We start from the raw sequence: 107,865 nt of genomic DNA on the forward strand, positions 1-107,865 counted from the left end.
GACCTCAGGGCATTGAGGCACTGAAATCCCCTGGGGATGTCCCTGAAGGAACCTGAGATTGTATTTTAAGGAAAGCAGTGTAAAGAACAAAACAAAAAGTCCAGTATGTTCCTCATATCCTGCAACCACTGCCAGTACCTAGATGTTGTGGTTACATTCTCAGGACTATTGCCTTGAGAGTAGAAGTGATGAAATTACATACAACTTAAGAGACTTTGCTGTCCCTCAGGATTTTCCCCATAATTCAACATCTCTCTCCTGTAATGCTGCAAAAATACAACGGGCTTTTTTATCTGCACAGAGAAATGGGCTGTCACAATACAAATAGTAATCTGACATTTTCAGGGCAGGATCGTGCCATGTTTTGCTGAATGGCATTTTGATGGGTCTTTTCATGTACTACTCTTGACCGAACCTGGTAATCAAACAGAGGGAAAAAAACAAGCACTTACTGACTAAACCAGTGCCGGCCCCTCAGCAACCCAACTGTGTTTGCATGGCACAAAAAAACAGATAACATTCATTCCCTCTTGTTCCTCTCAACAGAAAAGAAACTTGGAGCATTTTTCAGTGCACAGGGGAGAGCACTTAAGAGGTCAAACTCATCCCCAACAGACTGATGCCAGTGCCACAGCAGCAGCTGATTCTAAGGAGACTATTTACCTGAGAACAGAACGTGGCACTGTTCTCTTCTTCTATTTTATTTCAGTTAACATTTATGGTCCACAGAAAGAAAAAATAAGGGGTTTTTTGCCGTAACAATGCTCAACATCCAGCTATGCTTTCCGAAGATATAGGTTCAAACTTCCTCCCCCACTTCAAATCAGTTCTGTAAGACTCTGCCCAAAATTGCTTTCTCATCTGCCTCACGATCGTCGTGAAAAAAGACTGAGACCACCGAAAGAGGATCCTACATCCTGGTTTGGTGGGGGCCTGCCAAGGCCCCGGGACTGGAACTTGAGTTATTGTTCACAGGTGCGTTTGTCCACCTCATGCTACACTGCTCCCAGTGAAAGGACAAGGAGCACCTTGACCTTCCTTTGCCTGCATCGCGCTGTGACAATGGCCTGGAGTTTCCACCCCCAAGCCTGGCTGGACTCTCTTCTGGAATTACCCTTTGGTGGTCTCCACCGAAGACCCTTTATCTACTGTACAACCACCGTGGCAGATGGACTGAGATGGGAGAAGCCACTCTCTCTAAGACTGAGACATGAAACCTCTATATGGAAAAGACTCTTTTCCTCCTCAAGGACTGAAACCTGTAACCTGGGGGGAGGAGGAGGGCGGTGTGTGTGGGGGAGAGAACAGCTGATCAAAATGAGATGTTTGCCTGTAAGCAGTGACCACTGAACCAAGAAAAACAATGGCTTTCCCCCACTGCTGACTATTGTATCCTTTCCCCCCCCCTCCTTCCCAACTTTCAATAAAAAAGGCCCCTTGAGTCAGCTAGCCTTTGAAGATCTTCCCCAACGTAAAGGCGACTCCTCGACTGGACATCGACTGGACTTCGAAGAATTGCATCGCCTCTATGTTGGTAGATATACCTACTCTGTCTTTCCTTCCTTTCCTATAGGGTTCTTCTTTCTCTCTCTCTCTCTCTCTCCCTCCCCAGTTCCCTCCAATGCATTTTGCTGTGATTGTTCAATAAAGTACATTGATTGTGTTGCTGCAAACCCCCTTGCCGTGTTGGTGTTTTGTACCCTGAGATCAGATAACGAACCATCACATTCTCGTCCGTAAGGGCGGATCGTGACAAGTTCCTAAATAGAGCATTAATTGTATGCCACTCCTATGCAAAAATTAGGAAAAGATAGCCCCAAAGATACCAAGCACACATCCCCATAAGAAGGTTCACTCATATTTAAGGGGCCAAAAACAAATCTATTTTACTGAATACATGGACAATTATTAACAGCATCAGAATTAACATAATTAGTATTATAATGTATTTCTTCAAAAGGGAACTTAGTATAATAATTACACAAGGCATTCTAAATGGGAAACAAAGCAAACTACAAATTTCAGAGGTTATTTTATGCAAATACTCTAGCTGTAGCATTCTGAGAATTCCATTGTAAGCTGAATTGTACACTTCTGATACTATGAGTACCTGCCTACCCATTTATTTCTAATAGCCTATTATTTATGTGCAATTTCTTTTATCCTTCTAAATGCCATGAACCATTTAGAGAAACCACCTACATGACAACTTACCAATTATCCTTATAAAATGTTGAATTACTTTGGATTAGCTACACATATAATTAAATGCCAAATAACTGTTGTGTTCGTATAAGTTAGCAGAAGTCCGTGAACCCCAGCATTATAACATTGCATTTAATTCTAAACAACTATTTCTAAAAGAAGGTGATTTATATATAATCACCCCAGAACACAATAAAATTGCACTCGGATTGGCATTAAAAAGATTAGTGAGTGCAGGTATCAATATTTAACATGCAAATAACAAGTGCCATTTTCCAGACTGTCCCCAAACAAACTCATTCACTGCTTCCCTCTTCCAGTGCATCAATATTGCAGCCACTCTCCCATGTACACCCGTGAGCAGCTCCATGATGCCATGCATTTACTCACCCTGCTCACCTCAGCTGACATTGACATTTCACAAATTGGCTTAGAGTTGGCAAGTTGGATTACTCATACCTATTGCATCCATGCTGTGGGACTCTGCTTTCCTCTGGGTCACACTGCTGATTATCAATGTTGCTCAGAGGGGCTGGCCCTTGCTGATGTGGGTCCTCAGAACTGCAGTAATCATGACTCCCAGAATGGAGTCGACTCCTGCCTGGCTAGTTTGCTCATGTCCATGTGCAAACCACCCAGCAAACATGCAGTGTGTTTCTTTTCAAGCTCCTTTTGTCTCTTTGAGCTCACCATAAAACTGCTGTAACATCTCAGTACCTCCTGTGCCCGAGACTCTATGCCTGGCACTGCCTCAGGGACAGCAGGGCAGCTGTGGGGTGCAGAGGGACCTGCCAGAGGAGTGATATGCTGCCACAAGTGGGTTACACAGGGAGCAAGCAGGATGCAGTCCTGGAAGCCTCCACACCTTCTGAAAGGCCTTATGAAAGCAGTACTTCAGCTATGGATTGTCTTTTCCTCCAGTCCTCAATGATTTAATGCTAGACTTTGGACAGTTTTCCTTCTGAAGCAAACTCAGGCTAATTCTGTTATCGTTATTCTGGAGGGTCTGCCATGCCAGCAAACAGCTTTATATTCACAGCATTTAATAATGTGTCGTGGTTTGAGAGGAAATGAGTTTTTGGGAGGTGGTAGTGGTCAAACCAATAGGTGCCCAGATGTGGATATTGGCACCTGGTTTGACCATTGAGGATATGGATACGCCTCTGAGAACACAGGGGTTAAAAGTGAGGAGCTCCCAGGGGATCACTCTCTTGGTTCCGGTGGATGGAAGAGTTCAGACCTCCCCTGCCCAGCTTCGGGCTGGGTGGGGGAGGGGAAAGCCATGCGGCCAAGGGAGGTGGGCCGGAGCCTTGGGCAGAGGATGGGAGGCGATGGCTTGGACAAGAGTGAGTTCCCCACAGAGATGGAAGGGTGGAAGAACTCAGAGAGACAGCGGGCAGCCCCCCTTCCTCAGGAGAGAGAGAGAAGGAGAGAGGTGCCAGTGCTATCTTAAACTTGATAAGCACCGGCCTGGCCGAGGAAGAGAAGAGAAGGGGGGGGGGGGGGGGGGGGGGCGACAAGGGAAGAGTGCAGAGCGGTGTGGGAGTTCGAGATGAGCAGAGACTGTGATTTTAACCCTTCTGTGGGACGGTGGAAACCTGGCAAATGCTGATCCTCCAGGAGTCAAAGGAGGAGAGAGACGGATGAGAGGAAATATGGAAGTGTGATGGGAGCTGTGCAAGTGAAGAACGACTGAGAGAAGTTGAAAAAAAAGCCTAGGTGGAGGAGATGATAGAGTGGCTTTTGGCTGGACTTTTCTTGTATAGCCATAAACAGAATCTTTCCTGTAATACAGAGACTGCATTTTAGGGGGAGGCGGTGCCAAAGAAGTGATGGTGAGACCCCTCGGCCCCAGGGGGTGAAATATTGGGGGGGACTGGTGTCCCGAAAAGGTGAGAGACTGTCGTTCTCTTCTGGAACTGGGCAAGGCATCCTTGAAAAGGGAAACCCTAAAAGCAGCTCTGGTCCATGTGCAGTAGTGAGAGCACTGAACAAGGAAGGAAGGAACATGGAAGGAAGAAGTCACGACGTGTCATGCTGAGTGACAAGGAATTGGCCTGTGGCACAAGGGGGCTCTTCTCTCCTCGATGAAATGAGAGGTGATTGTCAGAAGGGTGGAGATGGACTGTGTTGATTATTTGAAGAGTGATGGACTGGATAAAGATCTAAGGTTTTGTGATATTCTGTGGAAATTGAGTGGGGGGAGGAGGAATGTTTAAAAGGTTTCCATTCTGCTCTATGTGTGTTCATTTTATTAGAATTGTAAGATAATAAAGTTTTTTTCTTTCTTGTTTACAAGTGGAGGCCTGCTTTGCTCTGTCTCTGATCACATCTCACAGCAGACACCAGGGGAGAATAGGTTTTCATGGGGGCACTGGCATTGGGCCAGCATCAAACCATGACATAATGATACTTATTCTACTCATTACATAGTCATCTTTCAATACTCATGCATTTTTCTTCTCTTTCTGTGCCCTTGGGCTTCCAGCAAACAGTTCATTTGTGGACAAAGCACTTGTATGGCCCTCAAATCATAAACCATTCAAAACATGGACAATGAAAAAGACAACACAAGAGAGACCTGGAGGGCTTGACCAGAAACCGTCCAGAAACTATGAAATCACTCATGTATAAAATACACTGTCTGTCTCCTGTGTTTCAGATTGCTGAGTTAAAATGGCAAGTCAAGGCATGGGGGCTGGAGAGGCATAAAATGGCCTGCAAAAGCAATTAAGTGCCACAGAGACATTTGGACTTGATAAGAAGAGAAGATTGTTTACAGCCCTCTTTACTCCTGACCATGAATATTGTGCTTTGTGTGCAACAAGGACCTTTGTGTACAACAAACCCCAGCACTCTGATGTATTTGCTGCTCTGGTGAGACTCCAGAGGGCACAGACACTTCCCACTGGCACCATTGTGCAGATGGCTTTTCCAAGGCTTTCTTCTACAAATTACAATCTCCAGCCATATGGGGAACACACTCATCAAACACACACAGCCTTCAAAGCCAACCTCCCTCTGTACCCTCTTGTTTTTATGTGGTCCTGTTCCCTTACATGCCCCCATGCCATGTTTTTCCTCTCTCTGGCAAGAACACAGTCAGGCTTTACTGCTACAAAATCCCTTAGGAGTTTGGGATTCAGACAGAACGGGGAACCTACTGAGCTTTTCACCACCAAGTGACCATTGCTCACCCCAGGCAGGTTGGCACCCTCAGTCACTAGGACAGGAACTGACTCCCAGCTGTGTTTGCCCCAGCTCCAAGAACTAAGCTGCATTTTTCCAACATGGAGAACAACTTCTCTCACCTTTAAAAGCCAGGCATGTAGCACCAGACAGCCCAAGAGAAAAACCTCCTGCAGCAGGAGAGCCTCAAGGCAGTGGGCTGTGGCAGCCATGGAGTTTTCCCACTGCTCGCAAGGCAAGGGGAGAGGAGGTTTCCCACTGCAGCCTCCTCTCAGCATGGCAAGGACCCTGGGTTCACACCTGGCATGACACCACCAGACGTGAACCCACCTGGTGCTGCAGGGATGGAGGTGCATGGAAGCCCAGCCTCCACGAGGTCTCACCACATCTGCAGAAGTTGTTCCAAGAGCTGTCTGTGAGAAATAAATGAGAAAGAAGATTATAAGTGTTCTATTTTTGGTTGCTTGCTGTTTTGGGGTTTTTTTTTAACATTTATTGGGATGTATGTCTAATGCCTAAGATTAGTATTTCATTTTTTTCTTCTGAATATAAATACATTGCCAATGGATATATCAGAAATACACAACAATGCAACTATGAGTTATTTACCTGCTGGGGCAATGCTAATGAATATTCTAGCAATGCAAATTGCTTCACTGGCTTGTAAAATATAAAACAGCAGGGAACTCACTAGAGACCCCACAAGCATATGTCAATAAACTTAAATTATTCACAAGTAGACAAGCCTCCCAAGACACCAGCTTCCCAGCCCCCTTTCATTTCCTGACTGTTACTGACTGCCTCACATTTTGAGCAAAGTCTCAGACTAATTTTCTGTCTTCCTCAAGCCCATCAAGTTTTTGCAGAAGCCAAATAATCATATGAAAAACATTTAGTTCAGATACAAACTAAATATTTTATTGGCTAATACTTCGTATATCAAATTGGCATGCACTGCAAAGTGCAATAGTAATCAGGACGATTGTATCTAACACCATAAATACCTGGAGGTAAATGACATTTTACAGAGTGCTCTAGCAACGAGCTCAGACACAGCACTGATATAGTGTGCTTCATTCAGAATTATGCTGTTCTTTGTTACTCTCCTCTACATCAATCCTGACAATATTAACAGCTGTAACAATCACTAACGTCTCTCATTTTGACGCTTCCAGTGTCAAAGTGCCAAGCTCTGCAGGATGTTACAAGTAATACAGAAGGTCCTAATCCCCACCAAAAGTCCTATGGCCAAAATTTAGATCAATGTTTGGACTTCAACAACAACAAAAAAAAAACCAAAACAAACCAAAAAAAACAACAAAACAAAAACCTAAACACATTAGAATACAAGTCCGGGCAGCTGTTGTCATAAAAAGATAGCGATTGTTGTATTTCATGTCCCTCTTCATTATAAATCCATTTGGCACGCTTTATAACAGCCTAGCCTCAGAAATAATTATTTGATGTTGCTGTAGATGTCATATGTGCCTTGTGCTTTTACAGCACTTCTATTCTAATTCAACATTAATTATCTTTCCAATTTATGTACTGCATAAAGCTGCAATATCAAATGCTCATATTTTACAAATGAGAAAATTAAGCTCAGGTCTGACTGCTTTAATCCCATTTTACTTTTATTGTAATTCAATACCCGAATTCTTCCCCTTCTTGGCTGAGTTACTGACACTCTGAACACACGCAAGGGAACTATCTTCTGCATAGAAAAGATACATTTATTATTTTCTTTTCCAAGAGAAGACCTCCAGTTTCTTTTTCAATACCATTTAGATATGCTTTCCGGCCTTACGATCATTACTGAATAGCTCATAAGGAAAACTGAGGTAGCAGAAGTACTAATAGAACAGCATTTACCAGTTACCATAAATGTAGACATCGTCAGTATCTACAACTGCTGGAAAATCATAAGTGTGAAGCAGATTACAAATATAGAAAGAAGGTGATACCAAAACTGTGGTCAAAGAATGGAAAATACCCTCTTATTTAGAAGCTGAATGACCCAACACATTCCTTAAATGTTGTGTGTCAAAAACACCATTCAAAGTTTTACTGCTAAGTACCATAATAAGAAAACATAAAAGCTAAAATATATGGAGAGTGTAACATATAGAAATAGAAAATACACATACAAAATTGCTTCCTGTATTTATGATGGAAAGAATATATGGTGAGTTTCCACAATGAGGAACTTGATTTTAGTGCTTGTTTGGTTTAGCTGCTGTCAATAGCTGCAATCTTTGTGAGCTGGTGGATAATGCCACCATCTCAAAGCACCTCACAGCTCTTTTTCTTCCCGAATATGCTAAAGTGCTTAAGAAAGGGAGAATTTGTACCTTTCTCCAGTGACATTAGATCCAGCTTTCTTCCTTGTTATCCCACTACATCATTTTTAACAGAACCAAACCTGTAACACACAGAAAGCTGCAGAAAACAAATCAGCAGACCCTCACATCACAAATCTTATATTCATCCTTTAATGCCCATCACTAGCTGGTAAATAGTATGTGAATATGCCCTGGGAAGAATGTGCAGATCAGACAGAATGAATTTTAGAATATCACTTATAATATATTCCCTCAGATAGATAAACAGCCTCACTCTAAATAACATCACTGGTCAATAGGTCTATTTTTCAGAATATGTTTAAGAGCAGCCTATTTAGCACCTTGAGACAGGATTTGTTTTGGAATACTTCACTGAATCTAAAGTGCACAGGCTAGCTGTTACTGATCTATGAGTAATTCCAACAACATATTTTAACAGGAAGCAGTGCTCCTGCTTAAACACCATCCTTGACCAAAGCCTTTTGAACTGACTTTTACTAATTGCTTAGCAATGATCTTGACCCACTGCTGCAGGAGGTACAGCTGAGACAAATAGCCATGGAATGCTGCTGCTTTTTCCAGTGCCAACGTAAAGGTTATAAGGAATCTCAGCTTTGGAGAGATAGCTTTAGTGACCAGAAACTTCCATTTGTTTGGTATTAACCCACTCCATTTTGATACAGTTCAATTTTGTGATTTCTATTTAGCTCTTCCATCCTTGCTGGTACCTCACTTTTGGTTTACTTATTTTAAATGACCACTACTACAGCTGTTAATTTTGAAAGAAAATTCACAGCAGCATTGATCCTCTCTTCCCACCATGTAAATGCCAGTCTGCAGGACGTTGGCATGCTTTAGGCTAGTCAGCCTAAAGGACCAACAATTGGAGTGTTTTGCACCATCAATGAGCTGTACACAGGTAACACTGCTGCAATAAACATGGCTAGAACAGGAGAAGAAATGTAAAGGGTAATATGTTAGGAAAGAGAGGCAAACACGATTTTGTGGAGACCTGAACACAAAATGACAAGATGTTCCTAACTATGCAATGAAGTTAAGCTGTCTTAATCACTGCCCTGTCACTGACAGACTTTTAGAAGGGGATCCTCATTAGCATTGAATAGTTGGGAGTTCGCTGTGTTTACCATCAGCTAACAAAGCGTGCAGCAGATGCTCTCACAAAGTTCATTTGTGTCAACACCTCAAGTATCCAACACTTAAGTTTTCTCTCTGGCCAAGGCACACCTACCCCAAGCAATTATTTATTAGACAGAAACAGAAAACCTATGAGAAAGGAAGACTGTAACCTTCTCTACTGGCTAAATTAGCAGCTGTGTGCCCATTACCTGCATACTCTTTCTCTGACCACTTTTTCCCTTGGATTCCTTTTCTTCAGAGAAAAAGAAATGTCTCTGGTGAGAAAAACAACCATCTGCCAAAGACTGGTGCTTAATCTGCCTCTGAAGGAAAAACTGTATCCTAAAAAGACCCTCACTCCTTTGTGAGGCTGTTCAGTGTTATACCATCTTGGGCACATTGGTCTTCTGACTCCACCAAAGCACAGTCATTCTGCTCTGGACAGCAACAGCTCAAAGCTCTCAGACAGATATCCAGGAAAAGTCCACATCCTGACTCTGAGATCATATGTACTACTCTTAAGCAAAACCAGGTAAACACAGATAACCCAGGCAAAGGCTCCACTTCCAATGATCTCAAACTACCAAAGGAAAGAAAAACAATATTGCTGAAAGGGAAAGAAAATTTTTACCACTGAGCTCCTTTACTTTTTTCTTCCATTGATTTAGCACACAGAAAGGAGTAAAATGCAACTACAAGACTTTCTGAAACTTCATTTTACACTATGAACCTAGAAATCAAAATTACATATGAATCCCATGAACTTAGAAATTAAGAATGAAAATGACACTTCAGATTGCTTTAAAACACCTCTTGTGCTGCTGCGTCCTTCTGCTCCTAACCAGAGGAGCAGGATCGTGGCAGCTAGCCCCAACACAGCCAGCACCGGGGGGCACTCTCCCAAACCTTGCAGGATCTGGAGAGCGCCTAGCTGGAATGGCAAGCTGCAACAACGGCAAGAGAAAAAGAGAGTCAACGCCCATCTAAGGACAGACTCCAGACTTACCGAGCTCCAGGGAAGGCAACTGGGCAAAGCCCAGAGGCACCCCGTGGAAGGGTTTATAAGGAGAGGGAAACTGGGGCGGAGCCAATTCCATGGCCAATGGGGAAGGGGGGGCGGGGAAAGACAAGGGAATGACACTGGGAAGGACCAATGGGTTTGACTTGGGGGAGGGACCCTGGCCTCTGAACCAATCAGTCGATGGCTACGGCAGAAGCTTCCAGAAAAAGGGGAGGGGCCACTGAGTGATGGACAAAGGGCCAGGGAGGGATCAGGGGAGTGACTCAGCAAGAACACATACCAACAGGGGCGGAGACAGGGGGATTGACATGCCATAGGCAGGAAGGGAGAACCAGGGCAGAACCACGTAACTGGGGGTGTACAGAACATACCAAACATGAACTTAATATATAAAACAGCAACACACCACAACACTCTTGAAAAATCACTTCCAACCTACTGAATTTATTTCCAATTATTTCAGTATGTTTCATTACTGCATATATATATTCCACACAGGATTCTACCAGAAACAAGAGATCAAAGCTAAAAATCAGTGTTAGAAACACGGGAGGCCAAAGCCCTACAGGTTGTTTGAGAGAGCCCAGCGGCCTTCAATGATGCTAAGTGCTCAAGCAAGGACTGCTTATGTAATTAAGCCAGCAGAAACAGGTTTGCAAATTGCATGGATATTCAAAAATTTTAAACTGGATGTTGTCCTGGTTTATGTTTTATTTCCTCAAAGTAAATGAAAAACAGCCTGAACATTAGTGGATTTTTGTCTGCAAAGGATGTTCAGGCCTTGCAATACACATCATATTTAAACTTCACTCCTAGCTTAGCTACTTATAAGCTCGTTGTGAATTTGGCAGCCAATTTCTGGTTCTGAGCTTCAGTGAAAACATTTTTCCAATCTCCAAAAACAGCTTGAATATAAAGAAGAGGAAATTATTATGCTTGACTCTAACAACCAAAGAACATCTTTTAAAACAAAAGACTAACTTTTCTCTCTTATCATATTTCAGAAATTTTTTTTCCTGTATGAAAAAATATCTGACAGAAGAATACATTTGCTTTATGTTTGGTGTGTTCAATAGAATGCGAACATAAAGCAGCCACGGGAAGTTACTGGTCTGCCTTCATAGCTCTGGCATATACCTTGTACAGCTGCATAAGACTAGAAAAGGTGGCCAGCAGCTGTGACACCAACCCAGAAAGCTCAAAAGTGTGGCTTTTAACTGCAATAGCTTTGTTTGTTGCAGCCAGACACTGCTCTAAGCTGCAGTCTACCTTTAATCTAGATTTTGGAGAGCTCACAATTGGGGGTTGTCTGAGGTTCTAGCCTGATCCATGGATAAAAAACACAGATCAATCTGTGAAGCATCTGGATTCTGTGAGTTGACTGTGGTCCATAGGCAATCCCAAGGGTTATTTAGAAAACTCAAGAAGAAAGATCTGTGGAGGCACTCAGACTACTGGCTATCCCCAGTAGTCACAGAAGCCAAGATAAAATTCTTCTTTGTTTTAGTTGGTGCTTAGTGCATACCACAACAGAGGTATGGTACTGGCCCTTGGGGTGAAATCAATTGAGATTCCTGAAGAACAATCAATGTTTCTTAAACAACACTCAGTCTTGAAAATTACACATAAATATTAACCATCTAGTGATCCAAATTCCTGTCTGCCCAAGACAAAGAGCTACCATTCACCACTCTGGCAAAATACAAAGAGATTTACCTTTATGGAAAAGAATCAAACCAACAGCACCATGAGTCTCCTGAGCTTTAACAATTCCTGGCTGGAAAGTGTGCCTTCCTGCAATGGCCTGGATCTGCTCAGCTGTTGGTGAGAATCCAAAGAATGCTGCTATCTGCTTTACACTGGCAGTCAGCTTCTGAAAGGAGTACAGTGAAAGCGAGATGTGCAATATGCTTCCTCTAAAAAAGGGAGTCACCCACTTGGGATGAGCATTGCCATCATCTACTAATTTCATTCACTGTTTTCTGTGTTGTGTTTCTGTTTTCTGGAGCTCTGCTTCTGTATAGCCAGACTCAACTTGTCACTAAAATCAACTGGATTTTGCTTTTTCAGAAACCTTGCCATTTCTTCTTAATTTCAGCAGATTTCAGGGAATGGGCTCAGACGAGTTTCAGCTGTCAGTAAACAGCATCTGCTGCACCCCTTTCAGGTCTTCATATATTATGACCATAATATTTTTATCTTCAATGTGTTTGTTCCAGGTGACTTCAGGATCAAAACAGGATCCCCCAGCTGACTGTATAGAAGAGAAAAAAGAATTGGTGCAATCTTTCTTTCTAACTGGGTACTTTTTTTCTGTTCAACTGAAGAATTTCCTTCTGTTGCCTTTTAGTTACATCAATACAGACTAAAAGAACAGCCTGTCCTTTCCATGGTACTGTCTGTGCAGGAGAATGATAGAGGCTTCCTCTGAAGTTCTGTAGGTAAACAGTGTGCACACATAAACATTAATCTCACTATTTGCTTCCTTCTGTCACTATACTGTCCTGTAAACATCTTTTAACAGACAAAGCATGACATCTAAAATATGGGTTGCTAATGATGTATTTGGCCTAATGTGGAGAAACACTAAAGAAACAAACTGCCATTTTATTACCACTTTGAACCTGCAGCATTTCCTCCAAGACTAAGTGGCAGAATGTTGACCCAATGCCATTGTCCACCTGCCATGCAATTTCCTCACCCTTTGCTGGAAGAACAAATACCCAGAAGCAAAGCATCTTTTGGACATTCTCCCTTTCTGGCATTCAGCTGTCTCCTCTACTGTGACATATGGCCATCAGGAAATTAATTATGGCACAGCTGTTTTCCCACTGGCCTCATTCAGTTGTTTTTAAAATATTTTTTCTGTTGCTTTTTCAGCTACAATCAGTATCTGTAAAAATACAGATCTGTCATGAATCCTGAGAAGAACTCATCCCTGTAGCTGTAACTTTGCATTCCATTGTTATGGAAATGGAAAAATAAAATAGCTGTATCTTTAGGGTTTTTGAAACAACACTACCATGTGGAGTGGGAGAAAAAGGTCACAATCTAGATCACTCATCTACCCTGGCAACCAAAGGGAGAGGATAACCAAACACTTTGCAACCCATAACATAGTGGGAGTATAGAATATTTTATTAATAAAGGCATGTAGAACAAAATTATAACATAATCATAATAAAGACCTTATCACCACTTCTAAGTGGTTTATGTCATGAAGCAACTGTAGAGAGACATAACTGAGAGACTGTAATATTGCCATTGAATACTATCCCATAACTACCTGGGAAATATTAAGGAACCATTTGCCAACCTGCTGTCAGGAAAAGCTCCTTTAGAAAGCCACAGCTGTTACAATCATCTCCCATTTTCCAATAATTTTCTTGAAATCCTTAAGAGACTGTAATCCTCGGAGAAGCATAAACACTTCTGAAAACACATTATACACATTAAATATTTTTCCAGATGCATTTTAATTTTTCCTGCCTCATGAAGGAAAAAAATAACAATAATACACGGAAAAAATATCTATCCCTTAACTAATTATTTGTTTCCTCTATGATGCATCTTGGAAGCGCTAAATATCTGCCACTGCTCAGTGAACAAGTACCAGAAACACTCAAGTTTTAACCTCATGAGTCTTTGCAAGGACACAGCCAATGTCCCAGAGACACTGCTGTCACATTAATTCACACCATGACAATGCATGGAAAAGTGTTGCATAAAAAAGGAAATCGTGACACTCCAGCAATTTCAGAGCACTACAACAGCTCTACCTATGTCCCTGCTCATGTCAACTCCAACACCCCTGAGGCTACTGTAAATTGTAGGGGGTCCTAAGAGAGCCCAAGTATCATGAGACTCCCACTGTCTCCCTCACTGTTTTCCCTCAGTGCCACCTGTTTGGGTGCAAAAAAAAGGATATGGCCCCAGAATTAGTCTTGCACACTGATACTGTCAGAGAGATGAGGTTTGTTCTTGGAAAAATAATAATAAAAAAAAAACACTAGAACTTTTTCCTTGAAAATAGACTTGGGGAGGTGATTATAATTCAGATGTGTTATCATAATCTTCAGAAAAGGAATCTATTTTATCCTCTTCAGAATTAAACAGAAACAGGAGATAATATGTTTTTTACACAGGTGCAGCAATGATCTGTTAGAGTTCCCTGTGTGAAAGAGCCCCTAATCAGAAGGCATTAGTTATCCAAAATTATCTTCTTTCCTATTTTAGGAGAAATAGCCTTACTTGCTGCATGACTTCATTTTAATAACTTTTGTGCAGGAGTGCAGCAGAGAGAAAAAAAAAACAGTTTTAAATGGACAATTTCTTTTCACTAAAATTATATTTACCTGGATCTCCACATTTAATAAAATTAGTTCTGTGCTTACATGTATACTCTGGAGAGTTGTAAATATCAAATCATTTAGATAAGCCATTTCATACCTGCACCAAGAAACCCAGAGAACAAAATAAAACATGTCAGAGGTTCAAATTAGATGTCAGAGCCTTCTCATTACAAAGCCTAATTCAGTATAATAATCATCAAATGGCAACACCAAAGCACTCAAATGGTTATTGTTGTGTTGTGTTCTGTAAGTTATGGGTTGTTCCACTTTCCCCCCTTTTGCTGTGTTAATATGGTTCTACCCAGGTTGTCTCCTCCCTCCCAACCTCTGTCAATTTTCTGTCTCCTCCCCAGTTGCCCTAGTTACACATGCATCCCGTGTAATGTTCCCTCCCTGGTGGCCTGTCCATCACTTGGCGACCCATCCTCTCCATCCAGAAACTTCTCCCCAGGGCATTGAGTGATTGGTTCAGGGGCCAGGGCCTCTCCCCAAGTTACTCCTCATTGGTCCTCCAATGGTGTCTTTCTTCCCTTCTCCACTCCCCCCATCCCACCATTGGGTGGAGGGTTAGCTCCACCCATGTTCCCACCTCCCTTTTTAAGTTGCTGTCAACCCTTCTCTGTTGTCTTTGGCTGTCGGGATTCCCCGTGTTTAGTGCTTTGTAGTAAATGCAGTTGCCCCCACAGTCAGAGTCTGCTTCCTCACTTCTGCCTTTGTAGCCCGAAGTCCTGGAAATGCTCAGAGCCTTAGGCGCTCTCTGTGCGAGACGCAAAGTGGAGAGTGCCCCGCTGCTGTAGCTCACGTGGCAGAGCTAGTCAGGGTTGTCTGGATCGGACAACTGGATGCACGCAGCCGCAGGTTATAAACAAAGTAATGTTTTCCATTAATAAGATCTTCAATAGCTTTGTAACTCTGACCATCCTGAATCACTTCTGGAGGCAGAACTGACTCAACAATGCACTTAATAATTTTTTAATATATTCATTTTAATATATTCAGTGGTAGAAAATGACGGGATGTTTGCTGTCTTTTACAGAGAGACGCTTGGGAAGATTCTGGGTAGAAGGAAGGAAATAGCAAAAAACTCATTCTGCTGAGGGAAGTGTCTGCCTCTATCTGCGGCCCTGGGTCAAGGGCAAAGCAGACTCACCAATATCAATGCCAGTACACGTCCTTAGCTGTGCTTGTAGCTGTGTCCATTAAACACGTACCAGAACAAGTGCTAGCAGAGCTGTTCTCCCAGACACCTGCATCCCTCCCCACCCCTGATCCTTTGGAAGGCATCTTGCATTAAAGCCTCCCCCATGCTGCCTCCTGTTCCAGCATGAGCCTGTGGCTGGCTCCTGGAGCTGCGCTGCCGAGCCAGCTTCCTAAGGCTTCCTTGACTCCCATTTGCGCCACTGCTGCTCTGCCAACTGCTGGCAGGACAGAGCATGGGAACAAAGTGTTCCCCTTGACCCACAGCACCCTCCCTGTGTCCTCGTCGGGAGGTGGTTGGAACAAAATCTTGCAATTCCAGTGGGGTCCATGTCCCTTCTCTTGATGGCATGCCATGCCTTTTGATGCCTTTCACTTTGGGGAAGTTTTTTGTTTTGTTTTTTTTTGTTTGTTTGTTTGTTTTTTTATGTATCTATGCCATATTCCTCATATCTTCCCATCAAAGTTGTGTCTTCCTCTTTGAATTTTTCCCCTGCTTTTGCAACATCTGTGAGGTTACTTTTGGCATGTTTTTGTTGTTTGCACTGCATGTAATCCCCATCCATTTCCTTAGAGTCACTAAATTTCCCATTTTTTTTTCTCAATTGCATTTCATTTGATCATATCTTCTTTCCAGAGTAAGTCTTCCTTTTCTGTTGCGCAAGATTTCGTTTCCCTCCCCAAAAAGAAATGAAATTTCCTTTCGGGAAGGGAAACAAAATCTTGTGATTTCAATTGGGATCAATTGGGCAAGCTTGGGTCCATGTCCCTGCTTTTGATGGCATGCCATGCCTTTTGATGGCTTTCACTTTGGGGAAGATTTTTTTTGTTTGTTTTTTAATTTTTTCTTTAAAATATCTATGCCATGTTCCTCATATTTTCCCAGCAAAGTTGTGTCTTGCTCTTTGATTTTTTCCTCTGCTTTTGCAACATCTGTGAGGTTAGTTTTGGCATGTTTTGGTCCTTTGCACTGCATGTAATCCTCACATAATCTCAGGGGGCTCCCCGCGATGGAGCTGTGGAGCTGACATTTTTACTTCTGTCTGGTGGTACTATGGCTTGGTGGGTCCAAGTGTCACATCAAGGGGCAAGAGGGAGCTCAGCAATTTCCAGTTTCACACTGGGGCATGTAATCCTTCCTTTTCATTCTTTTTCCTCTAGTCTTGCCTTTTTTCACCTTGCGTACAGGCTTTTCCACCTACCTGCCTACCAGGTAACAAGGTGCTGCATTGCTCAGCAATCCACGGGGAGCAGTGTGCCTCCTTTCCTACTGAAAATCTGGCAGTGGTTTTTAGTAAAATACACTCCTGCTGAGCTACCACAAACTGCTGTCTGACCTCGACAGTGTGAGACCCTTTTTTTTTTTTTTTTTAATCTACTCATCCTTTGGCTGAAGGTCAGAGACAACACGAATCATGTCTCGACACCTGAACTCTTCCAAACTCTGTGAGAAATAAAAGACAGTGCCAAGATATGACAAACAATCTCTGTGTAGGGTCCAGCAGGAGTCTGGACCCAAACCCAAAGGGATTACGGCCTCCTTAAAACAAAGATGCATATTTTACATTTTGTGCCTGTTCCTTTTTCATGTGGCCTCTTACAGTTCAGTGTTCTGTCTCACAGCTGCTATAAATTCACCCCAAAAACTACAGGCACAGGGGTTTTAAGCCCCTAAATACACTACAGTTTCTTTCCAGACCAGAACTTGCCAAACAATGCAAATTCAATATGCTAAATGAGACCCTGACCTAGGACCCTCTCTGGTTAGAGCTGCTACTGCTACAGTGGTAATGCAATGAATTCCTTTCTTGGATTCATGTTTTCTCCAACATCCCTAAGCTTCTGCTGCTTGGGTTGATCCTGTTCACTTAAAATCCTCACAGCAGGAATTACTTTACTAAGAAATCCCACTGAGTACAAGCAATACTTGCAAACTCAGCCACCTGGGAAAAGAGAATTGGAAAATTAATCACCCTGTAAGAATGAGCAGCAAAAATATTATATCTAATCTTACAAAACACTAGCAGAGGGAAGGAAAAGCATCTAACAAAGAAAATTAGGTCCCTATGAAGGAAAATCCGAAGAGCTTTTATTTTGGCAATAAAGTCAGTCCCATAATATGAGTTAAGAGCAATATGAATAATAGAAGACAATGAAAATGCAAGGAATAAGATGACTGTGTCTTTACAAACAGACCATGTGAATCTGCTTGTAGACAGGGCTAAGAACTTATAGATAGGGAAGCAGCAGAAGAAATTCTTAGTTCTAGAAAATGTTACTATCAACACAAACTGTTGCTCAGCCAAGGCCACATTAAATTCCTGATCCTAGAAAAAAGAACAAAGAATTAATAGAATTATGGATAGGTTTTTCTTTCTTTAATATAATGAAAAGGGAGTGCATACTCAAGGGGACCACAGACCAGGCGATTCGGGAAGTCTGTGACTTTCAGGTACTTCAGTCAATGGGAAAAAGAAAGAAGGAGACGCAGTCAGGAAGTCAGGATAAAAAACAGGGCTGGATCCCCCAACAATCTGAGAGACCCCATGGGAAATGCCCAAGGCCTTTATCCGAATTAAGTGACAGGAGTCCTCTGTCTCCTTTTTGGACATAAATCTCTGGCATCGTGGGTTAATTTTCCTGACACTTGGGAGACACGCTTACTGTTTATTTCAGAATTGCACAAACCTGAGGGCTCCAAGGTATTCCACAAATCAAGCATGCCAACTATCAGAAGTTTTTACTATTTATACAGTTTAGCAAACTAAGGAATTAGTGTTCATTGGCTGCAAATTACATAATTCCCTTATTAATTAGTGTCCTATATTCTGGTAGTTAATGACTGCCTTGCTTCTCATGCTCATCAGTCAACATGCTCAGTCTTTCTCTTCTTGTGGGTCGTGGTTTTCTTGGGTCCGTGGCCATGAGTCGGTAGTCACAATCTGCCCCTGCCGTAAATTACCTTTTACCCAGTCGAGCTGAGTTTGCTTTATCCATTTCTTCGTTATCATTGAGGTTCTGCTGGATGTCTTTGTGTCCACTATCAGTAGTCCATTCTTCTCGCCTGGCATTATTAACCTCTCCCTAGGTCTGAGATTACTGAAGCATATCGCGCCCAAGACCTTAACAAGGTATTTCCACATAGAAGTCATTTGCATTTCTAACACCTGGCCGTCACTTAGCGCTCTCCTGTTACCCGCTACCTGCCATACGGATTCACGTCTTCCCTCGTTGATTAGGCCGGATACACAGCAAAGCCCTCCCTTTCCTGAGAAGATTTTTACACGGCTCATTTGTTGCGCCCGGCCGCGGCCATGACGGGCCCGTGCGGCCGAGGAGCGGCGGCGCCTGCGCAGCGCTGCGGGCGGCGGAAGGCGCCGAGCCCCGGCCATGGCGCGGCGCGTCCTGAGGGGGCTGCTGCTGCTGGAGGCGGCGGGGCTGCTGGGCGCTCTCCTGCTCTACCGCGCCATGGACCGCAGCCAAGGTGCGGTGCGGCGGGGCGGGCGGGGGCCGCGCCACGACGGGGACGGGGGCGGGCAGGGGAGGCTCCTCCACGCGGGGACCGCCGGCGGTGCCCGCAGAGCACCGCGCACCGCCCGGGTTGTGTAAGGAAATCCTGCCATGGGGGCAGGAGTTGGGCGTGGGTGAGTGCAGGCACAGGGCTGGCTCGTGGATTTACCTCTAGGCCCTAGGATTTACTTCTGAAGAACGAGCTGCGGTTGCATTTTTACAAACCCAAGCCCGCGAGCAATCCTTCGGGCGGCAGCACGCCACCACACCAGGAACAAAGGTGATCCCGCACTTCCGCAAATGAGGCAGGAATTGATCAGTCCTATTTCAGGCACCTGGTGTTGAGCCCCTGAAGGGATGTCCTAGCTGCGTCTGGATCTCGCAGCCTCTGCGATTTGACATTTCCCAGGCTGAGGACAGAGCCGGCTGGCAGGAGGCAGCCAGCGTTGTCTCCCGGATTATTCCTTGAGTCCCTCGGGTCTCTTAGACTTACGACTCCATGCCCGGGTAACAGAAAGAATAAACAAAGCACCAGTTTGGTTACTACAAGGTTTGCTCTGCAGAGCAGCGGCCTTACTTCGTATGCCGGGCTCTGCAGGGTGCAGCACTGATTAAACAGATCTATGTCCTTCGGGAAAAGAGCCTGTCCTGCTAGCTGCAGGGTCAGGGCAAGCCAAAAGGCAGCTGCTGCTTTGGCTGGGAAGGCAAGAATCCACCCATTTCAGCAGTGATGTGGTCTTCAAGTACAAGCCGAGCTTTACCTTCACATCAGTTTGCATTTGTTTTCCAGGATCCAGATGATGTCAAGCTGTTAAAATTTTAGTCATCTTTACATTTTTATTAGAAAATACATGTAACAAAAATATGGAGAACAGATGTTTTCAGCCTATTGTAACTTGATGCTGGGCATTCATCTTTGGGATTTTTTTCTCCTCTTTCACAATTCTTACATGCATTTGCATATTCTCCATAATTGCAGCTCTATAAGGTGCAGTGGGCTAATCTAACAGCTCAGTGAACTCAAGAGTGAGGCTTTTACTGCTTTCTTTGTGTTAACCATTCTAGTACTAACATCCTTTTACGAGCTGCTGTAAATACTTAACATAGCATAAACCTGTTGTGATTTTATACTGGGTTGTCAGAGTGGCCCACAGAACCATTCAGTGAACATCTAAATCTGCACAAGGAAACAAAATTTCCCTGGTTTTACCTGCATGTCAGTCTGTGAGAGGCATGCAGCTTCCTGTGAATCATAGGACTTTGTTATCACAATGGTGAGGAAGCTCAGAAAACACCATGATGATGGGGCTGCACGTATGAGTAACCTGAATACAGTTTCTGAAATTATTTTTAAAAAATAAATTCCTATCACATTATTTGATGGTGGCTGTAACTAACAAAACTTAAACAAATTTTAATAAAACAACTCTAGTTAGAAAAATAGTGCATTTAATTATTCATCTTAATATATGCTGGGATAGTAACTGTGATTTATCTTTCTTGTCAGATTTCAGATACACAATGCAGAAGAGGTTTCCATTGATTCTGGAAGGTGGGTTTGTAGTCACTGGCTTCAGAAGGATGGCTGAAGCTTCTGTTGCATCTTAATATATACAACAATATCTTAGGATGGCTTAAAACTTACCTAGGAGACACTGCAGAAGTTTTTCTTGTTAAAGCACAGCTGGAGTGTCAGACTGTTGGATAGAGATGTCAAAGCTGGAGGGTTATACACTGAATAAAACCAGCCACAAAGGGCTGCTCGTCAGATATGTCTAACTTAGAGCTGACATGGATTTTCCTATTTTTCAGTTTATTACAAATCCAATGAGCGATCTGGAATTCATGGCATAAGGGAGAATGACCAGATGACGTGGTTAAGCAGCAAGAACTGAAGTAAGAAAGATGTGTGATTAAATAAAAAACTCTTTTAGAATAATTATTTTTTAAATGTCCACATCAAGTTCATCGTCTTGATTTCTTGCCTTTGTACTTGTTTTTCAGCCCTCTATGCCGGAACTGTTTCTTCTTTTTGATGATGCTTTTCACATCCCTGTTGTGAAGCCACTTGTCACGCTCTATTTCCCATTGGATCTGTTTGACATCTGTAGGAGGGAAGATGAAAATTTAGGAGCCGAAGGATACCTCTGACCATGATGTGGCATACAGATCAATCACGTCAAAGTTCAAACTTGACTACTGTATTTATGAAAGTTAATAAAGTGCAAACTGCCTTTTTTCTCAGAGAGCTGTGGTTTTTTTTTCATTTCACATAACAAACCCTACCGTTTCAGAGTTTTAGACACTGCTTTGTATTTTACACGTTTACATTAGCAGCAGTGTTTATTCAACCATCCTATACACACATAATTCATTAGAACTGCTTTGGGAAAACTACTTTTTGCTTCACTGATACTGCAAGGAGACAGTCCAATAGGTAGGTAAAGACAGCAACACCTTAATGCCTTCCCTTCCCAAGGAATCAAGGACACTTTACCTTAGCAGAATTCACACAAATGCATGACAAAGACCATAGTGCCTGTCCCTGTTCACAGTGTGAAAGGGCCGACAACAGCCTCTCCCTCTTTTCTGAAGCCTTATTCACTCCACTACTCCCGCTTAATATTTAGCACTGGGCATCCCTTGTCACTGGAGAAAACTGTCAGGTCTTACTGATGCTGAGCTACTGTCCCTGCTGTGTGTGGTTTCTGACCCTGTGTTTCAGTTAAAGGTGCTTCATCTTTCACGTACAGAACCTGAAGGGAAAGAAGTGAACTTCAGCATGACAGCTGCCTGCTACTTGCAGCATGTACTTACTCGCATTATCTCTGTTGGCCATGGCGTTCATTCCGATGTTGTCGAACTTAGAGCCAGCATTTTCATCCAGCAGATAGCCAAACTTTAAAGAGAGAAATTTTAGTATTCTGTTACAAAGCAACAGGTGAAATGCTTGATCACTTTTTGTTAAGCACTGATCAAACTCACCTCTTCTGCAGATGCCAGTATACGAGCATCTTGGAGTTTTCTCTTCTTTCCTCGCCTGGATCCTTCAAACAAAGAGTATTACTCTTAGGAGACACAACTTCAAGTTCCCAAGGACACCAAAACAAAGTTTTACCATGTTTTAAATGTTTAGAACTTTTTCTTAATGAGATTATATGAATTAGTTATGTTGGAAATCTTTGTTCCCCATCCCCTCTAAAAGAAAAGGAAATAAAAGAGTTTCCAACCAAGAATTAAATAGCACAAATCTGTGCATTAGGTGTAACAGATGTACCAACCACCAGTACAACTTTATCCTTCAAAATTCCTCCTTTAATCTCCTGAAATCTCTTCAGATTGTTACTCTGAATTATGCTGGCTGGGGATAACCTCCTTTTCATTTATGGTTTATTCTAATCTGAACCTAGATCCAAAATGTGATAATCTACTGTAGTAGATCCCTCTATTCCAAAGGTTTTTGGACTATTTTATTTCTATTCAGCTTTCATGTCAGTGTTTTCTTACCTTCCAGAGATCCCGCAAAATTCACATCTTTCTTTTTCTTGCCCTTTTTACTGACGGATTTCAGTTGCTTGTCATTGTTCGAGTCTGACAGGGAAAATACCCAAATACATCAGTCTCCAATTTTCACACTATGTACATGTATTTAAAGTGCAGCAGAGACTAAAATTCCTTTTTAGGTGTATTTGTCCTAATGGTCCAAGTCTTTAAAAGGCAGTGCACACAAGAAAATGCAGTATTTCCTCAAGCTGGACCATTAAAAATTGGTCTTTGGTGTGCTGTTCTCTATGTTGTTTCCACAGCACCAGAAGAGAATGATGCTATGATACATAAAATACAAAAGCTAAAAGCAGGCATTAGGTAAACCTCGAATGTCTGTGCTTTAAGTCTGGTGAAATAATAAATCTCATGAAAGATTGTGTTAACAACTCTATGAGCAGTTTACCTTCTCTACCCTCAGTCATCTTCCTGTGACCTTTAGTTATTCATTGAAATACTCCACTGATTTCTGCTTTTCCAGCCACATGCACTGTATTAAGTGTAAACTGTGCTTTTCAGGTGAAAAAATGAAACCATGCAGGTACAAGAATTAGTTACTACTCCAGTGGTAATAAAAACTTGAGTGCATAGCTGTATTACAAGGGTAAGCTGTTACTTGTGAGACAACCATTTCAATACAAGTTATGTCATCTAAAAAAACCATCAACATTAACTATGTCTGAAGAACTACAATAATTATCAATTACCAGATTTTTTTTTTCCTCCTTGAGCTCGTTTAGTATTTCTGCCTACTGAAGCCAGTTATTTGTATATACATTTTCAGAATGAAAGAAACATGTCTAATTTGGAAGTTTTTGATGCCTAATTCCCACTCTCACCTAGGAGATTGTGCCTGGAAATGCTTCTCTTAAAGACTTCATTGTACAGAGAAGAACTTGTCATTTCTTTGCTTAAAAGCCAAACTTCCCACCTAGATAACTAAATTGGGATTTGCCTATGTAGTTACATATTAGGTAACCTATTTTTAAAGATTTTTCTTCTTGTTTTTCAGTAATAGATGGCACTTTACCTAGGTCATCATCATCTTCAGACACATCCATAAATACACCTCCCTCTTCATCCATATCCTCTTCAAAGTCTTCCTCCATACTTCCTAAGGAGACTTCCTCATCATCCAGATCGCTGAAGTCATCTTCATCATCAGAATCCTCCCAGTCAGCACCAGATCCCTCACCACCTTGGCCTTTCTTGCTGCCTTTGGGATTTTTTTTTATATTACTACAAGAAAATGTAACAAGCTTATTAGCACTTCAATTGGAAAAATACTGTTTGCATATAGATGACATCTATCTACTGGCAAACACTATGTTAGGAAAGTTCAAAATCATTGCAAACTACTGCAAATGTAGGCTGTGACCTAAAATATTACATATTATACACTCAGGTATGTTTTCAACATTAGTATAGGCAGTTGTGTTACAACAGTCAACCATTTTAAGAAGTTCTGAAGAGAATCCTCTTCTGAAATTAGCAGAAATGACAGCTTGAGTATTTTATCTCCTCTGTGTGTTTGCTCCTTTTCACAAAGTCTTTTCTGTAAAACACAAACTGCTCTATTAAACACCATCAAGATTACAAAAATGTTTCAGGTTTCACTAGGAGTTTAGACCTTAATTCTGCTGTTGCCTCAAGGGAAAAAGTCTGTGCAAATTCAAATGCTGCATTGTAGATACCTTGAGTAAAATAGAAGCTGCTTGATCATTTACAATTGGACTCAATGAAACTAAAGGTTCCTTTCCCACCTAAATGATGCTATGATTAATGGAAGTGCTGACTGCAGGAGAACTGAGCTCTGTGACTCTGGATCTCACAAAGCTTATTAACTGTGTCAGGTCCAGTTACAGCCAGTTCTTATGGCAGCAGTGCCATTATGCCTCATTCTGCTTCCTTTTGTACTTGGTGATTCTCAAATAGAAACCTGAGACCATGAAAAGCAAGATTTTACACTGCTTACTGGGCCACTCCATGGTATAAAATAAACGCTTAATTACTTAATTCATTAAGACAATCCAACTACAGGTCTCATTTAAGGACTACAAGCATCTCAAAGTCATCATGAACTATTTTGGGACATGCAGAAAACCTGCATTACTCAATGTAAATCTGATATTGCCTTTTTTGCAAGGTGATATTCTGAATCATTCTGAAAAAGTTCTATCTAGTTTCACAGAGTAAAACTCTATACAGATATTAAGACAAGAGGAGTAAGAACTAATCTGAAGTCTTACCCAGCAAAATCAAGGTCATCCTGGCCAACAACAGCATTATCAGCAGCTTCAAAAGTATCTAGGGAGAAAAAAAATGTTATTACTACAAAGAAATTTGCAAGTCATTGCATCAAGCAAGTACATTGACCTGTTGGAGCAAGTCCAGAGGAGGGCCACAAAGATGACCAGAGAGCTGGAGGACCTCTCCTAGCATTGAAGTTGTTCAGCCTGGAAAAGAGGAGGCTTCAGGGTGACCTTACTGTGGCCTTCCAGTACCTAAAGGATGCTACAAGAGAGCTGGAGAGGGACTTTTTCCAAGGGCATGTAGTGACAGGACAAGAGGGGATGGCTTCAAACTGAAAGAGTTTAGATTAGGTATGAGGAAAAAATTATTTACTGTGAGGGTAGTAAGGCACTAAAACAGGCACCAGAGAAGCTGTGGATGCCCCATCCCTGAAAGTGTTCAAGGCCACGTTGGATGGAGCTCTGTGCAGCTGTCTTGTGGAGCATGTCCCTGCCCATAGCAGGAGGGATGGAATGAGATGATCTTGAAGGTCCCTTCCAACCCAAGCTATTCTAGGATTCTAGCATTGCAAAATATCTAATTTTCAGACAGAAGGTCATTATTTGAAGCTTCTGAATTTATGAAGCAAATTCTCATTAGAGACACTAATAATAAAAGACAAATGCAATTAATAACAGATTCTTGTTGTAACTAAGACCACATTAATTGAGTCACTAAGAGCCCTAATAAAAGAATGTAGAATTCTCTCAAAATACTGTACAAAACAGTTCTGGAGATTTAACTGTATTTTTCTTTTCAAATACATATAAGTAAAATTTGAAATCATAAAATAATGGACACTTTCTGGTACACTAACAAATTTAAATTCTCAAACAAATCATACACTAATTCCAAAGCAAAGTACATTCTACAGGAAGAGCTAAGGCTACTGCAGAAGTTTGCCAATGACCTTCCTAAACTCGTAACTTCATGAAAGACGTTAGAAACTATGAAAGAAACTAAGCAAGACTGAAAAAGGCCCAGCAGTAAAGAAAAAGTAGAGACAAATGTTACATGCTGTTAGAAACGGTTACTAAGCCGACATTAGGAAAAGAACAAAAGGGCAGGAACACTCATGAGTGTAAATCCAAAATCAGACAATTCCCAGGTACTAAAACAAGCTGACTACTGCAGTGGTGGGAGCAAGGCCTCTTCCAAACAGCCACCCAGGCGGCTCACACAGCACATAGCAGGAACTGCTCTCTGCAGTAGCACAAGAACAACTGGAAAGCCAGTTTTCTCCCACTGCCATATTCCTCTATCTGGTTCTTTTACACAATATGAACTATAAAAAGGATAAATTAGTAATTTGAAAAATCTGGGAATCCTGGGATAGTTACTGTAAGAAAGAACACAGCCTTACCCAATACTCTTTCAAATTCATCATCATCCACATCTTCCACACTTTCTTCATCATCCAGACGCTTTTGTTTCTCTCTCTTCTTATCAAACTTTGAATAAAATCTGAAATAATAGACACAAAATTACAGGGGATGATCTTTATGACTTTTTTATTAAAAAATCTGCAAATTGTTTCCCATGTATGTTGCCAGTTGAAAACTCTAAGTGATGGTTTCAAACACATCTAAAATCAAGAGATTTATTTTTCAAAAAATCAGTCACTACTGTAATACTTAAAACAATGAAATTTCACTGGCCAAAGATGGCAGAAGTTATTTTTAACATAATGAATTTATAAAAAATCACAACAAAAATGTAAAAATCTACCTTAGACTGAGAAGGAAGAGAGGATCAAATTCAACTTGAATATAATTGGGAAAAGATAAAGAAGACATTTACCCATCAAGTTTTATTAAATTTTCCCACATAGTCCTCTTCTTTTGGGCCTTAAGTTTTATCTTCTGTCAGCCATTTTCACCTTCATTCCATGTTAAAGAACCACCAAACACAGAAGGCAATTTTGACCATATACAAAAGAGTACTTTGTACAGAAGACTTCAAATGTGTAATCTCAGTTTCAGCCATCTTCAATGCAACAATACTGTTAATTTTTTCAGACGGGCATGTTTTTAAGATGCTTTTCTTTAATCTTGAAACTAACACCACACCACTGTTTTATTTATTTAGTAGTAGTATATTCCTCAATACCACAGTATCAATTAATTTATAATAAATGAAGTTAATTCAAATAATAATTTCCTAAGGAGACACAGGTAATCAGTATTTTGATCTAATAAAAACAAATCTTTGCCAAATGCATATCACTTCAATTTTAGTACTACAACTGCATTTTTATATCATAATCTCAAAGGAAATTCAAAGGAAATTCATAGAAAGAACTATAAGTAATAAAAATCTAAATACTCAAAAAGTAACTCCTCTTTCTTTTGCTATGTTCCATTCTAATAAACTTTGATGCTAATAACATAAACAAGTTACATTACAGTTTTTATATCTATACCTCTAATGCATAAGAATTACAACCCACAAGATATTCATCATTACCCATTACTTAAGGCTTCTATATTGTAATGTCAGCTTACCTAATTTACTTAAAACTACAAGCCCCAATTGCCTTTGTTCATAGGTGATATTCCTTCCCAAGCACTTTTGACAAATTATCTCCAATGTTAAAATTATGTCCAAGAAAAGCACTAAGTTATTCAAATTAATCAAAATTTGCAAATACTTGAAATACCAGAGAATACTTACAAAATGCAGTCGGTTTTAATGGCACTGCATTAAAAAAACAACACTTAAAATGAACATTCACAAGTATTCCATTACCTGTGAAAGAACACTTCATCCACTGGGATTTTGCTTTCATCTTTGGCCCGGAATTCTCTACTGTTGACTGCAAAAACAAAAAAAGAACTGATTTTACCCCAAGTTGAAATGCTGGTTATTCTTTCCAGAGGTTAAGCAGCACATACAGATAGAAGCAGACACACAATGGCATGCATTCAATAATGGGGAGCTTATCTGAAAACCTCTTCAAACTCTCTTCAAAAGAACCTCTTCAAAACCTCTTCAAAGCAATTCTGACTATAGACAAAAGAGTACTTTGTACAGAAGGCTTCAAATGTGTAATCTCAGTGTCAGCCACCTTCGATGTAACAATACTGTTCACTTTTCAGAACAGGGGCAGGTTTTTAAGATGCTTTTCCTTATTCTTGAAACTTAGACCACTATTTTGTTTATTTATTAGTAGTATATTCCTCAGAACAGAATTGCTCCTAAATTGCTCCTTCAACTCAGAATAAACTAAAAAAAATATGACAAAGTGTATCGGCTAAAATTTCTACTTTCAGCTTTAACAGCTGTAAAACCAGCCATAAAAGTACACCAGTACTTAATAATCTGCATAACTAAAACCTCTTTGCAACACAACAGACCCAAAGCTGGTGGAAAAGCACATCCCTGGGAATGTTACAGAGACACTGCCACTGAAGATGGTACCTCTTCTGTCCTCAAGCAGAATGTTTTACTGATAGCTTGTTCTGTTTTTTTAACTGCTGGTTCTTAAACTAAATCCTACTCTTGATTGTTAGAAACAGTGGGACTGGACAAAAGGCAGCTTATTTCTGGAGGCAGGAAGACTCTTACCAAAATAACAGTGCCAAAGATACCTTACACTCATCCTAACAACAGCTGCAGCTGTGGCATTGTATGGAGCAATCCATATAATTTAATGAAAGAACTTAATGTGATTTAAATAATTATATAGATTCATTTTTCTTTTATTTTAAGCCATTTTTCAATCATAATAAACAGAATAAAAATGGCTACAGAATAACTGACTTTCTCTACATAATTTTTTCTTCAAGTGATTCAAGAAATCCAAAGTTCCATCTGTGAAGATTCCATACATCTTTACAAGAAGATGAGGTGTGATCCTGAACATCAGGCATGATCACTGCACTCCTGATGGCACATTCTTTTATTGCTAGGACAAACAGTATAGACAGTACAGGTGGCACATCTACATCAACCAACCAAGGATTTTTTAGTCATCATAATCTTAACTGATTTAAAGGGCAGACTTACCTGCAAGATTCTGCATATCCTTCATAAACTGCTTCTTCTTTGGCTGCATTACCACACTGCTGGTGTTTTCTGTATCAGAATATAAATCAAAGAGAATTTTTATTTTATGACTATTGATACAGAACTGTTAGGAGCAGCTGACAGACCAATGGGTTGTGCTGCCATGCATAATGACCTCAAGAGCCTGGAGAAATGGGCTGACACAAACTTCCTGCAGTTTAACAAGGGGAAGAGCAAAGTCCTGCACTGAAGGAGGAACAACCGCAGGTATCAGTATACACTGGGGGCTGCCCAGCTGGAAAGCAGCTTGGCTAAGAACACCCTGTTAGTCCTGGTGGACACCCAGCTGACTGTGAGTTAACACTGTGTCCCTGCAGCAAAGAAGGCTGATGGTTTTCCTGGCACTTGTTAGACCACACTTGGAGCCCTGTGCCCAGGTCTAGACTCTCCAGTATAAGGCAGACATGGGCATACTGGAGAAATCAAGTAATGGGTCACTAAGTTAATGAAGGAGATTCCACCTGAACACCTGGAAACACTTTTTTACTGTGAGCACAACTGTGCACTGGCACAGGTTGCACAGAGTGGGAGTCTCCACTCTTGGAGACATTCAAAAGCCATCTGAAGAGTCTGCTCTGGGTGTCTCTGCTTGAGCCCATGATTCAGAGGTCCCTTCTAGCCTCAACCATTCTGTAGTGTTTACATCTCCCTATCCCTTGCTTATTCCTGCAAAGTGAGCAGTTCTGCACTGCAGGTATGAGGGCCAGCAGGATGTGGCTGTCAGCTGGTTCCAGGTTGCAGACATCTCTCCCGCAGCCCTGAAGACTGATCCCACTCCTCTGTTCCACCACATGCACCCCAAATACCTGACAAGGCCAATCTGAGAGAACGACAATTCAGACAGCACCTATAACCAAGATCACGTGGTACAGAGAAGTGCCTACCTTTGCCTTTGCTGAGCTTGGGATTTCTGTACACAAAGCGATCCAAGAATCTCATTAACGTGAAATCCTGCAAAGGGTCACCAGAGTACTGAATATGATTTCCCTGAAAGAAGGAAAAAGTCAAAACCCATTAATATTAAATAACCATTAATATTAAAGACACCATCTAAACACAGAGGACTCAGTCATTTCAAGAACAACATTAAAACATACTTTAAAAATACTGTATCACATAATCGGGATACTGTATCACATGATCTGGTTTATGTTCAAGATCAGGTTATTCTTTTTGCAATTTCACTATCTGCTTAACTAAACCACAACTCCTTTGCTTTGTTTCGGTGATAAACTGCCTTGTAATGTACCATGCTAACAGCACTTAATACTCAACATCATTTCAATACCATATATTCAAATGAAAAATAAATATTTTAAATACATATTTGTGGAAGTTAGAGTGGTTTTGGCATACAACAGCATTTTAAAAAGAATTTGTTCCTGTAGTAGAGTTTCCCATATTTAAAAAAAATTAAATAAAAATATATTAAAAAAAACTTCTTATAAAGCTTTAAGAATTATATAATACCTACATTTCTACAAAACTAAAACTTTTGTGAGCAGTCTCCTTTACATATAACATTGTCATTCTATGTAAAGCTTGGCATTTTAGAGTATGATAAGAGTTCTGCAGACCTGCTAGTTACCCACAAAGTGCAAGGAGACTTTATAATGTATTTTTTCAAATGGCAAAAGACACCTAACATAAAATATCAAACTTCAAAGCAACAAGCTAGCAAATGCACTTACTTCTAGAATTGTTTTTGCAAACAGGGCCACAGATGGATGAAAATGTTCAGAAAGCTGAAAAACATGAGTCATTTATTTATTTCTAATTAAAAAATATGTTGTCAGACCACTCTGTGACTTACCAAATAACAGACATACACATCGTGCAAGGCTGATAAAGCACTTTAACAACTGAAGAACTTCAAGTTCTAATCTTTTATTTGCATTAAATACATTTTCACTTACAATTTTATTTAAGTCAACACTAAAAAGCTTTAATGATCAAAGCTAAGTTTCAATAGTCAAAAAATATCATTATTGTCCAAATCTCCAATTAAAAACTTCCTATTCCCTACTGAAGAATCTTAGAATTGTATGGACCATATACAAGCATAAAGCTGAACAACGTGTCAGCTTTAACCTTTCTGTTGTTACTCAAGCAGCTACTTCAAGAATGATCAAATTATTTTTCCTCTCTTCATACAAGGGCCACACTTTTAAACTCAACAACAGCAACTCCAGAATGTCCTACCTTCTTCAATTCCCAAAGGCTTGTACTTTCAGCACCACAGTATAAAGGACTTCGGTGCATAGGATCATAGGAAGCTTCACTCTTCCTGCCTGTGGGGTGGAGGGGAGCCAAACAAATCTTCTCAGGCAACTTTGTAAGAGTTTTATTCTCAATTCCCCAAAACAGTAATGCTGCCCATCACTCCCAGCTTGACAGGCCAGGGGTTCATCTGGCAGCAGGAAAAGGCTGTATTCAGCTGCCCTTCACAGTGAAATACACTAGACAAGAGTCTTTTCATCACTGCTGAGGTAACACACAAATTGCTCTGAGTGGCTGCTTTCAACCAATTTAAAAACAAAAAGAACGTTCTAATCACTTAATCTTACAACAACTCTTGACCAACATGTCTCTGTTATGGAGTCTTAGCTGTTGAATTACGTATTTTCTTGCCAAATTACCTCCCATATTCAGATGATGCACCCACGAGGCTGATGAATTTGAATTGTTTGTTTTAGCAGAACTTTCCAATGTACTTCTCTTTTCATCTTCTACTTCTTTGTCAGCATCCACAAATTTTTCCTCATCCTCTTCAGCCTCTTCTTGATCCTTAAAGCACTCTTCATCATCTGACCCCTAAAAAACAAAAAAACATTAGCAAACAGCTTTTCCTTTCCAGATTTACTCTGATTTTTTAGAAAAAAACACTTAAAGTTCTTGAGCTACTTATAAAGATTTAACCAAATGATGGTTGATGTTTAAGAAATACAGATTTTTGTCCTTTATATAGCACTTAAAATTGAACTTTACTGCTTAGAACACACAACTATAATGGTCCCGCCCCATCTCAAGAAACATCTTAGCAAATAGTTACTAAAAGACAAGTTAGGAAAAGGTGCTTATGAAAACAGCTCTTATTGAAAAAGCAATGAGATGAAGAAACCATCTTATACCACGTGATCCTGTAACTGGACCCTTAACTCTGGTTTTACTTTCAGAAGCTCAGACAGAAGGTACAAGGTCCCACAGATGAAGGGTGGCATTTGTCCACAAGTGACTTGAAGCAGCCTCTTCACAAAGGCCTTCACACGCCGCAACACGACATCTGCCTTCAGAGACTTGTAGACAAGATTTAGAAACATGGATGGCTTTGAGCACGTTGCTAAAGCAGGATCTAGAAGCTTCCTGAAGGACACACAGAAGAAATTTTGCTGATTGTCACAATGCACACAGGAGAACAACTGCTATTAACAACAATTACCTACATTTCCAGAGAGCCATCTAAAAAACTAGGGAGAGTTTGCTCCTCAGTATTGCATACCATTAAGATCAATCCTGAACTGTCAAGAGCCATGTAATATTTCTGGATATATATGAGACACTGAAGATTTTTTAAAAAAAACCAAAGTACCTTGGTAAGCAAAATATTGCAAGAAAATAAAAAGAAGCTGAGTTCAACTGAAAATAGTTTCAAAATTTGAGATATTCAGTGTTAAGAAACTAATCTGATTTGTTCATTTGTTTAAAAAAAATAAAGCAAATGGTTAAAAATCAGCACACTTCACAATCAGACATTTGTACTGGCAAGCTCATTTTCTACTCCAATTTTTTTCCAGGCTGCCAAGCACAGTAAGGCCCTTGAATGCACTGCACATCCTCAGGGAACCTGAATTCCCTTTTTAAAAAATCAGTAACTTCCCCTGGGTCATCTAAACAGAAGCCTGTAAGGATCCTATAAAGAGTCTAAACAACCAACTGGGACAAGAAAAAAAGCAGTATTTTTATAACACAAAGCTTTCCAGCTACACAAATTAAATCATCTAAAAAATTTAAGATAAAATTCCTCCTCCTCAAAATAAGGACAAAAAAAAAAAAAAGAAACAAGGTTTTAGGCTATTTACAGGCCTAATTACTTTACAAGCTAGTACCTGTAAAAGTGATTTCAGAAGGAATACTTATCAATTAGTTTCAAATAACATCTGGAAGTAAAGCAAGCCACCAGAAGAGTGGCAAAGGATGAAATGCACACGTGTTCTCAGGACCTATCAGTATCTTTTGTTTTTATCCTCATGTTAAATCAAAGAAATCACATGCATTTTCTTCCAGCTCCTACAAAACATCAGAAATTTTAGCCAATGAAACACAAAACTAGCAAGATCTTAAAAGCAAAGTGTTTACATAACTTTAAATTAATGGTGACTACTTCTTAAAATGAAATTTATATACAAATGCAAACCTGCCACTTACTTGTACAGTGCTGCATAGTACCTGTCCGACACAGTCTGCTGAGAGTCCATCACTTGAAACAGCAGCATCAGGGCCTGGACACTGGTACTGAAGTTCACAAGATGCAGAACTTTGAACAAGGTGTTCATCTGCTCTTTCACTTTCTCATCACCAGTCTCAGCGTAAGGGTAAGCTCTGTTTACCCCGCAAAGGAGAGCACTGAGCATTTTGGATTCAACATCTTTTTTCTTTATACAGTTCCGGAAAAAGCAGAAGTACAAAGTTATCAGCTTGTTAGCCAATGCACTTTCTTCATGACTGAGCACTATCTGATTTAGAAAGCAGATAGCATAATACTGAGTTTTCACATTGATGTTTGAGCGGTACAGAAGCCTCTCCACCTCACTGCACACTACTCCCTTCATATTTGGATGCTTGTGAAGTAATGTCTCTAAAAGATAAGAGGCTTTGGTGGCGATCTTGTTCTGAGGGTCGCCCAGTTTGTTCACCAGCAGAACCAGCAGAGCTTTCTCCTGCTCAGGCTTGTTACAGAGCAGCTCGTGGGAAACTGCCAGCGCTCGGGATTTCGTGGCTGTCAGGCAATCGTGGCTCAGTGTTTCCAAGGCCTGCACGAACTCTGCTATCTGCAGCTTCAGGTGATGCTCAAAGTACCAAAGTATCAACCGCCTGTCTCTTGAATCCTTGTTGCCACTCGACATCTGCACTATGTTATTAAGTGGTCGCTGCGAGAAAGACCACAATTTTCGATTGTCTGGTAAGATATCTGTAATGAGAAGCTCCTTGAAAGTGTCTAAAGCCATAAGGCTCTGCTGCCTGCTGCCCTTTTTCTTTATGAGGTTTATCAGGTTCTCAACAAACTGGAGACTGTGGACAGCACTGTCCTGGATGAGAAGGGTCATCGCTGCCATCCTGTCAGCCAAGGTACCTGAGGACACGACAGTTTTAATCCATGCAGAAGAGGCCCCCTTCTGATAGTCTGTCTTATTCTTAAACAGGTCTGTCTCGTGTTCATACAGCTTTTGGGCGAGGGCCTTATACTTGGACAAAAGTGTCTGATTCTGTGGCTCTGGAGAGAATTCGTTGGTGTATTCCAGATCATACCACTTGCCCCCCGGTTTGATCAGGATTGCTTGCCTAGCATGAAATTCGAAATCTTCTTCCAGCCTTTCCTTCTTTGCGGAAGACTGCTGGCCCTGATCACCGCCAGCCTGCTTCTTCTTGCTGTCTTTCACACTGCTTGCCTTTTCCTTTCCTTTTTTTTCCTTTTTCCCCTCTAGTGAAAGACGATTTGTTTCCTTCTTGCTTTTCTCTTTCTTTGGAGGCTTCTCCTTCTCCCTGCTGCCACCATCATCCTCATCCCCCTCCACCACCAGGCAACTCTTTGCATATTTGTTGAGCCCCAGGGAGCTGACGAACGCCTCCAGCTCCCCTTCCTTCAGGTCATCGATCGTGTCCTTCTTGCCGCCATCCACCATCTCGCTCTCCTCGTCCACGGCACACAGCATGAGGTAATCTTGCTGCAGAGACAGGGCACAGCTGTCACGGGGAGATCTGATGCAAGGTTTGCCAAGACTCCCAAGGCTTCCCCACAGAATCCCTGAAAGATCTGGTTTGGAAGGGACCTTAAAACCATCTCATTCCAACCCGCCGGCCATGGGCAGGGACACCTTCCCCTAGACCAGGTTGCTCAGAGTCCCACGCAGCCTGGCCTTGGGCACCTCCAGGGATGTGGCATCCACAAGTTCTGTGGACAACCTCACCCAGTGCCTCACCAGCTCCTGAGCAAAGAACTTGTTCCCAGCTCCTGCGTGGGCCCCCGCACGCCTGGCTCCCGGCAAGGGCCCGTCCCGGGATGGGGGTCCCGGCCGCCACGTGCTCCCGCTCCCTGCCCCGCTCCCTTACCTTGGTGCCGCCGAGGCGCAGCACCTCTTCCAGCGTGAACGCTCCCGCATCTCCGCCTTCTGCTTCTCCATCACTATCGTCGTCGCCCTCCTCCTCGCCGCTGTCGCCGCCCGCCTTCCTCCGCTCCCCCACGCCGAAGTCCCAGAGCGCGGCCGCCATCGCCGCCCGCCGGAAGCGCTGCCGCGCACACGCGTGACGCGCGTCCGCCGTGTCACGGCCTCCCGCGGGCGGCCTCCCTCTCCTCCCAGGAGAGGAGGAGGAGAGGAGGAGGAGGAAGAGGAAAAGGAAGACCGAGGAGGAGGAGCAGGAGAAGCGGGAGCCGGTGCTATGGTGCTGTCGCTCGCGCGCCGCGCGCTCCTGGCGGGCCGCCGGCGGCTCCCCCGTCCCGCCGCCGCTCCCCGCGGTGAGCGCCGCCTCTCCCCGCTTTCCGTGCCGCGCTTCGCGGGGCCGCCCCGCTGAGCCCTTCTCTCCTCTCCTCTCCCCGCAGCTCCGGCGGCGGCGCGGCTCTGCTCGGGCGCGAGGGGCGAGGCGGAGGCGGCCGGCGGGGACGGGGCGATGCTGCGGCACCTGGCGCGCAAGCTGCGGGCCAGCGGGCCGGTCACGGTGGCCGAGTACATGCGGGAGGCGCTCACCAACCCCGGCCAGGTGCGGCGGGGCCGGGCCGGGGCGGTGGGGGCTGTGCCTCGGCCGCCGCTCACCGCGGCCCCGGCCCCTGTGCCGCTTCCCCCTCGCAGGGCTACTACACGCGCCGCGGCGGCGTCGGCGAGAGCGGGGACTTCATCACCTCGCCTGAAATAAGCCAGGTGTTCGGAGAGGTAACGCAGGCCCTTGCGTCTTCAGTTACATTAACCACGCGAGCCTGGCTGGAATCCTGGTGGACAATAAGCCATCCATGAGCCAGCAGTGAGCCCTTGTGGCCAAGAAGGCCGATGGAATCCTGGGTGCATTAGGAAGAGCAGTGCCAGCAGGTCAAGGGAGGTGATCCTGCCCCTCTGCCCAGCCCTGGTGAGGCACATCTGCAGTGCTGAGTCCAGTTCTGGCTCCTCAGGACAAGAGAGACATGGAGCTCCTGGAGTGCCTCCAGTGGAGGGTAACAAAGATGATTGAGCCCCTGGAGCATCTCTGTAATGAGGAAAGGCTGAGGGAGCTGGGCCTGTTCAGCTGGAGAAGAGGCACTGAGAGGAGACCTCATCAATGTCTGTGAGCATCTGAAGGGAGGTGCCAGGAGGATGGAGCCAGGCTCTGCTCGGTGGTGCCAAGCAATAGCACAGGAGGCAACGGGCAGAAACTGATGCACAGGAAGTTGCACCTCAACATGAGGAAGATCTTTACTGTGCGCCAACACTCAGATTGCCCAGAGAGGTTGTGGAGTTTCCCTCACTGGAGACATTTAGGAACCATCTGCACACAATCCTGTGACATGTGCTCTAGGATGACTTACTTGATCAGGGAAGGTGGTCCAATGTGGTCCCTTCCAGTTTCCATCCCAACTGATTTCCAAGACAGTGTTCAGATACCTTATCAATGTCAGAATACTGAAGTAGCATTGATAAGGTTCAAGTTATTTCCCAAGAGAAAAATTGGTTTTGAGGGAGGAAAGGGAGTTTTGTTTTTCTCAATGTCCTTTGTCTGAAACACCATCTGTGCTTAGTAACACTTTCATACAGAACTTGCTTATAAATAAAAAGAGTTATGGTGATTTTCCAGTGTGAAAACTCTCCTCAAAAATAATCTCTAGAGTTTGGTCTGGCTCACTGTGGTTTGTGTATTGTTTCCAGAAGTGGAGATTGGCTAAATCCTGTTCTCAGTGATGCTTTGGTAAATGCATTGTCAGGAAGAACACTTGCCAAAGGCACCTGGGCAGTGACCTGCATTTAGGTGAAAGTTCTTGCTGCAGCCAGAACAGACTCCTCACATTTACTGATGGAGAGTTGCTTCTGCTGGGCTGACAGCAATCAATGACCAGTGTTAATACTTAAAGACAAGAACGTGATGTTATGTATTGTAATTCTTCTTAGCTTTAAAATATCAAATGCTATGTTATCTCAGTTTTTATCAGACGACAGGCAGGTATGATTTTCCACAAGTGCTGAAGCTATTTCTGTAACCCTGTGTGTTGTTTCTCACTGACAGTTAATAGGAATATGGTACATCAGTGAGTGGATGGCCATGGGCAAACCAAGCACCTTCCAGCTGGTGGAGCTGGGCCCAGGGAGGGGCACCCTCACTGAGGATATATTGCGGGTAGGTGAAAACCATTCCTGTTCTTTGCTTCTGGCTGTATTGCATAGCTGCAGTGAAATCTGAAGGGAAGATGTTTTGCTGTCAGGATATACCCTTCCCTAGTAGCCAGGTCACTTCAGTCAGGTTGGCACTCAGACTCTGATTACAATGGATGAGTTTCTGGGACCAGGGCTCTCAGGTGGAAGCAGACTGGGGGCCAGCGTGTGCACCCTGCACGGACACGCCTGTGACCTTCCAAACACCACTGGATAGAAGGGGAGGGCAGGAATATTCCACTGTAGATTATTTCTGTGTAGGGAAATGTTATCCAAACTGAAAACCACCCAGGAAGGTGTTGCTATGTGTAATTGAGATGGAGACCTTAGTGTAAAGAACAGAATGGGGGAGTACAATTACACAGAATAAAACTATGTTAATTCCTTTGGGCATTCAGGGCCTTATTTCTTTTGAGCTAATGCTTTGTGTTCAGTCATGCCTGCATGGCTGTCGTAATTAAAATGCTGCTGATTCATAAACAGACTTCTAATGGGACTTAGCACCACATAAGAACTTTTCTTCTATTTACATATGTTAATAAAAATAGTGAAATGTGGGATATCAAGCACTTCTTCAAGGTGGCAGGGAAAACAACCATTTATCTTCTAATGTGTCGTAATACGACACGAAAAGATGACACAGACACTGCTGCTCTCTAGGTGAACAAAAAAGAGGGACCTTTATTTTCTGATTCTAACATTTATAGTTTTCCAAAAGTGACAGTGGATTGGAGGGTGACAGTGCTACCTCTCCAATGACACTGGACAGACTAAGAGTCCATCAATTCTCTCCTCCTCCATGAAAGAATGCAAAACATAAGTTGTTTACAGAACTGTGTGTGAGAAAGTTTGTTACAAGAATGCAAACATCAGAAGGCTTAGCAAAGTCTTAGAAAATCAGGGTGACACTAATGCATACCTTCTACAGGTCTTAGAGGAGCTGCTACTACTCTTCCAAATGGGCATTTCATGTTGATGTCCTTACAGCCCTGTAATGTATAGCCAACTTTTTTGAAGTGCAGCAGCTTTTATTAAGATTTATGAAGAAACTCGCATTTCCTACTGGAGGAGCAAAATGCAATCTCTCTCACTGAGATTGTTTTGTTAGTGAAAGCCAACTAAAATCTTTTATCTTGAATAGTTAATAGTGAATAGTAAATAGTGAGAAGAAAGATTAATGCTTAAACCTTTAATGTACACAGCACAAGGCTGCCTCTAATAGAATTCATCTGCCTTTATAGGTCTTCAAGCAGCTCGCCTCTGTTCTTAGTAAATGTGATGTCTCTGTTCATCTGGTAGAAGTGAGCCCCAAACTCAGTGAGATCCAAGCAGTGATGCTGACAGGAGGGAAGGTGCATCCAAGCCCTGAGGATGAGTCTGCTTACATGAAAGGCATTAGCAAGACTGGAATTCCCATTTTTTGGTACAGAGACATTCAAGATGTGCCACCAGGTAAGGAGTTTGAGTGCCTCGTTAAAGGGATGGTGTCCTTCCTTCACTGACAGCTTTTGATAGCAGAGGGCATCTCTGCTAGCCTTCACACTGGACAGAAAAGTAGTTATATACATATTTGTTCTGACTTGTAGGAGTCTGAGGCAGGATCTTGGTTCATTTTCATCACTGCTACCTATTCTGTCTACCTTCATTTGGGTGTAGCTACCTAATTTCCTATATTCTGACTTTTTTTTTGATGGGGAAAAAAAAAAAAAACAACACTTTACTGGCTCTGCCTGAATCTCCTTTCACAAGATAGTGGTCTAAAATTCATGGACTGGTAGCTAGAGCTAGCTGTAGAAATGGTATCTTTAATGTGTGCAAGCTGGAAGTAATTACATTTTTTTTTCACAACCACATTAACTAGCTTAATTCATTAAAAATCATAAAAAATATTTTAAACTGAAAACTGCTCTGGAAGTGTTAATAATTTAATGGATTCCTTTTTTACCTTCCCACAGGTTACAGCTTTTATCTAGCACATGAGTTCTTTGATGCCCTGCCAATACATAAGTTTCAGGTATAGCAAGATTATTGATTTTAATTGTGACCATCTGCTTAAACACTTTTTCTCTGGGGAAGAGCAGAATTAAGGTGCCAAACTAGTCACATGCCCTGTCTCTGGTGATGAAATAATTCTGAGTTGGGCAAATAAGGCTTAATTCAGCTGAAAACTGTAAAATTAGTAATTATTTTTGAATGGAAAAACTTGAGGAAAGCTAAGGATTTCTTTCTGCTGAGATAACTCTCAAGGTTTTGGGTTTTTTTATTCCTTATGCTACATTAACCCAGCTTTTAATTTCCACATGATGTTCTGTAATACTACTGACAAAAGACTGAAGGGCTTTCACTTGAATAGTAATGAGAGCAGTAAAATAGAGGCTAGTTACAATTCAGAAGTAACCAATTTATGAAAATTACCAGTAGAATGAAATCTTTTATTTTGCTAAGTTAAATGTTGCACTGTCAATAAAAGAAGCAGCGTGTTTCTTCAGAGCATCATTCATTCCTTTTAAGTATCATTAAATCTGTATTTGTTGGCTCTGCAGATGAGACTCCACCACAAGCTTTTTCTGAGGCAGTTACTGGAATTAAATAAGAATTAGTAATAGTTGTTAACAATGTATTGTTCCTAAAATCTTTGTGAAAAGGTTTTAGGTTCAATGAAATGAACAAGATACTGTGGTAGCTGTTGAGTGTAACATGAGTGCTTTGGGCTCGTTGAACAGCGAACGGAGAAAGGCTGGCGTGAGGTGTTGGTTGATATTGACCCAGAAGTTCCTGACCAGCTGCGGTTTGTCCTGTCACCGTCCGGGACCCCCGCGACACAAAACTTTATTCAGGTGAGGTTATGCCTACCAGAGCTCATCCTTATACCTCTATTGACTCTTTCAAGTACATATAGTGATTCTCAGTTACTCTGACAGCAAGAAGGCTCTCAGTCTATAAATGAATAGAGCTTAAAATTTCCGCAAGCATTTTGCTTTGTATGCTGTGAAACAGCAGCATGAAAACTACCACGTGTATCAAACTTTGCAAAATAGAGCTTGAACACACAAAATGCCTCAGAGAGCAAACCAAGGCAGCAAGTGATGGGCAGAGTTCTCCAATGTATGTGTGGCATCACGATCTCAAGAGTGGCCCTGCTCCAGCCAGGCTCTCAGCCTGCTGCAGGGTACTCAGGGCAGCTGCCTGCTCAGTGCTGGCTGGCCTTTAATGGAAAGTGGCTGTGGTTTCTTCCTGAAGTGCACTGGATACTCAAACCTACAAAATTAAGTACTAAGATTAAACGGAGCTGCAGAGTCTCACACAGGAAGGCCTCTTGGAAGGGTGTGCTCAGCTGAAGCACTTTTTCCTTTAGTACCACAGTAAGGAAGTTTCACCTGATACAGATACTCTTGGTAGAAAAATTTTCATTTGACTACAGGTTATTGAAGAGGGGACTGAAATCCAGCACTCAGAAAATACTAATTGAGAATGAGTGATAGCAAAAACTAGCTCAAGCCAGTATAGGTAGCCTAGAATGCACCTCCTGTACCTGCATGTCCCAGCAGAGCAACAGCCCCAAGACACCAAGTGTGAGGGATACTTGCCTTGTGCTTGTCTGCTAATACAGTTGTTCTGGTCATTGAACTGTGCACTAGCCAGAAGAAACAAGAGACCACGTGGAAGTGTGCCCTGAGGCTGGTGTCATTGTGCAGAGGCTGGCCTCTCGGATAGAGAAGGATGGTGGGGCTGCTCTGGTTGCAGATTACGGCCACGATGGAACCAAAACTGACACTTTCCGGGTAAGGCACTTGCCCTGCAGCAATAAGCCAAAAGACTTTGTTATCTTTGATCATTAGGTTCTTGCAAAATTAAGTTCATAGGTGGGCATAATAGCAAAAACTGCATCAAGCTGAGTAATTCCTGTTTAATCGGTACCCAGAAGGGTTTCTGTCAGATGGAAAAGGTCATCTGAGCTCTTGCTACTCTAAATTTATCTCAAATTTTCCATGTATAATTTGTTATTGTCACCATTCAAAGGCACAGCTTAATTTTTGCTGGCCCCAGCTATGATGGTCAGACTACAGCTCAAGTGTAATCTTCCAATTTCATTTTCAGGGTTTCCGTAATCACAAACTTCACGATGTGCTGAGTGCTCCAGGTACAGCCGACCTGACAGCAGATGTTGATTTCAGCTACCTTCGAAAGATGGCACAGGGAAAAACAGCTACATTAGGCCCTATAAAACAGAGGGAGTTCTTAAAGAACATGGGCATTGACCTCCGACTGCAGGTACAAGAGTGTTCACAGCTGCAGAGCTCTCTCAATCCACAGGCAATACTCTAAAGCAGCACAAGAGCTTTAGTAAAAATCTTTGCTTTTAAAATGAAGTTATTCAAAATAGTGTGTAGGTGTGAGATCAGAAAGTTGTTTCTGCTAGATGTAAGTTACTCCAGATCCCTGAAAGTAAATTGATCATATTGTATTTAGGAGCATTTAATGCAAAACTTGCATCAGTGTATGGGCTGTGGACCACCACCAGTGATCTCACCAGTTCTACCAACCATCACAGCACAGTGAAAAGGATGCAAGAAGGGATTGCAGGTATGCAGGAATTTATAGGAATGCATGAGGGGCTCTAACCTGCTTTTTATTTTTCCAGGTGCTCTTGCAGAATTCAAGTGACACAGCAACTCGTGAGCAGTTACTTCACAGCTATGATATGCTGATGAATCCCGAGAAGATGGGGGACTGTTTTAATTTCTTTGCCCTGTTGCCTCACCACAGACTTGCACATCCTGACAAGAAAGATAAGCCAGAATCAAAGTCTCCCCTACCACCTGTTGCTGGATTTAATGAACTGTTACTAAAGTAATTTCAAATACTGTCTCAAAATGCATGATGGCAGTTTCAGAATACGTCTGGTGCAGCACACCAAACCTCCGGACTGACCTACTCAAAGCAGTATGAGTGGAAATAAAACACTGCACATACAGAAACCAGCACACACACAGCAGAGAATGAACAGTGGTTTGGGGGTCTTACAAGAGAACAGAGTGAAATATTTACTAGTGGAATCAAAACTTGTTAGTAACAAACATGCACTAAGGATATTAAATGTATTCAAGCTTTGGTACTTGAATAAAATCAAGATGCCTTGATGACGTCTCTGAAGATATTTTTATAAAGAGAATAGTGACAGGATGCACGTAAAAGGAGTTCCTGCTGGCTGAATTTCCACAGCAAGACATATTTAATAAATCCACAAACAACAAAATATAGAACCATTTCCTCCTAAGAACATTTGATAGGAGAGATAATTCATGTAAATAAAAAGGACAAGTCTGATAGGGAAATAAATTTTATTTTCAAGCTTACCAGAGGATATTTACAGACAATGGGGTGTATAAAAATATAAAAGTACTTGACAGTGTCATTTTGAGGCTATAAATTTTACATGAGCTTTTTTCTAGCATCACCATAGCATCACTATTGCTTGAATGAATGCAACTTAATTCATCTAGGGTAAGGGTATTAAACACTGTAACCTACTGCTGTCAAAGTCTGCAGTAAAGGTAGAAAAAAGGGAATAAAAAACTCAGCTATTTTTACTACTCTAGGAACTTTACTCATGATGTAAGCCTGATTTTTTTTGGTTTCTTGACTACTAGCTGCTTGTGGCTTCTCTTGTCTGGCTCCATAAGTCTGCATATGATCAGGCAATCTCCTCCAAAGGCCAACAGCATTATTGTTATTTTAATACAACTTGAAGAATAAATAGCTAATACAATATTTTGAAGCAGAGCAGACTTCATGGGGAGAGACAAAAGCCAGGCCTTCTACTTCATTATTGTCCCCTCCTTCCTCTATTCCGGTTGTGCTTTTTCAAGTGACTGAGCTGCTTTATTTCCTCCATTACAACAAACAATAAACCCACAGGTAAACCTGAAGTAACAGCTCAAGTAAAAAATCTGAAGTTTAAAACCAAACTGCATCTACATATTACAGTTATGATGGAATATAGCAATGGCTTCACTGAAATTTGGTCACTTGAGCACTGGAAGTTTTTCAGCAGCACTGTTTTCCTTGCCAAGAGCAGGCAAATACCAAACTACCAATGTCAGAGGTGATTGCTCTGACTGCAGAGATGAAAAGCAGTGCCTCTTTGAACAGTCAGTCCTGAAACCCTCTCTAGACAGGGTTAAGAATCCAGAGCTCAGCCTTTGCCAACACAGACACCTACGAAATGCAGTGGCAGACAGATAAAGGCAATGGGAAAGAGTGAGTTAAAGACCCAGACCTACCTGTGGGCACATGCTTCTGCAGCTGCCACTGACCACTGCCAGGTCACTGCTGCTGCAGGCAGCTGCCAGCTCTGAACTATGTAACATTTTGGGTATAGCTAACAACTTAGAAATCTGCTCACCTGTTTCCTTACCTGAATAAAAACAGTAGAAAAAAATACTTATCTACACACAAACAAAAAAGAAAAATCTTTGTAGAAGAGAGGAGATACCCCAAAGCCTCTCACTGCCTTTGCAGTATCAGTATTTTAGAAATATTTCCAACTAAGCTCCAGTTAAGCAGCTTGGCACATCGGGGATGCATGCAGCCATTTAGCACCCTCCAGGAGCACAACACTGTTAAACCACAAAAAAAGGATTTCACCCTTTTCATTTTTTAAAATAAGATCAAAAACCCTCTTCCATTTGCATTTAGCATTATGGCCTCAAACTTCTTTGAAATACCATTTACTTGAACTGTCCAAGGGAACCATTTCCAAAGAACACTTCTGCTTCCCTTCTACTGGGCCACACGTCCAGTTAGTGGTTGGGAATCCTTCAGTTGAGGCATGTGCACAGAAAAAACTGAGATAGGAGTTGCTTTTGGACTCTTCATTGAACTCAAACAGTTCTGAGCACAGTAAAGAGGATGGGAGGGGCTGCAGGTTAAGGTGGGAAGGCAGAGTTCTTTCTCCTATAATCCAGCTGCCCTGGCAGAAGCAACAGCTGCTGTGCTATCCACTGTTCCTTCTAGGTTTTGAGCAGAGTTAACATAAGCTAGCAGGCTACAAACTACTCCTGATGTAAGTCCAGGGAACCATAAAAAATTAGAAAAATATTAGAAGACTTTAAAAATCTTACTACTCAAAATGACAGAAGAAAGCTGCATGTATTTTTTCCCTATTTTTCCACATCCTTCTGCTAGAAGCTGGTCTTCCAGAGTGAAAGGATATGCTACATCAAGTCTTGTGTGCTCTCTGCATTATTTGTGTAGTTTTAAGGCAAAATGCCTTTGGTGTGTATCAATGACGTTCCAGCCTTGCATAGCAGCGCACTGTTGTGTCTTATTGCTTTTTTTAACAGACAAAATAAAAGCCTAGCACAGCTTTGGTTGTCATCTCTTTAGAATGTCAGCCAGCATTTCAAGAGGAATGTAAGAAGTTATGGGGTTTTCCTTTTTTTTTTTTTTTTTTTGTTGCTTTCTGTAAAAAGTTAGGGCCAAGACACACATATTTAACTGTCTAAACAGCAGCAAATTATTCCTTCATCTATGAAGCTGTATTCAACTAAACCACCATGTTTTGCTTTAGCCAGGGTATTCTGTACTGATTTCTTTATAGGGTCTCTTCACCATCCACAGTTTGAGAAACAGGAGATGTATCTAAGTAACAGAAAACAGTCCTCGATGACTAGTACATAGGGATTAGAAAACTATTACAAAACTTTTACTGCGTAGGCTATGAAAAAAACAAAAACCCTTGAAAAACGCAACCCATTCAGTCTGTACACACTACACCTCAGTAATGGCTTTGTAGCCACCCAGCTCGGTGAAATGTTACCCAACAGGGCTTTGTATCCCACTGTCCAGTAACTACTCAGAGTTAAAGTCAGGGATGGAGAAAAGTTTGTGGACAACAGTCTATTCCCATGGCAATGCAAGATCTCTGGGGCTTTACACACCAAACTAATGTGTACAGCATTTGGAAAGAGCAATAGCTATTCCACTTCTTTCAGTTTCTGCCTGGAGTATCCTTCTTTGCTGCAATTTAGCGTAACAAACAAATCAAGGGTCTTCTTCCATGTCATCTGGATTGGGAGCCATAATGAAGTGCTGGGGGTACTCGAGGTTGTGCTCGTAAGCGTGTTCTTTCCAGCGTGCATCATCGCTCTCATGGGTAATGTAACGCTCTCCAATGCGTGTTTCAAATTCTCTGAGGTCAAGCCAAGTCTGATAATCCTAAGGAGTAAAAGAGATTTAAGGAAGCAGTTTTAAGAAACAGCAGCTCTACATTCCCACAGATTTCTGCAGTTTGTGTCCATTTTTAGTGTAAATAGCCACAAGATACAACCAACAAGATCTGTTAAAAAAAAAGCCCCAACATTGTCCACAAAGAATAGTTCAAAATTAAATAGGCTAGTATCTAAAGTTGTCAAAGCAGCAAATAAACTCCATTCCAAACTTCTAAAGGGACTACAAGTTACGGCACACACCAGGGCATGTGTCAACTTCAGCACTGAACAAATAATGTTTGGCTCCAGGATGATATCACAGTGCTCCATGCACTCATCACTGCCCAAAGTCAGGGGGGAAGCCAGAAGAGTAAACCCATGTTGTTGACAGACAGAAAGGAAAAGGCGGGAGAGACAGTAAGACAAATTTCCCTTGAGGAAAGAAGGCATTCATAGATGGTCAGAACCCTGGAGCACATCAAATGTAAAGCTAAAACCAGAAATGCCCAAGCCTTCATGAATGCTTTTTAACAGAATGTGACACTTGCAGTTTTCATAAGCCTCTGAAGGATTTCAGCCAAAAAAATTATTCATCCATTATAAACATACTGAAAAAGGCAGATGGGCTTACCTGTAACCATGGGTGACTAAGGGATTTGTCAACACTGAAACGTTTTCTCATCTTCACTTGAAGCAAATTGTTTATTAAATCAATGGCTGGCAAAGAAGAACAAAAATTACATTGTTTAAATACTAATTACCTCTATCATCATTCACATGCTGCAGTAATTATTTTTTATGTGTGAGTGTATCCTACACGGAATACCTTTAAATTTAACCAAGCTCTTGAATTTTATATTTAGCTTTGCTTATGTTAAATGTGGCTACCAAATAGGTAGGGGGTAAGTTCCCCCTACTTTTGATGGAAACACTAAAAGCTTTACTGTGTTATTCATTAATCTTTTTCCCTACTGATTTTAGTGATTTTCAGATATGCCTAAAAAGCTTGAGCATAATCCTCTGCTCCATAATGATATAGGTACTTCCACAATTGTATACTTTTGTATAGGTCCTTCCACATCTACCTGTGTATTAATCATGTATTAACCAAACATGGGAGCAACATATAACCAAAGCTGGCACTGGAGAGCTCTAGAGACCAGATTTGTAAACGTCTAGATTGTTCAGACCTGACACTTAATTCCGTACTTCCTAATGTACAAACTAAAATTCCAGATTCAACTTTGAACTGTTTCTGTGATTATAGTTCAGATAAAATATACCAGCAGTCAGCAAATACCCACACATGAATTAACCTTCCTTTGGGACTTTTGGGAAGTGTCAGATTACTTATCCCATTCATCATGCATGAAATTCATATTTCTTGCTAAATCTCCTGACTTCCCTGCCCTGAAAATTATCTAAAGCATTATATTCCACAATTTATCTTTCACAAATATATTTACCTCATATTTATCTACTTTGGCATAGTCTACTAAACTCAAAGTATCATTAATTTTTACACTCCTTCCTAAATGAACCTTCATGTTTAAGCATTTGAATGTGTTACCTAAATACACAAACATTCTAATAGAGAAAATTAATTTCTTTACCTTCACTAGAAATTTCCTTCCAAGGATTTGGTGGGTACATAAATGCTGCATTTTGAATCTGATCATTGATATCCTCATCTTCATTAAATGGGAATGTGCCACTGAGGCTCACATAGACGATGACTCCTACTGACCACATGTCCAGGGAGCGGTTGTAGCCTTTGCTCCTGAGCACCTCGGGGGCGAGGTACGCAGGAGTGCCCACCACAGAGCGCCGGAAAGACTTCTCACCAATGATGCGTGCAAAGCCAAAATCACACAGCTTCACCTGCAAAAGCAGCACATTTCAAACTGAGAAATCCCTGCTTGACTTCACACCCTTTATGCCATCATTTAAACATTGTACTCATGCACACAGAACAAAACCCCATGTAAACCAGTCCATTAAGGTTTTAGCTTGCTGGGTTTGTAGCATACAGATCAGCCACGCTTCAGATCAAGACCTGAACTGGCCCTGCACAGACTCAGGTCTGAGGCAGTTTGTGTATCACATGGCCACAAGTATGCAAATAGGGAAAAAATATCTTGATTCCAAACCCAGCTCATTTTCAGAAGTGAATCCTCACTCTCAAAAAGCACAGAACCAAAGTTAAAAACACACACGAATCCCAGCCAAATCACATTCCTCTTAATCATATTCCTGAAGTTTCGGCTACACGGAAATCAAACAATGAGTTTTAGCTTGAACTCAGACCCAGCCAGCTCTTGACAGAACATCCCAGTAAAACGCATTAACAGCTGGCACATGCACCAATGCTCAAATCTTCATCCTGCAACAGTTCCTTAATTTGAACACAGCAGGCACTTGCAGAGATGAAAAGATCCAGATCAAGTTCAAAATGTAACCCCAAGTCAATAAGCCCTCCTCAGAGTATAGGAAAGAGCAATGCACTATAGGCACTTACTGAGACAAGGGAAAAAAAAGAGACAACTACAATACATGCAGTTTGAGTAATTCTAGAAGTCAATTGAAAATCTCACAAGAGGTTGTTTTTTAAGCAGCTGTGTCGATATTGCTTTTAAAAAACCCCAATTAATAGTAATGAAAAGTACTGTTTAATCTTCACTCACTTGAGGGAATGGTTCTGCTGATGCTAGTAGTACATTTTCTGGTTTTAAATCACAGTGCACGATATTCTTGAAGTGTAAATTCCTCAAAGCAACAAGTATCTATAAAATGAAAGAACACTTTCAGAATACACTCAAGCAGATCAGAAGTGTCAAAAGACACACAGACTAACCAATATAGCAATTTCTATCAACATAGTCAAGAACTAACCCATATATACTGTGCAAGTGCTGTTTTTCCAGCTTACCAAGACTTGAAAACCAGGTGGTTTATTTTCCCCAACCCTTTTTCCCCTCCTCCTCCTCTGTCTTTTTGAATGCTTACTGTTTTGACATTAATTTTTAGATGTCCATAATGTTATGTCTTGGGAAAGAAGGGCCAAAAAAATTAACGTAATTAGCATTCAAAGTTCTTTTCTTGTTTATTCAATTTTCATTAGATGTGTAGCTCTCTATGCTGTCTCTTAAATAACATACAGAAAATTCCTTCTCCAAATTCCCATATAATTACAATCTTGTAATTATAATAATATAATTATATAATATATAATATCATATAATTATAATCTTATAATTACAAAACCCAAATCTAGCCTTTCCTTTCAAAGCAGAGGAACTGACTACTCACCTGTGTGACCATGAACTTAGTTATTCTTTCTGGAAGTCGACTTTTCTCACTAGAAAGAATCATCTCTAGCATATCTCCATGAAGCTTTTCCATCACAACAAAGACTCGTTCTGGGGTTTCAAACATACATTCCAGGTTCACAATCCCAGGGTGGTGCAAATTCTAAAACAAAGTAGCACAGGTATATCACTAAAATAAAACAGTATGAAATAGCCTGAATTACACAGAAATACTGACCACAAGTCAAAAAACCACTTACAAAGATACAGGTGAAAAAAAATCTGAGGAAAGAAACTAGCTTGAAACAAATGTCAACCCATGAAACACGCCAACTACTAAGGATAACTTGTTTAATACAACTTAGCTCAAATTACTAATTTTACAGTTGATGCTTGTTCAGTACTCAAGTTACTGAGTATAAGAATAATACTCAAAGACTGAGGAGCCAGTAGTGGAAAACAGCAGAAAATAATACTGAGGGAGTCAACATGGAGCCAAAGTACATGGCTTCAGTGGGATCCCCTACAGCGGGGTAGATAACACCCCCAAGTTATCAACTCTACTAAGTACTCAGGAGTTCCTGCTTTTATAAGATTCCCTCTTCCAAAAGTACTCAAAAATCACAGATGTAAATTTAAAAATCAATTCAGAATACTTAGACACAATATAAAATCTCATTAATGGTCTATTTAAGACAAAACTCTAGCATGACTCCAAAACACTTTTATACCTGGAGAATGGCTACTTCATTACGAAGCTGACTTTCCTGTTTAGTTGGAAACCTCATCTTGTCAATGACTTTGATAGCCACATCTCTTCCAGTCTTCCTATGTTTTCCTAAACAGAAAGTCAGTGTCAGCCATCAAGAGGTAGAAGCAATTCATAGCTATTAAACATTACAGCAGAAATTCCTTTTTGGGGAAAGCAGTATATTCTGTCAAGTGTACAATGTTACCATATTTACATTTAGAATTGCAAATGGTATATGAGTAAAAGAAGTGATCAACCTCCACAGGAATTCTGTAGTTTAAACTTAAACCAGTTACCACTCTGCTGTCAGGTACACATACACTGATATTAGATGTACTGGATTAAGTTTTTGCTTGTGCAAGGGACTTGCACATGAGCAAGTAATAACTATTCCACAGAATATTGCCTCTCCTGTAAAATCAATAACAATTCAGGGCCAAAGTGAAAACAGATCTACACACCCACTGTAGTGGTTTCATACTTTCATGGGCTCCACGTGCACAGGAAATTACACACCTAATACCCTTTGGGAACATGAGAGCAATTAGGTACCCCAAAGAACAGCAACACATTTAACACCCAAGGCAGTCTGCTGTGATCAAAAAGCTCTAAAAGGTTGTGGTAAGAAAAGGTGGCAAGAAAAACACCATGATGACAGCATCACATATTATTCCTTGCTGCAACCTGCATCAGCTCCATGAGACGCATTCTGCAATACACAGGCAGGCTGTGTCCAGGGCGAAGTGAGGAGCTGTTCATGATTCCCCAGCTTCTTCACAGCTGCAGAACTGGCTTCTTTCAGCCACATCAGAGAGGTTAATGGGATCACACACTGCAAGGCCTTGGCAATCTGAGACATTTAATACTAAACTACAACAGAACAGTAAGTCTGCACCAAAGTGTCGTTATCCGCTCAGTGAAGGGTTTGGAAGCCATTTTAGGAGAAGGGACGACACACACAGCTACAGTGCAAGTGGCACAGAAGGTTCTACCAGCACTGCTGTGGGGACCCCAGCTACATCTCAGCACCTCAGCCTCCCCTGCTGGTCCCTGGTCAGCACTGGTGGCCAGGGCTTCGGCAGAGCACAGGAACTGCTCCACAGGCTGCTCTGCCAATCAACTACTGTCTTTAACATCATCATGAATAAAGGGCTTATCTCCACCACATAAAGGAAATTATACTGAAATGTAGCACAAATACAATCAATTACAAACTAAAGGCAAAACACAGAAGGCAAATGCTAGATTGCTAAAGAATGTAAAGCAAACCAATCCATCTAACAAAACACCTAACTACATCCGCTAGACTACAGCTAAAACTTGCCCATGAAGAGTAACAGAAAAGCAGCTTGAAAATTCCTTTTGTTAAACAAAACACAGCCAGTTTTCAGTTTGCAGTTTTACATCAGTAAGAAAATGTCAAAATTATTTTTTTCTGTCTCCCTTTTTTCAGATCTTTCAAACTAATCAAAGTTTGAAAGGAAAAGCAGAGGGAAACTGTTCCCACTGATGCAGGAGTTGAATAGCTATATCCTATAACTTTTGATTTGCGATTTTGAAAATGTTTGTCAAGAATAGGGGACACAAAAAATGCAACAAAAAATAAAAACCCAATCCAAACCCCACAACAACAAAAGCAACTTAGTTTTTCTATTAATTGTTACCACTATTTCAGTATGACTACATGCAGATAAGGTGCAGATAAGCCAGTATCAGAAGTTACCAGATCTAGCCTCTCCAAATACCAGCAACAATAAGCAGTGTATAGAGCCAGAAAAACCATAGTCTTTTATATTGCCATTTCATACTCTTTCAGCTTGTGATTTTATATTAAGAAGCAAGCATATCCTATATATTTTAAGCCCTTATTCAGTAAAAAAAATTCAATGAAAGCTTTTTGTAAGTGTTTATTACACTTGCAAGCACTTGTAAGCATTGAATCATGCAAAACACCAAGCTGAGATTTATCTACAAGGCAATTTAGGAAAAATAAAATCCAATATTAAAATAAATGTCTGCATTTGTTAATTCCTATTCATAGGAGAGGGAGGACATTTTGATTCACACTATGCTTTAAGAAATACAGAGGGGGCAAAAAACCTGACCTCTTTCAAGAGTGATGTAAAACCAGACCAAACTGTATTTCCACCAAGCAGTTTAAAAGTAATAAAGTAATAACTACACAATTGGCACACAGAAAAATCAAAGCCACAATACTTCCTGATTAGAAAGAAAATGTGACAGAAGCAGAAAGATTACCACTTGTAAATCATTACTTATGACTTTTTCTTTCTTTCCAGATTTATGGTCTGTGGTTTTCTCAACACTTGAGATGTAACATGAGATTAAAAAAAAAAAAAAGATATAGAAACAGAGTTCATATGCATTTCTAGTATTTCTCTTTTTTTTTGTGATTACATACTAAAAACAAGTTATATTCTGCAACAAAAAGTTTTAAAAAATAGGTGATAATAGTAGACTTAAAAGCTAGGACTAACGCTCCTGGCAAAGAATACCTCTTTCTATTTTACCCTGCTGATAGAAATTTGTTTGCATCAAGTATGTCAATAATACGTTTGCATCCATACTGTCAAACCATAAATTATGTGTTTTTCTAATTGCTTTTGGCCACATCTCTCAGGTGTCATTCAAATCAGGTAAAACTGACAGCAAATATATGACTTCTAATACTGTAAAGCACGGTGTTAGAATTTGCAATTTAAAAAAATCATAAAACATGGCCAAATTGGATTGCTTTGTATTTAACTGCAGCCAAAAAGCAATGCATACTCTAAACTGATTAGGATGCCAATGCAAAACAGTAAATGCACGAATTTAATTGTAAGAAATACTGTACATAGAACTGCACAGACACGCAGCAAAGTAATCCAAACACAACTTTTAACAAGATTAACTTCACCTAGACATTCTAGATACAGCTAAGTATGAAAAGGATAATTTTATCAACCAGACATTCTAACTTAATAAATGCATAATGGAACATAATGCAATTTACCTCCATATACAATACCAAACTGACCAGAACCCAGCACTTCATCAGCAAATATTTGGTACACAGAGCTGATATCCTAATGCATGAAAAAAAGAAATCACAAATATCAGGAGTCATTAAAATGTTCAGGACCGCATTGGTTATTACTGGCTAGGCTGTAATTATATTTGGCATTAATCAAAATCTGTAAAAGTTACCATCATTACACTGAGGAGTGGGAAAACACAACAAACTTTTCCTGAAGAGGATCCACTGAGCTGCACCAAAAGCAGGGACATACATTCATAAAAACTAACAGCCATGGCAGGTAAGTAGGTTACTTCCTGCAAATAACATGGACTTCTTTACCTACAGTGCTCCGGTGCTGCTTTCTCGTCCAGACACTGCTACTACCAATTACTTTGTAATACTCATCTAAATAAACATCACTGTAATACAATGCACATGACTCACCACATTCTCCTGGACCTGGCAATTTGAAACAGAGATGCTTAGAGACAATTCTTCTGCAATAAAGAAGATAAAGGCAAGTAAATAAAAGTAAGTAAATAAAAAGGGCAGACTTTTTCTAAAAAGAGTGGAAAAATGAGAATCAACAAAACCCTTTACTGACTTCTAACTCAGTATTGGTGAAATGATTTTTAGTGCTGTTTTGCAGAGACTTCATACTCTGGAACTCATTAGATAAATAACCCAGGAAATTTTGCTGGGATTATTTGTCCTTTTTTGTCCTATTCCTGATTGCAAAAACAGTAGAACAATACAAGTGTGTACACAACAGACAGCTGGAGAGCCAAAAGCAATAGTAATTGTATCATAGTTCATTAACGAATAATGATTTCTGGTAGCAGTAAAGAAAAATACAGGCAAGAGGAGCAGGTAGATCTCTCACAGTCAAATGAATGTGGCTTCTTATCTTCTGTGGCACCAAGACATACAGAATTAATGCATAAGAAAAGGAGACAAATCAAAGAAACCAAGTAACAGAATAACTGATAATTAAAAAGGCAATAAAGCCCATAAGATTAAAAAAAAAAATCTTTGTTTCATGGATAAACTACAGAAGCAAATCAATCCTTGGAACATAAGGGCACATTCAGGAAGTGTAATTTCCAAGTAAACGTATCAGATAAAGAATTCTTCAGTCTGCAGCAGACATTGACATGAATTTTTCATTACAGGAATAACATTGATGCACAGGCAAGAAGAGATATACCAAGGAAGGCAGGAAATACCCTTCTTTTTTGACTTCCATGGCCAAAGTAAAGCATCTCAGACTCCAAGTGGTAGATGTCTGTTAGTCTATCTCTCTGAAGGCATTCCAGACCCAACTGGATGTGTTCGTGTGTAACCTGGACCCTGACTTGTCAGTAGGGTTGGACTGGGTGATCTCCAGAGGTCCTTCCAACCCTAACAATTCTGTGATATTATGTTAACTTAAAGAACAAAAAGAATTAATTCATCTCCAAGGTAGACAGAAAACACACTATAAACTTACTAGCACTTTGAAAAGACCCTTTATCATCCTAAAGAGAATTTAGAGAAAAAAAGTCTGATTTTTGCCACCTGTGCTTTATCTCAAAGAAAAAATTTACAGAGAGAAGACAGGAACAATTACTAATTCTCAAAGACACTCTGAAATCTGCATCTGAAATATGAACTCTGAGTCTTGCAGATGCCTCCTGATTATTGACTGAAGTCAGTACTGAAACAACCCTTGCACAGAACACAAGGGAAAACAAGAAAGAAGTCAGACAAAAAAATTCCTAAGGTCAACAAAAACTGCTTCAAGGTAATTAAAAAATAAAGATACAGTTTTTGAAAGTGTTTAACAGAACACACTGAACCCTCATCCACAGATGGCTGCAGAATACAAAATAACTCGGAGGCAAAGAGTGAGTTCTTCCTTCCAAATAAATCCATTTTTGTAGTGTCTGAAACGTGCAAGAGTAAGGGCAACGAAGCAGTCACTTCTAAAGAAATTAGTAATGCCACAATTCCACACAACTTCTACAGCAGGTAGATTGTCTCTACAGCAGACAGGTTTCTTTCTCGTTTTAGCTCAGAATCAATCCACAAAGAAACACCCCACCCAAACACCAGGTTACAAAGGATCCTTTGCCACGGGTTAGACTGGGAGAACATCCTCATTTCTAACTACCTCTGGCCACAATGGGGTGTATAATCACTAGATAGTGCCTTGTGGACACTGTGATGCTACAAATTCCTTGTTGCTGCAAGTATTTCAAGAACTAGCAATGTCTCCCTCCTACTTTTGGTATTTTCATTTAAGAGCATGTATTTGAGACATTTTTTAAAATAAAATATAACTATCTTAAGGGCTCTTGAGATACATTTCATGATTCACAAAGTGTAGGAAGAAGCAGGATGAACAGACATTTTGTGGTCTTCTGAGAGTTTAAAAACCAACCTGAGTTGTCTAAAAATATGTAAATAGCACTCCCCAACTCACAGTAGTTTCTTATACTACTACAATCCTAAACATTCTAAAATACTTTCTCTCAGCATCTACCACTGCAGTTCTATTCCCTACCAATGTCAATGGAATGTTATTATTAATATCTGAAAAACTATTTGTTTTAGAAAAATCAAGTGTCTTTGCAAGTCTGTCAGCAACAGTAAGCCTTAGGTGCTAGAAAGCAAAGAGAATTTTGGTGTATCTATATAGAGATATGTATGTACATATATATGAAACTAAAAATTCCGTATCAAAAGTGGCATTTTATGTGTGTATAAAGCCAGGTATGAGGTACCATCTCACAGGTATGTTTCTTCACTGTAATTACATACCAATGCCAGTACTGGCATTTCATAGTTTACTATTTTAGATCATTGCTGCATGTGCAGGAAGTGCCTTTACCTCAGACTAGCATTTACATTCTTAACTGTTGCTGATGCAGAGTAGCCAGGTATCAGAGACAGAGCAACTGATCTCAGAATCTACTGCAAAAGAAAATCTTACTGCAAGGAGATTAGAGTAGCTGGAATTTGAAAGGAAACCAAAAATTGAAAGCGTAAATCTCAGTACAGAATGAGAATGAATGTTGTTGCAAGGAACAAGGAGATGTCTTAAAAGAAAACAATATATAAGTTTAGTGGAACCTTGATAATGAATATAATCCTATGCCAGATGAAAAAGGGGAAGGTGCATAAAAAGAAGAACAGGGTACTTTTTATAACTACTCACAGATTAGAAAAAGTTTTTTACATCACTGATGGTATTTACATACCAACACTAACTCCTTTTCTTCTCCTTAGCTACTGACATCTCATAGAATTTTAAAAATATAAACATATATAGATACTAACATCAAAAAAAAACCCCAAATTTGGCTCTTTCAAAGTGTATGCATATAATCTGAATGTATTTATTTAGTTATGTATATTAGAAATATCTAATCTGTACTCCCTTTTTACATCTGTGTGTGTTCTTAGGGGTCCCACAATAAAACTCTGCATTCATATTGTAAATCTGATTCTTTACTACGTTCTGCTACAACAGATTAAAGGATTTGCCCACCCTCCACAAACCTGAGGGTCACTTTTTAGAGACTCATGGAAAATGATTAACCCAATTCAGCAGATAACCAACAGACAACACTTCACTCTAAATAAGCACTCTTCCCAAAGGAATCACTACTATCAGCAGCTTCAGCACATGAACAAGAGCGTCTCATCTGCCTGCTTACTGTGATCTTTTCCTTGTCCTGCAGCAGTGCAAACGCTAGGCTGAGGAGTGACTGGCATCAAGGCCTGGCGGATGGCTTTCTCCCAGCCCTGAGCTACGTCAAGTCCAACTCCAGAGGCAGCAAGAACGGGACTGTGATGAGTGCTGCCATTGTTCTCGCCAACAAAGTACACCATGGTGTCAGTGATGATCTCAAAACAGTAGGGGTTGCTGCCCTGCACCACATGTGAAAAATCTCGAGGCGGAGTCACCTGGAGAATTTCTGAAAGTGGAATCTCCTGAAGAAAGATATTAAAAATTAAAAAATGAAAATGCACATAATATTTTAATATACTAACACCCATAAATGCAAGCATTGCAAAGAAACCAAATCAAATACACCAAAAAAACAAAACCAAACCACCAAGCTTCATAAATAAAATTGAACTGCGCATGACCATTGAACACCCGGTGTTCTGAATTCTATATACAAGCCTAGACAGACTTTCAGGCCCACCACAGTTGTCTCTAAACAACTACTATTTTCTACTCAAACTACATTTATGTTCATCATGAGACACACCCCCACTACATGGGTAAGCGATGCACAAATAGAGAATGACCATTTTCTCCTTGCAGTTTATAGAGCTTAGGCAGAGAAGAGCAGGAGGGGGAGAAAGTGAAACAGTAACATTAAGGAGAGGATGCAGCCATACACACTAATCAACAGGCACTGCTTTGTGCATCAGAAGCGTTTTGGGTAAAGATTCTCTTTCATACAGATATTAGCAGATATTATCTGCATACAGATATTATCCTCTACCCAGTTTAAGACCATGGTACAAGAGTATTACAGAACAGATCTCAAGGAAGAAATGGTTTCACGTTCACGTAGGTGGAGGAGGACATTCCACATCCATGGGAAGGTGCAGGTGCATGTCACTTGCAAGAGTAGTGAACAAGCAGATGAACACCGGGCAGGCATTAGGAGGATAAGAGACAGCAGCTGATTGAGATGAAGAGCAAATAAATGTAATGGCAAAAACTGTGAATTACTCTAACAGCAAAGACAAACAATCAGATCTAAGCAGTTAAAACAAGGGGTGCAAAGGGGCAAGTGAAAGGACTAAAAGCAGTGATGTAATGGAGCAACAAGCAAGGAACATATTTTACCAGCTGTGTTTTGAATGCACAGGGCAATACAAGTATCAGAGAGGTCTGAGAAGAGACTGCATTGGTCAAAATAGGGATGAAAAGGATCTGGGCAAGTTTAGCTGGGTGTACAGAGAAAAGGCTTGATCTTAGAGATGTTATAAAGGAAGAAGCTGCAAGATTTGGACCCCCACCTAAAGGCATAAGACAAGAAAGGGAAAAGTCCTGTTTACACATTCAAATGCATTTTCTCAATATTCCACCACCAAACACAATCCTATATTGACAATACACTAAGCTTCATTTATATAAACATAAGGCTATACAATAAATTTTCTTGTAAATCTTGCTTGAAACTTTCAGTTGTACAGTAGGGAGCAACTGAATTTGAGGAATGTTGAAATAAAACACATAAGCATGCAAACTTTCAGTCGCTACTCAGAGAACACAAAAATCCAAGCCTTCATTCAACTGGTAGCCAAAGAAATTCTCTGGTAATTGTGAGGAAAGCTTAATATGCCAGGTAATTCAGGAGAATAGTACATGCAAAAATGTAAGGAGAGACATACTCAAGGGAATTAGAGCAGGAGCTGCAAGCAACTTCTCAGAGTTAGTCTTGGTCCTTCTCACTTACAGGCTTTGGGCAACAATTAACCTGGTCACAGTTTTGATTCAAAAAGAGATGGAAAAATGGAATAATACGTAAACTGCTCACAGTAGATTTCATATCTATAAAGCACTGAATAAATAAAATTAAACATAATTATTACTCATCATTAATTACCTTGTAATATTTTGTTCCAGATTCATTTTGAAATAGTGTGAGGCATTTGCTGTCCAGTCTCCAGTAATGTCTTTTTCTCTACAAAATGCACAGTACAATTACAGAAGGAATAAACCTCTCAAATGGCTTTTGCTATCTCATTATTTAAATTTAAAAATGCTTAAATTACTGTGATAATCATTAAAAATTAATCTACAGTAATCTTACAACTATAGAAATGAAAAAATAAACTTTGTTAATAAAGACTTTTTCTTAATTGAAGAAGAAACTCAAAATTTTTTTTCCAAAAACTAGCAAAAATATCACTTACCTTACAGCAAGAGCAGTGACAACAGGAGTTACCTCATGTAGGAAACAACAGTTACTAGGCAGGTTTTACTCCAGGTGCATAATCTCACAAAATCTGAATCATTTAAATTTAGTGACAACTGTGGGAGTCATGTTTTCAGACCTTTATGCCCTCATACCAACATTGCAAGTGTTCAAGCATGGAGCAAGCCTAGCAAGTCCTTAATTCTTCCATCAATATAGAGGCAAAACAGACACATTATGAGATTCAAATGAAAAAATACTTTATGGGGAAAAAAAAAAAGACAGACTAGATAGCCATTTGTTTGACGTATCCACCAAAAAGAAGGCTCTCCCACCAAAAAGTAACATGGAATAACTGTTGTATATAACTGTCTCATAATTTAAGCAGAGGAATATTCCTCAAAACAAAGAAGCTTTTAGAAAGCTAATATGGTTGTATGAATCAAAGTGTCTGTAAGATACTTTACTTGAACCACGCTCATATAGTTAGAAACCACTTCCATTTTCCTGGGACAAAAACCCAAGACCCTTAACCCTAACTTAGGATGACAAAGTTTGAAATATTATTCTATTAAATTTATATTTTATACATTTTGTCATATTAAAAGCTTTTTTTTTCCCATATTCAAGCAGAACTTAAATCACTTCACTCAGGGAGAAGCTAAGTCAACCTATAGGAGTTAGATAAAGAAAAGTAGATCAAAAATGGATTTAACTTAAAGGAGTTCCCAGACAGCACCAGGACAATGGGTGAAAACAAAGGTGTAAACCCCTCCTTTCGACATATATGCTCTTTATTAAATTGTGAATCAGGAAAGACTTTGGAGGAGAGGAATTAAGGAAAAGGCTGGCAACTTACTCAGGGGTTCAAAATCTGCCCCATACCCTACTCTGAGAAAGGATGGGACCAGGGTCAGAAAAAGAATAAAGATGATGACATAGAAACTTGTCATTTTAAAGAGTGAAACATCTTGTTATCAGGGAGCACAAGAAGCACACAGATCCTGCTGTTAAAATGAACCTGTCTGGAACTGATAGGAAGCCCAGTTGTTTCAGGAATAGGAAACAGTGTGACATTGCTGAGAACAGAACGATCAAGGGAAATAGCCGATGTTGTAATGCCCAATACGGAAGTCTCCTCCCATTAGGAAGCTCTGTGAGATCTCGTTTGGCTGACTATCCTTTGGGTCAGGATGCTTCATTTGACTGGCCTTTTTCAGTTGATGTCATCGAGGTAGCAGCCAGACTGACAGATGAAGAAAATCAAACTAAACTAAGGTGTTTCATCAGATCACTGTTCTAAGGGGAGGTTAAAAAAAAAAAAAAGTCCATGGGAAAACATACTGGTTGTACTGAAAGTTTGAATCAGAGCTGAATACCAGGTCTGCCCTGAACAGTTCTGCTAGAACTATTCACCTTTGTCTGCTACCTGGGCTTAGTTTTTCCAAAGCCAGCTGATGATAATTGTGACTTTCATGCAGTCTTGACTGTAACCACATCTAAAATACACTAGATACTTATTTTGGAGCGTGATAAATACATCTAGGTACTAGAAAACTGTACCTTAAAGAAATGGTTTTTAAGGTAGCTTCACAAAGACCATCTACAGCAATCAGTTTAGCTGACAATCACAAAAAGTGAAAACATTACAGTACAGAGCTGCCTATTATCACCCTTCAAATTGATTTCATCAGAATGTAAATAACTTTGCTTCTTTAAATTCTCTAGGCCTCCTCCAATCAGATGCCACAGAGGTAAAGAATGCAAAAGTATTTCTGCTGCCTTTCATGAAAAGTCTCGATATGACATAATGTTCTCCATGAGATCCGGGAACTTCTTAAATTCATCGTTTTCATTCATCTACCAAAAAACAAGAGGATTGATTCACTTCCTCCCATCAGACAATACTAAGGAACCCTGTTATTTTGCCTTGTCTTCCTCCTCAATACACAAAAATCAAGTAGCTTGCCTACTCAATTAAGGTAGCACTGGCAACAAACAGCACAGTCTTTTTGGGGGATGCTTTCATACCCAAGGACATACAGTCAAGCCACAACTCTTAGAGTGAATTGCTAGAGGAATTAAGGGTTCCCATACCTACACAATGATTTACAAACACCTAGATCATTAGAAGAATACTCTCAACCATTTCAGTACACATAATATTCTTACGAATTCCACCTTTTCACATAGTAGAATAGAAAAAGAGATACAAGACACATTTAGTTCAACTACTAAAGAGAAAGATGACACAAACAAATTATTCTAAGTTACTTTCTCAGGAAAGGTGAAATACTGCATATGCAATTCATTTGAGACAATGTAGAGGTGCTTTTCCTTCTTAAAGGGGAGAAGGAAAAGTACTGTTCAATCACCACATGAAGAAGAATTTTGAATAAATTACAGTTTCTCCCTGGAACCAGATTTCTTTATAATGAACATCACAGCTAAATTCTTTCAAATTATACTCTAATCAGAAATAAAAAATACACTAGTTTAGAGGAATAACTTAATTTAGGAAGAAACTGAAGTAACTGACCAGGTTGTCTCTACTAGTATAGTGGACCATCCATCCTTCTTTCACCATTGTACTGCTCTTCCTCTTTGTGTGTTTGATTGACTGTACAACTCGCATGAGAGGAATATTATTGCTTGTTGAAGGGCTAAAAAGAAGATACAACAGTTCAATATGCAACAAGTTAAAACACAACAGTACTGCAATTATACTCGTTTTATGCATTTAGTCCATAATTTTCAGGAACAGACACCTTTTCTTCCCATACAGATATAGTTGATGGATGAATTTGATAAGACATCTGAGCTCCTACTAGGTCTCCTAGGGCAAGTATTGCAGTCCTTAAGGAACAGAGAAGAAACACACTGGCCTGAGGACACCTACAGAAATTATCCTCTTTCAAAACAATCTGCTGAGACAACTGGTCTTTTATGCCATTTTACACCACAGAAATATAATTAACATCAGCATAACTACCATTTCTTCTTGTCTACGTAAGTTGATTATGCTACTTCATAATATTGTAGTTAATGAAGGTCCCTATCAAAGCAAACTTTCAACTTATGAAAACATAAATCAGGGTGTGTTATATCACAACTGTAAAAGAAAATTCTATTAATGCTAAGGTATATTAACTGTCCTGTAGACAAAGGTTTGATAATCTCTAATATTCTGAGAGAGCCATTAATTAAACATACAGGTTTTAATAGCACTGAAAATGAAGCTAACCACCAAGGTGCCTGCTTAACACCACTACATGTGGCACTACATGGGGCACTAACATACACATCTGTAAACACACATCGTGAGGTAGCTTCAAAACAAAAAAAAGTAAGGATGCTTTAACATCCTTAAATGTTGTTACACTACAGAATTGTTGTTACACTACAGGCATGTCGTTACACTACAGAATTGGCTCCAGGATGCTGTCATGCCAAAAACTTGAACTGGTTCAAATTTGATTAGAAATAAATGGAAAAATCCTACTTAGAGGTAGATGTTGCTTCCCAGTCAGGAGATCCTTGAGCTATGAATCACTGGAAATTGGAAGTATCATTATATGCTCTCCCTCACAAATTTGCTATTAAGCCCTGAACTACAATTATGTTTAGCTTGACCAAATACAATATTAATAATGACTAAGAAAATCAGGATGACACTACTCAGAATAATAGAGAAATAAAAAGATCAAATTTGATTTAAGGAACTATGTTAACTGTTATTGGATAAAAGACTTCAGAAAAATCACTTTCAAGATAAATAAAGCAAACTATGCATAGCCTATGCATAACATGCATAGACTATGATGCCAATATTAAAATATCCCAACTAATGCTGTTTAAATCTACACATATATAACATATATATATGTAAATATGTAATAACATATATATATGTATAACATTTGTAACAGTAACTAAATTAGGCTCAAATCACAGAGACCTTCAACAAACAAACAACTAAAACAACCAAACAACCAAAGCATTAGCTTTGTTAAACTCTAAGTTTTAAAGTTTTATCCTGCTTTAATAACCTGGTTCTATTTCTTCAATAAGTGTCATAGCATGACACTTTTTCCAATTGGAAGCGGCTATATTCTTTTAGTTTATTTATGTTTCAGATTTTCTTGAGATAGGAGAACTTTACAAAGTATTTTCAAGCTAAAAAAAAGAAACCCCGCACAAAGGGAAAATACACGTTCAGCAATAAAACTGGGCTAATTGGAAACGTTTTGCTCATACTATTAAGCAACGCATATCCTGAGCAAAGAAATCCATCCTGTGACTTACCTGATTGTTTTGACAGCTTCCTCATCTTTGTCTGCATCGAGGTCAGATGGATCCATAAAAAAGATTTTGTCCTCTGGAGGAGAGGGCTCTTCAGCATCATCTAGAACTCGACTACCATCACTGTTCATTTCACTGCTGTCAACTTCCATCGGCATATCCAAGTCCTGGCCTGGACTAGCAGGTTCTGGAAACAGCACAAGTCAGACAGTATTTCAAACACACAACTAAAAAAAAATAAATAAAATGCTCCAAAACCCAACTGGTTTGTTTTTTTTTCAGTTAACACTTATGGAAATAAACAAAAAACTGCAATCACAATATACAAAATCTTGACACTTCTGCTGTAAGATGCAGAGTATGCTAATCAACATTATCAGTTTCATTTTGCTAAATGCCAAGGCAAGAGAGACCCAACTGGAACACAAACCATACTGAAACAGAGCAAAAAGATTAAAGTCTAAACCTAAATCTCATTAAGTAATTCTGTTCCACAAGTAATCAGGACCAACAGCTAGAGATGACCCAGAGAATTATTCCTGTGCAAATGAAATTCTCCATTAACAGCAACCCAACTCTGCTTTCCCTGCTCTTGTAGTCCATAATAAGAAAAGTAAAGAAGAAAAGAGGAGCTGTGGAATTGCAGGGAAAAAGAAAAGTAGAACAGATCTTATTCACCTCTGATTTCCTGTAGGCAGAAATTTAAGTGTTTTCAAAAGCTGTACAACCGGTACTGTGGAAAATTAAGAATTAAGACATAAAAATATCTTCATCTGTAGCCTTTTTATAGATGTTTGTTTGTTTGTTGGTTGGTTGGTTTGTGGGGGGTTGTTTTTGTGTTTGTTTTTTACCTAGGGTGAGTTCAATTAACAATGAGAGAAATAACAAAAAATGAATTGCTCTTTTTTGTCTTCAGAAGAATTACATGAAACCATAGTTCCCAAACTATGTGGCCTTTACCACTTTAGCATCACAAGGGCAGTAAAACCAGGCTGCAGCAACATCATGTTGCATATTGCTGTTCACAGCCACCAACCTCAAGATCCAGGAAAGAGCCTGGGAGCTGGAGAAGGTTAGCATGAATGAATGGGATATATTGTGCAATGGCAACAGACCCTAGCACAGATGTTGCCCAGGCTTCTGAATCAAGTTGTACAGTTTGATGCAATCTGCTCCATGTCACCAATTTTGTTTCACTAAAAAATGCGTGACATGGCAACACAGCCACAGAATAGCTGAAATTGGAGGAGATTTTTAAATGTCACCTGGTCCAACAACTCCCCGAGTTCATTTCTCCAGTCTGCTGAAGTCCCTCAGGATAGCAGCACAAACCCTCCGTCAGATCAGCCACTCCTCCCGGTCACCTGCAAACCTCCTGAGGGTACACTCCGCCCCATCAAGATCATTAGTGATGATGTTGAACAGGACTGGACCCTTTGTTGGCCCCTGGGGTACACCACAAGCTATTTGCCATTGATAATCACACTCTAGACCCCCACTCCCCATACAAGCAGTTTTTAATCCCTATCTGCTCATCCATATTTAATCAGTTTAACACTGGTTTAAAACTTACAAAAATACTCTAAATGCTTTCCACAAAGTGTTCCACACATTCCTCTTTCAATTCTGCAAGGTCTATTAAGAAAGCAGTCCTACTTCATTGGGGTTTCCAGAAATTAGGGTGCAATTCTTTCTTTTGGTTTGGCTTGGGGTTTTTCTCCTTTCTCTTTTATCTCAAACACCTCAGCTAACTCTGGCCAGTAAGATATGAGAAAGTCGTAGAAAATGGTACGTGTCTTCAGATATTAACGTTTTAAAGTATATATTTCATGGTAAACAATGAGCAGACCAATCACAGCAGATCTTCAAATTTTGTACATTGAGATGGCTTCTAGATTTTTCATTTCCATTAAGCAATCCCAAGCAAAGCATAGTGAACTTGTCAAGACTGATTAAGTAAAGGTTAAGTCACCAGAGTGTAAGTTTTACAGTGAATCTTTTTCATTTTAACTGAAAAAACTGGCAAAATAAAAAAAAAACATTTGTTTATCAAATATTCAGAGATGAGGGAACTAAATACTAATGCATCTTATTCAGCCTCAGAAGATCTGTCACTATTTGAAAGCATGTTTCTCATCTTACCTCCATTGAAAATAACCTCTCCAAGACAGTCTCGAGGTACTTTAGGTGCACAGCGTTTGTGACAGTTGAATCTGCAATCTAAAACAGCAGATAAATAAGCCCATGATATCAGAACCTGACCCCCACCCAGACACTAACATTTATGATTTACTTCTTCAACACTAACTTCATACATTTGCAATACTAACTACATACATTTGCATGTAACTGAAGACAGCACCAATGAGGTCACCTCCAAGAGGAAATTAGCAATCTTGTCCTTATGTCACATGTTGATTTATCCCACCACTATTTATTATGTCAGTACTTCCCCTTCCAGTACAAAATGGTTTGCTACTTCTGTAGCTTCTTCTGCAGCTATTTTTTCCCTCATGATGTAATTTTTCCCATTCTTTCATTTGTTCCACATCCTTTTTACCATTGCTATATGATTAAACTGTCTCATCGCTAACATTTTTCCCCACCAGCCAACTAAGACTTGCAGACATCAGAAGTCTGATCACACAACATCTATGATCGCACAACTACGTCAGAGCAAATATGTTCTGCAGTAAATCCTGAAGACCAGTTCCCCTCTCATTCAGGTTACAGATTTGCCTGACTACTCAAGCTCCATTTTTTGCTGACACAGAGCAGACAGAATAACGTTACGTCCAGATTTGGCCTGACATGGAGATGGAATCTCAGCTGGATGTGTGCCATTTCTGCACCCAAGGTATCAGATGCAGCCTACTGAACAAAGTCCAGCATACAGCATTACTGGTATGAACAGGAATTTCCTTTATTAGTCGCATCCCTGTCATTTTCAACTCCATCAACACCATGAATTTCAAAACTCCCTACTGCCCCCACAATTGTTTTCATATTGATACTTTAACCTCTTTTTGCTATCCAAAACAAGCTCAATTATTTTCTTTTAAGCCCAGACAAGAGAAAACCCATTATCTCTCCATTTTTAGTAGCAGAGGAGCCAAATCTTGGAGCAGAATACAATATTGCTCAGCTTCTAAGTGCCTAAAAAGATGCATCCTAGGAGACCCATTAACAGTATTTTACAGCCATGGCTTCAGTCCACATTATGAAATACAATTACTTCACTACTTTAAAGAAGGCTGGAAGAAACAGAGACATTTCAAAACCTGTCACGAAACTAGAAGACTGAATCTATCCTAAAAAACTGAACTATATTCAGAAGCATTCCTGGATACTGCAATGCAATTCTCCAGTCTAGTAAATAGCTACAAACATCCCCTAGCATGCTTTTGGCCCACAGTATTAGCATAATCTCCAACAGTTCCAAGGTCTAGCTCATAAACCACAGCATCCTATGAAAATGCTCCAGGCAGTCTGCATAGAGCCACCCAGGCTGGGATGCTAAGAAAATTTGTTAATGAACACGGGTCATTCTGTCCCAGCTGACCTCAGTGTCCAGGAATGTTTCTGGGCACATTTTATTTATTACCACAAATACAGCCTTAGCCTCTCAAACATCATCCTCAGAGCCCAAATAGCAACCTGAATTAAATCAAGAAATCCAGGGCTCTTACGGGTACTCTTACAAAACTACTAAAAGACATCAAGCTTTGTGAATGTGCACAAGAAGATCGGTTGGAAACCTTAAGAATCTGTAGGAAAACTCAGTGACAATATTTTAACAGCTTGATATCAATTCCTGATATATTAAAAATAAGTATAGGATCTTACTGCATAAATGGAGGCCTATTAAGACACTTATTTCTGTCCTGCACATATATATGGCATTTCTCTAGCCTTGTTTTCCATGCATAAATGCTTACAACAAGCATACAAATAATATCTTTATCCAGTGCCATTCAATTCCCTGAAACTGATGTGGAAGCCCCATTTGTTCAGCTGGATACAGTCATAGCAATTGTATATGGCCAGGAGCATCTGTATGTTAAAACCACAGGGCATCTTTTTCAGGCTTCATTATTTTTGTATCATGTGTATCCAAGAGACACACTGACTGGAAAAAATATCAAAACCCTGTTCAGGATGCAGACTTCAAACAGACTACAAAGACTGCAAATAACAACAGAAATGAAAGATAAAACTACTTCCTTACTCACATGAGACAGCAGTATTACTAGTCAAAAAAAGGTCAACACAGCTGTTAGCTTACAATTTTTTCTCTCCTCTAATAAAGCAAACTGAAAATGTATTAAGTGACCTCTCTCAAAAAGCTGACCTTTGATACTCCCATTTGACAAATTCACATGAGAGAAATGGAAACTCCTTTCCATATTAATGTTTATGATTCATTACTAGACTTGTGTTTCCTGCAACAAAGCAAACAGATCTGCACTAACTAGTAATAAAAAGCCAGAAGGAGATCACATTAGTTATGCCCTAGGAACCACATGGAAGAGCCTGAGAACTGAAGCCATGCATGTTAACATATGCTACACAAAAACCATGCAAGTTCAGCACAGGCACCTACCTCCAAAAGGTAATAATCAGTATCCTGTACTAGAATAATACAATGAAAACTCACAGATTCCTTAGTGGTCAGTCTAGAATACAGATAATTAACAAAAGGAAGTATTTTCCATTTTTAATTCATCATTATCCTTCTAGAATTGCAGTGTTTTCAATCTACACAATTAAATCTTACCTTTCAGAAAAACGTACAATGCACAGCTTACTACTATGAAAATTAGGGCTGCTGTGATCTTCTGAAAATTAAGCAATTTTTCAAAACTTACATGTCCCTATTTTGCAGTATACAGCAACCTAAGTTGCAATCAGTTTTAAATACAAGACCTTTACTGAAATTTAGTGCTAGAGCAGAAAATTAAACGCTTACCTTTACACTGCATTCCTTGGCGAAAAAGGCCCTTCAGCAGCCGTTTGCAATACTGGCAGATGGTGGGACGAGTGTAAGAGTGAACAGCAAAGGTGTGTGGGACCTTCACTCTGCAAAGCACCATCTTATCCATCCAGATGGGGCGGCCACTCCAAGAAGGAATCCTCTTACTAGGTTCTGGGCAGCAACGCTGGAATAAAGAAGGAATACATAATTCGCACCCGAGCAGTTCTACTGCCATGACTGCTTTGAAAAGTCACAGCAGTCAGGTGAACTGGAAAAAGGCAAAAACTGCACCCATTCTTAAAAAGGACAGAATGGACAACCCTGGGAACCACTGACCTTTCAGCCACCCCTCTGTATCTGGGAGATCACAGAGATCCTACTAGAAGCTTAACTAAAGCACATGAAGGACAGGGAAGTGACTCAGCACAGCCAGCAGCTTTTCCTGATAGAGTGACTCCATAAGTGGACAACAAAAGGGCTTCAGATGTCATTTATCTGGAATTCTGTAAAGCCTTTGACATGGTCACCATAACATCCTTCACTCTGGAGAGATGGATTCAATGGGCAGACTTTTAGGAGAATAAGGAATTGGCTGGATGGTCACATCCAGAGGGTAGTGGTCAATGGCTCAGTGTCCTGATAGACATCAGTGACAAGTGGTGTCCCTCAGGGCTGGTACTGGGACCAGAGCTATTAAATGTCTTTACCAATGACAGAGAGTGGGAGCGAGTGCACCCTCAGCAAGTTTGTGGAAGTCACCCAGCTGAGTGGTGCAGGTGGCACACTCCAGGGACATGATGCCACCCAGCAGGACCTGGATAAGCTTGAGAAGTGGGTCCATGGGATAATTATGTGGCTCAACAAGGCCAAGTGCTGGCACTGCACCTGGGTTGGGGCACCTCCCTGTATCAACACAGGGGATTGGTGTCAGCCCTGCTGGGAAGGACTTGGGGGTCCTGGTGGATGAAAAAAAATGTCAGTGGGGCTGTAAGGGAGGTGTTGGCTCCAAAAGTGACCAGACAAGAAAGCAACGTAGCCAAAAAGCTTTAAGAGGACATTCTGGTATTGTAAAACAAAACCATGAAAATACCAGATGGAAAAGCCTTACAGAAAGCAGGAAGTTATGTATGAACCTTTATTTCCACAGAAGATAAAATGCTAGAAATTCACTCACGGCATTCATTTTTTGAGCAAGCTGACAAGGTGCAGACAGCACATACAAACCTCCATATAGAAGGTAAAACGGAAAGCACTGGAGGCAGGCAAACCAAATTCCAATCACCACCTCAAACTATCAGTTTTTATAAGCAAGGTATAGCATGTCGGATAGCTTACTAAATTAGGCAAAACTATTTAGAAATTTCAAAAATTATTTAGAAAATAAAACCCCCTCAAAAATTCTTTGAAATGACATTAAAAGAAAAACTTTCGCAATTAAAACAGAAGAGTCATTACTAAGCATGCACACAGAAATCATAAAGTTAAATTCTGTGATAAATGTTTACAATTCAATGTTCACTGAATAAATCTTACCAGTAGTCATAAACATCAAAATAAATATTTTTCATTACTCAAGACTAAGCTTTTCTAGCCTCTAGCTAAAAAAAATCATGTTCTTGAACTAGACTACATGATTTGTATTTTAAATTGTGGTAAGAATAGTAATAGTGTAAAGTAACAGATGATTAGAAAAGCCTAAGGCACAAACAAATGGATCTAATCCCTGCCTGTCCTGTCTTATGATCCCAATATAGTTGGGATACACCTGATAATTGATGTTTGTTATGTAATTGATAACCTCTCAGCAATCATCACAACAAGGAACTACTATGGATGTCTGTTTTTACTGTAAGCCTTTCATCCCCTACACCCTCATTGATAGGGTTTGGGTTTTTTTGGATTAACTCTGTGAAAAGCTTAACAGCCGATCAGGAACACACTTCCCCAGTATTAAAGCTTACAATTTGTACTGTTTTAGCCAAGTAACTAATCTATGCTGATACAATAATTACAGAACTAATCTGTATTACAAAGAAGGCAAGATGTTTTATCATTCTAAAGCCAAAGTTCTCAGGATTTCCTACAACTATGAGTGAAAGGCCAGTACCTAAATTATATATAAAACTTGTAATTTATTTCCTGTTGCACCTCTCACAGTAATAAGAAGCATTAAGTGTCAAAGTCTAAGAATCACTGTATTTTAAAACTCACTAAAACCAATCATAATGGTTAAGCTTGACTCCCACATACTCATCATTACCCACTTAAAACACTATCTAGTTCTCCAGAGGTTAAAGAATTTGAAACACAAATTATTTCTTCTTCCACATTACATACTTCTTCAGAGGCAGAGGATGTGTGTTCAGCTTGTGCTGGTCTTGGGACTGAAAGCCCTGCTCCTGGTAAAGACACGTTAGATAGGCGCCTCTTCCTCACTCCACTGCAGTTGTTCGGAATCTTGAAGGCACATCGCTTATGGTAGTTTAACCCACAACCTGGAAGAGGAGTTTGTTTATTCAAAAAACCTCCCAACATTCAAAGTCACAATAACAGTACTAGTATTTTGATAAAGGAGTTTTTAAAAGATGACCCAGGAAAATGGTAAAGGCAGAAATAGACTGTTCATGTCAAATTCTCTGATTTTAGGGCTCTTGATGCAATTCACAAAAACAGCTTTTTCTCCAGTAAGCCCAGTTCTAGAAACAAGGTCTAACACTTGGAAGCAGCTGATCTCCCACCACCAGGAGGCTTTCATCACTACCTCAATTTGGAGCACAAGAACCAAGAAGAATTCAGTGAGAAAGCAGTGTTAGTACCTGACAGCAGGCTGTAGAGTGCTCCACAGCCAGCTGGATGAAAGCCATAAGGAAAGGGATTCCCCTTTGGGAGTCTCTCCAAAGTCTGTGTTCCTTGTGCAAAGAACACAAGGTTGTAAGCTAGCTATTTTTTTCGAAGTGGGAAACAACAACACTTCTTAAGTCATTAGCCCAAGGTCATGCATTAGCCCAAGTTCGCATTAATGCCAAGATCAGAACTTCGGTTTTCCAATGCACAAACCCTTCCAGCTAGGAAATACTGTATTTATCACTTGCTAACATACCAAACACGATACAACTTCTTCTTCCTCATCTTATATAGATACACACACACAGAGAAATACACTAAATATCATAGACTTACTTACCCTCACATTTCAATCCTTGTCGTACCAAACCCCAAAGCATCTCTCCGCAGTAGTCACAAAAAGTAGGAGCCTTGTAGGAATGCACATAAAGTGCATGAGGACGAATCTGGAAATCTTCAACTGTAGCCAAAGCTTTTAAAAAATTGCAGTAAGTTATAGCTCTTGCCACAGGATCAACAAAGATTTATGGAAAGAACATGTTTTAGAAATGGCTAATTTAAAGAATGCTGACAAGATATTTAGAAATCAGCATTTTACTGTATGTCATTGAAATATGCATTTAGGAGACTACATAGTTCTCAGTAAACATTTTTATTGAGGAAAAATATCCATTGAACTCTGCAGGCTAATGGTCCCAACTAATCAAAAGTATGAATGACTCTGTTGAAAACCTCACTAAGCTGAAGGCAGGTACAACAAGCTTTGCTAAAAGCAACAGTAAATGTTTTAAAGAGCAACTTAATTTTCAAGCTGTTTCGTAACCTACAAATTTTTTAAAAAAAGACCGTTCTAAAAAAATCAATTTTTATTTTCTAAAGGACTTTTGCAGTAAAAGCTTATTAAAGTCAACTCAAGTGTATCAAAACAGAACTGTGGATAAAGTTTCCACAGAACACTGAAATATTCTTTTCCTTAAATAAGTGTAGATATATTTCAAATTTTTTGTCCTGTTTCTTTGAGGGAAAGGAAAAAAAAAAAAGGTACTTTACATCAAGATTGCCTTGCCCTGGTGGCTACTGTGTTTTGATCAGATACGTACTAACACTCCCTATTCAGATTCTTATTTTAAAAATCCTGCTGAAAGAGATTTATATGTCTTCAAAATTCCTCAGTTTTGGGTGGCCTGTCTGCCTGTAAGGAAACTGTCAGAGATTGCCAAGAGTCACACAACAAATGTTCCAAATATGCTATTCACCAGAAGCAATGACAAGCTCAAAATAAGATGATCAATTACTGAACATCTTAGACATGCCCTGAAATGTGGCCAAGGACTCAGCCTTACAGCTATCAAATTCATACTTTATTGACCAAGTTTACAAATCTAAGCTTATGACAGTCAAGAGGTCTCTCCCCTAACATATAGTCTTAGTTTGTCACTTTATCCTCAGAGACTTAAAAAAATGCTCAACACTAGTCCAGCTTTTGTTTGCAGTTTAACTACAGCTGACTTTTGATTGAATTTGATGAAGTATTGATCAAACATATACAATGACAATCAGGGCTGGGGTTATTTTGTCCTCGTTATTGGTTAATAACCACCACTCTAAGGACTATATTGTTTAAAGAAACCATTTTTAAGAACTACAATAATCCATAAGAGTCTGTTTTTATGTGTATGATTCAGCAACAACATTTATATGAAGTCTTATGACAGCATAAGCCATCAATAGCAAAAGCTACAGAACAAAAAGATCAATCTAAGCAAAAGAAAACCCACAACAGTTGGAAGAACAAATTCTGAATCCTACCTGCATTTCACCATAAACAAGTACAAAAATTAAAAACTGGTATTATTATACTTATAAATTCTTGTTTGTATAATTCAGATTTATTTTTAATAATAAAACTGAAGAAGATTAAAAAAGAACAGTGAAAAAATAACATAACTGAGTACTGAAGCATCGGTGACACTTGGACTTTTTTAGAAACCTCTACCCCAAAGTATATTGCCCAGAGTGAAAAGGCTCAAGGCAGACATGAAAATAATGTTTCGTGAAGTCCTATTTTAATCTACTGAACAAAAAGTGTTCCACTGTTACAATGGTACCTACCAGAGAGTACAACCTCAACAAGATCTCCCTCATGTATCTCTTCTGCTGATGTAATTCGTTGCAAAATATTATCTGAGTTCAGGTCGTGGCGGAACAGGAGAATTTTGTCATACATGCCAAAGAAACCACACTCTGGGAACTGCAACAGAAATCAAACTCTAAATTAATACATCCTCTTTGATAATGTTATACATCAATGTTTTTAATAATAGCTACAGAACTCAAGAGTTGTAAATGTTTCATGATAACAAAAATAATCTGCTTATTTTTGAGGAAACAAAGCATTTTCTGAAATTTTTAATTTTTTTTTACCTGAAAAAAAGAAGTGTAAAGTTTTTGTTTCTTTGGGTTTTTAATATCTCAGACCTGCATAATCAGTCTGGCAAGTAAAATCCAATGCAGGCCTTTAACTTGGATACCACCACCTATAATCTTTATTTCACAGGCATTCTGGTCAGGCAGGTATTTAGCTCGAGACACTCCAGCAGCACCTGCCACACTTTTCTTGAGGAGCAAGCCAGTTAAGAAGCTCCATACTGTTGTTCTACAACAGTTTAGATCTACAGATATGAGAAATCCCAAGTAATATACTCCAGAGGATGCTGCTTCAGCAGAAAAGTTGGACTCTATGACCTACAAGATCCCTTCCAACATTAGCAAATTTGGGTGATTCTGTGAAAAGAAAATCTCAAATCCCCACAAGGACAGAAAAAAAATCCATACAGGAAACAGATACACTAAATAATGTGCCACTTTTCCATGACACATCACTGAAAAAAGCTCTCTCATTCTGTATTTCCCTACTCATAGAAAGCTTTCTCGTTTTGTATTTTCCCTACTCTTCAAATACAAACACTGTCAAGTATGAGGAAAACTTCTTAAAATTAAAAGCTTAAAAGTAAACAGTTCATGGGCAAAAAGAGCAGGAACAGACCCTGGAGAGGAATGAGTAGAATTCAAGCAGCTCCTTTGACCTTTTGGTTTAAACCAGAATTCAAACTTGAGGTGGGAACACACATGTAGAACAAAACAGGAAAAGTGGGGGGAAAAATACGGAAAAGCTCAGAAGAAACTTTTAATTAATGAGGTAACAAGTTAGTAATTTATATGTCACACAGTCAATAGTATCTAAACTGCATGAAGCTTGTGGTACATTAATTGTTCTTAACTAAGATTTGTTCTACCAAATCAAATACATAATGAAGGTATCGTATCCATTGTGCCCATTGTTTTCACACTTTCTTCTCATTCAGAGCAAAAATAATGTGCTCTTTACAGCAGCAATTTTATCTGAAATATCAAGATGGTCTTCTCTGTTTTGGTGTGTAGTCACTACATAATTACATGACACATAATACTGAAGAAGTCCATGCTCCAGAAAACATGCTGTCTACCTTGGACAGTCACAAAGACAGGCAGAATTTGTACAATTTAACCCGTGCAAAAGCAAAAGACAGAGATGACAAATTTCTACTGACACATAAGTATTCAGTCCACAGCAAGAAGAAACTGATTTACTGGGCTGATGCCAAAGCAGCCGGCTGCTTCCTCTGTCTCTCAACTCACTCTCAGGTTTCCTACGTAAAATAGCAAATATCCAAGAATATACTGAAAATTACATTTTTCCAATTGCCCAAAGATCATTTGCAATAGGAAAGAAAATATAAAGCTTAAGAATTAGCTGTGCTGCCCAAATACATATATCAGTATCTCTACAAGTATGCACAGGACTTGACTTTATATTCTGAACATGCAAAGATACAGCCACTAGTAATTCTTCCAAGGGAACTGACATTTCTTCATAACTGAAACCACATCATAAACTTACTTTAAGCTCTAACTCAAAATCCCACTGTGCCTTGATTGACAAGAAAACAAGATATATTAACATTATTAAAATAAGTGCTGTGAGGTTTATTCCTTGATACATTGTTAACTTCTGTTAATTGCACAATACTGCTGAAGAACTTAATTCTAACAAAAGGGATATAAAATCAACATTGCAACAGTATATATCTGCCTGCAGATACACATGACACATTTTAATAACACCAACATTAACTTCAGCTGCCAGGAGGGACAACTCATGACTCAGGGTATCACGTGAACTATTGTCTCTTCATATTAAATTCACAGAACCACCTACAAACCACAGATTTTAAGGAAGCCTCTAAGATATTTCACAGGTTTGAGTCTCCTTCTTTTGATAAAGATATGTCTTTGTCTTTTTTTTTTTCACTCTTTAAGACCATAACCCTGTCATGCAGCTGCCAGAACATCCCTACGCATAATCCCCCACCTCAATAACCAGAGGTCACATAATCACCTGCCAAGCAGCACTTATCTTAATTGCAATGACAAAATATATTCTGCCTATGCACCATTTACCCATTCTCAAATGTACCCATGTACAAATCTTTGATTTATTAAAATGTTTTAAACATACTACACTAATTTTCATTACTAAAAAGCATTACTGGCAAAACAAACTAGTTACAGATGAACACTGAAGTCCTCTTTGTGACAGCAAGTGTAAACATTAAAAATATGAGACATTACATCCCTTAGAAAGTAGCATCAACATTAATCCAAAGTTTGTAAATAACATTATAATACCTATGACTAAGATTTTGGTTTCCAAATAAATTCCAGAAAAAGGCAAAATTAATTTCTATGGAGTAGAAATATTATGAAAAAAGCAAAATCATCTATTACAGACTGTTAGAAGTGTTGATACCAACACCCTAATTTGGTTCTCCATTAATTAAGTTGACCTTTTAGGCTGTGTATCATAAATGCTTCTCACATTGTCATGATATGCTTTACTGCCCTATTCTTCCAAAACAAATATACATACGCATGAAGGAAATGACTGTGAAAGATTGTCTGGTTTTGTAACTCTAACATTTAACCTCCTTAAAAGGTATTTCTTCCACTTCCAAACTTGAGCTTTATCGGTGGCTTCTAGACCAAGATGCAGAATCAAAAGTTCATGACTAACAAGGGAATAATCCATACTAGTATGGTTCTCTCTAAACACAGACTCTGTATACAGTTTCTATAGTATGTGACAAGTCTGCACCAGGACACATTTTTCTAGGCATTGTGCATGCCTGCTCTCCATTTCTGAAGTAATACTTCCAAAAGCTAAAAGGATGAGAAGAGACCCAGCCTGTTCATTACTATGGAGAGCTTCATTTGCTAGGAGGTTTTCCTGAATCCTTAAGAGGGACGGGCAGTAGCTGAGGAACCTCGCAGCAGCTCCTTTACCTGTCCTGCTTGTGAGATGCTTGTCTGCACATCCACAAAGCAGCACAGAGGAAAAATGCAGGTGGAGGTAGCCCACCAAAACCCTGCCCAGGACCTCCCAGGCCCTTCACAGGAGCCATCAGGCCACCAAAGACTCATCTTCACAAGCACAGAGAAAGAAGGGCAGGTAGGAACCCAAATAAAGAACTCCAGAGAAAAGATACCCTGGCCTTCATAGGACATCCTTCGACCCAGTTTCCACACATACACTGGTCAGGTAAGTCAACACTGGAACACCTTTTGGCCTGTGAGTGGTTGTAGTCCAATGGTATGGTACAGATTATAGAATGCTGGGAAATTAGGATTGTACAGTACATACGGAATGTTTACAGAAAGCAACAAAGGCAAGGAAAGAGGTGATTCAGGGAAGAATAAACGTGGGAAAAAATCAAGGGATAAGAAGATAAAAGAGGCTGGTCATCTGTAAACAGGGGTTGGTCAGAACAATTGTCTGATCATGCCCTGTGCATCATCAGCACCACCCATCCTCTATATTAAATTCAATTTCTAGCTATTTTCCTGAATGATTTTCTCTCATTCTGAGCCCATGTGTGTGTATTGGGTTGGGGGGGGCGGTCTGACTGGCAGCAATCAGAGCAAGAGGACCCTGCAATCTCAGTGACTGGAGAGATCAGAGTATGTAAAATCAAGAGCTTAAATATCCAGGTGTCAGCAACTGAAAAGACCAGTATCCAGCAGCTGCTGCTGAAGTAGCAGAGAGTGCTTGAAGCCGGCTGCTGGAGACACCCACCTTTTTTGTTGCTATTTTTTACTGGTGGGTGAGTGGGTACATGTCTGTATGTTTTTTCCCCACTACCAGACCTCCATCCTGAACCACCAGAGACTGATACAGCATGGGACTGCGGCTGCTGTTTGTGCTCATGTGAGTGCTCACAGACAAGACACACTGCTGATCTGTTTGGATCTGTGTGTATACATGTATGTGCTGCACACCTGTATCCAAATGCTAGTGTCTACCAGGAATACGTGATCAGTCTTGCTGTCTGTAGCTGCACATAGGGACAGAGCTGCAGCAGCCACCAAATTCAATCATACCTAAAAAAATTTTTCAAGTTAGATGAACTAATCCTGCTCTTTCCTTGCACACTTCCCCCCAACCCCACCAAAAAAAAATTTCTCAGTTACAAAACAACAGACACTACTGAGAAGATGCCTGCCTCCCAACTCCTTTCCACACACTCTGGCTCAGATGCCTCTCCTCTGCCCCCACTCCAGCCCCGTGCACCCAAGCCATGGAAGTGCTGGCTGGCTGCCCTCCCCACGGCCGGCTCTGATGAGCTGCAGGTGGCCCAGCAGAGCCCTGTCTAAGGCACTTGGCCAGGCCTCGATGCAGGGAGCAATCAGCTCCAAGCAAGCAGCTTGGCTCCTTACAGGCATGCGGCGCCCTGCTCTCTCTTCCGCTCCCCAGTCCATTCGGGAATACAGCATTCCTTGCTAACACCTTGGCCAGAAGGCTCAGTGCAGACTGCTGGCCAAAAATAACCTCATCGATTAACAGGGGTTTTAGTTCAAGTGGTATCTTTTACAGAATTTTTACGCAAAGCTTAAACTATGTTCAATAGTTGAACTACATTCAAGTTGTACACTACCAAATTCTTCTCTCTTGTACTGCAGCAAAGTACAGCTTTTATAGCTTTCCTTATGCTCAGTTACATGAAGCTGTTAAGAAAGAACATTATCCAGTTCCTTTGAAGTGTTAAGAGCTCATAATGTAAACTTGAAAACAAAACTCAAAGCAGAATTTTTTGAAGCCTGTTTTATCTTATGGGATTATACAGCTTTTACTTTCCTGCATAAAAGCCTAATGTATCCGCACAGTTACTCAGAACATATAAACTGCTAATCCCAGTATTACTAAGTTTCCTAAAAGCAAAAACATGACTGTTCCCAGTCTTAACAGTTCCAAAAGAGCATCTAGTGACAGGAAATCACTTGTGGGAAGTCTACATATGCACTAAACTGTGCCAAAATTAATCTCTAGTACAATATCATCAACTTATATCAAGAATATATGTAATTCTTAATACTTGGGTGGTACTAACACAAATAACACAACTAGTGGCACTACTGCAGTTACACTGAGGAAAAATCATTGGTGTTATCTAGCATGCTCATACTGTAAGTATTACAGCATAGCTAGCTTTAATTGAGAGTGCATTACATAGTCTTTTTTATCCAGAAGAACTCAACCAACATATTCTGAGTGAAACACAAGTGAGGCTTCTTTCTATCTTGGCAGTAACTGAAAAATCCCTTTACTTCAAGTTCCAGGAGTTACTTTACAAAATTCTGGACTAGTCGCCAAAAATTCCCACTAGGGAAACGTGTAGGCGGATATTGTTTCAAGGTCCAATATCTCATGACCCGTCATAACTCAAAACAAATGCTTCAAACCACTGAAAGTTAATTCCAAAGTCTAATGGTCCAAAACACCATTGGAAAGCCTCTCCGTTCACTGAAGTCATCCATTCTATTATCCTGCATCCCTACCCGGCTATTCACTCCCACTCTTTAGAATCATGTGCCAAATCACATTATCACACAGATGATTAGCTTCAAACATGTTGCAGGAGATCTTTCCCTCACCAGATGCCTCAGTACAGACATACTTGGACTACTGCTTGGCTAGGTTTTCCAGCATACAAACCTATTAACATGCTGGAAGTGCTAATCTGCCTGCCATGTAACACCTCTGTACCCCCAGTAACTCCCCCAGCTCTCACCTTCTCACAAGCGTGTTTGCTTCTCATGCCTCAACTCTTGCTAAGTCTCTGCATTACTTAGCTCATATGAAGAAAAGAGTTGACAAGTCGAGAAGGCAGAGCAGTAGGAGGAAAACATATTTGACTACATCTGAACAGAAGAGATGATTTGCATTCATTTTCGAGCCTTTCAGAAATAAACACCATGAACTATCACAAAGCTTAACCTGGAGAAAAATCCAGGACACTGGTTGCAGTTCTGTTACTTATTTATTACGCTCAAGTTGTTATCACAAGAGTTGTAGAGATCCATGTGTAATATGGATGGATTGCAATATGATCCTTGTAATGCAATGCAAATACAGAAGCGCAATCTAATCAGCAAGACATAAGAAATACCCCTTTGATTTTGCTAAATGGTGACTGTGAGTGGGTTCAGTCAAAAAAACTGTTCTAGAAAAACTAGGCGGGAAGAGTAAGAAACAGATTGGATGGGTAAAGTATCAGTACTCAATCAAAAAGAATGCAACAGGTAAAGCATCATGAGAATTTCAGGGAAACATTCTAAGATAGGAGAGCAATTGGTCTGTTTCAGGGCAAAACATAACAAAGCCATCAGAGGAAATTTATACAGAGGAGAATGCTGAGTATGACAAAGTGAAAACGATGAAGGACAGATGTGTGGATCAAAAAAGACAGAGAAGTTGCAGAAACATGAAAGTAAAGACTCACAAATTCACTGAAAAAGCTACAACAAATCTTGCAAGTACTGATACAACACAAGTTAAACTTCTAGCTACAGTAATCAAATGTTTTTCATTTATAGCTCTAACCAGAATAAAATTAGGTAAACTAGAATACAGCATTCAGAGCATGCTGTCCAACATAACGCTCAGTTTGCAGGCAGTGGAACATCACCACATGCAAGTTTATAGTTTTAAGTCAGTAATCCCTCTGTTCTACTTCAGGTGAGGAATGAAGAGACAGTATTCCAACACAGAACAGGATAAAGAACTTGCCTCTGTAATATCTGAATATTGTGCAAGGAAACACACTGTCTACCTGCTACAAGATTTTCTGCTTCTGAACACTGTCCCTCTGCTCCAGCAGCTGTATGCATCCAGCTTATGTTCCTCTTCAGACTGCCCCTGAAAACTGTATGTCTGATACCTTAATACACAGGAACCTAGATATTGAATGAACAAAGATCATGAATGTACTGGAGACCACAAGCAAGAATTTTTTTTAAGTATCCCTATAAAGTCAAAAGTTTGGATTTTCTGAGGACTTCTATTAATCATTCCAGTACACAACAAGCCTAACACAGTAACCCCCAAACTTAACTTTATACTTGAAAAAAATTGAAGAAAAGCACTTAAAAAACATCTCCTGATGTTTAGAACATCTGTATGAGAACTAAGAAACACACCAAATATTTGCATTACTCATCTCACTCTCTTTGCAGACACATGCCTCTAGTTTCAGTTCTGCTGATGCTGCTTCTAATTACCCTTCTACAAAACCTGAACAAGCTACACTGAACACCAGTGTCTGAAGCAGGAAACACAGAAAAGCAGAGCCCTAACCAACATTTTTGATACTGTAATTGTAGCCTCAAATACAGTAAGGCAGGTGGTTCAAGCTCCTGAGTAAGCGAAGGAGGACTCCTCAGAGTTTTATTTTGTTCCAGATTACATAGAGGAATTCAAACCTGAAATGTGACTGTTAAGTAAGGAAACATCTGTTTAACTCTAGTAAAGATAATACTCAAGTAAGAAGAAAAGCTATCAATTATTATTCCAAGTAAAAAAAAGAAAAGGTATTTCTCCTAATTCATTAAAGAAATGCAACAGTAAGTAGATACTGTTAAGTACAGAACTATTACAACAACAAACCACACAGTACCCTGCAGTCAAGACAAGGCAGTTTAAGCAGGCTGGGGAATACAAGAGGAAAGGGAAGCTTTAACAGTGTTGAATCTCAACAGCATACCCAGCAGCTTCAAAGCTTTTAAATGGGGAAAAAAGAGCAACCATTCGCATGACTACCGACAAGAACACAGTTTGCAATTTTCACATTACGTATCCACTAACCCTAGAACATTGAACAGTCTTGCAACAGCCACCAGATCTAAGAGAAAAAAAATCAAGGCAGGATATACTGCTGCCAAAGAGAGCATACAGGGAGAATACTGCCACTCGTGCACTAGCTGCAAAACTACTTATGAAAGATGAATCCACCACACATGAGGTTGTTTCCTGATCAGTTTGCTGCATGCAACATGTTTTCACTGAGCAGTCACTTTCTGGTAGTGTCAGCTGCAGGAGAGCAGAAACTGCAGCAAAGCCAGACTAAAAGGAAAACTGATCATTAAATCCTCATCAGTTTTGCAGGAGATTAGGTTTGGCATATAAGAACTTTGAGCTATAAGAAGACCTCATGTTAAGCTTTTAGCTGAGCCTGCCAAAAAAACAGAAAGGAAAAAAGAAAAATAAGTGTGAATGTACTTGTTTTCATCTTTCTTTAAGATACAAGACAGGAAATATGCAGACGTAAAGAGAAGGAGCTGATATAGAAAGAAAAAGCAGCCCCTAAAATGGTTGCATAAAGGTACACCTAACAGGCATGGTACATGAAAAAAAAAAAAAATAATAAGTTGACCCAAATAACTCATCTCTTCAAAAAGGAACTAACATGCTGGATTATATTTTGGAAGTTACTATGAAATTGGCTGGTTTAACAACTAGTTTGTAAAAATACGAAAGATATGAAATATATTATATGAAAAATATGCAGTAAGTTATGAGATGGAGAAAAAAAGATACACAAGCATATACAAATAACATATCATGTGCTTATGTTTTTTCAGGCTATTAGGTGAAAAATAATTACATAATGAGACTAACCAATGACAAATATCACAATTATCACAATAATGAAAGACATGGAGATAATTCCCTGAGTTTGATGGAAAATAGCAATTATTTCTTACTTTATACAATACTGTTAACTTCTATTCAGGCTGCTTCCTGGGATCTAACCTTCCTAACCTAAAGATAAAGATAAAATTTGGATGCAAAACCAGCAGGATCAGTGTTACTTCCCTTCTAGATAGACAGCATTTGCAACAGGGTAGCCAAGACACATGGGAAAAGTGTGCTGAGGTTCTATAATTTCTTGGTCAACCCTCTCGTAACAGAAACTATATTGACATATAGGAGTAACACATGTATTCAGTATACAGAAAACAATACTAGGACACTATTAGCTGTTTGCTGGGATCTTTAGTTATTAACTAGAAACGAAAAGAACAGCTAGTATCAAGTCTGTGGCCCTGCAATGCATGTCTGTAGCCACACTTGGTCCTGTCACTGGCTGGCTATACAGATGCAAGAATATTCCTCAACAGTAGTAAGGATAAGCTAGTAAAAACCTAAGGTATCAGTGGCAATTGTTGAAGGGAAAAAATTGCCCATATTGTGAAAAGTCATTCTTGCAGGAAATTTAGAACTACATGTTCTTTTACTAGATTTCACAAGTGAAAAAGTAAGAGGAGGGTTTGCTTCTTTTGAATTAAAAGCTTCGCCCTTGAGAGCTACCAAAATTTCTTTCTGTGTAATTGCAAATACCTAACATAGATCTTTGTCACCATACCAAACTCTTGGCATATCTCAGTTGCAATTACTAAACAGCCTGTTAGCAAACAACCATTGCCATCAGCAGAACAAGGTAGCATTATACCATACCTTCTGGTAAACTATTGAGCACACGAGGTCTTTAACAGCAGAGAGGGACAGGTCCTGAGCTTCAATGGTGACAGTCTCTCGAGTGAGACCAATCTGCAGAAGGAAGGAGATCCCATGCATAGAGCCTCGGGAGTTGGTGAGGCTCTGGGTACTGAAACTGCCATTGGAGAGTCGACTGGAGAGCCCCGACTGGGGACTTGAAGACAAAGTTGGGGTCTGTGGTGCAGCAGCATGACACGTAGGTGGGGAAAACTTCTGTAAGGATGGGGGAGAAGAGTCGTTTGCTGACATCTGACTTGCTTTACTCTGCCGAAATCTCCCTAGTAGTCAAATTCTAAGTGAAATACGTTACCAGTTCTTGGTTTGAAATGAAAACAAGGATAATATAAGTTTCCCTTTCTTAGTTCAGTAAAATGTTCCTGACCAGTAGAACTTAAATTTCCCTTTCATTCGATGCAAGCCAAAGAGTAAAATAATTACAGCTGCAAGTTACTTTAAATTAAAGGTTCTCTTTCTGCAGTTACAATCAGCTGATCAAAAGCAGATTGCCTGTCCTTTAGCACCACATCCAGACACAGAGGCTTACATAAAGGCCTCACAGAAACAAATCAGCTCTTCTGTTTTATACTTGTCCTTCATTTTTTTATTAAAAAACAAAAGCTGGAGAAACAGGTTGAAATAGATGTGGATAATTCATTAAAAGTATCCTTGTTCACCTAGTTACACAGATCACATCTCAAATGAAGACTCATCTTCATGCAGATAGCTTTTCACAACGAAAAAAAAAAGTGTATCCTTGAGCAACAACAGAAGTCCACGTATGTGATGAATCTGTTCCTCCTTCAGAAAGTCTTCTCTGAATTCACAGGACACGGTGAACTTGAAGATCAATGAAGATATCCGATTTCATTTTTATAAAATATTTTAGCTCATGAAATGGAGGAGCAGAATGTCTGAAGACACAATCATATTAAATGTAATCTCTAGCATCACCCAGATAATCTCCAACGTTTTGAAACATTGTACTTTGCCTGTAAGGGAAAAGATAAAGTTGTTATTTCACATGAAATGCATGAAGTCACATATCCATGTCACAATCACTCTACTTTTACACAGCAGGATACCAACTCCTTTTACTCAAATGTGTTACGTTAGAAGCATTTCGTACTTGTAAATTAAACTTGACCACTTTCCCACTGTACAATGCACAAGAAAAATCAGATCCAGCGCTGACAAATATGTCACTGCAACTTCTAATTAATGACAGTTTAGCAGAGCAAAGCCCTTAGCACTGAAGAGGAAAACAACAAAAAGGTAGGGGGAGGGAGCAGTAGAACACAGCTACCATATTGGGAAGCTGGCGGGTAGGGAAGGAAACTCATTAAATTATAGAAATGTTAAAAAAAAAAAATTACAAGATAAAAACTCAAACTCTATGTGGCAGCATGTACTCAGGGTATCATTTTAATACTGTTATTCAAGAAAACTGAAGAATGACTTGCACAAACTCCAACTACAGGAAGATACGTAGGGTCTACAATTGAGCATCGGTAGGTTTCTTTGGAAAAAAAAATTAAATCATTTAATAATACTCACACATCTGATTAAAAAAGCAGGTCTGCTACAACCTTTGAAAATGAATAATTTAATGAACAAGGGCTTGAGGTATTTGTTACAAGATGCTATCCTACATGATTCAATATTTCAAGCATTTCATGAGCAGCTGAAATGCTTGAAAAGAATAATTCCAAGATTCCCCATGCAACTTCTCCCACAGAAAGTTTTCCATGGATGCAAAAGTGGTCCAAATACATAGATACTACATATTGCTAACAGTTTTTAAGGATTGATCCACAGAGGATAACAAAATCAGTAAGCTCACATATTTTTTCCTTCCCTTATGTAAAAAAAAATTAATTAAAAAAAAAACCAAACCCAGAAAGTGTGTTACTCTTGCAATGGAATTTCAGAAGAGAAATGCCACATCTTATTGCACACAGTAGAAGCTGTCCTTCCCAGAAATAAGGCTGAGAATTGCTAAAACAGTCCAATTAACACACTATGCACTCCTGGTATTTACCAGTCAAATAGGTCAAAACCCCACTGTCATTGCATTCTGAAAGGCAGATAAGGAAAGAGAGATACACAATTTGCAGTACTGGAAGAAAAATAAGCTCTCGGTACTGTGACAAAAATTCCTAACAGGAGCTCTGTAAGAGAGAACAAATTGATACCTCTGGATTTGCAGCACAGTTATCTAGAAACTCTTGCCTTCAAATACAGAAGACTTGTTGGACCTGTAGCAACGACATCTGAAAAGAAACTTCGGCCTTAAAGAACACGCTAAACACGATACAGATGAAAGCAATAAATAGGAAGAGTAAGAACAGCAACAGTAACGTTTAAAGACCTTTCTCAAGAAAGCAGCTTCACAGTGCCGTCAAGCTTGCGTGAAGATTACTTGTTCTTGTTTTCTACATACTGCTTTCCTCTCCCTCACCTCTCACAAATACCAGAGACAGCAAATATGAAGCCTTAGGGGTAGATTTGAATTACAAAAAGCAATGCCTAACCAACATAATAGAGAACAGAAAAGCCTTATGATGTGAAAGAATTAATGAGTCTGCTAGGCAAGTTTAATTTAGACAGTGAAAACACCCTGTGAAAGCTCACCTACAACTGCCTAATTAGAACGTTAATTATATATATCAAAGGCACAATGCATTTGCATTGACAAAGCCTTTTGATACCATGTGTATTTGCATACAAGCCTTTGAAAAAGTTTATTTTTGTTGCTTGGTAGGAAAGAATGGATCTTTCTATGAAAGGAAAGCCATAGAAACTGTTCACTTTGTAGCGAGGATACAGTTCTTCCGAACATCAAATCAAATAAGCGTATGCTGAAACTGACATGCGGTCTACAATACTGCATTTTATTTATGCAAAGAAAACCCTATACCTCACAAAGCAGAGAGGAACAGGGGCAATGAAGGAGTCCCTCTGCCTCCTTCCCCCGCAGCCCAGCTCGCAGCCTGCGCTCGCCCAGAAGCGCTGTCCCGCCCGTTCCCGCTGCCCCCAAACCAAGCGTCTCCCGGGCAGCTTCTCCAACACCTGGCCTTAACCCGCCCTGCCGTCCCGAAGCGAGACGCGGACGGCGAGCCCCGCTCCGGGCGGCTCCACTCGCAGTTCTTACCCAGCAGGGGCCGTTCCCATCGGGAGGGACGGCAGCTCCCCGGGCGGGACCGGCGGGACGCGTCCTGCCTGCCGCGGGTCACGCAGCCCCGTCCGGGCTGGCGCTGGCAGCCGCCCGTCCCTCCCAGGTTTAAATCCCCGCTGCGCGACCCGCCCCCGCCGGCACCATCTCCGGAGATGATGTGGCCTCGGCCCGGCACCCCCACCCCGGGGCACCCAGGGCGGAGCTGCCGTCGCGGCGCTTTCCCCCCGCGGGGCCGGCGGGCGCTCCCCCGGGGCACGGCCCGTGCCGGGCTCGGCGGCCGCTCCCGCCGCCGCGGCAGGAACTTTTGGAGTCCGCCCCCGCCCTTCCCCGGCGCGGCGGCGGCCCCGACCCCCGTACACACACACACACCCACACACACCGCGACCCCGCGGCGGTTCCCGCCCACAGCGGCGGCGGCGACGCCCCCGGTCCCGCCGCGCTCACCTGCGGCCCCGCTGCCCCGGGCCGGAGCGGCCACTCGCGCATCTCCAGCCCCGCGGCTCCCCGCACACACACCAGAGCCGCCCGGGACGGGACGGGACCGCGCCGCGGGGGCTGCCGGGAGCTGTAGTCCCGCCACCGCGTTCTGCCGCGGGCCGCCCGGCCTGTGCGAACCACGAGCCCCGACGTGCCCCGCGCGGGCGGGGGGCTCAGCGCGCGCGGCGGCGCACGCGCAGGGCTCCCTGAAAGAGTTTCCGTTAGTTTTCCTTGGCCGCGGCGGGCGCTGCCCCGAGCCGCTGCAGCGGGACCGGACGGGACGGGACGGGACGGCCCCGGCTGCGGGGCCCTGCGCTCCGAGCTGCAGCCGCCGCCCCGCCGCCGCCCCGGCCTCGCCTCGCCTCTCCAGCCCTGCCAAAGCCCGTGTCCTCGCCAGCTCGCACCCGCCGGCTGCGGTGCCAGCGCCGGCCGCGGGTTGGGGCAGCCCCCCGCCCTGCCCGCCGTACCTCGCCGTACCGCGGCTCCTTCGCTCCGCTCCGCTCCGCCCCGCCGGGGCAGCCACAGCCCGTGTCTCCGTCCGCGCCGCTCCCCGTTCACCTTGCCGGGCCGGGGGTGGCGCAGCCCCGCGGGGATGTCCCCTGGGCCGGGCAGGCCCTCCATGCTGCACAGGAAATACTTGACCTAGTGTGTCACAGCATCGCGCTGGTCTTTTCCGTGGCCGCGCTGACCTGGGAGCTGGAAGTGGCTTTCAGCGTCTCCCGCTAGCCCCCACGGATGGGCGTGCAAGAACTCAGAAGTTTTCCAGGCTCTTTTCACTGGCCGTCTCCTGCTGCGTTTTGACCCCCCTTCTAACACTCTGATTCACCCAAATCACATTTTCTGCCCTGCGTTAATGAAGCCACTCTTGGCATCAGCAGCAAATTTCTGCAGGCAAGATACTTGGGAAAAACAGTGAGCTGAAGTACCAAATAAAACTGGTGAGAGGTAAAACTGCCTCTGTAACTTCACTTCAGCCTGACAGCTCCCTGTTGAAAGACAACCTGTAATCTTCCTTCTTGAATTTGGATTCCATTTCTGTGTACAAGTCTTAAAATAATATTCACTACCACAGGGAGTTGCTGAAGTTTAAGTTATATACCAGACCGAAAATGCCTTGAAAAGGCAAGCTGTCAAATTCAAAGGCTTCTAATCCTCAGCTCAGCGAGACACAGATGGAGAAGCAGATTAGTGCCTTGTCATTTATAGCTCTGTTTGTAACGTACGTTTCTCATTTCCTTCACCTTGTGCTCCTGAGGCCTGGCCCGAAACCCACTGAAGCTGAGAGGAGCCTTTCCGCTTTCTGCACCCTATTTTGCATCAGACCTTTACACAGTGCAGCTGATAGAGAGTGTAACCAGCTCTCTGCGCTGACTGGCGCCATTTTATTTGATAAATAATATGCCTGCAGCTTCTTGTCAAAATCTGGAAGTACTTTAAACTAAAAACGTAGCAGTTAATGGTTGATTCTGCTTTTAACTGGTTTTGAATGCCAAAAACCACCCTGGGACTTTTTAATGAAGGCTATTCCATGAATAGAGGATGTTCTTGCCAAAGCTCTGCAGCAGATAGCTGAGCAATCTTCGTTTCCTTTTTCCTCTAAAGTGGGACTCCCACACGCCACCACTGTAAACACAGACCTTGCCTCCATAAACATGATTTCTGATGCTTAGCACAGAGAGGAGTCACACTCTGCTGTATTTAAAGTGCAGCAAGCTTCTCACATTTTGAGTAGCAGCCCTAAAAATATCTGTTTATGGACAGCACCAGATGGATATTAGGTATTACCACAGTCACTGGGCAACGATTATATTTCTTTGTAAAGAAGCTCAGCTTTATACCATCCAATAGGGTTGGTGCCATTTAATTTGCTGCCCTAAGCTGTAATAGCTGCTTTTTCAAAAATCAGAAGATGGATTAGTTAAAATCAATTTATTATAGAACACAGGACAACATCAGCCAAAATAAACCAAACCACTGTAAGTACTACTTTGTTGTCACTTTCTATTAAACAAATATTGCTGAAGCATCCAAACCCTGTTCTGTTTGTAAAGATCTCTGTTGTAAAGATGTGTAAAACACATCTGAAAGCAGCTCTGCATTCAGTATCTGTGTATGGAGCAGCACACCCATCTGTGCACATGCACAGCTGAGTCTGTGTGATTGCAGCATCATGACAGCATTAGCCCTGGCTGCAGTAATTGACAGGGCAAGCATTCTGGTTTGTTATTTTTATGACTACCATAATTAGTGATTTCCTGTGGATTTCATCAGTGTTCTTATTTTTTTTTCTGAGCCCACATCATTCCCTCAGATGGTTAGCTTGCTTTCACAGCTCAGCTTTCCCTGCTGAAGCCAGCTGTGCTTTACAACTCACCCTCTCTTACATCTACAAGACACTAGGAAATGGGTAACTTTCATTGTACCTATTTGCTTTTATAAACAAAAAACTGGTTTTCTGTATGGACCACAAGGGCTATATAAACAAACTGCATTTGGAACTGTTTTATAACTCTAAAAATGCATCAAGTTTTTTCAGTTTGAAAATAATACCTCTAGCATTTGGATATTTCATATCTGAAAATGGATACATCTTGTATTCATTTCTATTCACCAATCGAATGTTTTGAATATTTTCATATTCAAGGCACCATCTTGGGAGAGTTTACTGGTGCATTTGCCTTAGAAATTCCATAAGCACATGCTGCCATGATTATTTTTCACTGCTTTTGACCCTGATGTTGCATAGCAAAGGCCCTCATTTAGAATCTGCAATATCTGCACCAAGTGTCTGCAAAAAGAGGAAGTAATATCTCTATAGAAAAAATATCAAAATGCTTTTCCTTTTTTTTCTTTTTTTTTTTTTCTGTTCATTGTCTCTTTTCTCTCTCACTCTCTCAACTCAGCCTCTCCCATAAGGGAACTGAAAAAAAAAGTTAGGAGTTCAGGTTTGGTTTGGATAAAATCCTGAAATGTGGGTATGTCTATGAATTACCTCATCGTCTTGGTTTGAGCCCTTAGCTGAACTTTGTCCCAAAATCTACCTCCCAACAAACCAGTGAAAAGTTTAGTATAGACTTAAAAAACATAGAATCAAAATTTACCTTGGTATAAACATCCATTTTTGACTTTTTTTTCTATTAAACAAAATGCATATTTGTATTTAAAATTCTAGGTAATTGAGTTTTGGAATTCACTTACCTCCCCCTAGTTTAAGGAATGACCTCATGGATCCTTTCATCTGCTGGATGGGTAGCTTCATTCATATCATATACATAATTCTACTTTATCAGCTCCAGAATGAAGTTATTTTCCTAAATAAGTGTTTGGGGTAAACCAAAGACATTTCACACTTTCCACTTATTAAAGCTTTGTCTGAGAAGGCATCAGCCCATGGAAACAGGGGCTGATGTCACCCAGTAGGTTGCTTCCAGAGCCTGATAAAGGCTGCTCCAAGCCCCACGGAGACGAGCAGTGGGTGAGTTAACCGGGATGAGCAGCAGCAGCTCAAGCCCACAAGATGCACATGAGCGCCAGGCACCTGCAGGCCCCTGTGCTCCTCTGTGACCATCAGCCCCACCACCCTTTCCCTCTGGGCTGAAGAGCTGCCTATGGGCTTCTGAGTCTGCAGCAGCCCAGGCTGTTGAGCACTGGAAATCTCAGACTGTTTCTGCTGCCTTACTGCTGTTGGCAAATCAGCCATAGCTGAGATTCAAAATCATAGAATCATGGAGTGGCTTGGGTTGCAAGGGACCTTAAAGACCATCTGGTTCCAAGCCCTGTGCTGTGGGCAGGGACACCTTCCACTAGACTGGGTTGCTTGGAGCCCCATCCAACTTTTGGACTGAAAACAACCTTTTATTATGTGGATTCAAACCACAGCAAACCACACTTCCTCTGCTCTCCCTGCCACGGTCCTGCCAGTCGGGAGAGCCAAGCATTAAAACTGTATTTGTGACGGTGGAAGGTGCAGGAGCTCCCCCTCGGGAGAAAACTGGCGTGCATTAAACCCGCACTGAACCCGCAGTGCGTTTCTCCAGAGCTGATCGCCAAGGCAAGGACAGAGCCCGCGGCCTCAGCTCCCCTGGGGCGGTTTGGCTGAAATGCTGACATGTTGGAGGGTCAGCAGAAGGAAAAGGCTTTGACAGAGGCGCCTGCATCGACTGTCCATCGGGACTTCAGTAGATGGCACTGTCACACCAAGTGTCACTTCCTGGGCACAGGAAGGGACGATGTACAGATCATAGTCTCACAGACTGCCTATGCTTTTCTTCAATTAAACTACCCTCCCCCCCGATGGTATCTGATTACATCTATTTGATTTTTCAGAGTAACAATCCAACTATTTAAAATGTATATAATAGAACAGCTGACTACTGAGAAATTTGTCAACACATTTTCTATACAGGTGGTATGCAGCATGACTAAACAACACATTTCTTTCCTTTATAAATCCCTGGAAAAACAAAATGTCCATCACTTCTGATTTTTTTTTTAAGTTTGCATATTTAAATAGTTATGCAATTCTGTTTTCAGCTGTGAAACATTCTGATTTCTGTTACATGGACTCTTTTTTGCTGTTGTTGTTCCCTCAGTCTTCTTTGCAGACATAGAACTTTATGGGGTGATTATGAGAGGGGACATCTCCACTCCAAATTTTGAAAGTAATGCCCTTAAAAAATCCTGTTTGATCTCTCTACACATCTGGTCCAGCACTTATATTTTTATGTGTGTTTCCCATGTAGGTGATATTAACACTGCCTTAATCTGACTTTATACTAGCCAAATTTGTAATCTATCAAATAATTGTAACCCTCAGAGCAACCACAATCCCTTAGAGAAAAGCAGTGTTAGCTAGTCCTGACTCATATTCTTGTCAGATTTCTCCTGTAGCTATAGTATTTATTTTCTTTTCTGCTAAATTGTATGAGAACCCTGGCACATCACCCAGAAATTCTGTCCAGCATCTGAGTTGTATAGTCAACCACAGGAAATCTCATGGAGGGGCAACAGATTTTTGTTCTTTTGTGTAGTTCTCCTGGGATCACCATCATCTTGGTAATGGGATTTAGACTAATTGCCCGTGACTTGATCTCTGACATGCTGGGGCTTTTGTCTAAAAATCTGTCAACCATGCTGATTTTTCTTGGTAATCAAAAGATTGCCATTTCTTTCTGTTAACCAGTGATTCAGCTGTGAATTTGGAACAATTTCCTAACAAAGCACTGTGTGGACTTTCACGACTGAAAAAAAAAAAAAAAAAAAAAAAAAAAGACACCAATTTAAATTAACTCTTTGTTTTCCCATATATGAAAAAAAATGGACACAGCCACATTCTGAGTATCAGCTAGAAGGATCTGTAGTGAAGCTGTCACCACCAGAGATGTCATCTGTATGCTGGGTGGCAGATCCACCAGCTTTTCTAGGAAACCTGTGAAATCTGGGTCAACAATCTGCAAATCATAAACCACTCCATTTCTCCAAACTTGCAAAGCTATAGTTACTAGGATGAAGCTTTCCAGTACAAGGCTGACAAGCAGCAAAATGATTACTCCTGCTGCTTCCCTCCTTCACCTCTTTTTTTTTTCCTTTTATTGTGTTTTGAGATTAAGCCTGAATTTTAAGAAATACGTAAAAGTTGGAAACTTTAAATACAGTATCTGTGATGCAGAATAGTCAGATGTTTTCTACAACATCCTAGAGCAAGAACGTTGATGTCAAATCGCCTAAAAAAGAGAACAAAACCTCAGAAACTTGTATCTTTGGTTAATTAATTTGAATTGGTGTACTGCAAAATACCACCTCACCACAGACTTTGCTTCGTTCTTAGTTGATAATATAAGTACAGAAATTAAAACACCTGAAGAGTGGGTTTTCATTTTAGCAAGTATTGTTGTTTTAGGCCTAAAAAAGATCATAAATTAATGTAAATGTAATTAATGTAAATTAATGAATGAAACCCCTTCGCAATTCTGTAGGTCTTTGCTGACACACCCTTCAGGAATACCCGCTCCGGCTTCCATCACCCACGAGCCGCTCCCGGCCGGCTCCCAGCGGGAGAGCGCGGGCCGCGCCGCAGGGCCCTCCCTCATCGCAGCTCCCACCGGTGCCCGAAGGCCCCGAGATCACGAGCTGCCCCTCGGAACACAAAACCAGCTTTCAGGGGAAAGCCGCAGGCTCCGGCTTTTCCCACGGTGGGAATCACGAGTGCCTGCCCGCCCTCGCTGCCTGGCGGCCGGGGGAGGAGGGAGCGGGAGGGGGCCGGGGGCGCAGGCAGCCCCTGGCACTGCTGACGTGCTGCCGGGGACGGGCCGGGCTCCGGGGGAACGCGGGCTGCCGGAGAGACGGGCACGGCTGCGGCTCCTGCTGCAGCCGCCTCCCTCCGTGCCTCCTCCGTGCCTCCCTCCCTCCCTCCGTGCCGCCTCCTCCTCCGCCGGCACAGCCGCGGCTCTCTCCTTTGCTCCCCCGGCACTCGGCGAGGCGGAGGGGATGGCGGGGGTCGCTGCCCGGCTGCTCGGGGCGCTGTGCCTCGCCGCCTGCCTGCCCCCGGCGCTCGGGAGGGACGCCGGAGCGCAGTGGACCCTGGAGAAGGTGGGTCGCGTTCGCCTTTCCCAGGCGCTTCTTGCCTCTCCCTTGATACGGGGGCAGCGCCTTCCCGGCGGGCAGGGGGCAGCGGCTGGGAGCGGGGACGGCCCCATCCATCCTGCCCCGGCCTCCAGCGTGAATTCGGGCTGGGGTCACCCTTGGCGCGGTCCCGCAGGTGAGGGTGGGTGGCACGGCTTCCCTCTTAAGCCCGAGCTCGGTGGCTGCAGAGAGCAGATCTTCTTCACACGTTTGGCTTTGTCATCTCGCACCGCCTGGGACCGGGCAGCAAGAGCCATAAGCTTTGTCAGGGGCAGTTACTGAATTTAAGGGGAAACCCAAACAGGACGAGACCAAAATCTGAAATTGTATTCCTTGTAACATTCTACTATACTCCAACTTTCATTGTGATTATGGTGAGACAGAGGACAGTGACTTAGTTGGAGAAGACAAATAGCTCTTTCAGCAGTAATGCACATGTATCTAGGAGAAACAAGTAGGCATGGTGCTGATAGCCAAAACAAAATTGTTTTGAAAAGATATAATGCTCTAATATGTTGTAGACTCGCACCATATTGTGTCTAATTTAGACTGCTGTGTGAACTAATGAAAAAAGGAATGTTGAGATAAGGTTTAATTAAACAGTGGTAAGCTTTTAACCACAGATTTCTCAATGCGGCAGCTCTTAGTGTTTCATTATGAAACATTAACATAGTTTTCTTCATAAAGAATTAAACCACGTGAAACGTAGGAGAGCATAAAACTGCAAACCACATTCAACTAAACACTTCAGGAATTTCCAAACAGAAAATATACTTTTAGGGCCCTTCCCCAAGTGTTTGTAGAAGAGCTGAAGTCAAAGTTCAGCAAGAAGCAACTGAATTCCACAAATCCAGTGCACCATTCTCATCACCAATAGATCAGAGTCCAGGACAAGCTGGTAAAATGAATCTTCTCTCACACCCTTCCATGCTTCCCCTTAGTAATTCCCTTTCTCCTTGATTTTATCCCCCCCCCCCCCCCCCCATTCAAGGAAATGTTGGCTTGTTTCTTTGTTTGTTAATGAGATACTGTTTCATTCTGTTCTATTAATTGTATCTTACGCTACGTACAAATACGTGTGTATAGCTCACTATATAATATATATAGCTCGTGTATAGACTATATATCTGTAACACAATATATGTACATATATAGTACATACATGTGTGGCTCAATCTTTAGTCACGCTGGTCAGTGAACAATCACGTAGCCCCAGAGCTCCTTTTCTCAGCCCCCTTCAGCCCCAGCACTTCACTCTTTAGTTGGTTCCATTCTGACCAGCCAATCTCCCATCCAGTGCTGTCAGTAGTGCCATCCAGCCACAGAACCATCGCACCTGAGCTGCTCCACCTGTGCACTCACTAAGCAAGAACAACTTCCTCTTTCTCATCAAATTCTTGTCCTTCAACAACTTTTGTTCTTTCTCCCTGGAGGGACATGTGAGCCAGAAAATCAAAGTCCTACACGTAAGCCTGGGCTACTCGTAGAACTCAAAGTTTTGCAGTTTTATACAGCTTAGCACAACAGGATTAGTGACAACCCTGTCATGAATATACTGTTCTGCCTCCCTGTTGTGGCAAAATAGGGATTGACCAACACTGTAAAGAATGAGTCACTTACAAATCTTATTTTGCTTCTCTTGTATTTCATAACCACTTTTGTAACTCCTCTCATTTCCCAAATTTGAAGATATCTCCATTATTAGAAGTGGAAATTGATTCCTCTCTTCTGAAGTATTTTCATGCACTTGTACTTTAATAATGTTTCTTTGCCAAGTGATTTGATGACCCCAATTACCAGGCATGCTCTTCACTTGTTCAACTGCAGATTTTCTGAACTTCCTTAATTAAATTGTCCTCCTACACTCTTCCAAAGTACATAGCTTTAGCTTTTCACTCTCCCCCTACAGCCTGCTCCTCCTAAACGGGACAGCTCCCTGACATTTTCTCTTCTCTGTGCCTCTTCTACACTGGTCTAAGTTCCATCTTATTAAACTTCCAGTATTTCAAAAGACTGGTTTACAACTTCCATGGTATAATTTCCAAACTTTCAAAAGTTATCTTTATATCAGATGAAATGATATAATTTTTCTTTTTTTTCTTTAATCTATGTCTAAATTTGCTAGCATTAAAATGTTAACTGCCCATCCTAAATTTTGGTGTCCTTACAGTCTTAAAATTCAGCTTTAAACACTGTATTAAAATTGGCACAACTAAATTCAGTGTCTTTGTGTCAGCCCTCTGCTTAATTTCACTGCTAAACCTAAGTGGAATTAGAGGAAAGGTTCACATGGAACAGATAGGAAACAAGAGAAGGGTAGAATTAAATGTCTGCAGTGAAGTCTAGAAAATACTCTTGCTCATACTTGCTTGTACAAACACAAAGTAGAAAAAAGTCAAATAGTGAGGCAACTCTAATTTTTAAACAATATTCATCACCTAGGGTAATAAGATAACTGGCACATTCTGGCCAGGTAATGGGTTTTAGGTGTTATTTCAGACAAATGTGAAATGACATGAGTAGAAAAGGGGAGTGAATTATTTCTTGCTAACACATACAATGATAGGGTTAGACTACGTATATTTATGAAAATGTCAGTTTGATGCAGGAGCAGCCTAAAAGCAAGTCAGCTGTTAAACAGTTTGAAGAAAAAGAATAAACTAAAAAATACCATTGTTCTACAGTATAAACTATGATGTGCTCATGTTCCATTTTCTCTTCTTTTGCTCATCTCAGAAAGGATGGCATAGACAAGGTACACGGAAGGACAGCAAGTCGGATCAGTCATGTAAGACAGTTCTGATCAAAGAAGAAATAAACAAAGCAGTATTTTTCATTAGGAGAAAGACAGGAGTAGAGGGAACACCCTATGATATAAATGGAGAATGGATATGATAGTGCCTGAAATAGGAATCTGTAAAAACAGTAGTGGCACAGGAATTTTTTTGAGGAAACAATTGTTCGAGCTTGGATAGGTTCAAACCTGGGGTATAAAGGGGCATTTGAGATGTCCTTGGGAATCCCACCTGGCATTCAGCTACCACTCCACAGCACTATGGAGCTCTTGCGCATCTAAGATGTGCATTTGCCAGCTACATAAGGATGTCTCAAGCACTTTGGGTCACCTGATACAGCCCCAAAGGCCTGTGCTTGGGCAACAGAAAGGAAGTCACTTGGGAGCTAGGGAGGTAGGTCACATACTAGTGGCTGCCACAGGAGACGAGCTGTCGGATCTGAGGTTAACCCATGTGTCACCAAGCTGACAAATGCCCCAGCTAGCCCCAGACAAGCCACAGCATTCTGTGCAGTCACACTCATTCTGCCACTGTGGGTGGAGACCACAATGACACAGCTCGCTCCCTCTGGGAGTGAGTTACCTTAGGCATTTCTTTGCAGCACACAGCATAAAGCTAAATATTATTACTACTGGAAACAAAGCTTCTGGTGTTTGTTTCAATAGAAACCTCAGTTGAAGGTGGCATGGTTGCAGACATGACATGTATAATTAAGATATTGGGAAACAGAGAACCCATTCATAGGTTCAGGTTTTACAGCTAGCGGGTAGGTAAAACTTTCTCCCATACTTTAAATACTACATATTTTGCATGGAAATGAAAGATAGAGAAGCCAATAATTTCTCAGTGAAAAGGATTTTTTAATTACATTTTGTTGGGAATAAATCAAAGTAGCACAATATACCATTTTTATTGTAATCTGAAGAATATATGGTTAAAAAGGTCTAGTAATAGTTATAGCACTCTTCTCTCTACCTTCTGCAGTATTCTCACCAACCAAGAATTTTAGGTTCTGATGCTATTCAAAAAGTTGTGGCCAACACAGATATTTCTGAAATGTGGGAGAATGATTTGCGCCCTATCCTGATAGAAAGATACCCAGGATCACAAGGAAGTTACATCGTGCAACAGGTAAGACAACAGTTCCTGACAATCTCTGAGAGCATCTTTACTATAGATTATCATTAAAATTATTATTATTTATATTCTGGTAACACCTTTGGTGACCCCCACCAAAGAGACAGTCCCACAGAAGTGACAGGCACATTCCTTTAATTCAGTAGGATGAACTCTATCATTGTTCAAGTCTAGACCGCATAGTGCCTACACAACACAGCTTGCACATCAGCTGACATTATTTCCCAGGGCTGCATAGCATGATGGAAAATAGTTTTTGGTCACTCGTTCAAACCACTTTTTCTGGAGAAGCCCTGTCCTGTGCTGTTACAGTGCCCTGGAGCATTGCTTCAGATGGGTGTATCAACACAAAAGGGGATCAGAGGGGCCCAAAGAGGCAGGCAGATGAAATGGTCAGCACGACAAATTGCAGCCCTGGTCTGTCGTAATACGACACGAAAAGACGACACGGACACTGCTGCTCTCCAGGTGAACAAAAAAGAGGGACCTTTATTTTCTGACTCCAACATTTATAGTTTTCCAAAAGTGACAGTGGATTGGAGGGTGACAGTGCCACCTCTCCAATGACACTGGACAGACCAAGAGTCCATCAATTCTCTCCTCCTCCATGAAAGAATGCAAAACATAAGTTGTTTACAGAACTGTGTGTGAGAAAGTTTGTTACAAGAATGCAAACATCAGAAGGCTTAGCAAAGTCTTAGAAAATCAGGGTGACACTAGTCCACGAACCACACCAGCTCTACCAGCCCAAGCACAGCAGTGTCCTGGCGCTGGACTAACAAACCAGGCTGCAGCTGGCCCCAAGGCAGTAAAGACTCCAGCTGGTTGTCTTTGAGCCACAAGAAGCTACCACACAATGGGGTTACTGCTTTGTCAGCACCTCTGCTCTGCACTCACAGCGTGGGCATCTTCAGGACAGTGTCCATGCTGGCTCTGGACTCCATTAGCCAAGCAGGAGACAGACAATGGTACAGCTGAGTTTACTAAAGACATTCACATCATCTCACTAGCCTTCATCTACCGTTCAGGCACTGACTCAACAGCTCTAAGACAGCCCTAACTACAATAAATTTATTTGCTACTCAGCAATTGGCAGATTGGAAAAATGCAGGCTTTTTATACATTGTGTGCATGTGTGTGTGTGTGCGCGCGCGCATCTCTGTAGATTTAGTTTTGTGGTTTCTTTAGCTGTATTCTGGAAGGCAGCCAAGTGAAAGGGGGAAAAGGAAGAAAAACAAAAAAACAGCTGAGCCTAGTCTAGAAAACCACAGATTATGTTCAAAATAGGATCATCCTGTTACAAGGTAACAGCATGTATTAAATTAGGCTCCTCACCAAAGGAAAAAAATAAGAGTCCTCTATTGTCAAAACACAAAAATGGAGGTTGAAATGGATTATACTTCTTTGTTGAGACACAAAATCATCAGACTCCTTTAAGGGAAAAAGGCCACTGGGAACTTCATCTAGGCTTATATAGTCCCCTCAATCCTTAACAGACATCCTTCACTCTGCCTCCTGATAGCTGATAGACCATACCACGTAGTAAAAGCTTTTAGTGGGTGACCACCAACAAAATGGAAGTTTGTTCTAGCACTAAAATCTATGGCAATATTGTTGTTTTTTTATCATTCCTACTGACTTCCCTAAGAGCAGAACAAGTCTTCAAAGTCTATTTTCCTCTCAGAGTCTTTTCCTAATGTTTACTTAAAGAGAGAGGAATCTGCCTTGAAGAAGCTCTCTAGGGACCCATAAAAATAAGTTGCTCAACAGAGAAACAGAGATGTCCCTCTAATATGACTTATCCGAAACTCTGGTTGAAGTATAGCTGGGGTTGTTAGAGGTATTATCTTCAGGCAGGAAGATAGCTAAAAGTAATGATTTGCCTTATAGATTGTCTCAATTCTTATCTTTATATGAGCTACACTTACAGAATTTCATCTTTAAAATGCTCTTCTGAAATGTTTCGTTCTTTCTTTAATTAAAAGAATCTACCTATGTGTTATGGCCTTGTAAACAATTTATGTCACTTGAAAGGCAGATTTTTCATAGAAGCTTAACAGTCCAACCACCTCACACCAACCAACCAACCCAAACAGTTTGGTTTGTTTTTTTTTTTTCTCCTTATACTTATGTGGCATCTCTGTGTAGTAATTGTCTAAACAGCCACATCAAGGTCTCTGCAGCCAATTCTGACTTTTAATTTAGGGCACATCTGAGTTAAGCTTTGAAGATGTTAACATTAAATCTGCTCTAGTTACACCTGAAAAAGACACTGGCCCGAAAACTTTAGAGATCAAGATCGTAATGTGTCATAATAATTGGCAATAGTTCAAAACACCTTCACACTCCAAAGAGAAAGGTCAAAAGAAAGAAATAAAAAGCAAATGAGGCAGTCAAAGTCTCAGGTAGCAAAGTTATACAGTGATATTACAGTTGTTGCTATAAAGTTTATCCTTTAAAACACCATGAACTTACAGAAATAAGCTTAGGAGCCACTATTAATTAGCTAATAACAATTTGTCTGCATCATCTTTCTGAAGCAAGAAATATGAATCTGATTGGTTTTTATAATTGCAGCATATCAAGAACCGTCTTCAAACATTAAAGGCTGGTTGGGAAATTGAAGAAGATACATTTCAGAGATACACACCATATGGCTATAAAACATTTACAAATATTATTGGCACTCTGGAGCCCTCTGCAAAACGCCATCTTGTACTTGCTTGCCACTACGACTCAAAATTCTTTGGACAACAATGGCAGGGCAGAGTGTTTGTGGGAGCAACTGATTCAGCTGTGCCTTGTGCTATGATGCTGGAGCTGGCACGGGCCCTGGATAACGAGCTTCAGTTAATCAAGGTAGTTTTTTTTGTTTCGTTTTCATTTGCCTTTCCAACAGCAACAGGCCTCAGGGCATTTCCACATTCTTTTCCATAGCCTGCATGCTGGGTTCTCTGATTGCTGTGCTTGTAATAAATCTCCCATTGACTCCAAGAACAAACAGAGATCAGTATCTACTGCTCAAAAGTACATTATCACATTAAAATTTCTTATAAAAAGGGCAGATATCTAAAAGTTATCTATATAAACATATACGTATAAAAATAGCAAATGATACATGAATAATAGATGTTTCATAGACTTGGAAAGATATGCTACTTTCTATCTAAAAAGCACAGAACCTGATTCAGAAGTTCCTATCATATCCAGTAACATCTAGGGTCGTTGAAAAGTTTTGCTGCATTCTGAATCCTGCAGAAATCTCTCAGTTGTATCTGCTTTGAGACATAGATGAACTAATTGTTGTGCAGAGGAGTCACACTCAGGTCCCCCCATCCCACAAGGATTTTCTTCTTAATTTTTTTTTTTTTTACAAATTTGAATGGTTTATTTACGAAAGAAGTATAATGTCATCAGTCTGTGTTACTTACCCTATGAAAATCTATTTCAAAGGGCTGCAATTGCTAGGCACAAAAATCTGTTGAGCCTACAAACTCTTCAAGCTTGTAGGATTACAGATTTGTAGTGTTATGGATTCACGAGTGCCATCTACTGGTTCAGTATTCAGTATTTACAGAAAAATAATTTCTCACACGTTTACAGAGCTGCTACAGGAAAAGGTCTCTCAAATGTGAGAGACACTCTACAAAGTGTCAGCAGTACACTCAGCTCAGGTATTAGGATCACTTGTCAACAGGAGTTTCCAGAAACTGATTTGGTGCCTTCTGATATGTGAATATTTAAGAATGAGAAGATTAAGAATATGCCAATATTTTTAATTACAAAACAATAAAAAGTCCTGTAATACACAGGCTTTCATTCTGAAGCTTCATTTATAATAAATTTGCCTGGTGATTATTTATGAAGCAACCTGCACACTGACTTTAAAGAATGGCATTTTTCACTATGAATACACTATTTTACAATGAAAATTGTTTTTTATCATCTAAGATGACAGCATTTGACAAAAAGGCAACTAATTACTTTTCACAGGCCACCACTTGTACAGTCTGTTAACAAAATATACTTTGGGATCCATCTGCTTAGTACATTAGTAATGATGGTTTTGCTCTGCTTATGGTAGCACAAGACTTTGCTATGTTTTCAGCCAAATCTATTTAGACTTTGACTTGAAGCTGTGATTTTTATCTTGATGCTTCTCCAGTTATAACTTACTTCTCCAGAGTTAGTTTAAAATTATTGGGCAAAGACATTTCTCTACATTATTAAAATGTGTTAAGCAGTAACAGTAATAATAACAATAACACAAGTACTACTTTCTAAAACTCAAATAGCACTGATAGCATTTCCTCAAGAATGTAATGCAAAATGACTACTGCCCACAGAGCTCTGTCATGTGAAAAGGACAAAGGGCAGAAAGCCATTGCCATTAGAGAAATCAATATACCACTGTGAGCACAATCAATACCATCTTGCCTGCATGACTGACATTTTATAGAAGCTTCTGTTTATATTGCATCAGCTCCAGCTATTTGGGAGTTGTAGCCCATACAGGATATGACTGCTACCAGTGACCCCACCTTTTTAACCACATCATGCAATTTTACTTGAAGCAGTGTGAATTCATAGAGGGCTTAAAATATTTATAGCAACTGTCAAGACTACCGTTCCCAAAACTGTCCATTTAGTGGAATCAGACTGGGATTTGCTGTGCTGTGGTTTATTAGGAAATTCTGACAGTTCAAACAAGGCTTCAGATAGTAGACTCCCTCTACATTGGGAAGAAATTTCATACAAATGTCTTTTTTGACACATTAAATACATTTATCATAGATGTTCTCAGGTTTAGTGCTGTTATATTTTGGTTGTTGAAAGGGAAAGACGTATCTGACTTACCCACTCTCCTCTCTTTGCTCTGGTTTAGTGCAAAGTTGCCTCAGTGATTGCAAATTCCCCTGAATGAAAAGAAGGGGCTGAAAGAACCATCAACTTGTAAAATACATAATTCACCTCCACTGATGCACAGCTGTAGCAATTATATTAATCCTTGTGATGCAATCAAATAATGACATTAGCACTCCCATCAGGTGTTGTTACTGACACGTCTCCTCACGTCTCCTCATTATTTGAGATAATGCTGCTGCTACCTGGTTTTGCAGGTCTCAATGCTCAGGTCATGACCTCCAAAGTCAGAAATGAAACTGATTTACCAAAATTATATGAGACTGGAGAATGTGTCACTGTGTTAGATAAACACAAATTACCTTGACTGATCACTACCACTATTACACCATAATAACACCCAAAGGAAGGTTTGCATAGGGAACCTTGAAAATACACCCTTATTTGTGTTACTTACATGATTACAGTATTTGCCCTTTATTTAATGTTCTGGCCAGAATCAGTTTGTTTTACTTTTAACTTCCTCCAACAGGCCAGCTCAACATCAAGACCAGACCTTTCACTTCAGCTCATTTTTTTTGATGGTGAAGAAGCCTTTGTTCGATGGTCCCCTTCCGATTCCCTCTATGGATCTCAACACTTAGCTCAAAAAATGGTATCAACTCCACACCCACCTGGTTCAACAACCACAAACCAGCTGCAGGGCATAGTAAGTGGACTTACTTTTTAAGGACTTTGCTCCTTAAGGAACAATAGTAAATGGAATTTTAAAATATATTTAATTAGAAGGTAACTGGCCAAATTCCCAAGAAACCATGACCCTACTAAAGTTAAAGAAGAAGCAGGCTTCTCGAAACATTATGAAATGATAGAGAATTGGCAAAAGCTTTCCAGGTGATTGGACCTGCTGCATGCAAGTACGAGGAGGAGCCATAGAAATATCAAAATACACAATTTATTAGAATATAAACTAGGATACCCACCTTCTTCAGGAAATGATAATTCAAAGATAAGGAAAGAGCACAAACAACATTGGCCTACGAACAAATCTCCCTTAGCTTAGTACTAAGCTACAGCAACCTCTGTGTTCCTCTGATTCCTACTAACATTCTGTTGTCTGTTCCCTTCTACTTTCCCTGTTTACTGCTGAGGCACTTCTGTCACTGCTTCTTGTGACTCATAAAATGTCTTTCCCTTGACAGACTTTGTTGTTCTCAGGGGAAAAAGCAATTTCCTCTTCTTTCTCCCCACCTACCGTCGTTTTTCCTTTAAAGAGATATAACGCACAAACTGCAGGCTAAGCTATGCAGCCTGCTTCAGCTCGAGGATCAGAGGAATAGCCTAGCCTTTCCCTCCTTGGGAAGATAGCAAAATGGATCAGATTGGAATCAGATTCTGCTAGTAAATTCTCCTCAGGCACCATGCTAGAGAGGCAGAGAGGCTCTTTGGCCAGAGCTCTCAAAGACCGGCTCACGACCTACACAGGAAACCAACAAATTTTTTGCTGCTGCTGATGTTATAGGAAAGTATTCTGCCCTAAAGATTCTTTCTTGTCTAGGACCTGTTTGTACTACTGGATTTAATTGGTGCACCAAACCCAGTCTTCCCCAATTATTTTCCAAACACTCTTCGATGGTTTCAGAGGCTTCAAGCAATTGGTAAGCAGAAGGATATGGGTTTTGAATGAATTTCAAAACCTAGTGCATAGTTTCTGAATGTATTAAGTCCTGTGAATCAGATTTTTAGATTCATTTTCTGGTTTACAATAAGAATCTTTGATAATGTAAATGTGAAATATTAAACCTATATGAAAATTTTGACACTTAGTTAATAAAACAACTGAGGAAGACTCTCAGACATTTGGAAGCAACAAAACAGATTCTATTACAGATTGTCACTCTTTGACACTTGGCAACTGCTTCACTTCTGTGTTTTTGTTCTCACTTCTGTAAAATTATGGAATAGTACCAGTCCGGAGGTCTTCCAAGTATTAAACAAATGCAAAAGACCGTCACCACTGTGCCTTTTTCTCCTCTGATGGAAAATGCTTCCATGTGCAAGGAAAAATAATTCAAACATTCCTCATTGTCCAAAAATTGTAATAATCACTTTCATTGTGCATTACAGAGCAAAAGCTACACAACATGAATCTGCTGAAGAATCACCCTATTGAAAATCAGTATTTCCACAGTACTTCACATCGAGGCTTGGTTGAAGATGATCACGTTCCATTTTTGCTAAGAGGTGCCAGAAATTCTTATCATTTGTATATGTTCAGTAAGAAATGCATCATTTAGTAAATGAGGAAGTGCATATGCTCCTGTTTTTCAAGCTTATTTGCCCCAACTTGAGGCTTCTGAATCCAACTTTAGAGCTTTGACATAACACCTAATGAAAAAAAATGATTCCTTAGTGGTATGCAGCTGAAAAAATCAGAGAGAAAAAGAAGTAAAGCAGGAAAGAGGCTGAGGGAAAAAATGCGCATCCCCAAAAGCAATTGGGAAGCAGCAGACTGATTTAATTCCTCTTTTACCTACAAGATGCAGTACATATTGGTGGCTTAATGTGTGTGTATATATACACACACACACACATTATGTATGCAGTGATACAGTTCCTTTATCTGAGGGCAACACTGTCTCTATTTTACAGAGTAAAAATAAGACACCTTATTTTACCATTTATGTAGAGAACTAAAAAAATGCTTCAAAAATGTTCAGTCTTAACACTTTCACAAAAACATGGTAATCAGTTTTCATTTTGATGAGCTGACGTGATTTCTCTGTCCTTCTGCAGCTCCTAAAGACACAATGCAAAGAATCTTAAAAAAAAAACAAACAAAAAAACCCAAAACTCCCAACAAGTAGCTACAGATTACTTAAAAAAAAAAAGAAAAATAAAATAAACAGGAGGGAAAAGTATTCAAAGGAAAGAAAGGTGGCAGCTTTACACAACACACTCTTTAATGATGGGATGCAGTCACAAGCATCAAAACAAGAGAAGGTAAAAGGAAGCTGCAGGGACACACCCTCTAAAGCAAGCTTATTGAGTAGTTACCTGACTCTGTTGCTAAATGGTGAAGTATCAGCTGGCTTAACAGAACTTCTACAATCTTTCCTTTTTATAGGGGTTCCAGTCCTGCATCTGATTCCATCCCCTTTTCCTGCAGTATGGCATACCATGAGGGACACAGAAGAAAACCTTGACAAAGCCACTATTGAAAATCTCAACAAAATCCTGCAAGTGTTTGTACTGGAATATCTCAACCTATGAAAGACAAAACATCAACAAATTGTACTCCATTCACACTACTGTTTGCCCACCTTCACCCCTGCTATTTAATTGCACTGGAGAGTACCAAGGTGAAGAAAAATGTGATAGCTCTTGCTAGACTGATTATTGATTGAGCTGTTTGTGGCCCATTGATCCAGTAGCCAAATAAGATACCATTAAATAAGACCTAGCTCAGCCTGGAAAGAGTTTGATCTTTCCATGTTTTGTGTCTGAATAAAAAAACTCCAGAATCTTTCCAGATTGTTATAGTTTCTTGTCACATATTATGATTCCAGGAGGGAATGCCTCACGACTTAATTGTATGATACAGTTTTTACAAGGTGTGACCAACTTTTGCAGTGTTCAGCTACGGAAACTTACACCATGTTATCAAAAGAGGCAAAAATCCCACCATAGCAGACTTCTACTTTGGGCTGAACTAAACCACCTCATGCTGAAATGACTTGCTAGAACTCCTGACACACAGGTGTGATTTTTAATCCTCTCAGGTCCCTCTCCTCCTTCCCCTACCAAAGCAGCTGCAAGGGTTTCTTTCTGCAGACAGCTGACTGCCAGAAAACAGATCAATAACCCAAATTCAGCTTTGCCCCTATCATTTGTTGGATACTTGTTGATGGAGAAGGGTGGCGGGAGGTGATGCTAACAGGAAGGTATGTGGGGGTTTCCCTGTGCTCTGACTGCAACACAGGAGATATAAACAAAAGATCAGGTGGTGTGTGGGAGCAATGACCCAGTACACACTATTCAGTCACGTGAGAATCATTTGCAATTTGACCCAAAAAACCTCCAAACCACCACCCACGTGCTGGTTTTAATAGACTGCAACAAAAATAATCATACGAGGAAAGTGATCACTTTAGAAACCATAGTTTATCTAAATACAATTTTAAAGGCAAAGTGCTATCAAAAATAAAATCTTATTAAAAGCAAGACAGCAGTTTAGGCACCAAAAAGATACCAATTTAATAACCCTGTGCTCTTACATTCCTTACTGGAATTATTCAACTGATTCAGTGTAACACTGCCGAAAAGAAAGCCTGGAATGAGATCAATGAAAGACAGAAGAACAATATTCAAAAGCTACTGACAGAATTATGGTTTCCACTGGTGAGAAAGGGATGAGAGCATTTTAAGAAAAAAAAATCAAGCTGGTAAGAGATGAACTGAGAGAAAAAAGTCAATATTTTACTGCTCCAAACTTCTTCCCTACAAAGTTCTACCCTGAGCAAAGAGATTTTAAAAGGAGGTAAGCAGTGGAGGTGTAGGCATGTCAGATTTGGCCTGTATTTTACCATTTTCCTAAAGCAAGTATTTTGGAACCTAAAGCAATATTTACATCCATATTATAAAGTTCTTATAGAAATAGATATTTACAGCAGCAAAAATTTGTAAAATTTTACTATTACAGGATAGCCTGAAAATTAAATTTAATCTGATTTTAAATTTAATTCTGATTTGGTAGCTCAAGGCGAAACAAAAGCATTTTGTTTTCCTATCACTTCAACACTGGTGAAAAACCTTTGTCTTACCTGCAACTTCTGAAACAGAATACTATGAAAATTCTAAAAAATTAGACAGATGTCTTTATTTTCAGGTGTTACTGTACATCTGTGTAAATATATCAAAGCTTCTTGGACTCTTTGCAATAATATTCTCTTCTACTACAGCCCATGCAAAAATAGTCGAGCAAATTACATTAAATCTTCTGAAGTTTGAATACTTTGAGCAGTACAAGGCACCTTCATACCCTCCTAAGTGGTGAAGAAAGGTAACAGAATGGCTAAATATAGAAATATTAAACATGAACTCATGTGGCTGATTTGTTTTGGTGAACTCTTGTGGTACTTCATATTTCGCAGGACCTCTGAAAAATGCAGTATATGTTTGCAGTGTGGACTGCTACTCTGCCTCTTTGAGAATTTGAAAGTTAACTTAAAACATGCTTCATTGTGAAATACTGGCTCAGAGGGTTGTTATAACTGGGAAAATCCTGGGTGTTTTAAATCTCTATGAAGACTTAGCTAAAGCCATAATTTAACCATGTGGTACACCAAATCATGTCAATTTTGTCACTGAATTTTTACTGCCTGAGCATGCAGCTCTCGAGTTATGTTTACTCAGTCCAAGGAAATGAGAGACAGGTTGCTGTAATATGATTCAATATTTCTCAAAATGTGACGAAAACATGAAAAGGCTTGGGGTTTTTTAATTCCCTCACTGGGTTTTCTGTTTGGGTTTTTTTTTGGTACAGGGAAAAAAGGCCATCACCTAAGTGGATGCTAGCCCTGGAAGAGTTTACTTACAGAGGGAAGGGTAATCATCTTAGCAATTTATATGCTCCATCATTCATTTAAAAAATATTTGCTGGAAGGAAAACTTACATCAACCCAGTAACCAGGTGAATCCAAGAATCTAAGTTCTTCAAAGCATAGGAAGTATTCAGTAAGGCAGACATGGCACAAGGTGGGTTTTCATTGCTACTAGGAGAACAAGCAGGTAGGACAAAGTCAAAGCTATTTCATAAAATGCCCAGAAAACAAAAACTACAAGCAAAGAGACCAGGACTGGTATCTCTTCTACTCTCAGTTTCAACACTGAATATGACTATATATCCAGATCCATTGGGTCTGGACAAGCACAGGACAGATAATCACTTCAGAATTCAGAGAGAGGCTTTGTGTTGAAAAACCTATGGCTGGATAGTTTCTCCTTCCCTGTTGGATGGTGGCAGCAAGAGTTTGAAATCAATAGAGGACTTCAGTTAAAC

The 107,865-nt window shown here is 40.6% G+C and overlaps 5 protein-coding genes across 8 annotated transcripts; 2 read left to right on the plus strand and 3 right to left on the minus strand.

The window, feature by feature from the left end:
- Positions 1 to 10,719: 10,719 nt before the first annotated feature.
- Positions 10,720 to 18,921, minus strand: SULT6B1 (sulfotransferase family 6B member 1). The gene is given in 7 exon segments (XM_038132163.1): positions 10,720 to 10,799; positions 11,611 to 11,767; positions 12,053 to 12,141; positions 12,792 to 12,912; positions 13,905 to 13,997; positions 14,242 to 14,273; positions 14,276 to 18,921. Coding segments are annotated over 7 exon segments (675 nt in total). The 5' UTR covers positions 14,379 to 18,921.
- A 1,934-nt stretch (positions 18,922 to 20,855) lies between these two features.
- Positions 20,856 to 35,391, minus strand: CEBPZ (CCAAT enhancer binding protein zeta). The gene is made up of 16 exons (XM_038131264.1): positions 35,184 to 35,391; positions 33,282 to 34,798; positions 31,988 to 32,219; positions 31,496 to 31,670; positions 31,059 to 31,147; positions 30,548 to 30,601; positions 29,741 to 29,843; positions 28,797 to 28,865; positions 27,537 to 27,603; positions 26,152 to 26,252; positions 24,746 to 24,803; positions 23,527 to 23,735; positions 22,461 to 22,544; positions 21,939 to 22,000; positions 21,771 to 21,852; positions 20,856 to 21,058 (listed from the first exon to the last, which is right to left on the minus strand). The coding sequence occupies exons 1-16, from the start codon at positions 35,340 to 35,342 to the stop codon at positions 20,919 to 20,921; spliced, it is 3,201 nt and encodes a 1,066-aa protein (XP_037987192.1). The 5' UTR covers positions 35,343 to 35,391; the 3' UTR covers positions 20,856 to 20,918.
- A 75-nt stretch (positions 35,392 to 35,466) lies between these two features.
- On the plus strand, positions 35,467 to 42,603 carry NDUFAF7 (NADH:ubiquinone oxidoreductase complex assembly factor 7). The gene is made up of 10 exons (XM_038131269.1): positions 35,467 to 35,586; positions 35,671 to 35,828; positions 35,918 to 35,998; positions 37,317 to 37,427; positions 38,704 to 38,914; positions 39,418 to 39,476; positions 40,186 to 40,299; positions 41,101 to 41,244; positions 41,561 to 41,734; positions 42,105 to 42,603. Exons 1-10 carry the CDS (start codon positions 35,511 to 35,513, stop codon positions 42,315 to 42,317), a joined length of 1,341 nt encoding a protein of 446 aa, XP_037987197.1. The 5' UTR covers positions 35,467 to 35,510; the 3' UTR covers positions 42,318 to 42,603.
- A 2,286-nt stretch (positions 42,604 to 44,889) lies between these two features.
- Positions 44,890 to 87,272, minus strand: PRKD3 (protein kinase D3). Of its 4 annotated transcripts, none has more exons than XM_038131267.1 (19): positions 86,856 to 87,272; positions 82,695 to 83,725; positions 72,917 to 73,055; positions 71,145 to 71,276; positions 70,298 to 70,455; positions 67,955 to 68,144; positions 65,128 to 65,205; positions 62,989 to 63,172; positions 61,223 to 61,346; positions 58,372 to 58,449; positions 56,458 to 56,734; positions 53,201 to 53,253; positions 52,751 to 52,823; positions 49,715 to 49,821; positions 48,985 to 49,146; positions 48,360 to 48,458; positions 47,289 to 47,556; positions 46,307 to 46,392; positions 44,890 to 45,682 (listed from the first exon to the last, which is right to left on the minus strand). In XM_038131267.1, the coding sequence occupies exons 2-19, from the start codon at positions 82,983 to 82,985 to the stop codon at positions 45,509 to 45,511; spliced, it is 2,673 nt and encodes an 890-aa protein (XP_037987195.1). In that variant the 5' UTR covers positions 82,986 to 83,725; positions 86,856 to 87,272; the 3' UTR covers positions 44,890 to 45,508. The 4 variants fall into 4 exon arrangements, with proteins under 4 accessions (XP_037987195.1, XP_037987193.1, XP_037987194.1 ...); XM_038131265.1 differs by lacking the exon at positions 86,856 to 87,272 and adding an exon at positions 86,356 to 86,483; XM_038131266.1 differs by lacking the exon at positions 86,856 to 87,272 and adding an exon at positions 85,888 to 86,273.
- Positions 87,273 to 92,602: 5,330 nt separating this feature from the next.
- QPCT (glutaminyl-peptide cyclotransferase) lies at positions 92,603 to 105,334 on the plus strand. The gene is made up of 7 exons (XM_038130997.1): positions 92,603 to 92,976; positions 96,789 to 96,935; positions 99,519 to 99,800; positions 102,337 to 102,513; positions 103,363 to 103,462; positions 103,932 to 104,048; positions 104,932 to 105,334. Exons 1-7 carry the CDS (start codon positions 92,875 to 92,877, stop codon positions 105,075 to 105,077), a joined length of 1,071 nt encoding a protein of 356 aa, XP_037986925.1. The 5' UTR covers positions 92,603 to 92,874; the 3' UTR covers positions 105,078 to 105,334.
- Positions 105,335 to 107,865: the final 2,531 nt, after the last annotated feature.

Source organism: Motacilla alba, chromosome 3 (genome assembly GCF_015832195.1).
Source record: "Motacilla alba alba isolate MOTALB_02 chromosome 3, Motacilla_alba_V1.0_pri, whole genome shotgun sequence".
NCBI lineage: Eukaryota > Metazoa > Chordata > Aves > Passeriformes > Motacillidae > Motacilla > Motacilla alba.

What these genes read in the sequence shown, in the direction of transcription:
- CEBPZ (XM_038131264.1), bottom strand. Translation starts at nt 35,342, where the DNA reads ATGGCGGCCGCGCTCTGGGACTTCGGCGTGGGGGAGCGGAGGAAGGCG. An exon ending in GGATATGCAGAATCTTGCAG is followed by an intron (nt 27,604 to 28,796) that starts GTAAGTCTGCCC and finishes TTGTTTTTGCAG; the next exon opens with TCAACAGTAGAGAATTCCGG. An exon ending in TACTGGCATCTGCAGAAGAG is followed by an intron (nt 21,853 to 21,938) that starts GTGAGTTTGATC and finishes CTCTCTTTAAAG; the next exon opens with TTTGGCTATCTGCTGGATGA.
- NDUFAF7 (XM_038131269.1), top strand. Translation starts at nt 35,511, where the DNA reads ATGGTGCTGTCGCTCGCGCGCCGCGCGCTCCTGGCGGGCCGCCGGCGG. An exon ending in CGCTCACCAACCCCGGCCAG is followed by an intron (nt 35,829 to 35,917) that starts GTGCGGCGGGGC and finishes TCCCCCTCGCAG; the next exon opens with GGCTACTACACGCGCCGCGG. An exon ending in TCACTGAGGATATATTGCGG is followed by an intron (nt 37,428 to 38,703) that starts GTAGGTGAAAAC and finishes CTGCCTTTATAG; the next exon opens with GTCTTCAAGCAGCTCGCCTC.
- PRKD3 (XM_038131267.1), bottom strand. Translation starts at nt 82,985, where the DNA reads ATGTCAGCAAACGACTCTTCTCCCCCATCCTTACAGAAGTTTTCCCCA. An exon ending in CTAAGTTCATGGTCACACAG is followed by an intron (nt 48,459 to 48,984) that starts GTGAGTAGTCAG and finishes TTCATTTTATAG; the next exon opens with ATACTTGTTGCTTTGAGGAA. An exon ending in TTAGTCACCCATGGTTACAG is followed by an intron (nt 45,683 to 46,306) that starts GTAAGCCCATCT and finishes TTTACTCCTTAG; the next exon opens with GATTATCAGACTTGGCTTGA.
- QPCT (XM_038130997.1), top strand. Translation starts at nt 92,875, where the DNA reads ATGGCGGGGGTCGCTGCCCGGCTGCTCGGGGCGCTGTGCCTCGCCGCC. An exon ending in ACGAGCTTCAGTTAATCAAG is followed by an intron (nt 99,801 to 102,336) that starts GTAGTTTTTTTT and finishes TTCCTCCAACAG; the next exon opens with GCCAGCTCAACATCAAGACC. An exon ending in CAAACCAGCTGCAGGGCATA is followed by an intron (nt 102,514 to 103,362) that starts GTAAGTGGACTT and finishes TTTCTTGTCTAG; the next exon opens with GACCTGTTTGTACTACTGGA.